Genomic DNA, 112,425 nt, shown 5'->3' with positions numbered 1-112,425 from the left:
CCCCCCGCCGGGGCGGTTCCGCGCTCCGGGCAAACGCGTGACCGACGGCGCCGGTGGAACCGAAGCTCCGGGAAACACTCACCCCTTCCCCGGGCGGCAGCGCTCCCGCAGTCCGAGCGCAGAGCGCGGGAGGCCGGGGTTGGTGTTGCCGCAGCAGCAGCCGCCGCTCCCGCTCCCGGTCCTCGGCGCGGCCGGGTGGAGGTCCGGAGCTCCGCGGGTGGAGGTTCTGTCACCGCGCGTCCTGGAAGCCCGACGCACGGCCGGAGCAGCTGCAGCTGCGAGGCGGAGGAAGGCGACAGGATCCGGAACCGTAATGGCTGTCCGGTTCCTCCTCCTCTTCTCCTCCCTCTCTCTCTCTCTCTCTCTCTCTCTCTCTCTCTCCCACTGGCCCTCCTCTTCTCGTCACACACACTCGCTTTCTCCTCCGTGGGCTGTTTTCACCCCCACCCCCAACCCCACACCACCAACTATCTCTCGGCACGCACACTCAACCCATGCGTGCGCGGAAGAGCGGCGTGGAAATGGGAGATTTCGGTCGGACCTTTGAGTCATCCGTGGATCGGCTGCATGGCCACACACACACACACACACACACACACACACGCACACACGCGCGCAAGCAATTTTGGGTGGAGAGGGCGTTCACTGTTTGCAGCGACCACTCATTCACATTTCACGAGTGGGCGCGGGAGGGAGGCCCCGGCGCTGGATGTCGATCCCCACGCTTTCATATCACATGAGTTAATCCGGGATTTTATAATCCCCCCCCTTTAGTAACCCTCACCGCCCCTCCCTCGTCTTCCAACAGCTGGAAGGAGAGCGAGAGATGGAGGCAGAGGCTAAAAAAATTGCAATTGAACACAGATGAGAGAGATGGAGTCGAGACGGGTGGGTGAGTGGGGGCCCACCAGGTGTGGGTCCTGGGTTTGACCCCCAGGGGTCGTGACTGGAGTGCGGCCGGCAGAGGCATTTTCCCCCCCGGCAAGTTTTTAATTCACCTAGCATTTAGTCGTTTGCACAACAAATTGCATCTTAATTAAACGTTTATAAACATGGAACAGATGCGGAGGTGTTGTTTTTTTGGAGTTAGACATTGGTGTGGGGGCCACAAAATCCTTTTCCAACACCAGGAAAAGATCACAAATTACACTCTTTGTTTGATAACAAAAAACATTTCGGCGTTAAAACCCTGAGCCGCAACAGAGGACCCGTGTACAGGTGCGCGATGATGTGCTGGTCTTTGCTATTTGCAGGTGAAAATACTAAAAGAAGTGATTAGCACCTCAAACACAGCATGCGGTCCGAGTTGTTACCAAAGAATTTATTACAGCATGATTGTATGAGTGCACCATCTTAAACTGTGTTTGCAAATCAAGTCAGATTTTTCTATCTGGATCCAAAAATCACAACACAGTTGTCTAATGACACTTTCCACATAGAGGAGTTAAATGTGGGCGGTCTTCCGCCTCGACCGGCTGGGCCAGAAAAAGGCTCAATACGTTTATACTAATAATAACATTAGTGCTGATTGATACATGCTAATAGCTGAAATATACAATTAAAGTTTTAATATTCATAAAAGAAGTAACAATTAAAACCACCTGATGGAACCTGCCAAATGAGAGAGACCTGGGAGAAGATATAAGGTCACTATCTTGCTTGGATAAAGAGACAAAAGTGCGGGTTGTGTAGAGTTGGAGGAATAAGAGCAATAAGCAAAGTCAGCCATTGGTTAGCCTAGCGCTAACTGTAAGTGGGCAGAAGTTGAGTCAGGGTCACGTCAATAAATCTTGTCTGTAAAAAGAATTCTGATTGGGACAAATCATCAATACTCAACTCCCACGATCCTACAGTCCTTAATCAATGTGTATTGGTTTTGATCGGCAGACGGGGGGATAAAGATAACTCACATACCGCCTTCCTGTTTTGATCCGAGAGGAAAAAGCATTTTAAAACAATCTTCCGATTCACATCCTCTCTCCGCTATAAAACAAGAATATTCGGGTTGCCATGGAGACAGATCAGAAGCTGGTGGAGAAGAAAAGAAGTTAAAGATGTGGGAAATGCTTTGCAACTCGAGGGAAGAATTACAGAGTCTAACGAGATTTAACTGGTTTGGTCTGAGAGTTCTCCTCACGCTGATTCACCTCTGTGATACCGTTACAGAAACTGTTTGCTACCATGGCAACTGAAAACAAAATGAAAGTGTTGAGCAAAAAAAAAATCCCTTTGGACTTTGAAATTCTCTTTCACACACACACACACTCGGGACACAAGTCCGAATCTATGATGAGGTCTGAATAGAAGATCGCAGACGGGCCGTCGCATCAGATTTGTTCAGGTGAGATAAGGTTTTTCAGCATCTTTGAAAACCTTTAATTTTTCTTTTCTACCTTTATAACTCAAGTTCAGATTTTTCTCAGCGCATAAAATGACACATTAAATCCTTCTACAGATCAGAACCTTTAAAACCTTGGGACAGGAAGTGGCTGGATATTATAATCTGGAGAGCGGCTTGTAAACATTTCTGGTCTTCACGCTGTTTCCAGTATATCTGACAACTATCAGTGTCTGTGTGTGTGTGTGTGTGTGTGTTTGTGTTTTGGGTGGAGGGGCCGTGGGGTCACCGGGGGTCTGTCCCGGAATAATCCCCCAGTCTCACGCTCAGCCATCGCAGAGCACGGGCCTGCCGCAGAGTCGGCGAGGCACTGCGGGATTATCTCGGCGTTTTAATCAAACAACGTCTGAGCAGCCAACGTGACGGCAAACAAGGCTAAAGTTTAGTCCCGTCGCAGCCGACGGCCTCATTACCGGTTAATGATTGGACGGCGCTGAATTGATTCCGCCACGGCTGCACGAAACCGTATGTCTCGCCGGAGCCTTTTGCCAGTAAACACTGAAAAGGTCGCGAACCCAGATTTTAACTTAATTAACCAAACTGAAACCATGTGAGGCTTCGATCTGCTGGAAGTCCAACTTCGCGTCCGAGAGCCGAGGAGTCCGACCTAATGACGGAGCCTGTTTGGGTTTGAAAAACAAAAACAATGACAGGGGTACGACGAGAAGCACTAATGAGTCATTCCTCCTCGACAGGGCGCTCATTGATTCGGTCATTCATCGACAAGGCTTTGACAAGTCAAGTAACTGTGAGGACTAATGAGTGTTTGTGATGTAATGTTGCGATTTTCCGAGCACTTTTCTCATTCCTCCCACTCTTACCCGCCCTGTCTGCACTTGTGTCCCTTCATCAATGCAGGATCTAACCTCAAATCTTCTCCCGACTCCCCGGGCTCTCATTTCGCAGGCTCTCCGGGAACATGTTTCGATCTACTGCAGCATCCTACCAGGCGCCCTGCATTATTGTTAATGTTCATTTAAGCTATTATTATATCAGCTATCAGCATGTACAGTAAATGCGAGTGCTAATTTTATTATTAGCATGAGATAATTTGGACCTTTTACCACAACTGGTCGAGGCAAAAGGCTCCCGTATGGAGCTGGATCTGTCCAAGGTTTCCGCACTGGTAGAAAGCGGCGTTCTCCTGCGCTGTCGCCGGGTTTTTGCTCATGGGGGACTATTGCGCTTCTGTCAATTATCTTAAAGAGTGACGGTTCAGACCTGCTCTACATGGACAGTGTCATCAGACAACTGGTTTGTCACTTGGTGACTTGGTGATAAAATCTGACTTGACTTGGGTGGTTCACTGTATTTGATTTGTGTTTTTTCAAATGGAATTCAAAAGGACTGACATCGAATGAGCGGAGTGAAAAAGCCACCTGAAACCTAAAGATCACCTAAAGATCTACATCAATGCTCAGGACCTTTTTTATTGCAACTGGCACAAGTGAACATAAATTAAATCCCTCAGTCAATTCATATCATAAAATAACCCGAGATAAAATTAACTTAAAATGTAATCCATTCACATGGAACGCTCTGGAAAATGTGAATCGGTCGTAAAGAATTGAGACGGATTACCTGTCACTTTACTGCAAAAAATACACAGCCGGTTGCTCTTTATTATTCTAAACTTAATTTCGGACCTGCAAGTACATTTTATCAACGATTTAAGCCAAAAGCGCAGAACGTCCTTCCGTATTTCAAGTTCAGGGCCTGTCTGTATTGAATTTCTTGAGGTTTTGACGCCACCTAGTGGCGACTCGCTTTTATTTCCAAATCCCATCAGTCCAGACTAAACTGTTGGTAATTGTATTGAGGATGTCAAAGGTCTTCGGTTCCTTTGTGCCTCACTAAGAGCCTCTTGAGAGTGTTTATTTACTTACTCAGTGATCAATTTACTGAAATGAGGTCAGATAAAGTGTGTTAAAGGTCTGGGCTGTCGGCCTTGCGTTGCCAATCTTGGGAAACGGGGGACAGGCTCATGTTTTTTTTTTTTGTTTGTTTTCATATTACATTCACACAAACACAAATATTTACCACCTAATAAAAGTAATTCCACAGATTTTTTTCTTCAAAGTTAACGGTTTTCAGTTCGAATTCTGTTTCTTTCAAATCAACGTTGGGACAAAAAGTACGGTCGCCGACAATATTTATTTTCAAACTTGTGAGGAGGGACAGGCAATATTGATATTTGATTTACTGTACATAATAAAACAGTTGCGGACGCATTTGACCCCTTATGGTGACTCTGCCTCCTTGCCCGTGTGGTGAGCGGGTGGCGTGTAGGTCCCCTCCTTCATCATCTTCTCCCTCTGCTTACGGATGGCATGCAGCCTCTCGTGCTGTAGGGTGAGGAGGAGGAGAGGACGGGGATGAAAAAGCAGGTGGCAAGACGAACCGAGTTGGTCTCCGGTGGCAGAGATTTCATATTAATCTTTCCTATCGTTCTCGCGCAACTTAAGTTTTTCTGCCACTTGTCGAAAGAGTTGAATCCCGGAACTCGGGAGGCATTCTTACAATTTGTGATCTGGGCTTTTCTGGTGATGGCTTGCAGACACGCCTGAAAACAATCTGAGGGCATTTACTGAGGAAAGGCGATTTGCAAATTGAGCAAAATTGCCTAATTAGCCGGTGCGCACGCACGCGCGCACACACACACACGTAAACACACACACACACACACACAAACAAACAAACAAATCGTAAAGTCCATGAACTGTGCTTAAGTTACACTCCTTAGAAATTGCGAAATGTGTTTTTAATGACAACTACAAAGCAAGCTAAGAACGGTGCTGAATAAAATTGTGGCATGAAAATCAAGACATTTACAGCAGCGCAACACCATTTAGGAATAAAGCCGTAGACATAGAGCGGACAGAAAAAAAAAGACCAGTTTGTCGAATTTAGCAAGAAAGTCAAAAGTTTTTTTGCTGTGTCCACATGTAATAACAAAACCCCTCATATTTGCCATTTGTCACATTTGCATACTGACACCTCTGTTTCAGCTTAACCGACTGGTGAATCAGGGTTCTGCACCCCAAAAATGAAGGGAGGCACTTAGGACACCTGCACCGGGCCACAGATCCGATGCCTCCTCGTAACACCGATTGTTAATTTGATCACATCTTGAATTAGCTGGGATCAGATCTGCAGTGACCATGCTTTTAGAGCGTGAAAACAGAGCCCTGTTGTTGCAGACGTGATGACCCGTAAGGGTTAACAGACATTTATGTAACAAGGGGTCAAACCATCTAAAAGGCCTGCGCTGCCAAGTACCAGAGCTGTGGCTTCTCTGCATGCATCGTGTCTTTGCCTGCCGGCATATCGATTGTCTCCTCGCCGCTGACAGATCACGGCAATTATCCCCGTTTGGACATGCAAACGTAACAAAGTGTATCCATGGTAACCTTTAGTGTGATGCCAGCCGTCTGGGTTCTAGTCCTAGTTTTACCGAAGCAGATTTGTTCAGGGACTCTGTGTAACTGGTTAACCTCGACTGTGTTTCATTTTTAACTATTCTTGAATTGGGATTTAGTCATTCACACGCCTTTGAGCTTCTCAGAACAAAAGACCATTATTCAGGCCATTTCAGGGTCACTTTAAAAGGGATTTGGACATTGTTCTGAAAACTGCTGGATGAAGTGGTTTCAATAGTATTTGAGGACCCACCGTCTTCTGCCTGTGCATGCACTCGTAGAAGTCCTCAAACTCCAGCTGACATTCCTTTTTGGCACGGGTCTGCCCGATGCCGTGAGCGCACTCGATCCACTCCTTCTCGAAGGCGTGGCAGCGCGCCGGCCGCTTGTTCGGCTGCTCTCCGCTTTGGAGCAACAGCCAGCGGTCCAGGTTAATGCCGAGCCGCGACTGCAGGTCCACAAATGGCATGATGCTGACGCTGGACAGACAGGGAGAAATCAATGACAGCTGTGACTGGGGGGATTCGAAGATGGCAGATTGCCTGCATGATTTAGCCATAAAAGACAACATAGATGCAGCAGGGCGGAAACAGCAGACAGCAAAGTTATTTTCTCTGTATAGAAATCACTTTAAGTGGGCCATATGTTTATTAAATTGTCAACAACACTGTAAATGCAAATAGTGATTGTAGACTTGCAGAGAATGAAACACAAAGGTCAACTTTCAAGGTTAGTGCAGAGGTTGGTAAAAAAAAAACAAACAAACAAGGTCGTCATTTCCATCTCAGAGACGATGTCACAAAAAAGCATCTTTCGTCTAATTAGCTATATTTGTTTAAGAAATCTATATTTCAAAGATTTCATGCACAAAGTGTGAATCTCTTCATAAGATAACCCCGGTATTTGGCTACAACTACTCTATAAAGCTCAATTTATCAATTGATTGGTATTAGAGAAAACACGCTATTCTGCTGATATACAGTATAACATTTATTTGGTAAAGGTAAATTAAAAAAAATGTAGTAAAACTGTATTATTTTTCAAGCTCAAGGAACAAAAGCACAAGTAAACTGTCTTTTTAACTTGTAAAATATGTGAGAAGCAACAAGAGATAACAACAATTATAAGTTACTTGAAAGAATTAAGAGGACCAATTGAAAAACATCAGTTCTAAATGGGCAAAACATTATGATGGATACCTACACTGATACAGACTGGGCAATGTGTTGGGAACAAAAGGATGCCATGTGGTTTGATTGAGAGGACAATTTTCTTCGTACTGAGTTCAATAAACACTCTGAAAAATCATTGTGGGAAAATGATGCTACAGGCCAGTCTATTTTGTGGAAGTTTAATGAAAGCAAGTCAAAATAATGCTCCAAATGAGATGATGGAAACTGTTACTGGGTATCTCCTTCCAGATCTGGACCAGGACATCACTTCAGAAGAAGTACTTTGACCCAAATAGTTCGGTTTCAGCTCTTGTTCTGTGTATTTGCGTACGGGTTATGGTGCTGCCAACTGCTTAGAATGACCAAATTTGAGACGTGATGGAGTCCAAGGTGGCAAAAAAGGGGGACTTTCACCATATCAGACAGGTGGTCATTGTGTGATGGCTACTAAAAGTATATCACAAATAAAAACTAAGAAAATGCATGACTCCTTTACAATAAAAAAAATTGATGTGTCAAAGTTATTAGTATCAGTTATGGAAATACTGATATTGAGCTTGTTTCTGCAGTGGCATTATGTTTTCAGTATGGCTCCATATGTATGCTATGTTTTTTTTATCTCACTGCAATGGTTTGTACTTGTTTTGCTGGGCTAGGATGGCCAATAATCGATTGTCCAAACAAAGTTTGGCGGAAAATTCACGTTGAATAGAGTGGATTTACGAATCGACGGACTGATCTACTCGATAAATGCATGTTATCCCAATTTTGATTCTCTTCTTAAACGGATGGATCGTTCTTCTTTAGCAATTTCGATACCATCAATACAATACCGAAACCCTACAGTTACATAAACTAATGGCGATATAGAATTTTAACATTAACAGAATACTTACCATTATGTTGACCTCAAAAGATTAGTTTGACGCACAACCCAGATTGTGACAGCCTAGCTTCCTAGCTCGCTAGCTAATGTTAACCGTTGTTAGCAATAAACGCATTTCAACGTTTTTCATAATACATTTAAGTCAAAAAATGAAATTATAAAACTTAACAATGCTATAATGACTAATATCAATTTCCAGAGTATGAGGAAATTCCACCAGGGCGGAGTTTTGATCATATTTTAGCGATCATGGTGATTCTCCTCAATGACAAGTCTTTATGCTAACAAACCGTATCCTGGGGTACTTTTAGAAAATGTGCACTTTTGGAAAGACTTATTTTAATCGATAGCTTAAAAAAATCTATTGAATTTCCCTTAATTGCGGAAAAACAAAGAAGAATTTAAAGCAATTTACCGTATTTCGAAGAAGTCACTTTAACCTTCCTCCAAATCGGGTGTTCCGCTTTACGGCTTGTCAAAACACTGCCGCAAATCGTCAGAATGTGTCGTAAAGCGATGCAGCGGCGTTCGGAGCCCGAAAGGGCCAGATCATTTCCCTCTGTAGACGTCCTTTTTTAACAAGAAGCGCTACATGTTTAATATTCAAATATAAGTATAATATCCTATCATGAATATCAACACGGACAGAATAAATTAATCAGGGGAAGTCCGTTTTATTTACTGCATTTAGCCAATGGAAAAATTATATTGTAATTGTACTTTCAAAATTACATACTTACCTACTCTATTTTATTTCCATTTTTTTTAACTCAGAATAGTAAGAGACAAAAAAATAGTACCATGTAATGCACGCATTTAATTTTAGTGAGGATTCCTTTTTGTTTTGATATATATCATAATTACCTTTTTTGCTGGAAATTATGAAGAACATCAATTGGATTGATTATTGATACATATTTCCCAGCCCAGTTTCGTCTTCAATTTCCCAGCACATTTACACCTTTGACCATGATTTAAGTCACAAAAAAAAAAAGAAAATAAGAGGATTATCTTGGGTGACAATAATTCACTGCTCTGGTGCAACATCAGATTGTGTTTATTTATTTTTTCCCCCCCAAAAGTCCACATGATATCTTCCACAATCCTGCATGTAGATCCCCAAACAGGATGGACTTTAACAGTGACAGGAAGTACACAAAGTTTAATTACAAGCAGATATTGCTATCTATGTATCTCTTTTTTTTTCTCTCCTTTTTTTTTTTTTTTTTTTTTTCAAATATAGACAAGACCACCTGTGTTCGTGATGGGATGTTCCCATCGACACAAAATCAGTCTTCCAGGAAGTCTGGGTGTCTGCCTGAAGTACATTCGAGTGTTTCCTCACAGGCAGGCAGGCAGAAAAGAGTGATAATTGCAGCGGACCGAACAAAGCACTGTCGATTCTTAAAAGCAGCTCTCAGTAAAGCCATCAAACTACTTTGAGATGAAGGAGGTTCCCACGTGGAAACCTTTATTCAACTGAAGCACGGAGGTGATACAAAGCTAAGGAGCGATTCAGGCTAGTGAATTTGATTAAGAAGAGCTCGTCTGCGTCAACGGTGGAAGTGTTTGGCCCCAAAATAAAATCTAAACCACTTGGAAAATGCTGATGAGTACAAGAGAATCCGTCAGCGAATCAGCAGAGCTGATTCACTAGGTATATTGAATTATATATGTGACACAAAAAAAATGGTGTACACAGTATTTTGGAACCAAACACATCAGAAACATCCAACAGAAAAGGCCTCCTGGTTGGTGAATTATTTTGGCTGAACCACAGAGTTTCATGAAAGCGAAATAAACTCACTTAAAGCGACAGAGGATGGCAACCGAAGGAAATATAAATAAGATAAAGTCAGATAAAGTGCACGAGTGCTCACTCAATAAACACAGTTGGACCGACAAATACATTCACCAGGAGTCTGTTCATTCTTTGAAGGAAGTCACGTCTGTCTCTCTCTCTCTCACACACACACACACACACACACACACACACACACACACACACACACACACACAAAATGTTCAAGCGGTTTAGACAGCCAGTTGTCATGTCAGAAGTTCCACGTGTGCGTTCCGGTGTTGGTCGGTGAGGTTTAATAAGGCAGGTGGGCAGCCGACTGCGACACCCCGGTCCGGTCACACGACCAACACCCGAACCGCACATTGACAGTGTTCTGACAGCGACAGGCCATAGCGTGCCCGTAATGTGCCCGCTAGCCGGTGAGTTAGTCTGATAAAATCGCCGGTGTCCTTTTTTTTTTTTACCATCATCTCTGCAACATTATACTTCAGTTTATAAGATCTGAGCGATTTAAATGAAGTTGTGGGGGTAACATTGTGCACTTAAGGTTGTAATAGTGTGTAAACACATGAACAAAGCGAGTCTAGGCTTTTCTAATATGAGCTGGAATTATTTTCTTCTTCTTCTTCTTCTCTGCCGAAACACTATTTCCCCAGCTTAGTCTTTTTCGGCCGTAACGTCCCAATCGGCTCCTGTTTTTTTGAAGATCCGGTTTGCTTGTTTGTTTTTTGGTAAATATAAGCATCTATCGCGTGGCGTTGGGAATGAAAAAGGGTCAGGGATGGAAGCGAGGTCTTGCTCCTCTGAACCCGTGTGCTCTGAATTGTAACTGCTTTGCTGTGGAATCCCAGCGTGTCCCTACATTCATAGTACATTGTCAGTAATGTGTAACTCTGTAGGAATGAACTTTCTGCTTTTTATCAGCAGAACGAGACAATACCATTTCCCTCTTTTTCCGGAACACAATTATCTACCTTGTATTTAAGTGCATGCTCTTTCACACGTTATAAAAATGTATTCTACTTTTACTAATTACAAAAAAAAACCCAGCTCTGATTCAAGCCTTCCTAATTCTCTGACGTTTAATCGTTAACGTTTCTTTTCGCCCCTTCGTTTTCTGAGTAAAAGCATCATTTATTTCTAATTAACAGGTATTTTATTTTAGTTTTGGTTGTGAAAAAAATCCAGCTCATTACTAGCAGTAAGAAAGTGAATATTTATAAATTTTTTATGACTCATTTTTGGATATGACCAGTCGGGTCCCGAACAACCTGCACCTGCGGTTTCACCCCAGCAATCGCTTCATCCCACCTCAACATCCTGCAACTGCGTGCACAAACATGCTCGGATCACCTTCACTCAGTCACATCCCTGTACTGGGGTACCCCGCTGTAATTAGCTTTTAATTCCTTATGTGCGTCAAGCGCATTTTTCATAGATAATTAAAATATCTCTATGAATTCGGGAATGGGTCGTTTCACGCAGAAAGAAAGGGCGACCGGGTCACTCTTCACATTCTATGAAACTCTTCCAGGGCATGCTCCAGTGTTCAGGGTATCGCAAATGTCTCTCGGGGAGGTTATACGACAATATCAAAAATGTCTATAGCAACGATGTGTACGCTTGTGTAATTACCAGGTTATGCGCAAGGTGATGGCTGCTTGTTTTAAGGGTGAAAGAATTCTCAGAGGCGGTCACCGCAGGGCCCTTGGACCTTCTGCCATGTCCTTGTCAGAACAAATTGTTGTTGTTTTGTTTTTCTAAGGACCCCCCCCCCCCTTTTTTTTTTTTCAAGCCTGACCCTCCTCAATGTTTGTGCAAGGAAAAGTGAAGAGCAGAGTGCAGCTTCGCTCTCTTCGGTAAACTTTTAAACCGGCGTGACAAGACAGCCGGCTGCACTCGTCATGCGCGCGGCGAAAAAACGAAACAAAAACAAGTTTTAAGCTTTTTTTTTTCCTGAATATAAATAGAGGATAGGAGGAAAATGAAGCATGAAGCCGCCGTGGACGAGTTGACGTTCAGACGCACGCTTCCCCTTCCTCCCCACCGCTTGCCGCAGCTGTGCTTCAACTTTATGTTGTTATTTCCATTTTCTAAAATATCCCGTGAAAATTTTGTACCCCTTTTTCTTTCTTTCATTCCTTTTTTTTTTTTTTCTGTTTTTTTGCTTGAGTAGCCAAGGCGTTTTGCACCAGGAAGTAAACATAAATCATCATCTTATAAATCTCGAGAGGTAGAACCCCGACAATTTACTCGGCGAGGAGATTGCCGGGTGGATCGATAAGACAGACGAGGGGGTGGAGAGAAAAAACAGAGGAACACCGTCCACGCTGAACGTGGCGCGTGAGTCGCAGAAGTAGCTGATGACACGGGGACAAAAACGGCGTGGGGAGAGGGGTGAGAGCGCAGTTTCATATGTCCGGGGACTGATTTTCTTTTTTTGTTTATCTTAATTTGTGCAATCTTTTAAGAGCTGCCCCTCTCACACGTAGAGGATGACGTTGCTGTCCGCGGGACAGTGAAGGCCTTCGTTGGAGGGGTTCAGCGATCGGCACGAAGGGTGCTGGGGCGGCCGGCCGGACGCCGCGTGACAGCTTTTGGGGCGAGGCGAGTCACAGTCGTCCGACGTCAGCTCGGCGATGTCGTCCGACTGCGTGTCCGACATCTCCAGGTCGCTGCGGATGCTCTCCGGCTGAGCCAGGGTGACGTCTCTGAGCCCCTCCCTGATTGATGCGCCCGGCGACAGCCCCAGCGCCGAGCCGGACAAAGCGCCGCCCCTTCTTGAGCTGCAGTCCTGAGGCTCTTCCACTCCTGAGGCGGCGGTCGCCATGGCGCCGGTGCCCGCCGGCGGGGTGAGGTCCTCTTCGCTGGTCAGGCAGAGATGGCTGGGTTTGGTCTCGATGTCCACCTGGATTTCCAAGTTGGTGCACTCCCTGCAGATACGCGAGGTTGTTAAGATGAAGAGCTAAAGAAGCCGTCAATTGGACATCACGGGACCGGCAGGCCCTTCCTACCTGTCAGGCAGGGTGTAGGAGGAGATGATGGATCCGGCCATTCCTCTGGTGCTGGCGCAGTCGCTCGCGGCCCCCAGGCTCCCTGTGTCCCTCTGGCCTGGCTCTTTCGCCAACTCCCCCGCCTGCACTTCCAGCCTGAAGCGGGAGGGACAATCCGGTCAATTGCTTTGGCTTGACAAGAATTCTTCTTCTCCTTTGGGCTTCTCCCTTCAGGGGCCGCCACAGCGAATCAACCTTCTCCATTTAACCCTATTCCCTGTATCCTCCTCTCTCATACCAACTACCTTCATATCCTCTCTCACTACACCCATAAATCTTGTCTTTGGTCTTCCTCAAGACCTCCTGCCTGGCAGCTCCAATTCCGGCATCCGTCTACCAATATATTCACTATCCCTCCTCTGTACATGACCCAACCATCTTAGTCTGGCTTCTCTGACCCTTTCTGCAAAACATCTAATATGTGATGTTCCTCTGATGGACTCATTCCTAATCCTACCCATCCTGGTCACTCCCAAAGAGAATCTTAGCATCTTCATCTCTGCAACCTCTTGCTCTGCCTCCTTTCTTTTCGTCATTGTAACTGTTTCTAGGCCATACAGCATCGTCTTGTCCACCTTTCCTTTCATTCTGGCTGATAGTCTTCTATCACACAGTACCCCTGACACTTTTCTCCACCCATTCCAACCTGCTTGGACCCGTCTCTTCACCTCTTTTCCACACTCTCTGTAAGCTCTGGACTGTTGACCCCAAGTACCTGAAATCCTCCAGCTTCTTGATCTCCACTCCCTGTAGCCTCATTGTTCCACCGGAGTTCCTCTCATTCACATACATATATTCTGTCATGCTGCGACTTAACTTTCATTCCTCTCCTTTCTAAATTTTCCTCAACCTGTTCCTTGCTCTCACTACAGATCACAATGTCATCTGCAAACATGATCCATGGAGATTCCTGTCTAACCTCATCTGTCAGCCTGTCCATCAACACTGCAAACAAGAAGGGGCTCAGAGCTGATCTCTGATGGAGTACCACCTCCACTTTGTCTCCACGGGAATGAACGGAAAAATCAATGGCAACAATCAATTGGCAACTGATCATCTGGAAGTGGAGTATTTTAAAGACAAGCGAAACAAACGGATTATTGTTTTCAGCGAAACAATACACGGGAGTACGTATAGGCTAGCCCAGGGGTCAGCCACCCTCCAATACGGCTCCCTGCTGCTTTCGAAAATTAAAATGTATTTCATTTTAGTTGGTTCATTTTAAATGTAAATTTAAATGTGAAGATTGTGGCAATCTTGTAACATCTAAATAAAATGTGTTAAAATACTGTTGTCGCTCTTAATAAGTGGCTGCACACGGCAGTAAAAGGATGACAGCACACAGAGAGAGGACGGTGGATGATTTAAGTTCAGCTTTTCAGCTTTATTTATTCACTTTTTCCCATAAATAATTACTCAAATAGACATTGAGTATTTTACTTAAAAATAACCTTCAACACAACGTCTTTTTCGGAGTTTGCATGCAGAAATGCAGTGGTTCATTGATTTAAAAAGATGCTACATATATTTTGTTTATACATAGCATAAAGACAAAAAAAAAAAACCTCATATCCTGTGTAAATTCATTTTAAATTAAAAAAGGGTTGTGTGGCGCACGGTGTTGTTATTAGCATGAGATAATTTGTGTCCTTCCCTCCCAAGCCTCATACCCACTCTGTCTCTATCCCACTTTTGCTTTCTCTCTTATTCCTTCTCTCTCTTGCTTTCTACCCCAACCGGTCAAGGCAGAAGGCCGTCAAATCTGAGCTGGAATCGGCCTGAGGTTTCTAAACTGGTAACTTCAGTGTTTCCTCGCCACTCTCGCCGATTCCTTGCTCATGTGGAATGTTGGGTTTCTGTCAATCATCTTAAAGAGTATGGTCCAGACCCGTCTTGGCGATTTGCCGCGCTCAATTCTATCTGCGATAATCCGAAAAGACGACCGGGTCGGTTGCCTAGCTTCTTGACCTGTTTAAAACTTGAGATTAAAAAGCATGAAAAGGGTCTAAGTGTTCTTGTCAACCGGGCGCGACCTCACCTGCTGTATTTCCCGGTACGTGTCCCCAGGGCCCCGCCTGCCAGGGTGTTAAAGTGAGGCGTGTCCCCTACGGTTCCCGGGACCACGGAGAGCCCCTCGCTGGGAGAGGTGGTGCTCAGACCGCTGACCGCTCCATCCAGGCTGCTCTCACCGAGGCTGGGGGACTTCAGCGCTCGCCACGCGTCCGCCACTGTAGAACGGGATGCGTTCAGATCAAACCTCTTCCTTATACAACTGACCTGGGAGGCGAGGGGTTGAATCCCGACCTGTGATCGGTCCGTCATCCTCATCGAAATCAATCCGCACGCCTCGGCCTTTTCCTCTGCTCACACCGCAGCCGCCTCCCCGGCACAGGGAGATGGGAACCACGCCGTACACGTAAGCAAGCATGATTGGCACGCCGATGCCTGGAAAAACACGGGAATCCATCAATATTTGCATTTATATGCTCACGTATGAATTGGTTCTTCTTGAATTACATGGACTAAAGCTGCTGCCCTTCTCATCCAGCAAACCGATGGCGGGTTTTGCTCAGGCAATCAGAAAAAGAGACGGACGCCCTCGCTTGAGATCCTTACCCACACTGACGGCGGCGATGACGGGGGCGGTGATGATTGACAGCGCCACGCCACCCGTGATGGCCAGGTTCCTTCTGTGCCGAGACGTCTTCTTCAGCTCGTAGTGAGCGTGGATCTGCGGCGGGAGGAGGAGGAGGGAGGTTAAAAGTTCGCCGCGACTGTGATGAAAACCAAAAGTAGCGCTTTTGGGGTTTCGCTGTCTGCCGGCAGCCTCTGCCTCACTTCACAGACGCTGTTTGCAACACGACCAGAATTGACGTCCTAATCGATTCACCCAAAACCTCAGCGGCATCCGTGTTCGGGGCGCTAATTCTTTGCCGCTTGATCCGCGTCTATCACTCTATCACTCGTGTTGAGGAACTGAATCTCACATCTTTTGCTATCTCGACGTCACAAATCTCAGCACGGAAAGCTGCATCTCGTGGTGATTCGTCATTTGTGAGTCTTTTTTCGAGGCCCTCTATGTCTATGTCACCCTGGAACTGAATTGAAAAGCCATAAAGGATCGAGTGCCTATTGAATAACTTGTAAATCACTTACAACACTTCCTGCATTGTTAAACTAAAAATGAATTACCACAGTCTTCCACAAGGGGGAGCCGCCCTCTATCAACCAGGGATGATACTTTTTATTTCTTCTCAATAGAAATAAATCACTGGCTTGATACAGAAAAATATTGCCCTGCATTAAAAACCCCATTCCTCAATTACTTATTGTAAAAATAAGGAAACATTTCATATTTAAGAGAATTTAACATGCTGCTTAACACCCGGTTGTTACTGAACCACATTCATGTGTCTCCGGGCCAGCAGGTCATCTTTATGCTTTTATGTTATTTTTGTATCTTCCAAGGAACCAGTAAAAATTCTAAAAAATGAATAAAAAAAAAAAGAGTAAACTGTCAGTGTGGAAAATTCCAAATAAAAATAATATGGTTATGTTAAAATAACACATGGCAGCGGTTGAACTTGTGTGTGCGTGACCATCTGCTTTTGCACTTCTGGTTTCTATTACAAGCTCAGACAAAGATGTAATTCATCATGGCTGTAATAAAAATAAAAGAAGAGATTATTCAGCGGTGAGACAGTGCAGCATGTTCCTTGTTTAAAAAAAAAAAATCCCCTCCCTTTCACTCTGCTAATCTCTACTTCCTTGTACAGCTTTCCATTGTTACTGCAAGGTTTGTGATTTCAGTAGAAATGCAGTTCATGTGAAAAGGTAACAAATACACAGTAAGAATATAATGACTCATGTTTCTGTGTGTGTGTGTGTGTTCCCTAATGCGTCTCACCTTGCGGCCAACGTAAACAGGGATCCCGATGACCATGGCGGGTACAGCGATGCCGGCAATGAGGGTGATGCCCACCGGCGCTCCAATCAGGGTTCCCAGTTGCCACAGAATCTTTTTCTTTCTGCTCCACGGCTTCTTCCCCCAGAAGGTGCAGCCAGACGGACTGCGGGATGCGAAAACACATTTGAGGGCGAGAGCAGAGTGAAAAACGAGGAGGAGGAGGAACGTGGTCTAGGTGTAACTTCCAAGCTGCGAAGGCCCGGCGGGAACTCTGCCTACCTGAGGTAGTGCAAGTCAGAGATCTCCTTCATGCAGAGCCAGCAGAATTCGCAGCCGCAGACGGCGCAGGTCATATGATTGCAGCTCCCGTCGTTCATCTTGATGATGTAGGCGCCGCAACGGGGGCAGGGCTTGATGTCGTCAGCTGGTTCGGGATGAGAAAACATGGTGTCATTCTTGTGAAAACTTCAATTGAATGAATTGTTTCACCCGATAATTGTACAGGAGATGCGAAGTGTATGAGATATATATGTATTTGTCTTAGCTGAGCAAAGAGGATGGAAAAGCATGATCGCTCCTTGTGGGCGGCCTTCTGCCTCGACCGGTTGGGGTTGAAAGAGAGAGGAGGAGGTAGAAAGGAAAGGAAAGGAAAGGAAAGGAAAGGAAAGGAAAGGAAAGGAAAGGAAAGGAAAGGAAAGGAAAGGAAAGGATGCAGAGTGTGATAGATGCTAATAGTAACACTAGGGCTAACAGTTACATGCTAATAGATGGGATGATATGGTTATAGCTTTGATATTCATAAAACAAATAATAGTGTTTTCAGGGATTCGGGAGAAGACGCGCAATGTATTTGTCAGCTAGAAAATTAGCTTAGCATAGAGGATGAAAAAACATGCTCGCCCCTTTTCCTGGGAAATACAGCCGAACTGAAATTGTGTCTCGCTCCACTGATGGATTTCGTCCCCCCCCTTGTACTTTCGCTTCTACCTCCCGGTGAGGAACCACAGAGACCTGAACCCGAAGCCTTTCTTTTTGTTGTGTCGGCAACAAAATCAAATCTCATTAGAGTAACGGACCGGACGCGTTTGTCCTCTGAGGCATTTCAGAAACGCCGGGTATTCCTCGTCGGGCAAAAAAAACACTTTGAAGAGCATTTTGGCGTTTGAGCTCAAAGAGCCTGGCAGATCCTGTCGAGGCAGCACGTTGTTTCAAAAGGGGGCGGGGGGTGGGGGGGGGAGTCCCACTTGTTCCTGTCTGCGTACTCTGTATTCTAATGACACGACATGCTCATTCTGGCAACTCCTCTCCCGCTTGTCTGTGTCTGTATCCATCTCTCTGTCCTGATGTAGTTGACTAAGCACCAGCTCTGGGAAGGGAAAGGAAGGGAGCGGCCGGGCTTTTTAATGACTCAGTTTGGATCGCTGACAGTTCCCCTCCAACGTTGGCAAAGAGCTGCGGACTGGAAGTGGTGCATTTAAGGCCGGAAGAGAGGAGAGAGACGGAGGCGGTTGGTGGGATTTACTTAATGTTTTTTAATCAAAATGGTACTAGTGGAGCCGTACAGGCGCAGGGATGTCTGCGCGGATGTTTTTAAGGTGAATATGAGACGGCGCTCAGGCAGGGGCCGCCTTTGCTGATCCCAGCGCGAATGCCGGGGACGACATGGGAAACAGCTGGCCGGGATACGTATTCAGTAAAGTAACAAAATAAAGATAGTTATGGACGAGACGGATCACCCGTGAAACTGAATCCAGCATGACTAATCCTACCCTCTGACAAACAAGTCAGACGTATAAACAAAAGAGATACCGTGATATGAATACTCATTCATTCACTATCTACACAGCTTGTCCTGCAGGGTCAGGGGGCTGCTGAGTCAGTTCACTCTCTAATAATTAAAACTATTTATAAATGAATAAGTTAAGTGAAAGAAAAATATTTTTGGATCAGAAATACTGGGGGACATTGTATCTGCTTATGCTGTGTGTGTATGTGTATGTGTGTGTGTGTGTGTGTATTATATAATACTATATATGCGTAAAACAAGACAATGATCAAATTACTGAACAATGATACATGAGCAAATGAAATAAAATTTAAAGAAATATATTTTCAGATCAGATATACTGGGGGTGATTATATCTACCGTAGTCTCTGGACTACAAGCCGCTAATTTTTTCACACACTTTGAACACTGAGGCTTAAACTATTTTGTGGCTAATTTATGGATTTTTCAGGGGAGGCTAACAACCGTCAAAATATTTAGCCTTGTCACGTTATTATTTCATCAGCCATGTTACAGGCGCAGTTTGGAAAAAGAGCATTTCCAGTACGTATTTGTGGATGTATGCGATATGTTTTTCATTAAAAGTTTAAAGAAAATGTTTCTGTGTAAATATCTCATGTTACAACATGGACACCTGCTGCTTATAGACAAGTTCGGCCAACATATATATGCATTTATTTATTTCGAGCCGCTACCGCTTCCGGTGTGTTCAATAATCCAGAAATTACCGTATATATTTTGTTTGTGTGTTTGTACATGCAAATAAAGTATAACGGGACTGTGAAGGTGTTTCCTGACACTGTTGACGAAAGAACTCACCAGGGTGACTGAGTAGCAGTGTGTGTGTGTGTGTGTGTTTGAGTACTCACTGGGTCCTTGCTCCTGCGTGAAGCTGGGTGAGTGGTTGCTGTGTGTGTGCAGGGACTGCGCCCTCTGCTGGCGGGCAGAGTCGCACGTCTGGTTGGGATGCCAGGCCTGCTTGCAGTGGTAGCAGAACTCGGCGCCGCAGCCGTCTCTGCGACACACCAGCCGGGGACAGCTCGCACAGCCCGAGGCGATGACAGCAAACCTGAGTACAACACACACACACATACACACAAATATTTAGACTCCTGCATTTTAAAGCCCCAGCTATGTTTAAGGGTTGCCAGTACATATGAGCAAACATATGCGCAGTACTAGATTAACATCATCATTATGAAATGCTAACAGGCTATCATTTTCTTAATTTGTTGTCGTGCAAAGGAACTGTCAATCGGCAGAAATGGCCGCTTCCGATTGGTCGACAGTAGCAGAGGGACCCACTTTGCTAATATCACATTAAATGCGTTGTTTTTTTTTGATTTTGTCTCCCACGGCAGCGATGACTCTGCAGTGACTCACTCACGGCGGGACGCGGAGAACACTTGAGGCCAAAACACACACAAAGGAATAAAAAGAGATCATAAAAAGATTAAAAGGATTTATTCCAGGGCCGTAAGTTGTAAGTTGATTTCTCCGCTCACTGTCTCAACAGAGACTGACATCACATCCCCATTGAGCGTTTGGGGTGGTGCCACCGCCAGATTACGGCGCTCAGGCTGTCGGAGGACGGCGCGAGAAAATTGAAAATACGGCAAAACAGCGTCTGTACACAATCTGACCCCTAGAATAATCTGTAGGGCGACAAAAATAAACAACAAAATAAGCCTAAAGGGATGAGAGCATTGGATTAACAGTCAGCATTCACACATACACACACACACACACACATACATGTATATATATATATATATATATATATATATATATTTGGGATTTCAAGCTGTGACCCCTTCCAAAGGAATTTTCGCGTTACACAACCAAAGCAGAGTTTTTAAAGATTGCTGTAAACTCAACCACTTCTTGCAAGAGCTTAAAGGCCTGTAATGGCCATGTTACACAAGCTGAAAGCTGAACGCTTCCCACGGACTAAAGGGGACAGAAAGAGAGAGATCTTTCGGTCGACACAAGAAGGACTTTGAGAGAGATGAGATGAGGTCAATCAATGTGGATTCCACAGAGTTCGAGACGAAGAGCAGTCGCCGATTATCCTCGGCCTCCGGATGGGACCCGTGGGTTATTTGGGTCGAGGCGAATGTCTGGCCGAATCACTCAACTGTGCATATTTTTTTTTCAGGAATCAGGAAAGGATGTTTGATAGTCGGAAGGTCTTCGCCCATTCCTCCTCTTCGGCCGAATTCACGTGAATCGGCGCAGAAAACCAAACAATGCTGTCGCGGACAGGTTTTCCTGTATACTGGGACGAGAATGCTTGCTGTCATCAGGCTCTCCTTACCAGGAAGTGACTCAAATTGGGCAATAACAAATAATCCCGAATAATATGACATTTAAGATACAGGAAGTAAACAAATGCAACACGTAAGAGTGCTGTCAGAAATTACAATGGAGGCTTATGAGCAAAACTGTCACCAAACTATGTGGGAGAAAAACATACTGGAGGAATAATAACAAAAGCAAGCAGCGTTTTAAAAGAAAAAAAAAACATTCTGGATTTGCTCTGACAAAACCCACAACAATGCAATTTTTTTTGGATAAAAAGGAAGGGACAGGCCGTCGGAGGATGCCGTCACGCAAAAAACTTGTAATAGCTCTGGCACGCCTCCAACACCGTGGCGTCCAACGTGTCCCCTTTATCACCACCTCCTCAAACGTAGAAGAGCTGCTCCCGGCATACGATCAGTTAGGAAATATCGCGGAGGCGAAAGCTTCCTGCCTCCGGATGTGAACACACACGGAGAGCTGAAAGATCACTACGATGATACAAACACACCCAGTATATTTGGTCTCTAAACCAAATGCTTGAGCAAATTCTTTTTTTTTTTTTATAGAACTATGAATAGTGGTTGGCAAAACTCAAACATGTTCTGTATGAGGAAGTCTGGAGAAGTATGTTGGAGTGGTGCAGTTTATGCACGACGGGTGTGCGACAGTGGTGAGGTATGACAGATGAGTGAAGGTGGGGGTGGAAGTGCATCAGGGAGCAGCTCTGAGTCCCTTCTTGCTTTCATTTGTGATGGACAGGCTGCTAGACAAGAACCTCCACAGACTATTATGTTTGCAGATGACATGGTGATATGTAGTCGATGAAGGTGGAGGAAAATCTCAGGAGGCAAATGTATGACCTGGAAAGGAGAAGAATTAATGTGTGAATGGGGGGGACTCAAGTGGAGCGGGAGGCTACAAGGAGAGGAGATAAAGACGGTGGACAATTTAAGGTACTTGAGGTCGATAGTCCAAAGCAATGGAGAAGAGGTGAGGAAAGGTGTGCAAGCAAATTGGAACCGGTGGAGAAAAGTGCGATGAAAGAGTATCGGAAGCAAAGGTGTTGAAGACAGGAGGAAAAACTGGAGGAGGTAGAAATGAAGATGCGCTTTGGGAGTGAGGAGGACGAGTAGGATCAGGAATGAGTCCATCAGTGGGACGGCACATGTTCGATGTTGACTGAGATGGTCTGGACATGGAGAGAGAAAAAATAGTGAAGATCTGGGTAGAAGGATGCTCAGGCTGCCGTTTCCATGTAGGAAATGTAGATGAAGACCTCAGAGGAGCTTTACTGAGGACATGAAGTTAGCTGCTGTGAGAGAAGAGGGTGCAGAGGAGAGGATTAAATGGAGGCAGATGATTGCCGTGGCGATCCCTAAGGGAGCAGCCCGAAGGAGAAGCAGAAGAAAAGCCAAAAGAGATCAATTCCTCAGTTGCTTCGCAAGGAAATTATTGACATTATATTTTAACAGAGTATCTATCAGCAATACCAATAGTACAATGATACATATTGACGTTTTCACGCCCACGTGTTACACGTGACTTGCTCCACCACCAAACCGATCCAGCACTTTCTGTATCTGCTTTGGCCTGCGAAACATGTGTGAGTGTGTAAATACAAATCTGTCACACTGCCTTCGGGCTGAAAACCGTAAACATACAAAATGTGTTTTCGGATTTCAAATTAGGGGGGGGCGATTTTTTTTTTAGGTGGATTGGAGGAGCGTGGACAAGAAGACAGAGGTGACTGTTGAAAACTCTTTCTGCGCCGTATTTGTGCTCCGCCACGCACGGGTTGCAATGAGAGCTCGTCTCTAGGCGAGCAGCCCGCATCGGCTCCTCCTTGGAGCGGGTTCGCCAGAACCTTTGGATCAACACGGGCGATAGGAAAGGGGGAGGGTCTTCCTTTTGAAGGCGGGACATGTTTCGACACGTTTTGGGAGACGGGAAGGAGGTTTCGATGACGGGGAGCGGCTCGTACGCGTCGACATGCCGAGGGGAAGCCGTTCTGACAAACAAAACCACCTGGGATGTGGCATTACAGCACCCTCACAGCAGACTGCTGCATTTGACACTGTAATCTGAATGCACACCAGGAAAACAACACACACACACACACACAGAAACACACACTACCTTTAGTAAACAATGAAAAACCGCAGCGTATGCTGCAACGTGGCACGCACAAACGTCGAGCCGACGTAGTATGTAATGATCTGTTTAATCGGGTCCCGACTCCTGTTACCCCTGGCAACCCTCCACATCGTAGCCACAGTCGCCATAGTAACGGACAGCCAAAGGAGACGGCGGAGGACTGCTCTTTGTTCCCAGGGATGCCAGTCATCCGGGCGGCGGGCAGGTCAGAGGAGGATCACCGTGCAGAAGGAGGTGGGGGGGATGAAAAACCTTCTCCAGATGCAACGTTTTCCTTTTTTCTCCCCCCGGCAGCATCGGCTCCTGATATCTATTCATTTTCCTCGGTCATATGAGCCTCCCTGATGCTTATCACAGGCTTTATGTTGTTTCTATTTAGGGTTTAAATTTTCTTAAAAAGCCAGTCGGCCCAGGATGCATCTCCTGACCTTAAGAGGGAATGTTCTGCAGCTGTTGAAGAAGCTCTTTTTTTAAAGAAAAAGAAATACAGTAGTAAATTTTTTGTGTTTGAAGCTGTCATATTGCGTGCTGTGTCCTTATAAAGGTGACCCTGCAAGGTTTAGCTCATTAACTCGAAGTGCCGGTTATATTGCCGTAGCCCATACCCTTCCTGCTCATGTTAAAATAAAGCAAGGGGCATCATTTTCACTTGAAACCCTTAACCCTCATATTATGTTAAGGGTCAACTTGACCCATTGGGTCAATGGGTGAAATAGGTCAAGTTGACCCTTAACATAATATGAGGGTTAAGGAGCGACGCTGGCTATCGTTTGGATCTTGTGACAAGAACGTGAAGCTCTTTAGTTGTGATATACGAAAAGTATGATAGACACCTATGCATGGAAAGGCTTAATCCTATTTTGTGTATTTCAATATGCAGGGTTCACCCTGGATTAATCCCGGGACCGCATATACGGACATACAACCATTCGCTCATTCGCACACGTCCGCGCTATTTAGGATCTCCAATGAACCTCCTGTATGTTTTTGGACTGTGGGAGGAAAGTGAGGGAATCCCGGAGAACATGGAGACTCCACACTGAAGGGCCCCTTTTGGATTTGAACCAGTTGACCTTCTTGCTGTGAGTCGGAAGCCCTAACCACTACACCGCTGTTTTTAAAGTAATAAACACTTGTTCTCATTCCCCTTGAATACCAGTTTGACATCCGACCTTGTTAAATTCATCCTTTGCTATTAAAAGCAAACAGAATTTAAATTCTTCCTGACTACACGATGTATCTAACAGGGCTGCGTGAGGCCATGTTTGCGTTCTCCATGTTGCATCTCAGTCCAACGTTTACCGTAACGACCCTGTCTGCGGGGCGTCTCAAAGAAGATAACAAAACCGAAGAAGGTCACATTTGCATACGTGTCCCCCACGTACTGGTTCGTACGGTGCATGTGCAATAAACACTTGCAACAGTGGATTGTGTGTGTGTGTGTGTGTGTGTGTGTGTGTGTGTGTGTGTGTGTGAGTGTGTGTCTGGAGCCGAGCCCAGCTGTTTGGACTGAATAATAATTCGGCCTTGGTCATCTTAGCTCATTTTAAGAGACGGTGACTCACATCCGATGTCAGTCAAAGCACTTATCCACGTACGCATGTCGGTCAGCATGTTGCTTCCTATGATACCGGTGACGCAAGCACGCACGCACGCACACACACACACACACACAACACACCTTGGTCTTTGGTTTCTCACCAGATGAAACCACTCCTTTGTCGTTCTGCACCGTATATCTACGACATTCACAAATGACTAAGCGTGACTTTTTTTTTCCTCACCCCTCTTTTCCTGCTCTTACTCTCGGTTCACGGTTTCCGTCCAAGAATGGACAGAGGAGCAGAGAGGCGGCCAGCGAGTGAGCCAGCACCGGGGTGCCGACAGTTCACCTTTTGCCATTTGTGAAAACAAATATTTTTTTCAGATGCAAAAGAGCATCCGTCACAGTCTCTATCTCACCGTCATCAAAGATGGTCCGATGAATATAAAAACATCCCGGCCATCCGATGAATAAACGCGGGGGGGGGGAGTTGGCGGCAGCAATGGGGGGACGGACGTGCGCAGAAAACAGACACGCACAGAAGCGCGTCCGAATAAAATCGGGGTTGAGCTGAAATGAATTTTGAATGCCGGTAATTATAACTGGAGGAACAGGAAGGGGTTTTATCAAGAGATAAGACACAGTTTCAGTTTTTGAACCCTCAGGTTCTGGATGGAGCCCCGCGGAGGAGAGGGGAGGGGAGGGGATTAAAAAATCTTTTTGAGCAGCATCAGGAAAGTTTTAGGAGCCGCCGGAGCTCCCGTCTTAAGCCTGACAGATTGAGTGGCGAGTTTAGTCTGGAAGGATTGTCGCTCCGCGTTCCCCGGTGGAATTCAAGTTGCCGTCCGCAGAGCTGCCGTGAGCTGCTTGCTGAGCAGCGCCCGCAGTCCCTTCTGTGAGGGGGGCGGGGGGGGGGGGGGGGGTTGTTGTCGCTGGTCTTCCGCTTCCTCCAGCCCGCCATCAGCATTAGGCAGGAAGTGGACTGAGCGTTCATTCATTCGTTATCTCAACCGCTGATCCCAGCTGTCATTGGGCAAGAGGCGGGGTTCACTCTCCACATATGGAGACGTACTACCGTTCACATCCCTCATATACAGACAAAACCATTCACCCTGTCACTTGCACATCATGTAGAAACAGGAAACAATGCACGCATTCGCACATCACATCGAGACAAAAAAAACTCTTTGGAGGCCGGGGACAACTTGGAAAAGAGACGGCTGCATTGTTCATGTGGTAAATACATGAAATGAAGAAAGTTGCGGACCAGACTTGTGAAATCTAATCCAGGATCACCGATTCTACCCTCTGAAGTCATACGTAGAAATGAAAGAAATACTGTCATTGAATATTGATATTAATTAAATAGCACAAACATGCTATTTAGAGACACACAACCAGTCATTCACACTTCTGGGCAATTTAGGGTCTTCAAGGAACCTCCTACGTGTTTGTGGTGTGGGTGGAAACCCGCAGAAAGCCCCCACGTCGGAATCGAACCAGGTACTTTCTAGCAGCGAGGCCGAAGCGCTCACCACTGCGACCCGCTCACAGTTCTGGCTGTGCTATATTTTCATCTTCGCTCACACTAAGCCATTTTTTTAAAGGAAGAGCAGCATCGAACCAGCATCGAACCAGCGGGGCAATGACTTCTCATGTTGTGACTGCTCTGATATGTATTTGCTTTCACTTTCACTTTTGCTAAAGCGACTTTCAAGATAAAACAAACAAAATCGAAGCGGTTTCATGCCGTGACGTCTCTCTGTTATCACTAAACATCCCATTTCCTCCTTCAGACGCCTGCGTGTCCTGGACTGACACACACACACACACACACACAAGCAGGCAGCGTGAGTCACCCCTACTCTCTCTATGGCGAAACGAACGCCCCTCATTTTGTTCCAGATATGAAACCAAATCAGTCAAACTCCCACAAGCTGTAAAGAAAACATTAAAAAACATCTTGTGAAATTTAAGGAACGAAAAATAATGGCAATAATCAATTAGTAAGTCAGCACTAATATTAGTTTCTAATATTTCTGTCCCGTACCCAAAGCTAAACTCACTTAACTTGCACATCTACCAAAACATTTTCTAATACTGTTTCCATTTCTGTGTACATTTACAGTTTCCTGCACTGCTTGCATTTCTCCGCACTCTTACTAGAGTATGTTTATCATTATTTATTTATGGGTGCACGGTGGATGGCAAAGTTTCATTGTACTGGGAAATACGTTTTCAGACCAGGCTATGACAATAAGCCCTTTGAATCGTGAATCTACTTCCTCTGTCACATCTACTTTTATTTAAACAAGGCGAATTCACAGAAACTGTGTTTTCACTTTCATTCCTGTAGGTAACTCCCTGTTTGCAACACACTTCTGATTCAAGTGAAGGGGGGCAGATTGAATTGCCGTCTCTGTTCATAGACGTAATCTTGACAGATGTGTGTTTAACTTTTCTTTCTTTAACAAGGGTAATAAATGCTTAATAAGAGGAAAGAAAGCACGGAACCGTTTTCGCAAATGTTTACATTTCTTACCCGCAGTCCGGCGCCGGGCACCATCGACAGTCCGGATCGGAGGCCAGGCACCTGCGCAGGAGGAACTCCTCGTACTTTTCCAGCAGGGCGGCGTCATCCAAGATGTCAGCCACCTGCTTGGGGGCCAGCCGCTCGGCGCACTCGGGGCAGCTGAGCTGGACCCGGCTCTCGGTGATCTCGATGCGGAGGTACTGCCGCAGGCAGCAGAGGCAGGAACGGTGGCTGCACCCCAACAGCTCGGGGAGCTGCTCGGGGGGTTGGCGCACCAGGCACAGGGGACACTCCAGGAGGGCGGCCTCCTCCGATAAAGGGACCCCACCCAGGGACGGCTGGCTGGAGGAGAGAGGCTTAGCGGGGGTACTGGAGGCGGCTTCCTGGGGGGTCGTGGCAACGGTGGTGGTGACGGTGGTCGGGCTGGCAGCAGTGGCCTGGGCGGCTGCGGGGCTCAGGACAGACGGGAGAAGCTGTTGCGTTTGGTTGTGATGAGATAAAGGTGCGGCCGCGCCACCTTTTGGGCCCCTGGCGCCCCTCGAGCCACGTTTGCTTTGGAAGAGACTGTGGAAGGAGATTCGGCCCTGACGCTTGCCGGCCGCGCGGCACTTCGGGTTGGGGACGCCAGTCACCGAGGAGTGCGGCGACTCGGAGTCCTTCTCTGATCCCATTCTCAAAGGAGGGGTCGACGGGGTCGGCGGTCGCCCCCTGATCCACGATAATACGATAATATATCCCCCAAGAGAAACACAAAAAAAAAAAAAACCTCACACACACGTACACAGTCTTGCACAAGGGAGGATTTGTCCTGTGGTGAAAGCCAAAGTAGAATGCAAATGCTACCGTGGCATCTAGTAGAGTTTTCCCTCTCACTTGTATTTTACGAGAGACAAAAACCTACCGGGACGGACAGATGAAGAGGAAAAAAAAAAAAAAAGATTGTGCAAGTCCAAAACGGAAAAAAAGGAAGGAGGAAAAAAAAAAAAAAAAAAAAGGAATTCCCTCCGGGGCTCTCTCTGAGAATCGCAGAGTAGAAACGCACGGGTCACACGTCTCGGAGGCAGATGGCGATGTCAAACGTTACCGCGATCCTCAGGATGTGATGGAAACCAGGAGGTTGCGGGAGAAATCCAGAAAGTTCAGCCGGAACGAGGACACAGCCCCTCCTCTCCTCCTCCTCTTCTTCTTCTTCCTCCCGCTCAGGTTTATCTTCGCCTCTCCTCTCTCAGCCTCCTCTCCGCTCGCTCTTGCCGGTCTCTCTGGATCGGTTTGTTCTGTCAGCCAGGAGAAAGGAGGAAGTTAATACAAAGAGCATGCTCAGTATGACACACACCTCTCATCCTCCCTCCCTCCCTCTCTCTCTCTCTCTCTCTCTCTGCGCTTCCTGTCTCACTTTGATCCACAATTCATTTGACCCCAAACAAAATGTGATCTGAGAGTCTGACTAGGTTTAAATGCATTGAAACTGACAAATACGCACACACACAAGGAAATAATGCCATATCTGATCAGGAACCGTTCAGATGGTACACACGATTAAAAAGTACACGCGTCAAAGCAACAATTCGGTGAATGACATCATCCGGCCGGCCGACCAATCAGGTTCTCGTGTGAAACCGAGCTCTCTCTGTTGCTCCATCACGCTGAGCACCGCAAGCTCTTTCTCCACCTCTCACTGCACTGCTAGTGCCGTTGCCATGGCGACACTCACTATGAGCAAGGCAAACAGCGACCCAGTCTGTGACTCTGGCACTTATGTATACACACTTACACAGGCACACACATACACACACTGAAGCATGTATTGGTGAGTGAATACACACGGGCACATGTGGAAATGTGTGTTTACAAATGCAAAAACACACACGCATATTCTTGTCTGGATATGTCAATCCAGATACATTTGAATTATGTCTACGGAAATGAAAGGTGTGTTAGTGAACACGCAAGAAATGAAAATCGTCTGCCACACACACACACATGAACATGCACGCAAGCAATGAAAAGTAATGATTATGCAAGGGCACACAGACGCACACACACCTTCAGCAGAGCACTGGCTGCTTAACGAACGCACAAAGATACACTCGTGAATAAACACGCCGACACACCGCATCTCCACCGCAACGTAAAGATTCAAACACACACAAACACACATACAAACGCACACACACACTAACACACACACACTTGTAGAGTCATTGTAGGTTTCTAGACATCCATAAATACATGAAGCTGGTTGAAGTGAGCAGACACATTACATGCACACACGCACACACACACACACACACACACACACACACACATCTCTGAACAAACATTCAGGTGGCAATTATGCGAATAAACACTTGCACACAGAAGATAATCATATAGTACGTCTCCTCTGTAATTACAGGGAGTGCGAGCGAATACAAGCTGTCTAAACGCTCCAGCGGGTCATCAAGTTACACGTAAGGTCGCTAGTTGTGTTTCTCCCCGCTCGTGTAACGCGCGGTTTCACAACCCCATCTAAGATCCCGATGGAGAAACCATTCCCTGCATGTTGGAACAAAACCATGCTGCTGGAAGCCCGGGGGAAGGGGTGAGCGGGCACGACGAGAGGGGGAAAAGGTTAGATGTTGTTGCTGTTTGTAACACTTGGGTAAAAATTGCATCAAAATGATATGATCAAAAAATTCCCCCTTCTGTTTTTTTCAGGTTTCAGGAAATTACTGGCTGTGTTTCCCCAAAATCTGATTAAGGACAGGCACAGGCACACACACACACACTAAACGGACTGCTGACCCAGTAAATGTCAGACGAGTCAGGAGACGGTGACCTGCATGACTGTGTGGGAGTGTGCAGCGGGATTCGCTCGATTGACAGATGTGCTGACCAATCAGAGAGCAGCAGCCGGGCTTAGAGGCCGTTAATTCCTAACTAAGCTGTAAAGTTTGATCATTTCTTTGCCAAGAAAAACAAAGCAGATACGTTTAAGCAGATAACTATTCAACTGTCCATTTTCAAACATGTTTTCAAAGGAAAGGGAGATAACACTTTTCTTATTTCATACATCCCTTTTTTTAATCGGCTTTTGGTTTCGTTTTGTGTCTTTTTCCACTGTCCCACTCATTCCTTTATCATTTAAAGGGCATTTTCTACCCTTTCAAGTTAAAAACAACAGAAGAATCTGGACACCATGTCATCATGAAAATAGATCTTTAGAGAAAAATTGAGTTTTTTTGTTGCCTTCTACACAAAAGTGGTAGGTACAAATGTAGCAAGTCTTCTAAGGAAAACCGTCTCTACATTAAATCAGATGCTTTTACATTATAGAGCACAAAATGATATCTCGAGCCAAATTAATTTATGACACAACATCTAGTGCGAGTCGAACCAACAAATGAGTATTCTCTCTGGGTATTGGAACAGTATTAAATGACGTTTGAATTAAAAAATCTGCTCAATCGCTTGACCACAAACAGACAAGCAACAAATCACCCTCTCACTCACTAGTCATGTACAGACATACAAAGTTCACTCTTTCACTCACGCCATGTAGAATCATGCTACCATTCACTCACTCATTTACACATCTGGACAATTTAGAATCTCCAATGAACCTCCTGTGTTTCTGGACTGTGGAAGAAAACCAGAGAGCCCGGAGGGAAACAAACATCGACAACGGGAGAACACGGCGGGGAATCAAACCAGGGATCTTAGAGCTGTGCTGTGCAAGCGCTACCGTTCCATCCGGGTTGAACAACATCTATTTGTCTTACAAAGAACCAAAGTATTTGTTTTGTTTTTTTTGCTTCATTGTACTACGAGTTGGAACAGACAGATGGGTGTGTTTTGAAGTGTGACAAGTTTTGAATTGCAAAATCATAGCGAAACAAACACGCACACACAGAAAAAGCTGGCTATTAGAAACCAGCATGCATATGATATCTTTATCAGGTATTATAATATTTTGAGAGAGAAAAACAGCCATATTCAGATCGACCCATCGTCAACTATTTAATACGATCTTTTCAATTTGAGTGAAGCTGTAAAAAAAATGGTGAAGGGCTTCCATTTATAAAGCTCTTAACACTGGATTGCGTTCACCCGATCACACACTCGCACACCGACGGCTGCAGAGTTGCACTGCAAGTGGCTAGCCAGGGCTAGCAGGAGCGTTGGGAGGTTGGTGGTCTTGCGTAGGGAAACATCCGCATACAGGAATTGAAGCGCCAAACGTCCAGCTGCAGGGATGCGCCGCTCTACCGACTGAGACATAACCGCCCCTAAAGATCTTTGTTAATTTGATGCAAAAAACAATCTTCATCTGCCAGTCGGAGTTGCCTCTGAGCTCTGGATTACATAACAATGACCCGAGGTACCTCTCCGAATGTATCGTACGCAGAGGATAGCCTTCAAACCTTCTCAAGGCCACTTCTTTATGAAAAATCTTTCCAAATCTATTTGTTGTTGCCTGATGTCTCTGGAGTGACACATGATGTTGTCATGTGATTCTTAATGGCACGACCTCCAACTGCTTTGTCAGGCTGATGGGTTTTCTTTACAGAATGTTTTATACTCCCCCCTCTCCCCCCCATTTCGCAGACATTAATCAAGGAACGAGGCACGTCCTCCCTTCCGTCCTCTTCCTGTGGTGACAGAACTTCCAGCTCCTTGGGGGACACTTCAGTCCGGTGGTCTTTATTCATCAGCTCTGTTGACTTCCATGAGACTCGATGTCCTCCACAACTCCGCAGCTCTGTCTCTCGCTGGATCCTCCAAGCTGAGTTTAAGCTCCTGGAGGTCACTTGGTCCCAGGCTCTATCCTTAGCCGCTTTCTCACTGTAGGGATTTTTTGCAGCTTCTAGTACCTTTTCAGGGAAGGAGGCCGTTTCCTTGTGCATTGGGAAACATAGGAACCAGGGACCGTGGACTTCAGTTCTTGCTCCTACTTGTATGGTTCCATAGGAACCCATGTGACATCGGTGCTTGGCGATTGGTGGAACTCTCATAAGCCACGCCCATTAGCGGCTTCTTAAGAATTGTTGCACGCCACTTTTAAAATGTATCACAGTCACTGGTCAGCTGTTCTCTTCTGACAAAATGAACAGATCCAGTGAGGATTGGACCAAATGAAGAGGTCCAATCGCTTCTGGCTTGCGACATCACGGAGGGATTTCCATGCAACACCTTAATAAGTACAGATTAGCTAACGGCGGGGTTTTCACAAGGCGAAGCAGTGCAGGAAGGAAATAAAAACACCCCTATCTGATAGCCCGTGGTTACTATTTCCACCATGCACAGTTCCTAGTGCCGTTCGTGGTCCTTTACTGAGAATGCAAAACTAAAAGGTTCCCCTGGAGGAGGCTAGATCCTGGAATCATGTTCGAGCTGGACAGTTCCTAGAACATTCCTGTCGGAAAAAGAGATTTTCTTTTTTAATTTTTCTTGCAGGGGAAGCGAAGACAAACAGTCTCTCCGACCTACTGGCACTTGATTCAGCTCATCTGCATTCCTGTGCAAATGGGCCAAAATTCGAAGGAACTGACAAGACAGGAAATGATGGTAATAAATGGGAACGATAATGACAAGAGTGTCAGTAAATCATTCAGACCGTGACATTTCTGCCTTATCATGCTAACTTCTCATTTCCAATGAAACAGTCAGTCATGTGTGACTGCCAACATCAGCACTATCCAAAACCAGCATGCATCCATACACTTCTTGAATTGTACCTTAAACTACTGCGTTGACCCATTTTTAGGCGGTCCTAATCTGAGCTTCTACACCCCACGAATGATTAGAACATACCATACAAGGGTCAGCTTATCTGATTCATCTGTGTCTGCTGAACATTCTTTCCCTTTTTTGGCACCTTTGGGCTCCTGTTCCCTCAGAAGCTCCCCTGTTTTTAGGTACCTTTAAAGATCTTTTTTTTTTTTCAACAAATTGCCTCCAGGAAAGCTGCTGTTGTTTTATATAACCTCTACCTGAGATAGGCTGTCACCGGTACGATAAGGCCTGCATCACTCTCTTAGTTTTTATGTGATGCAGGTGCTCAATGGGGAAAGAAGAATTTATGTGTGTGCATGTGTGTGCGACTGTGTGCGTCTGTGGGTCTGTGTGTGTTACCCGTCTTGACCTTGGAATACACAGAACGGAGTCTCTTTCTAGTGAACTCATGATGGCGGGATGATTAATACCCGCAAAGGCTGTCAGTAAGAGAAAGCACTGGTTGGCTGGGGCTTGGATCAGTGCCTTGGGGCAGGAGAAACAAAAGTGAACAAAACTCGCAGTCATGTTTTTTTTTCCCCCAGTTTTGCAGGTATTTGGTATCTGATCAATGATCATTCGATGTCAGCAGCGCATCAAGATAGATATGGACATAATCCATATTTATCTATAGTGCCAACAGTCACCTTTTCAAATAACGCTTGGATTCTCTCGTACAAAGTATTAAAAAAAGCTGTGCACAAATATGTACACAAACACACACACACACACACACACACACACACACACACACACACACACACACGTGTACTAACACGTGTATTATTGACATATTTCAACATGATCTGGTCGCTCAGCATTTTCTGAAGGTCAAACTGACTTTTAGGAAATTATGAGGATGTGGATTAAGCTGACTTTGTATTAGATCACTCTTCTGTTTCTAACACACACTCATGCACACACACACACACACACACACACACACATTGCCATCTCTGATACTAACAGCACAGATACACACAGCTTCCTTTCTTTGTGTGCTAAAACTCAATCCAGGATGGCTGGAATTGGAGAATCAAAATAAATACACTCGGTATCAGAGCAAAGCAGCGTTGAGCGCTTTCAGTCTCACAGCCAGAAGGTCCTTGGTCAGATTGCAACACTTTGTGCGGCGTCTCAATGTTCTCCACGGGAACCCCGCCTCTCGACCAATGACAGAAGGAAAAGACTGCAGCCTCCCCACAACCCTGAGTGCAGGATAAGCGGTATAAATAATGAATGAATGAACATTCGGTATCATTCATGCGTACGGAAACCCTGTCTAAACGTCGTCGAGATAGAGGTGTCTGGTCGGAAGCAACTTTCCCACCACGAACAGATGGCTTCTTCCTGAGGCCACGCTGAACGACGTGACGCCATTTGTACGGAACAATAAATAGCCGTTTTACAAGAAATGTGGAACTTGAATGAAGAAGCTGGGTTTTCTGGTAAATGGTGAACCGAAAAGGAAATACTTGACTTTCAGCTATCGGTTGTACTGACAAGATAGCGCTGCCACCAGGTGGCGAGGTGGAGACTGTCAACTTCAGGATCGAACCTGCTTCTCCAGAGGAAGCCTGCGAGGAAAAATGTAGGAGGAGACAGAGACAAACGAGAGTCGGAGGACTTGATTGGTTTGTTTGTTTCTATAAATGGTTTCAAAAGTGCATCGTGCCTGAATAATGCTGCTGTAATAACACACGCCAGCATATCTTCAGAGAGCGATGTTCAACGAACGTGTCTGTGTCTGTGTGTGTGTGTGTGTGAGCCTGCAGTGTGTGCTGTGCTTGTGCAGTCATTTGGCAGATGGGCCTGAACAGCCTGAGAACTTGACAATCTGTACATGATTTGTTGTCAACACACACACACACACACACACACACACACACACACACACAGAAGAACACGCACACACTTTGTCCTCCTACTCCACTGCTGCTTGATTCAGCACACACACGCAAACACCTCTTCTCACAGTGCTAGCAAAACTGCCTCTCTTGTATTCTCTATCATATTTGTGGTTTTCATTTTCTGTTTTGGTTTATAGACACACACACACACACACACACACACACACACACACACACACACAGACAAACTGCCCCGTTCTGAGCTTCAACCTACCACTTTTAATCACTGGAAACAACTTGTAAGAAAGTCAAGTGTATGCCTGTGTGTGTGTGTGTGTGTGTGTGTGTGTGTGTGTGTGTGTGTGTCTAAAACTGATGACAAGGAGCCAAATTCATGTCAGTAAGGGCCGCACGGGGGCGTCACTGAGAAGAGTCCGCATTAAGTCTCAGTACCAGTTCACACAAGGCGACCTCTTGATTTTCATCCTTTCAAAAAAGTGCTGTCTGGATACCATTAAATAAATAAAATTTGGAAAAAAGGTTGAATAAATAAAGCCAGCAAGCACTTCCGTACAGAGCCAGGAGGCACCTGTGCGAATGAATGAACAGCCTTATGCTTTGGGTGGCGCCTTTCGTTTTTGTTGTACATAATTCATTCATTCATTCATTATCTATACCGCTTTTGCACTCAGGATCGCCGTGGCAAGCAGATCCTATCCCCGCTGTCATTGGCCGAGGACACATGGCTCACCCCGGACCAGACGCTAGTCGTTCACATATAGACATGTAACCATTCACTCATTCACTCATGGGCATAATAATCGGTTTAAATCCCCTCAAAATCAGCCCAAAACCGGCTGGATTCTAATAACATTAATGCAATCATCCGAAGTCCTTCAATCCCATCGAGGCTAGAACGCCAGATTTTCAGCCACACAAACATCCCATAATATCCGTCCAGACACGGTTGTAATGACACTGAGTAAGTCCACTGGCATGTGAAAGTTTCCACTTTCAAATTATTCTAAGTGATGTTACGGGAACAGGGTTGATTGCTTTATCCTTTTTTTTCTTCTTTTTCTCCAAAGCAGTGAAAGGTCTGTCATCAATCTATGCTCACAGATGGTGGCGGGAAGACGACGGCGAGCCAAAGTCCCCTCCCCGCTGACCCCCTTCGCCCCCGGCAACCTGCCGCGTCTCACGCTCCGTCTCGCCGGGAGTCGATCGCTGTCGCTTGTCGCCCCGAACGCTTTGCGGGTTGATCCCGTCGCATCGATCCCGGGAGAGGCGGAAGCGCAGTACCGTCCGTGGCCCCTAGAGGCCGATAGAGAGGGAGTCCATTATTCTTTGCCTTTTTTTCCTTTCTGGTGTCAGACAAGAGAAAGGGGAGAGGAGCAGGAGTCCAAAATGGGGCGTGGAGGATTTTTTTTTTAACCTCAGATGTTCTTGGACAAAACGTTCTTGTTTAGAATGCGACTCCTGGGATCCTCCGGCCTCTCAATGCCGAACACAGAGACGGTGTATACGTTGTTGGGTTTTCTGCCAACTTTGTGTGGCCACAATGCCGGCGTTTTGTGAAAACGGCCGACGTTCCCAGAGGTCATCGGCTAAAAGGGGACAAGAAGACTGTCATATTTCCTCTTTTTGTGCGTCCGCGCCAGGATTGGACGGGCGCGATCGTCACCGCTCCTGAGGCAAAACATCCTGTTGTAAGTGAAGCCAGCGGGGGGTCGTACGGGTAAGGGGAATAATGGCGTGCTTCCGCGCCTGGAAGGAAACAGTGCGGTTCCCACCGACGGATCGTGAATACCTCAGACTACCTCTTCTGCTTCCTCAGAGGAACATTTTCAAAATGAATCCACCCCTTGTTTAAGAAAAAAAATCACGGTTTTGAGACCTTCAAGGACAAATTCCTATTCTAGAGATGAAAATTCATTCATTAGCGAGCTAGGCAGCAATTGCTACAGCAAGAAGGTCCCTGGTTCAATTCCAACCGGGGGCCTCTCGATGTGGAATCTCCACATACCTTCTCCCACAGTCCAAAAACATGCAGGAGGTTCATTGCAGACCCTGAATTGCATGACGTATGTAAAATGTGTGATTGACAGTTAAAGGTTGTATGTCTCTATATGCATGAATAAGTGAATGGATGTATGAGTTTATACATGGGTCTGTGATCAATAAACAACCGGTTCAGGGCGAACCCCACCTCCTGGGATAGACTCCAACCCTGAGTGCAAGATAAATGGCATAGATCAGGTGTGCCAAATACGTCGATCGCGATCTTCCGGTCGATCGCAAAGGTAGCGTGGGTTGGCATTAAAACGTGGACGTCAGCCTATCATCCTCACTATGAAATTTGTCACTTGACTGACAGTCGGTCTGTCCAATCTGACCTTTTCTGACACAGGCGTCACTGCACATGTGCACATAACTGCGAATTCTTGCAAGCTAGCCAGCTAGCCTCCAATTTATTTCTTCTAAACTTATGGGTATAAAAATGAATGGGGGAGCTGGACCGAGTAAAAAGACTACAACGTATCATTTCCATACGGAATGGGAGGTGGACTTTTTTTTTTACTATGTCATTTTCAAAGTGCGTTTGCCTCATCTGCCGGTCTGCCATTGCTATACCGAAAAAGGGAAATGTGGAGCAGCATTGTCAGACCGTTCTTCACAACAACGGCACTGACTCCCCCTCTAAAAAGTGAGCCGAGAAGGAGAAAGGTGAAGGAACTAAAATCCCAGCTGTTGGGACGGCAGTCATTTTTCTCACAGCTCACTTCAACTATGCTGCTGACTCCATTCAAGTCATCAGAATAAGGTATTTACCAAAAAAGTACTCTATTGTAGTGTGCCATAAGGCTTCATGCAGTTATGCAAGATCCACAAACATTTATTGTATTAAGTATACTCAGTAGATATATCGATAAATATACATGGTCATCTGAAAAGTAGCTCACAATGCGAAAAAGTGTGGGCACTCCCTATGCATTAATGAACAAATAAATGCACTGATATGCCACTATCTGAATATACCTTTCAAATCTTGCAGTTTTAAAGCAGCCATCCACATGCACACACTGCTGCTGGAGCAACTCCAGGATCGGTGCCTTGCCAATGGACACTGCGCCACGCAGATGGGCGCAACTGGGAATCTAACCGGCAACCTTCCAATGTGAGAGACACTCAAACAAGATGGAACAGATAAAATAGATACAACATATTTTGTAGAAAACATTAGTGAGCGTAGGCTGCGCTTTGCCACATTTTTCCACATTAGAGAGGACACACATATAAAACTTACAGCAAACACGGATTTCAGGGTAATGGCTGCGTGCCACAGGTGTGCAGCTGTTTGGGTCGACTGCAGTTATGTAAAAAGATGATTCACAGCCTGCTTTGACAAGTTTGCCTACGAGTCCCACGACACCTCACGCGTTCGCACACACACACACACGCATTCATTGTTGTGAAGACATTTGCAAATGAACTCCCTCACACATCAAAAAAATCCAGTACATTTCAGTGTCACGCCACGGTTTTTTAATACAGCCGTAAGAACACGGGAACAGGGGGAAAAAAAAAAAAAAAAACGCTTGATATTATCAAGATATTTCTGGGACTTTCATTTGCAGCTTAGACGAAGAGTAATGTGACACGTTCGGGTCCGATTGCTGTGGGAAGCGGCCCGTAGTTCACTAATGGGACCCAGACATTGAAATTCAACGTCTCACAGGAAATGTTTAAATCCAACATTGACAGGATGTACGTTATATGTTTACTACATTAAAATGTTTTAACTCCCAACATTCAGAGGATGTTTAGGTTGGATGTGTCATGAACATTATAGCTACATTATCTGCAAGATAAATATCCCCAAAAATGTTTTCTTTATTCAAGCTGGCGGGTAATGTTAGATTATGCTCGGCGGATGTTTCCGAACAGCCACAACGTCACAGACAAACTTTCCTCAAGTGTTTTCACATAATCCACATGGGAAAATGTTATTCTTCACGCTCTGATTCCATCAAATCTGCAATGTGCGGCTTGGTTTTTCCCTCAGAACTTTCACCCTGTTTGTTTTCTGTCCGACTCCCAGAGAAGCTGCGAGCCGCCGTTTGATCTGCACGTCTCTCTGGGAGTTGAGAGCTCCGGTTTGTCATCAAACCGCCAATATTCAGAAAAAGGACGAAAGACCACCGTGCAGGCTGTCAAAGATATTCATTAATTAGTTCATTAGCTATGCTGCTCCCTCTCCACTCAAGTTAATAAGGTTGCAGGAGCTTATCCAGCTTTCACCCTGGACAGATCAGGAGGCCAAATTTAGAGAAATACACCCATTCACTCTGTTATTCACTCTTCATGTAGACATACAACCATTCAATCTCTCATTCACAAATCCAATTTTCACGATAAACCCCCTTCGTGTTTTGGACTGTGAGAGGAAATGCCCCCTTTCGGAATCGGACCTGGGACCTTCTTGCTGTGAGGCAGAAGCTCAAACTACTTCACCACTGTGTAGCTCAAATGTTGGAAATACAGCCAGGGTTTTGTCTTGAGTTTTCAGGCAGGGTTTCTACGCCAGCGAGAAGGCCCGACAGACGGCCGGGATCAGCGCATCAGCTTGTTTAAAGTGAAACCTCACTAATCTGAGAGCTGAGAGGCCGGATACCGGGGGCGGACAATCTCTGGACAGAACAGGTGTTCCCCCATCTCAGCCAAAAGCTAATAATGCATTATGTGTTTGTGTGTGTGTGTGTGTGTTTGTGGGAGAGCTAATTAGGGGCAAGCAGCTAATCGGCCCCGGAGTAATAAAGTTAAGCTCTCGCTGCCTGACCTCAATGAAAAATACATCTCCCTGCATCATTTATTCATTAAGATACCCATCCAGACCTCGTATATTTGGTTGCCGTAGTTCTACGAGGAACCCCGAAATGAGCCAAGTGTGCTGCTCCATATGCAAATGACACCCCCAGATCTTGCTCCCCCGCAAAAAACAGCATCAAAGAAATACAATAATGTTTTGAAGGGTCTACCGGTACATTAAGGATGTAACTGTCACACCGGCTGAGAAGTGAAGAAGAAATACTTTTAATTACTTATTCCTGTCAAGTGTTATTCATCACTGTGCATTAAGGTTCCCTAGTGCTAATACTATCACTTATCTGCAAAGCAATCAATGATAAAAGCGCTTGAGCATATTCTGCCATGATTAATATTAACATGTAGAATCTAACATTATCTCCTGAGAAAAACGGATTTTTTTGCACAACAAGGGTCAAGTGACCACAAAACAAAAGTGCACGGAACCCAATGTTCTCCAACAGATCTTATCTCTATTCATGAGTGCAAATAAATCAGATATCATTGGACGGGGCCAATCCAGAGTTTCCTGTAATTGTGAATTTAAAGTCGTTAAAAAATGCTACAGCTGCTCGTATTACGGGTGCACGTGCATGTACACGGGACTCTACACACTGCTGTCGATGTAAACGGGGAAACTGCAATCCCAGGAAGGACTCAAGAGAGGTGGATCAATACAGAAGTGACACAGTAACAACAAATGTACATTAGCTCATTCTTATCTATTCTATTTGTTTCTTTGCAGATGACACTATCATTTCTATTTTTTATTATTTCAACCTTTTTCCTTTTTATTATTTTTTTTCCCAACCCTACAAGTAAATGTAAGCAATAAAAATGTGAAGTCAGCGCAGCCAAACGGAAAATACTTGAGAACTTATGTTTAAATCTTATTTTTGGGCCACAAGTGTGGTTGTACGTCTACTCTAAGTTTTATATTCCACAATCCGCTGTTTGAAACACAGTTTGAGTCGAAAGAAAGGGGAATTTTTTTGGACACTTTACTGAGTAAACAAGACATTTAATGGAGCGGACATTGTTTGGCCGTCAGGCATGACCCCAACCCACGGACACTTTACAGTTTTATTTGACCATAAAGGTCAGCAGCACAAATTGCACATCACCGTCATTAGTGGCGAAATGTTCTCCTTTAAATGGGGGGGGGGGGGTCCAACAAAGACCTCCTCACACTGAAGCATCCCAGTATGTTTGCTGGGACATTTGGTTCTTGTCAAAATACAGGAGAACACACACACACACACGTCAAGGCTCCAGGGGAACACACCGATTAGATATCAGTGATTAACTAGGTTACAATGACACTTGGGGAACAAGAGCTTGGTGTTTTAGCGCAGCCTCTTCCCACGCTGCTGCGGTCGACCAGGAAAAAAATCAGGGTTAAATTCCTAATGGGATATAACGTGAAGGTTCTGTCCTGCGGGGGTCCGCTGAGACGAAACCCTTTACATAAATATTGGGGAGGCGTCCTTGGTTTGCGTCCAACGCCAGCGGAAGCACCTCTCATGTCGCCACTCTCCGTTTCCCCCTGCTCCTTTTTCGCTCTTCGCCATAAAACTGTCAAGATAAAAAGACGGAACGACGAAAGTACCGCTCTGACCCGGCCGGTGACTTTGGCGCGTCGGGCGTCCGAGTCTGTGACTCAGAGCCAAGTCATGGGCTGTTGCCTGGGTAACGCTCAATGGGCTGAAACACTTTAAGCTACCAAAAGAGCCACTCGATTGATAAAGATACTCCTCAAAGTCAAGGACGCCTCCAGTTGGTTGAGGCCTCCAAAGGATCCACGCAGCTCCTTCCGAGCATCCAGAGAACAGCCTCTCTGAGACTGACCCCCCACCGTCCCTCTTTCATAGAACAAGCTCGGAACATTTCCAAGCATTTCCTTTTCTGGAGAAATCCAACTAAACTGGACAAGTGCTAAAAAGACCGGCTGAGAGCGCTTCAGCCTGCTAATGAACATAATATGTGACACTCTGTCAAACTAAGATGGGCATTTGTATTCAAATGAAAAGGTTAGTAACTTAGTTAGAATTCATTTGGGACAATGTGTACCAGCCTTTGATTCTTTTGCACTGTAGGAACTTTTTGCAGTTTCTAAAATCTTTTCAGGAACCAGGCTGTTTCTACATGCAGTAAGAACCAGAGGCCATGGACCTCAGTTCCTGGAACCACTTCGGATCCTACTTCAAGCAAGGGTCTTTTTGCAGTTCCATAAGAACTCATATGACATTGGTAGTTGTGATTTCCGGAACTCGTAAGGCACGGCCATTACTCGATACTTCTTGCATGTTTCCAATTTTTAAAAACTGTCTCGGCCTCTGCTCGGCTGTTTTCTCGTGACAAAATGCAATGAACCAGCCAGAAATGGAACGACAAAGACAAGCTCTTCTGGCCTGCTGCTCTATTGCAGGGTTTCCAGGGCTCCGAACGTAAACAATTTCTCCAAAAAGAAGTGCAGAGTTACCTAACAGTGGGATTTTTCACACAGGGAGGAACTTGAAACACCTAAAACCATTAAGTATGTGATTATTATTACAGTCATGTAGAACCTGAGCACTGAGGCGACAGCAAATATGGCAAATTTACAGACCTTGTTGCTGACAAAACTTGTAAAAGCCTACAGAAGAAATTAGATGTTTATAGAAATACACCCTCAAAAAGAAGTCATCTTCCCTCCCACCGCTGGAATTCCATGCCAAACGCCCAGACAGTCTGCAGGTGAAAAGGGCGAGGCCACATTCAGCCAAGGCTTTTCAATCTGCAAGAGGGACCTGCAAGGCCTTATTTGAAACCTGTGGTTATTACTGAGCCCTGGTTAGCCGCCTCACTTTCATTATGGCTTACAGCAAATAAACTGGCAGGATGAAAGCAGAGCGGAGCCGAGGCGTCAGGCAGAAAGTTGTCGGCTGTCGAGATTTCCGAACCTCGACCATCGCGCTACCCTTTAAACGAAACAAATGTTGCTATTTGTTCTTTTAAAAAAAAAAGGGAAAAAGGGATTTGATTTCGATTCGTGCCAGAGTGAGATCATAGAGCGATCGCTTCCTTTTGTGGGAAAAAAGAAAACACAACCATGCGATGACAAGTTTGTCTGAACCCAGAGCCGTTTGCCTCCTTGAACACTAAGTAAGCCTTAAGCATATTCCAGGGAAATGTTGTGCAACACTGAGTGTGTGTGTGTGTATGTGTGTGTGTGTGTATGTGTGTGAAAATGTTTTTACAGCCAGTTACTTCGGAGTTGACAACACAATTTTGTCAGTTTCCAGTGCTGCCTTTCTAACCAGGACTCTCTCTCTTCTGACAGTGCAGCTTTTTCATGAACACCATTTTGTTTGCTTTGCACACCAAAGTTAACATCAAAATTTTTCTGCATTAATAAAATCAAACACTCAGACATCACCATAGGCTGCTACGCAGGGTGCGGTTCGGTCGTAGGAAAATAGATCTTCGTGAAAAGACTGCGGTCTTTGGATTATCTCCAGTAACCATGGAAGCTGATTTTCTTTCAAGCTAATGAGAAAAAATAACAGGTTTTGGGACAGGTGTGATAACACTAGAGAGGAGGATCAACAAAACCAAAGATTCATTAATTCATTATCTGCACCATCTCCACTGTCACATGAGAGGCGGGGTTCATCCTGGATCAATCGCAGGGCCCCACATAGACATACACCCTCTTAGTCACACGTCATCTGGCGGCATACAACCATTCATTCTGTAATTCAAGTGCCATATATGACATACAAATATTCACTCTCTCATTCACACATTATATAGACATCAAACCATTCACTTGCTCATTCACATGTCATAAAGAGACATAGGATGGACAAGTATAGTGGGATGAAACAGTCATGACTGCTAGTTTAACTAGCTAGGATTAGATGCATCACAAAAATGTTCACAAAGCCAATCAGAGTATTTTTCCATCTCCTCTGTTTCTCAGATTCCCATGCAGTGTCCAGAGCAACGCCCCGGAAGGTGGAGGTGCAGAGAATCAGGCTGAGAGCTTCTATAATTAGGAGAGTTCAGGAGCAACCGCGGCTGAGTCGTTGAATGTTTAATAGCGAGTCCTGCGGGCGCCTCCTTTGAGCCCCTTCACACCTCTTCTTCACTCACAAACACACACACACACACACACACACAGACACGATCAGAGGCCTGCACAGGCACGCATGAGGTAACCAGCGGTAACAGTAGTGAAGTGGGAGCGTTCGGGTTTCAGGGAGGAAACTACAGCACAATGCACGGACGCCCGCGCAGCATGTCTGACAACCGAGCGTGTAATGCTCGTCCATTGTCCGTCACCCGAGACCAACGTGATCCGGGAACCCAAACCCCCGGCGGGTGAGGTCACGGACAGAATTATCTGCCGTGAGAGACGGGGGCGGGGGCTGCCATTAACACAACCTAAAGCTAGTTTGTCCCGAGGCTTGCGGGGCGGCCATTCAGACACCAGATGTGTTTAGCAGAGGAGATATTTATATTTGAGATGCCATGCTAGTCTGAGGCTACGTGACCTGCAGCACTGGATTCACTCCGATATCATGTGTGTTAGCATGTGTGTGCAACTGGTCACTATCAACCTTCCCCCCACTCTTGGAATGATGTATAACACTGAACTCCCTCCGGTTTGAAACTACACCCAGATATGAATCACCGTCTGGCAAAACTCTATGAGTGTGTTTTTTTGCTTATTGGCCCTGCAGGATCTTCTTTTCTTTTCCTTTTCAGCTGCTCCCTTCAGGGGGTCAACACAGCCGATCATCGGCCTCCATTTCAATCTCCTTTGTGTCCTCTTCTCTCACGCCAGCTAACTCCATCCCCGAATCTTTTGTCTGGATTTCCAGTCCTCCTGCCTGGCGGCTCCAACCTCCGCATCCCTCTATTCAGATCTTCATATCCACGTCCAAACCATGTCAGCGTGACTTTATCTCCAGAGCATCAAACATGCTGTTCCTCTGATGGACTCATTCCTGATCCTATCCATCCATGTGACCCCAAAAGAGAGCCTTGACATCATCTCTGCTGCCTCCAGCTCTGCCTCCTGTCTTTTCCTCAGTGTCTCTCAACCAGACAACATGGCTGCTCTCACCGCCAATTTCTACACTTTTCCTTTCATTCTGACGGATATTCATTAATCATACCCTGTCACTTTTCTCCAACCGTTCCAACCTGCTTTCACCTCTTCTCCACTTTCTCCAATGCTCCGGACTGCTGATGCTTTCCACTGAAAACCCTCCACCTGTTTTATCTCTGCGATCGTTGGATTGGCAGTTTGGCGGGAAAATCGCCAAACTCAAGAAAACAACGATAAAGGCCGTTTCGAATAACAGGTTTATTTTTTCCTCTACATCGCAAACCGTTATGGGTTGGAGTTTTTTTTTGTCCAGGAAAAAAAGAAAGGATTCAGACACGGCATCGAATCTGGGGAAATAGGAGGAAGCTGGAGGTCAAGGCAGAAGGCCGCCCGCATCGAGGGTTTCCTTAGCACTGTCACCACCTGCTTCCTCGTGGGGATTCTGTCGATCATCCTAAAGAGCAGCGGTCTGGACCTGCTCTACATGGGAAGCGTCATCGGACAGCAGGATTTTTGATGTTGGCGGCAGATAAATGCAATCTTTTCTGACTTCGCTGACTGCGGCGAGATCGCATCCCAACACGGCCGAGCGTTAAAAAGTTGAAAAAGCGTCCTCCAGGGAGGGGAGGCCGGAGCGGAGGGGTGGGGTTCACCGCATCCTCTACTCACCCAATCCATCCTCAGAACTTGCTGCGTCTGATCTGCTGGAACAGAGCGGAGAGCTCTCCGTGCTTGCTCTCCATTAGGAGGGGGCGACTGAGTCTGCACTGCAATGCTAAGGTTAAATCCACATTTGAAGTGGCATTTCTGACACGTCTGGCGATGTCGACGCGTTTGACCTTTAAATATGGAGACAGAGATCTCATGGCGCTGAGGGATCGACATGACCTCAAGGCGCAGGGTCAAGAAAGGAAGGGAAATAAAGATCCAGCAGAGGCACGGAGGTGTTTCCTCCGCAAAGAGCAACGATCCCCCCCTCCCCGCAGCTCCGGGCTTCATTGTCCTGCTCAAATCAACCAGGGATCAGCCGGGGAGTGGCAGGGAAGACAGGGGCAGGTGGGGGGGGGGGGTTTAAACCCCCTGCCGCCCCGGGGTGACCTGCACTGCACCGGATGGCTGGGTTTGGAGCTGAAGGTTCTCTTATCTGTTTTTTTTTTTTTTTAATTACAATTTGCTATCCTTTCCAGGCGTGGAGCTGCATGACTAAACCCCTTCACCCGCCCAAGCCTGCCTTAATTATTGGATTTAGGATTTGGGTGTTTTCTGGTCAGAGTAGACCCCCCAAGCTCATATAACCACTAATAATAGTAATAAAATTAATAATAATTAACATTACAAAAAAATGCTATTACTACTACTAATAATAAGAATAAATAATAGTAATAGAATAAAGAAAATCTAAGAGGGTGGTTTCGATATTTCAAGCCCAAACGGGCTGCGGACTCACCGGCGTCCTCGGTCGGTCGAGGCCGGGGAGCGTTGCGTACACGGCGGCCGCTGCCCTCCGCGGTGCCCCCGCTCTTCTCTCGGTCCGCGTCCGGCCGCTCTCCAAGCGTCGAAGATGGGCGCTCCTTTTACCGGAGCCGTGTCCGCCGTGTCTCCGGCGTCGGTGCCCCGGGGAGCGCTGCGGTGGAACTCCGCGTCGAAGCACGGTGCCTCCCTCCGCTCCGCCGCCGCCGCCGGCCCCGCCCCTCCGGGCCCTGACGTCACGACGGAAAGCCCCCTCCCTGTGGTGACGTCACACCAGTGTGGTGACGTATGTGGCGGGCCACGCCCACTCGAGCACGCGGGGAACTCGTTGCTCCACTGGCTCGGTGGAGATCAGACGAGCCGATCACCTGATCAGGGATCGATAACACGTACGTGACACGCGAGAGGGCTCGGCTTTTTGGCCGGATTGCACAAATTGTGAAATTTTCTAGAAGGAAACTCGGCTCTATTTCTATTTGCACGTCCTTTGAACACTATGTACATCATTGCAATAACATGCCATTGTAGGTTTTTTGGGTTTTGTTTTGCAACCTACCAGGCTTCACTGTAGCGTCAAAATAATTACATTGTGCAGGGAAACATGTTTCAAGACTGTGTATATGACAAACACATTGAATCAGACGCATTAAGTGCTGAGTACCTTCAGTACTTCTTTGTACTGCAGCAGCTGGAGGAGTAACATCAGTTTACTGCATTTACAATGGCCTCATCTTCTCCAGTTGCAGGACCATACTGCCCGCGTCTGTGGCACACCTGTGTATGAAGGACCAGCTGGTGAGACCGGGTCTCCTCACACACATCTTTGACCGAGCTGCACACAGAGCCTTAGAGATCTCAAACCTATTTCGAATTTCCTCTATGGGGATCAATAAACTATTTTTAACCTCTGCGCTGAGGGGTTGGGGTTTTCACAGCTCGGGAAGAGTCATGGGCCCAAGCGGCGGAACAGAAAAACATCTTGAAGACATTTTGGCGGTTGTAGAAAAGCATTATCGTTTATTAGAAGCCGGACTGTGAGGAATGTGACAGTAAAAAGATCTATTTGTCCGAAAAACTGGTAACGGGAGAGCCCAACCGCGCCGAGATGGTCGGACTTCACGGGACGAGGCCAACGGGTTGTCCGTGCGTCTTCTTGTTTCTCTGCAGAGCTCTGGTCAGGCACACTCCGGTCCTGGTGCTCCGTTGGAATCGGAGCAGCGGAGGATTCAACTGGCTGCGAGACAAGACGGAGAGCAGGGTGAAGAACAGGAACCAGACATCATCTACTCGGATGTGATGGAAACATCGGGTTCCTTAATCCACCCTAAACCATATTTAGGGACATTTAGCACCCAAGTGTCGCCTAGTCGAAATAAAAGACTGCCATCTTTCCCGCCGTTGCTGCCGAACAGCTGCTGTTGTTTTTCCTCTTGACAGAGAACCGTAAACATCAAAATTCCATGGAAAGAGCAGGTGGCTACGAGCGCGGCCAGGTTTCCACTGAACACAATCACCAGGCCTTTACAGGCAGTTGCACACACTGCAACTGCCTCATTTTCTCATTGACATGTCATATAGAGACAGAGCCATTCACTCAGTCAGTCACACATCTAATTTAGGATCTCCAATGAATCTCCTGTATGTTTTTGGAATGTAGGAGGAAACAATAGGACCCGGAGGAAACCAGCGCAGACACAGGGGAGAACATGGAGACTCCACATTGAAAGGCCTTCCTGTTGAATCCCAGCGAGGACCACCGTGCCGCCTTTCGCATAATCCGAAAACTATTTTTCAATGCTCCCTTTCTAACAGATGTGCTGTTGTTTTCAAAAACAGATAAATGAAAACCCAACTTTCAGAGAACAATTTGTCAGAATGCTGTAATATTTAGAATATCAGGCTTCACCATTTACCCAGCGGCACTACATGATAGCTGCTGTGTATAAATCGTCAAGCTCTTCCTCGGAGGATGATTGCCGATTTCGAAAAGTCAGAGGACACGTCTGTGTTTGTACGGCGGAGGGTTTTTCCTCCCTGTTGCACCCGTTACATCACAAGGCTTGAAACAAGCAGTGTTTTCCGAGGAAAGAGAAACAGCATCACACGTCAGACGGCGCAGAAACAAAGACGGGAATAAGACACCTTTGGGAGGCACAACAAACAGCAGGCCAAACTCAAAAGCAGCCAGAATGATCCTGAAGGTTTTAGGTATCCGGCATGCTTCGGGAGGCAGCTTTGATCAAATTCCCTTGTCTCTCACACACAGACACACAATCCCGCTCTTCTAAACTTAGTCCAGGTTCAGATAATAAATTCCAAGAGGTGCCTGGATGTGCATGAAAGAGACATTCCTCAGTTTAAAACACCGCTTCGTAGAGAAGGTGTTTGTGCTTTATCTGTAAAATGATTCCGCGTCGCAAAAAGTGAAGAGTAATAGGTTTGCTCTAGTCTTCTACGCAGGTTGATTTCAAATTATGCAAAATAAATATATTCAGAGGGCGCTTTTCATCAAAGTGCTGTTTTAAAAAAATGGGATACAAATGAATAACAGATATGGCTCACTTGAATTTGCAGCTGTGGAGCTGGTAAAAAGGTAAAAACCACCGCCACTGCCAATCATGTCATAAAAAAATAAAAACAATCTGGATTTGCAGCAACCTTTTAGCAACGCAAACAGAGGAACCAATTCTAGGCTGCGAATCTGTCGGTCAGCCTTCAAATTCAATTCAAGGCCGGTGAGTGTGTGAGCAGCGCCAGGTGTCGGTACAGTAAGAGAATGCACGCGACCGTGAGTAAAGCACTAACTCAAGTGCACAAAAAGCTTTTTCTTTTTTTTTTTTTAAATAAAAGGTAGACAGTTGAAGGAAGGCAATGTTTAGACAGCGAATGTGTATATGTGCTGTATATATTCATTCCTTCCCTGAGTCTATCCCAGCTGTGGTTGGGCAAGAGGTTCACCCTTGACCAGTCACAGGTCCATCACTGGGACATTTATAAAAACAATCAATCAATCAACTCTCATTCACACGTCCGGGCAATTTAGGATTTCCGATAAATCTCCCGGATGTTTTTAGACTGCGGAGGGAACCCAGAGGAAACCCACATGACAGGCCTACTGTTGGAATCCAACCAGGGACCCTCTTGCGGTGAGGCGGAAGTGCCAACTACTGCGTCAGTCATGTCGAGATATATATTCTAAGTTGTATTTTGTCCATGAGGGGCCGATGATTGGCTGCAGTGACCAAAAAGAAAAGTACGTTATCATTGGTAAAAGATAAACCCCTGGCAATGTTAATTTAAAAAGGTGGGTGCGACCCAAATCCGAGTTGATAATAGAATCAGGGTCAACATACGGCATTAAGAAATACAGATAACAGTGATTACATGTTTGGAATCTTTAAAACTGGACACTGAATAGGTGCAAAAAGAAAAACCCTAACGATAAGGGAAATAATTAGCTTATCCTTTTTAAAGACAGAATGGAAGAGGAAATACATCAGGGCTGGAAAACCTCAAACCTGCTGGCAGTGCACGATGGTCCAACTCGGGAGGACAGAGTCTGAGGCAGAACAAGAGCCAAACCGTTGAAGGAAAGGAAAAAATATTTCCAAAAAAAAGGTAGAGTTAATATCTAATACCTTGAAAAGCAGTAATAGACAAAATCGTGAAAACCAGCACAGCTGCTTTCCCTGCCAGCAAGTTAGAATCACTGCACGATCAACCTTCTGCGATCTGATTTGACTGATAAGTGCAGGGAAGAGGAGAGAAAAAAAAAAAAAAGCTATGTATTGTTGGCGCGCAATCGTAACCTTGGAAACAGACGTCATAGACATAAATTAAAATGTGGTTTTTACAGGCAGTGGCGCGGGCCGGGGTTTCTGTGGCAGAGGAGAACGCAGCTACGATGGAGGCAAAGACCACATCGGGGCTCTTGGCGGCGTCGATGGCGGTGTGCAGCCCCTTGGTGCTGTAGTACTCCACCAGAGGGAGGGTCTGACGGTGATAGGCGTCCAGACGAGACCGCAGGGTCGTCTCATTGTCGTCGCTTCGGCGGATGAGCGGCTCACCAGTCACCTGAGTGCAGACGGGAAGACAAAGTGACGAGACAACTCTGTGACGGCAGCTGGAAAAAAAAACGCATTATTCCAAAATGGCTTCAGATATATTCAACGGGGAGCTTATTTCTAGTTAAACCTTTCCTTAGAGGAAGCCTGTCTGTCTGTATCACAAGGTGATTATTTCATAAAAGATTTGTTACACACAATAAGTTAAAGAAGCTTTGGCAAGCAAAATTAAATCATTTTACTTCACACCATATAAAGCAGCAAAGCCGCAATCTTACATTTACCCAAAGGCACATTAACCATCGTTCTCGTTGCAATAATACTCTCGTTATTTATTGTTTTTTGTTCTTTTGCTACCTATCTTGATGCAACGTGCACAGCAAAATAAGAAGTCCATTATGCAGAGAAACACGTTTCCAATCTATACGTATGACAACAACTCTTTGAATCCTCTAGCTGATTGTGCTGGCTAAGATCGATGTCTGTGACATTAGCGGATGAAAAATCTTAAAATATCCAATCAAATGACGTCCAACAACAGCATAGATCTTTCGATGCAGGTTATTCATATTATTTTATTCATCCAATTCTCAGCTTCAGGACTGACCCTCCAAAAAAGAAAAATAATTTGCAAGAGGAAAACATGATAAAGGTGACAAACAGCCGCTTAGTGTCACAAACACACCCACCCACACACACACAGTAACAATCAGGCATTCAGACAGAGGAACAGGAAGGAAAACAATGTTTGCACTCTGGAGGGGAAAAAAAAAAATCTACATGTTTGTTTGTCCAACATGACAAACTAAACGGCTCAAAATCCATTTAGCTGCCGGCTCCTACCGTGAGTATACTGACCTAAAATAGAGGAGATCACCTTTTTAAGCTACTCCTGGGCACAGAAACTCAAATGCCAGATAGCCAACGGAGCTGCACCAGAAACAGGAAAGCTTCCAAATGTCACCAAAAAAGCATCAGACTGCAAAGGGATCTGACACGGCATTGCTGCTCTGGGCTAAGTAAGATCATTTGACTTTCTTCTTGTCCTTTTTGAAATTGTCTCTATGACTAATGTATCAGGCATGGCGTTCACCTGTGAATCGAAAAAACAGTGATCTGCATATAGTTGAATATTTGTCATAATTCTAATTGATATAACTGCACAATTTGATTCCAGAGTTAGATAAACTGCAGTTCTATCAAGAGCCCATCCCTTTGCTGACTCACGGTCCACATCATGATTCTAGATAACATCATGACGGCCAAACTGTCCCATCTGCACTTTGGGCCAAACACCAACTGCAATCTTCTCAAGTGAAATCACAGAGACGATGGCTGTTGTCCAGAAGACTTCCCACTTATTTTTAACAAAAAAAACTTTATGTCCCTCAGGATGTCAAGGAACCTGGGTACATGGAGGGGAGCACTTTTGGTGAGGCTACTTCAGAAGGTGGAAATTTTAAGACGCGGTTTCTGAAGTGGGTTGATAGTCAGAGGACTTACGTCATCCTTCATGGGTTCTTTGGGTGGGTTGAACTCCGTGTGGTAGGAGCGGCCGCTGGGCTGATGAATTAGTCTGGGAGGATGTGGAGGACAGGACAAGGACGACATCAGAGGAGGAGGAAAGCAACAGATGAGGGTTAAAGCACCCACGGTGACTCAATAACTACTTGAGCTTCCTTTTCACATCCCATTTTCAGGCCCTCGCTCTACTTTGGCAGCAGCTGCTCCCCTTTCTCGTCAAAAATCATGGCTAGCCCCTGAACAATGGCTCTCCACGAGCACATGGAGTTTTCTATTCATTCTGGTGTGCAGGGCAATCACGGTTATTGTCAAATATGTGTTGCGCTGTGTTACCAAACGCATGGAAGCTTTCACAACACGTCAAACAAAAGCCAGTGTGTTGGTTCACGTCATCCTGGCAAAGAGGAAGGCACTTTTGAAACCATTATTTGCTGCTCGATGGAGGGAGAACAGCAGGAGGGGAAGGAAATTTACCAAAACACAGCAAGACGTTGCCAATTAACTTTTCAGACAGGTCCCCCAACACACGCACACATGCACACGCATGCGCGCGCACACACACGCGCGCGCGCGCACGCACCTTGGCTTCATCCTGTAAAGCTTACATAAAAGGAGAAATCCGTGCCAGGTCGCCAGGTGAAATAACATCCTGGTGACATTTCTTTTGAGTACAGTGCAAATGCACAAGGAGGAAGCCTTCCAAGTATCGGGGCTACCATATCTTAGGAGGACGTTAGCTATATCTCTTTAGTGGGACAGGCTAAAATCTTAAAAACGTCTTTTGCATGACAAATGTGTATTTGTACACACACACAATAGGCTGTCTTGTGCTTAAGGCAAATGTTTTTTTTTCCTTTTTCTTCGATTGTCCTTTGAGTTTCTGCTATTCGTCACAAACACATGTTTAAAACATGAAAAAACTTGCACGTCATTGCAAGACACAGGACAACAGCAAACAATTAAAGGCCTATTAAACCCAAAATACCAGGTCAGGCTGTGTGACTCGTACCCCCTTTTGCCAGCCATTATATCTGGAGTTGGAAAATAAAACACGCTGGCTGCTAATGCAAAAGGTCACTGACAAGAGTATCCACATACAAAACAGATGGACTAAAAACAAACGGATTCCATCTGATGTTGGTGACAACCGCCAAGCACGGCAATCAAACACGTTGACAAGGTACTTAAAGTACCAAGTACTTAAATTCAGCTTTCAATATTTTGGGCTATTTTCAGGCTTCTCAATGCAGCTGCTCCTGCTGTTCAATGAATGGGGGCTGACAAATGACTGGTGCTGCGTCATTGAAGAAGGTTTTGCTCCAATTCATTCATTTGACTTTTATTGATTAGGTTAAGGCACTTGTCCTTATTCCATTTCCTGCCCACATGACATTACGAGCGGGTTTCAGTTTTCGCGTTGAATTGTACGTCACTAAAGCAGACATCTCAGTCTCATACAGGTTTTATGTCCCGTTTTGTTGAATCTCTTCCCCGTGATTTCAGTCGGTGTCCTCAAGCGAATCATTCTTTGCAACGTCTGTTTCAGTGTGACGATCAGAATACATTAAATAAACTGCTATCAGTGTGTAGCGAACCGTGTTTGCTGTTGAGGGCAGTGGGATTTAAGAGCTTGTAGTGTGACAACTCCTGCCTGCAAACATAGACTATGGCATTATTCAGTGCCAGTCGACAAGAGCAGCACAACTGCAGGTAGATTATTTAGTTTACTTGTAATACTTTAGTCAAAGTTTTTTTGGGTCGTTTTTTTAAAAAGGTCCTAGATCTGTTGAAGGCGCTGTGTCAGTCATTTTAACCAAACTGAGAGGATACTTGTTTGTTTTCAACCTGTTTAGCTTGAAGCAAAAACTGTATCAAGTGAACACAATTTCATATTGACATTCAAAACAGGATCTTTCAGAAAGTCGCGTGTGTGCACGGAAGGTTCTCAGTCCCTGACCTTCCCAACGTGGGCTGCCCTCAAACCCCTTCAGGGGGCCTGGCCTCCCCTGTTAATCTCAGTCTTTCATGCTTCACTTCTTCAGCATTATCTCGCTGTCCCAGACTTATCTGTTCCCGACAGTCCACCTACCTGCACATTTGGACTGACGCACTGACTCGGTCTGCTTTTTTTTTAATTATTATTATGTTTTTGTTTTTTTGTTTGTTTTTTTTAAAAGGACCAAATCAGCAGATCCCAAACCCCTGTTGTGCGGAACATACGTGCCTGGGAAAGAAAATAGATCGGATTTCTTTTGATTGAGAATAACTGATTTCATCAGACTGGCTCCTACCTGCCACAGATCCTGCGGACCAACAGAGAATCCTCCACGGCGAACTCGATCACAGAGTCGAGCTTCTCACGTCTCTTGTCCAACAGTCCATCCAACTGCGGGAGATAAAATGAGTCAAAACATGCGGATATCTCTTCATCTGCACTTGGACCTTGACGACTCCGGCTGAAACAAATAACATCGGCGGAATGTGAAAAACGGGACTGAGCCTGGCGCCTTCATTTGAGACTGGTTGTTATTAGAAGCAGGTCTCCATCTCTAATTTCCTCAGTATTATCTGCTCATCCAGACGTGCGTCTTCGATTCAAGGCCCAGGCACACCGGGCAAAATCACCAGTTTGACAGGTTTGGGAAAAACGTACACAAAACAAAAGACTTCTTTCATTTTCAATATGACATTTTTGGCTCGTCTTTAGACGAAAATGTGAACAAAGGTCCAAACTTCATTTAGTAATGTGTGGCTGGGCTGCGGTTTTATTTAGAGTGGAGGGAAACATACTCCCACCGATCTCCAAAAATGACATCAATCAACCGTCGGGTTTAACTTTGCCCTTTTAGCATTTAATATTTAGAATATAAACACAAGTACGCTTTTTATCACTACTATTGTTGTTTGAGACAACGTCTTGCTATCAGAGCTCATGGTTACTTTCCTGATGTTACGGTCATTAAAATATACTTGACTTTGTTCCAGACAACCATCATTTTTATACACAAAAGAAAAAGGGGGCGGCGTGGCTCAAAGCATTTTAGCAGCCGTCTCGGAGCCAAACAGTCCTGCTTCGATTTCCTGTCGAAGTGCTATTGAACAGCACACTGAACCCCTAACTGCTTTGATGGCTCAAATGCAGCGTTCGAACTTTGCCAATGTTGTGCCGTATGGAAAACTGAAAGTGACAAAACAGATAAGTAACAAATATTCCTTCGAAACGCAGATACATATACAACAACGCAAAATCAGTCAACTGATAATTCAAAGTGATTATCATGCTTCAGCTTTTCTTTGAGAACACACATCTGATAAGAAGGTGCAGTAAGCAGGTGAAATAGCCTGACTTTCAATAAGACCTGCCTGTGGACAGGTCTGCTCCAGTTTAAGCTTGCACAAGAGAATGATCACAGGTCTTTCAATACAGTCCTGCATTCTCCTGGAAAAATACAAGTGGCACACAGCTGAAAGTGGTACTGAATAGCTCCTCCAGCCGAGACTGGCTCCACTTACTACAAAAATGGCTAACTGGTACACAGGCTACAATTATGCAGGGCTTTTAAGCACATAACACGGACACATTTAATAATTCAAACACAGTTGGTTTCTAACTGTCATCTCTGGCTAGAGCAGCATCAATTAGGGGTTCACTGTCTTGGTCAAGGATGCTTTGGTGGCCTTCTCATAGAGAAAGGGTTACTCGTATCATTGGTCAAACAGCCGTGCAAAACCGTGAAAAAGCTGATCTAACCATCTCAGCTTGTTTGACTGTGCGAGGGAATCCATCGAGCAAGAAGCCGTTCCTGCAGTTGGGTGTGTCCAGGTTCTTCTCAATAAGCTCCACCACCATCTCATCGCTGACCTGCAAGTGAGCAGAAGCAAGAAATTATACTGATCAGTTCACACGGCAAGCTAATGGAGTGGATGTCCTCTATGATGAGCACTACACCCTTCTAAATGACACAATCATGACACATCAATGGATTTCTTTAATAGCCACACACTAGTGTGTGTGTGTGTGTGTGTGTGTGTGGAATAGTTGGAGTTCTTAAGACAGCAAGCAATAGGAAGTCACAAATCAATGAAAGGAGCTCAGTAATACCACAAATGTGCTCGACTAAAGCTGTACCACTGATTTCTAAAAACTTTGTACCAAAAAAAAAGCTGTGGTGGCCTTTTGCTACATGATCAGAACAATGTGAGGAGTTAAAGAGCTAATATTAGAACCTGACTTTCCATTGGCCTCGCAATAAATGGATAATCTAGAAACGATGCCGGTAAAATGCTTTGCTGATCAAGATAAAATTCAGGAACGATTATCCAAATACAGTGTCAAAGATTTGGTTCTTTTCTCGGAAAATCTTTCCAGGACTTGTTCTCAAAGAATCTAGCAAGACAGGGTTTGAACCCCAAGACTAAAAGTCCCCTTCAGCCTCGGCCGTGTCCCTTCATTCCACCCTGCAGAGGGTCGGGTGTTTAGTTATTCTGTGAGATCATGAGGGTCGTGGTTATCTCGTCCTAAAGGCTCATTTACGCTCAGCATTAAATCCGCATACGGACGGAGCCTTCTGTCCGTGTGCTGCGGTCATTCACTGCGAAATTCTGTACATTTCCAGGGAGCTTGCGGATGCTAAGACAAACGTAACAAAGGGAGAAGTACCAACAGAAGTCACGGGAGGGCTGGGTTTCTCATGTGCGACCAGCAAAAAGAACAGAGAAAAGGACAGCGTGGTGCGGGCACAACCAGGGAGAAGAAGTCTGTCCCCATGCCGTGATGTGTTTAATGGCTGCACAGCCGTCTACTGTGCTGCATATTTGTGTCTCTTTCTGTTGTCTGAAACAACATGGGAACTTGGTAGTGAACTCTGCACTGCCCTCTAGTGAACATATTGCAAAACAGCCATGGCAGCATGCAGTGCATATGGGAAGTATGTGTGCAGTGATGTTTGAAACAGATGTACTTGTTTACTGATTACATATTCTTTCAGTCTCAAGACTTCTAATAGCAAGGCAGAAAATATTGTGTCTTTTACAAAAAGCCTTCATCTTGGTTAATGTTACAAAGTAAAAGTGAAGTTATTCATATAATGGACAGGATTTCAAACAATCAAAACTGATTCCTTTCCAGAAAGTCTTTTAGAAAAAAGGTGATAACGTGGAGAGGATATGGACAGCTGGTCCGGCTAGATTGGCCGCGGACGACAGAGAAAGGGGTACAAATTATCATTTAAAAAGAAATGCAAACTCCTTTTTTGTTGTTGTAAAGTTTCATTCTATTTGTCCGGTTTCTCAAGCAACTCCAACCCTTGAGGTGCCACAGAAACATGTGATCTCTCACTTACAATTGGATTATTGACTTCATAGCAAATTACAAGCAAATTTGCCTCAAACGGCAACAATCACTACTCCGTCTCACTTGGAATTCATTGTCTGTTTTCCTCCCCTCCATACATGAGCTCTAACTAAACAAGGAATGGAAAATGGCTGATGTGGAAAAACAATTATCAGATATACAAAGAAACAGAGTGCTGAGTATGAACAGAACAAACAGAACATCGCAGGGCAGAAATGGAGGCGTGCACACAACTCTGACACACACACACACACACACACACACACACACACACACACACTTTACCAGTTTGCCTGAGTCCATGGTCTGCTTGAGCCTCTTGCCAAGCTCAGAGCCTGATGCCACCATGGCCCTCAGCATGTCTCCAGTGGCCAGGTGACAAACACAGTAGCGCTCAGCTAGTCGAGGAGCCTGCAGGGAGGAAAAGTAACAAACAAAGCTTGGATTTAACCTGCTGATAAAAACAGCTATATTAACCCTTCCACCCTTTTGCTTTTAAACAGACAGCAGGCTGAGTAAATGCAAATTGTGTATTGTAACTGCAGTTCAGAATATAACCTACAAGAGATCTTCTGTGTCCATTCACCGGGTCAAAGAGTACTTCTTTTACATTTTATATTACAGTGAGAAATAGGGTTTGAGAAATTATTTTGCCTAAAGCATGTTCCTGAGTAGCTCATGTGCCATGAAACTGAATTTTTAAACAGTCTTCACTGTAAGCCCTGCAACCATCAGTCCAGCAGTCTGTGTAGAGATTTGTTTTCTCTTAGCATGAATTGAACTCCAGAGTGGCGGGCATCCAAACCAGAATGACAAGACTTAACAGGTTGTAGCACTGGCCTGCCCATGCACTTCAACATGCATGAATGCCTGATAAGAGAAATTAATTACTGAAAGGCACGCGATGTATGACTGCTGGAAAGACCTGCCAATGAGGGTCAAGTTGACAGTTCATGACAACAACATCTCTATTTCCCATTATTGTGACTGGACTTGTGGCGCAGTGAAAGCCCATCTTGACTAAGGGAGCCCAGGAACCCATTGGAATTTCGAGGCGCATTCTTGACATGGACAAATAGCAGAAGTCGATTTGTGTAAAGCCGGCAAAGACACAGCATTTATGACACAGCCGAGAGGGACTTCTGATCTTAAAAATGACAATAATTCAAGTGTTGACCTCTTTTAATACACGTGGAGTTTATTATGATGCGTTTTGTTTGGCTCGCCTGTATTTAATCAATTCATTTATACATTGAACCTTCACTGGCAAAGTTTGTTTATTTCCATCCACTCAAGACACAAGTCTATTGCTGTGAGCAAATACCGTGTGTGTGTGTGTGTGTGTGTGTGTGTGTATATGTGTGTGAGAGTGAGAGAAAGGGCACTCTACACTGCCCGTATGCTTGTTTAATCTGGCCTACATGACACCACGACTATCAGTCCCGTGAAACATCAGTACGATAGCAGCAAATGTAGAGCAAATGTCAAAGGAACAGAGTAAATCATTTAAAAAGCAGACTTGTTACAAAAAAAAAAAACATACACTAAATGGAAACCTTTTGATAGGATACTGGTTAATGAAAGCTACAGCCTTAAGATGTTATTGTTTGTTGGTTTCACAGCAAAATAGTCACAGCCAATCACTGGAGGCCTGTCATCCCAATGAGCTGCTTTGCATTCAATCAGACTGCTTTCACAGCAGGATTATGACAACTTTCAAGAGCTGAACTTTCTATCCTTTATCCTAACCCTCTATCCATAGTTACACAATGTCTATGCCTAACGACTAATGCTAGCGCTGCTGTGGAAGCAGCCCCATTCAATCCGAAGAAGCCAATCAGAATGGTTGTTCTATGGGTCAGTGATAGGCTGGATTTGCGGCGCATTGTTCGTCTGTGCCTGGTTGACGGAGGCAAACAGAGAAAACACAAACACACCAGAGATGCCGAGTGAGGGGAGATACCGCTGACTTACAGGGGACCAGTTGAGGGAGCGTGCATGCTGACTTAGGCTCGTACAAAATGAAATGTCAGACTCACAAAAATGGATTTTGGCTAAATCTGGTAAGTAGCAGACAACGCTCCACAGTCTGACTGCACAGCAGAAGATTAGGACTAACATTTTTTTTTTATTATTGAAAATACAATTTTGTTAAGCGTGAACTTGTCCTTTGATTTACCTGACCAACTTGATTACTGGTTCTTTGTGGTGATAAAACCTGTTCCCAAGTAGAAGCAAGATGCCATAAGATGCACGCAAATATCTAATAAATTGTGTCTGACTTTGTTTCCTTTGTTTCTTTGACAAAAAGCATTCCTCCCTTGTTTAAAATCTGTCTGATTCTATGCATGCAATGCTGAGCAATTTACACAGTAATTTTGTTCTCTCAAATGTGAAATCTTTTTTTTGTCTTAAATATTAATTATATAAAATGAAGAAAAAGGAGAAACCATTAAAAAAAACATAATTGTTTAGGATACACGTGAACATGCTGCCTGTCCTATTGTCTCTGGCTTCACTTATGAGTGAGAATGGGCAAACAAGTTCTTTTGTGCTGGCCCTGCCAAAGGTATTAAACATGAATGATGAATTTATTCATTCTGTAAACCCCTCATCCTGCACACAAGCTTGCAGGGGGGCCTGGGCCAATAGAAAAAAATTGAATTAAATTGACAAATCTATTTAGCAATAACTGTTACTGATACTTTGTAAATGGGTTTTGACTGAAAACCCTCATCCATATCATGGAATTCATTGATATGTAAATATGTAAATAAACAGTGCATTTGCCATGATAAGCTCTTGTCAGTGTAGTGTTGGGAGTTCAGCTGACTGTGCCTCAAAAAGCCACTTCATACTTTTAATCTAAACAGCCAAATTTTCTCCACCAGGTCTTTAAGCTGTTTCTGCAGTTTAGGTTTTAAGAGAGTAACTGGTTTTACTCCAGTTCACCGAGACACGTTTTCTATAAACTAAACCACCTGATGCTGCACCATCACACCATATGTCTGTGAATGAATCTAGTACAAGCTTTGTTACTCTGTTGTACTGCATAACGTGCATGTGGCCGTGGTTGACTTTACCCCATTTTCTTTTGCATGCATGGTCACTACAGCTGCTAATTTCTAATTTCTGTCATTGATCCTGCGGAACGCTTGGTGGGAATTTTCAGGATCAGCTTTTAGTTGAATGTTGGGGTAAAAAGTTGCTGTCACTTAGAAAACAAGGGAAGGTAGTGTACGCGTTTAAATGCTGTTTAGAGCAACTTGTTAATGCGGGGAAGGTGCGTATAATCTTCACCAGCAGATTGCATCATTCAATTTCGCAGAGAAAAAACGGGGACGACGACAGACAAAAAAACAGGAACACTGCGTGATGGTGGAAAAGGTTTAAAGCTCTCCCAGACTTCCAAAAACGAGTTACCGGCTAAACACTAGCACACACTAAATTAGCTTAACTTGAACACGGACCATGCGCCTGTAATGTCTGCGGAGCTAAGGGCTAATGCTAGCTCATTTAGCTCACCTGAGTGCCCTTCCCGGCTCCGGGCGGTCCAAGCAGGATGGCACGGACACCCTCCTGCACGTCGGCTACAGCCTCTTTCAGTTGTGTGCTGGGAGCCATTGCGAGACCGGGAGCGGTGACTTCTCAGGGTGCGTCGGCGCTGTCCTGCTTGACAGTGGAGCCAAGTTGGACAAGAGGGGGATGGGACGCCGCCTCCTTCCAGCTATGACCCAAAATGCCCGCCCCTCCATAGATACCGATGTTTGATTGGTCCATATCCGATTCGGTTATTCATAACGTAAGCTGATTGGTTTTGAATGGTGCCAGTTACAGATTCGTAACTTCCGTTTAACTTTGGCAAGTTTTCATTAATTTTGGATTTTCGAAGGAGCCCTGAACGATCGCAGTCAAGAGAGGACGAATAGAAAATAATCACTGTTTATGGTAAAACCAGGATCTGTGTTGAGACATTCGAAATCCCAATAAGGTGCACTTTATAGATTTTTCAATGAATGATCACTTGTTCGCCCTAAAATCAAAAAACGTAACCTGACCAACTGAAATTCAGCAACTGCAAAATTCAACTGACAAATAACAGAGTTTGAAGTAATGGGAAATATTCACAAAATATCCACATGGATTTCAATTTGACTTCTATCTACTTGTGTTACTAGTTCGAGTTAAGTTGCATGAATCAATACTGATTTTATCACCTTTTCCTATAATTTATATAAAAATAACGTATCTGTTTTGGGCCTTAGCAAACTAAAAAAAATACTTAAGCCTCAGAAAACTAATGGTAAATGACTCGAGGAAATTTAATTGTAACATACAATTTGGTTTTCCTGAAAAGAGCATAATTTAGATGATAATAGGCCTATAAACATATGTTTATAAAATAATTTCAATCTATGTAGTGTACATTTTACATGTCTTTTGTACTTATTTTTTTTGTCTCAACTACTGCTTTGCATATCAAACATAAAAGCACAGATTTTTTTAAATAACTAATAAAGTTGATACAACCTATCATCATTGCCCCGTTGTAATTGCAGTTTACTTCTTCGGGTGGGGATGTAAATACATTTTGACGGGGTGTAAACAATACTACCCACTCACTTTTCTGTCTCAACGGGTTGGGATGAAATGGAGGGAGGGAGGGAGACACACAGAGAAATAAAGAGATATAAAGCGAGACCAGGACAGCAAGAGTAGAGTAATAGAAACGAGGAAAGTGATAGACACAGAGGACAGGCACAAATTCATTGCACTAACCACTTAAATATCTAAAAATTCACCCAAACTTCTTTTTCAAAGTCAAATACTATTCTTATTTGTTTCACAACAGGGAAGGCACGGAGATGTTTACACCTCTCAAAATAACCTGACTTAACAACTGAGATTATTGCAATTAATAAAAAAGTATGCAGGCTGCAGATGAGTATCTTTATACCTTCTTTAATGGAGAAAGACAACGCCTTTAGTGATGAAGATAAGACAAGAAGGCACATGAGAGTTGTGCGGTCAGGCCGAATGATTGGTCAGATGAACCAATATTGAAAACCAAGCTTCCAGACAAAGTCTTTAAACCAACTAACCTCACCAAACCAATAAATTGTTACCAAAATTAATATAAAATATCATACAATATTAAAAAAAAAAAAAAAAAAAAAAAAAAACAGCAAAGATCGTCATTAAAGTCTCCATCTCTTTGCATCTGGCTCCCCGAAGCTGTTGTTCCCCTCAGAAGAGTGGGGATCGGAGGGCGTGAGGGATCCTTTGGAGGAGCCGTGGGCCTCATCTGAAGAGCAACCTTTCTCATTTTTTGACATCCGAAGCCCAAACCTCTTTCTGTATGTCTCCCAGATCATTGAGACTCGTGTTAAGCCAGTCCAACTCTTCCTTAGTGAGGCTGATATTCTCATGGTCCACAGCTTCACCCAGTGCTGAGGGATTACTGGCGGCTAACTGTTCAGCCTGGGAAGAGGCCTGAGGACCAGTGGCAGGAAGAGAGGGAGCAGTTGAATGGCGTGTTTCCCTGGCAGGAGACTGAAGGGAAATAAAAGTGGGAACATCAGCAGAGAAAGGATTGGGAGGATGAGGAGCTGGAGCAGCAGGAGTTTGAGGAGTCGGGGGAGCAAAGGGACGTGTTGGGATCATTCTGGGAGAAAAAGTGAGGTCAGAAAATGTTCGGAAGGGAGCAGGAGGAACCTTGGTAGGAGGGACAGACAGAGGCTGAGCAGGAAGATACGCAGGAGGAAGGATAGTGGAATTATCCTGTGCAGGGGTGGGAACAGGTGGCCACCCAGAAAAAAAGGTGGGGAGAAAGGTAGCAGCAGGTGTCTGTGACTCAGACGGGAAATTCACATTTACAGCCTGAGCCTGGAGATAGGCGGGAGGATTATCATGAGCAAGGGACTGAACAGGAGGAGGAGCAGTGTGAGCCTGAGGCCACATTGTCAGGTCAGAGAACCCTGAGGGGAGGAAGAAAAGGAACAGTTAAAAGTCTGCTCCTTAAAAGAGAAAAATGAAACAACTAGGTTCCACAAACATAGTGAAGGTGACATGACAGCAGGTTGATCGCGTCTGTTTGTCTATCTGTCAATCCATCTGTCTGTCTTATCAAATTGAGCATTTACATAGCCCTGCTGTACTGACTCTATAAAATTTCTACCATAAGACTGGAAATATATTGAAAACCAAACACCCACTCACATCCGACCAGAGGTAGTAAGGTGTCACCGGTTCTCTTTTCATATTTGTGAACACACTTACCTGACGGGCCGCTCAACGGGCAAAAATACCTGAAATATCGCTCATGCTGATGGTGGATTACTTTTTCCATTAATGTGTGTGTGAGTACGTGTGTGTTACATGTTTAAAACAACAGATGTTTGTGTGTGTTGCCTAATAAATGAGTAACTAGGCTTGAGCAAAGAATTTTCTTGATAATCAGCAAGCAAATCACTTCACTTTAATCGGAAGTGATATAAACAGCAACCAGAAGTCATAAAAACCCAACACATTCCCGATGTTCAACAGGAAATCACCTTCAGTCCATGAAAGATGACTAAGTAGCCACATGGCATGTAACAAGAGGATAGTAAAGTTGATTTTTGAAATTACAATATACCTTCTTTTCTCTGTGCGAGGGATCCGCTGACAGACCCCTGGGCCACAGACGAAGAGCGGCCTTTCTCACATTCCCATTTCCAAACTAACTTGTATCGGCATTTGTCTACATTAGGACCCCAAGACTCAGGTTTTGGGCCTCCCGGCAGAGACGGGCGAATGCCAACCAAGTCCGCCTTTCCCTTTTTAGAAGTGTCTTTCTTGTGGCCCGCTGCTGAAAGGTTGCTGGCAGCTGATTGTTGGCCAAGCAGGCCACGCTGGGAAGAGGCCTTAGGACCAGTGGCAAGAGGGGAGGGAGTAATTGACTGACATGTTTCACTGGCGGAAGACAGAGAAGGAATAAAAGTGGAAACAGGACCAGAGCAAGGATTAGGAGGACGAGGAGGTGGGGCACCAGGAGTTGGAGCAGTTAGGGGAGCCAAATAATATTGTGGCATAACTACAGGAGAAAAAGCAGGATGAACAGGAGAATACACAGGGAAATAGTCGGGAAGGATTGAAGGAGGAACCAATGCGTGGGGGGTAAAAGGAGGGGGGCACGCGTTGGGAACGGTGGGGAGAAAGGTAGCGGCAGCACCTGGCGGATGCTGAGCAGGAAAATTACCATAAACAACCTGAGCTTGAGGATAGGCATGAGGAGTATGCTGAGGAAGGAACTGAACAGGAGGAGCAGTGTGAGCCTGAGGAGCAGTGTGAGCTTGAGGAGCAGTGTAAGCCTGTGGAGCAGTGTGAGCCTGAGGAGCAGTGTGAGCCTGTGGAGCAGTGTGAGCCTGAGGCCACACCATCAGGTCAGGCAACCCTGAGGGGAAGAAGAAAAGGAGCAGTTACTGTCTGTACTTGAATTAGGAAAAATTGAAAAAAAAAAACCAAGTGACTCTGACATGTCAGCAGAAACATCCTGACTTTCTGCCCATCATTCATCCATCCATTATCTTGTCATTAAAATATTTTTTTACATACCCCTGCTGTGGAGTATGTGGAATCTCTACCATAAGAACGACAATGTGTCTTAAATGGCAACCAAACTAACAAACGCATTCAAACGCAAGCACTCACGCAAGCTCACACGCACTTACACTGCATCTCCATGCTGATCAAGGTACAACTGAACGGGCTCAACGGGCTTAAATAAAAAAAAAAAAAAACAAAACCCAACTAACAAAAACAAAAGCTCACAGGATCATAATAAATAGAAATAAAAAATATCAGACCGAAACGGCAAATTAAACCACCGGAAATCAAACTAACGGCTAAGTTAAGCAAAGTTAACGTTTAACGACTCACTTCAAACCAAACGTCTGTAACGTCTTCACTTCGAAAACTCAGCTCTTCCACTTTTTCGATTCTTATTTAATTTTCACAAGACGTAAACCTTCTGTTTTAAATATAACTGGCAAAAATAAACTGTTAGATTTTAAATTTTGTTTTTTTTTTTTTGCCGTCTACCCTCTTCATCCTCAATAAATCACGGCATTCATCAGAATTTCACACGTTTTTTTTGTTTTTGTTTTTTTTTTTACTTCCTCCGATATAAATCTGTTGATCTTAATTTTTTTTTTAATGTTATTTTATTTTGTTTACCCGTCTGGGGACTGACAGTGTCCTCGACGCAGGACAAGCGTCGCTTCTTGGGGGCGCGACGGCCGGGCATAGCGGTAGATATTTCACCGGGAACGGGGCCCTCAAAAGCAGGCGGGCGCCGTTCGCAAGTGTTTCAGGGTTTCAAGTCGGTGAAAGTCGAGCGAAAGAGTTTTCCATCCGACAAGAGTTTTCAGGTCAAATCTCAGCAGGAAGTTCAGACTCTATCCGGGATCTCGCGCATCTGGGAATTGACAAGAAACGACCAGGTAATTACGGAAAATATGGATATGGTGTGTATGTATATGCATAAAGTTCTTTTAATCTCATAACGCCTTTTCTAAAAAAAAAAAAAATTAAATAAAAATAATAAATATAGGTTACTAGCCCACAGCCCCACTTAGCATCCTGTTTGTGTAGCCATCTTTCTTCCAGCAAGTCAAGCGACTGATAATAACAAAAACATTTGGCAAACGCATAGAGTGTGATAAGGACCTTTTCAAATAGTAGTCCAGTAGTAGTCCAGTTTCACATCAGGGATGGCACTGGGATGTCGACACCTCTCAAAATAACGCAACTTTACAATTGAGATTATTGAGATGAATGCCTGTCTTCTTCCTGAGCTTCTTCTGGTGATCCAAAAATCACTTCTCCGGAATTTTCACTGCAATTTAAAAAAAAGAAGAAGCTGAATTTACCAAAAGAAAAAAAACTATGGTTGGCTAAATCGGCGAAAAAAATCGATGTAATGTAACGAAATCTAAAATAAGTAACATGTTACAAAATAGAACAGAAGAGAATAGAATAAAATGATATGATATTGAGAGTGTGCCGGTTGAGACAAAACTAGGTTTTTGAGTATCATCTGATGAATATACTGCTCAAAAAAATAAAGGGAACACTTGAACAACACAATGTAACTCCAAGTCAATCACACTTCTGTGAAATCATAGTGTCCACTCAGGAAGCAACAGACTCATTTTGACTTGTTTCAAGGACATTACATCAAAGTTGGATCAGCCTGGAGTTTGTTTTTACACTTTAATTTTGAGTGTGATTCCTAATCAGACCTCCATGGGTTGATACAATTGATTTCCATTGATCATTTTTGTGTGATTTTGTTGTCAGCACATTCAACTGTGTAAAGAGCAAAGTGTTTCATAAGAATATTTCATTCATTTAGATCTCAGATGTGTTTTTTAAGTGTTCCCTTTATTTTTTTGAGCAGTGTATTAAACTAGCTTTTAGTAAAGACATCACTTGAAATTCATTAAATCACTTCACTTCTAGGTACATAAACAGCAACAAGAAGTTGTCAAAAAGCAACACACTCCCAAAAGTCAAGAAGAAATCACCTGCGGTTGAAGAGAAATGGTTATTTAGCCTATCAGAAAGTTGACTTTTTTAAAACAGCAAAATACCTTCTTTTCTCTCTGAGGGATGAGAGATGAGATGAGATGAGAACAACTTTATTAATCCCGAAGGAAATTGTTGTGCCAGAGTTTCAAGTAAAAAACATAACAGTAATAGATAATAGTGGCACTCCCTATGGAGTAAATACAGGACGAAAAGTAGGATGAGCAAATCTTTGAAAGGCAGCAGAAGGAAACTTGGTAGGAAAGACAGACCGAGGCCGAGCAGGAGGATAGGCAGGAGGACAGATGCGGACAAAAGTAGGATTAACCCATGCTTGGGGGGCGTCGGGAGGACACCCAAGAGGAAAGGGTGGGAGCAAAGTGAGAGCTGCAGGCGGAGGATGGTGAGAAGGAAAATTCACATGAGCAACCGGAGCCTGGGGAAAGGCATGAGGAGGATGCTGAGCAAGAAACTGAACGCGAGGAGGAGCAGCGGTGAGACCCTGAGGCTGCACCGACAAGTCGGAGGACCCTGAGGGTAGGAAGAAGAGGAACAGTTAAGAGTCTACACTTGAAGTAAGTATATTAACAACAAGTTTTTGACACACACAGTGCCTGTGACATGTCAGCAGGATGATCATGTCTGTCTAACACAGGGGTGTCAAACTCATTTCTCATCGCGGGCCACATACGGCCTCGGTAGATGTCAAGTGGGCCGGACCATTAAAATAATAGCATACTCAGCAATAGATAACCAAAATATCATGTCTTTCCTCTGTTTTGGTGTAAAGAAGTACAAGGACATAAGGGAAATTTTGGAATTTAATGAACAATTTTTTTACAAAACATTTCATGAAACACCTCATATTTCCCTAGACAAAAGTGCAATTTACTTTTATCATTCACATGTTTGCATTGCAATCACGTGATCATGCGAGCCCACTGATCTTGCAAAGGCACAAAACTTTAACAAGTAATTGGTATTGAAAAATATAGTAATGCACCTTAAGATTAAATGAGACATATAAAGAAAGGGATTTTTAAACGATTTACACATGTGCATATAAAATCTAAATTGAAACCCTGCCTTCACCCTCCAAACTAAAAAGAGTGCTATTAAATGTCTAAGGAAGAAAGTATTTACCTGTCCTGTAAATGTGTAAACTTCATACATGAAACATGCATACACATACAATACATACTGAAAATGTATGGAGTTGCATGAACAGTAGAATTCCACCATACTCGTTTGTAGTGAAGCTGGTGACTAACGTTAAATTGCACATTTTCGCTAGCAATTAGCTGGCTGGCTTTTACCGCTGCGTCACTGATTTCTCGGCTATGGGTGAAAGTGAACCGCTGTTTCCTCAGATCCGCCAGAAATTCGTTGATCTTATCTCTTCTCAGTTGTCATTGAAAGCTGTCATATTTTTAGTTCTGATGAGTCTCGTAGTGTCACCAAATATTGTATTCCTTAAATACCGAAACTTGTTGCAAACACGCCAAGCACAAAGGTTTCCCGCGCGTCTCCGTAAATAAATAGGACGTAGTCAAATTTTCTTTGAAAATTCGACACTCTTTAACTACTTTTCTCTGTTTTGATAACAACATTTTGGCTAATGAGGGCGTAGCGGGGAGGTAGAGAACAGGTTAGAAACAACGTCATAACAAGCAGCAGGTGGTACATTGATAACGTCTGCTGATTGGTCCGTCTCAGTGATGCGGATTGTCCTCTACTCTGACCAAAATAGTGCGCCCCTAGTGGAGAATTCTTGAATTGCATCTAATTTAAAAAGTTAAATCCTTGTCTTTTATGCATTTTTTCACTTTCAAATTAACCTGCGGGCCTGGTCGAACCCCCTTGCGGGCCGGTTCCGGCCCGCGGGCCGTATGTTTGACACCCCTGGTCTAACACATTGTCACTCCCAAGTCAGCATCACATACGCATTGGACAGCCCTTTCCTGTCATTTGTCGACGCGCCTGGACCGTCGTTTTTGTCAAATCCAGAGATGCGTCTTTCCACTGCGGCATCATTTCGAACAGAAAGATGTGGAAAATACAAACTCCGCTTCCGTTTTGGTTTCGTTTAAATATCGATACTGTTGTTGATGGAGACATGAAGCTTCATGGTCATCATCCAAAAATAATGAGAAAAGAGTTCCAATGCGTCAGCTGGGAAATTGGTCCAGTCACGCGGTTGATGCATTGGGATGAGAACGTGTTCGTCTGTTTCTTACCAAATAACATATTTCATTATACAGCCCTGGAGTATGTTCTGTAGAATCTCTACAGATAGTTTGGCATTAAGTTAAAAATGACAGCCACACATAAATGTGTGGTGACTGGAAGTCAGAGCTCACTAGTGATGGAAAACGTGATTATGTTTAGCGACTCAATGAAAAGAATCAGGTTATTGACTCATTTAAATCCATCACCCGGAGTGTGTGTAAATCCATACGCGCAAACAAGCTCCAACCTCTCTCAGTCCCCTATGATCCATGTGAAACAGGAGCATGATCCATTTCTATGTGAGAGTAAAAGCTCTCTCCAAAATAAATGCATATTCAGCTGTGCGAGAATGCAATCATCTAAGAACTAGCAGTGCAACATTCAAGTGAAACAATTACATGACTGTCTCAGAAAATTAGAATATTGTGATAAAGTTGTAATGCAATTACAGAAACAAAATAACTTTTTCATGATATTCTAATATTTTGAGATAGCATTTTTGAGTTTTCTTAAGATGTAAGCCATTATCAGGAATATTAAAAGGCTTGCAATATTTCAGCTGATTTGTAAAGAATCCAGAATGTGACATTTTTGTTTTTGCATTACAGAGGATAAAGAGTTTTCACAATATTCTAATTTTCTGAGACAGTCCTGTATGTACAAAATGCAGTTGTGCAAATGTAAAAAAGCAGTAGTGCAATATACAGTCATGGTGCAAAAATAGAATTCAGGAAAGCAGTAATTTTGTATGTATGTATTTTTTTATGAGGGAGTGAGTTGTGCTATTCGTGTGTTGGCTCTGATTCTTTGGTCGCCCCTCAGAGGAAAAGGAATGAGTAGAAACAAGAAAACGGATCCGTTGCTGTTCCCACAGGGCTAATGCTGTCATGGGGTGCGGGGGCGGACTCGGGCAGGGAACCACACCTCGGAGCAGGAATCCGGGTTGAAAGCACTTTATTTGGGTTGAACGGCAGGTAGGGTGTCGCTGGTAAGTCCCTGACCCCGAGACAGAGTCGCACAGGGTTGGGTCTCACCAGGACGGGCCCCAGCCAGGGTGAAGGCAGGACGGGCCCCATCTCGGACAGGGTGAAGGCAGGGTAGGGGTCCGGTCATGGCAGGGGTCCGGTCCGGTTGTGCCAGGGGTCCACAGTGGTCTGGGACAATCCCCCGGCACCAGGCAGCGCGTGCCGCTGCCCTTTATAGGGCTCTTGATTAGCGGCAGCTGCCGCTGGTGGCGCCAATTACGAATTAATCCCAGCCGTGTCTCCTCTCGGCTGCCGAGAGGAGATCCTGACAAATGCAGCGATAAATTTGATATACCTGATCAATTTGATATATTTATACAAATACAGGCAGAATGGAAGTCTCACAATATAGTGATATGTTGTTTAGTGGAGCTGGTGAACGAGTTGGTGGAGGTAATGGAATTATGACAAATGAATCAGCAGAATGACTCTCGAATTTTGAACGATTCGTTCACAACTCGCGCATCCTTATGCTCTGCGCTTCTCTCCATCCTGCTAAATTTATAACTGACAGGCCGCTCAGAGGGCCAAAATATCCGAAATATAACTGAAATAACAAAAATAAACAGCTCAAAGCATTTATTGAGCGTAGTTAATAATATTAATAAAGCGTCAAGTGCAATATATACCACGAGAGTTGAACAATCGAAAGAGGTTGTTTCCCGATCGTCATAAATAAGAGATAGGATAAGATAAGAACAACTTTATTTATCCCGAAGGAAGTTGTTGTGCCAGAGTTTCAAGTAAAACATAACAATAATAAATAATAGTAGGAAAATGTAGGAAATTGTATAAACAGTATAAAAAAGGGGGGGAGAATAAGAATTACAAATAAAACTATGAAGTGAAACTATAAAATCTATCACCTGCAACGTTTTAAACTTTGTAATCTGCTCTTTCTCTTCGTTTCGCTTTTTATTTTAATTTTATTTCTAAAAAAGAGTAAATGAGGTCTTTCCAACGAAACTGACAAAAATAGTTAGACGCAAAATGACATTTCTTTATCCGGCCATTGCTAAATAACGGATTTCTTCTGTATCTTGATTGTTTAACTGTCGGATTGAGATTATTTCCATCCTACGTCATGGATCTGTTGATCTTAAAATGAGTTTAAAGTTATTTTAATTCATTTACCTGTCAGGGTAACAACAGTCCCCGGGCGCCAGGCGCTGCTCCCCGGGAGCGCAGTGGCCGCTCATACCGGGAGCAGGTTCACCGGTAACCGGGTGTTTCAGGGGTTCAGCGGGTGAAGATCCAGAAGACAGAGGTTTACTGGAGATTCGAGAATCCGACAAGAGTTTTCTGATTAAATTTCAGGACAATCGTCCAATCGTTGCCATGGCAACAATGGTGGCGCGCAGATATTGTCCGTGCAAACAGGTTTCTTACGCGCAACCTATAATATAATATATCCCACTTCGATTATAGACGTTGATTATAGATGATAGACTTTAATGTTCCTAATTTCACGACTTTTATGCATTCTTACGTCATACCGATGCCAAATGACGCACGCCCTTGACACAGGTCTTCCTGTAGAAAAGACAGATCCGTTACGATCCATGTGTCGTGTGGTCTCCCTCCTTAAAAATCAACAATCCCGAATTTCAAAATCACCTTAAATTCAGAAGAAGTGACCCAATTGTGATTTAAATCGCATAACGCCCTTTGAAAAATAAATTAAAAAAACTAAACAGTAAGCCCCGAGCCGACAGTCCCAGTGAGCATCCTGGATGTGGAGCTATTTTTCTTACAGAATGAAGAGATTTAGATGAAAATTGAGCAGATGAATTAAAATGACAGGCCCTACCAGTGCAATATCGTTCCCTACTCAGACATTTCTCGTCTGTGAGTGTGTGTGTGTGCGTGTGTGTGTGCGTGTGTGTGTGCGTGTGTGCGTGCGTGTGTGTGTGTGTGTGTGTGTGAGACACCAGCACTGGGGGATGATGGAGTGTGTTACGGACCTTCTCAAATAGTTGTACAATAGTCTGACTTGTTTCACATCGGGGATGGCACTGAGATGTCCACATCACTCAGAATAACAGAACTTTATAACTGAATATTGCAATTAATAAAACTGTATCATATAATCAAATGAGATGGTATAAGCAGGTGATTAAGAAAACTTAATAACTTAACAATATAAAATAAAATAAAATAAAATAAAATAGGGATAGGCTGCAGCATCACTGCGACCCTGAGTGCAGATTAAGCGGAAGAATATGCATGGATTGATGGATGGATAATATAACGTAATGTGATTTAATTATATCACTTCACTATAAGTTACGTAAACAGCAACAAGAAGTCACCAATGCAACACATTCCCAAAAGTCAACAAGACCTCACCTAGGTAGCCACAAGGAAATTCACAAGAGTATTGGCAAGTTGATTTATCAAATTAAAAAATACCTTCTTTTCTGTGCGCGACGGATCCACAGGAAGTTCCGGGGACCTTCGTCAACCAGTGGCTTTTCTGATGTTCCCATTCCTCCACGTCCCGCGTGAACTGTTCCAGTCATGCTTCTACATCCGGACTCAGGACTCAGGTTTAGGGTTGCCCAGCAGAGACAGATAAATGTCACGCAAGTCCACCTCTTCCTTACAAAGACTGGCGTTCGCAAGGCCCACTGCTTCACCCTGTGCTGAAGGTTTACTGGCAGCTGACAGTTCGCCAAGCAGATTAGTCTGGGGAGAGGCCTGAGGACCAGTGACAAAAACAGAGACAGCGCTTGAATAACATGTTTTACTAGCGGGAGACCGAGAAGGGATAAAAACGGGAACATCAACAGAGGAAGGATTAGAGCAGGGGTGTCAAACTCATTTTGGTTTGGGGGCCACAAACAGCCAAATTTGATGTCAAGGGTGTCGGACCAGTAAAATCATAGTGTCATTCCCCAGAAGTAACACTAAGTCCAAATTTTTCCTTTGTTTTAGCATAAAGGAGAACAGGTAAATGATAAGTCTTTAGATGTAATGAACTATTTCTTTAAAAAAATACATGACGAACAACCTGAGATTCATGAAGACAAGTAAGCGCAATTTCAACAACACTATGCCTCAGTTGTGTCCTCGCACTGCTCCGTGCATTTTGTGGTATTTTTAACCGCAGCGAGTCTCATTGCTGCACAGAAACTTGCTGCATCCACACCGAGCATACAGGGTTCTTGTTAACCTCAACCAACAAATAAGAGGTGGTCCGTTTTTCTTGGAAAACCCTACACTCCATGTCCATTTTTCTCTTTATTGACAACGACATCTTGCCGATGAGGGTGTCGGGTCCAAACGGAAAAACAGCTACATTTCTCACACAAAGTAAAAATGCTATTTACAGACCCGGAAGCCACATTGCGGCCATTTGCTGTAAGTTCTGAGCCACATAGTGTTGTGCCGTGTTGCCAACACTGATTAAAAAAGTGCACCGCTAGCAGACAATATAGGAACTGCATATTCATTTAAAAGCAGTTCATAATTTTTATGTATTTTTTTCAAATTGTAGATTTATCTCACGGGCCGGATAGGACCTCCTGGCGGGCCAGTACCGGCCCGCGGGCCGTACGTTTGACAACCCCGGATTAGAGGAATGAGCCGGAGCAGCAGGAGTTTGAGAAGTCAGGGGAGCAAAGGGGCATTTGGGAGTAAATACAGGAGAAATAGTAGGGTCAGAGAATGTTTGAAAGGCAGCAGGAGGAACTCTGGTAGGAGAGACACACAGAGGCTGAGCAGGATGATATACAGGAGGAAGGACACAAAGGATAGTGATTAACTTGTGCAAGGGGGGGTAAAATGAGGGCATCTGGAAGGAAAGGTGGGAATAAGGCAGGAGCTGCAGGTCAAGGATGCTGAGCAGGAAGATTCCCACAAACAACCTGAGCTTGAGGATAGGAACGAGGACGATGCTGAGCAAGGAACTGAACAGGAGGAGGAGCTGTTAGACCGTGAGGCTGCACGGTGGGATCAGATAAGGAACAGTTAAAAGTCTGCACTTGAATGAGGTAAGATAAAGAACAACAAGGTTTCACGCACATAGTGTCTGTGACATGTCAGCAGGTTGATCATGTCTGTCTGTCTTATCAAACAACATAGGACAAAAAGGGCTCTTGCCTATGCTGCCCCCACTGCATGGAACTTACTTCAAAAAGACTGGAAACTCCCTAATTTTATCTCACGAAATGCTTTTAAAAACAGACTCAGAACACTAGAGGTCAACTTGTTAAGCTGTAATTTCTCCTTTGTAATATTGTCTGTGTGTAACTTATTGCTGCCTCTTGGCCAGGACTCCCTTGTAAAAGAGGTTTCTAATCTCGACAGGACTTTTTTCCTTGTTAAATAAAGATTAAATTAAAAAAAAAAAAAGAAGTGATTCTTCATATAGCCCTGATGTATGGTCTATAGAATCTCCACAAATACATTGGCGATAACTTAAAAATGACAGCCATTATTTGACGTGTGTGTGTGCACACACACACCCGATCGCCGATGGTTTGATCTCTGGTTTGATTGTGTTTTTGAATCATTTGAATCACTGAGTCAGTCACCCAGAGTTGATCTACTGTGTTGTGATAGTAGAGTAAAAGATAGACTATTCTCTGTGGTGAAATTGTTTTTTTCTCTCCAAAATAAATGCAAAAATCAGAAGAACGAGCACTGCAACGTTTGAATGAAGATATGTAGTTGTGCAAACTTTAAAAAGAGTCGAAACAAGAAAACGGATCTGCTGCTGTTCCCACAGGGCTAATACAGCGATAAATTTGATATACCTTATCAATATGATATATTTATACAAATACAGGCAGAATGGAAGTCTCACAATATAGTGACGTGTTGTCTAGTGGAGCTGGTGAACGAGCTGGTGGAGGTAATGGAACCATGACAAATGAATCAGTTGAATGACTCTAGAATTTTGAACGGTTCGTTCACAGCTCGCGCATCCTTATGCTCTGCGCTTCTCTCCATTCTGCTAAATGTATAACCGACAGGCCGCTCAGAGGGCCAAAATATCCGAAATATCACTGAAATAAAAAAAAACAAAACAAACATTTTTTTAAATAATAAATATAAAAAATGTTGACAGCAGTATTCCGTCGGAAACCGAAAAAAAACCGCCTGGGAAGTTATTGTTTACCGCTCGCTTTAACGCTTTAAATGTCGTTAAATCTGCTCTTTCTCCCTGTTTTGATTTTTCTTTTATTTCTATAAAAAGTAAACCACGCCCAACGAAACTGGCAAACATAAACTGTTAAAGATGTCTTTAACCGGTTGGTGCAATTAATCCTAGATAAATAACGGCTTCCTTCGGTAATCCAGATCTGATACTTTTAACTGTCGGATTGAGATTATTTCCATCCCGCGTCATGGGTCAATCTGTTGATTTTAAATGAATTTAAAGTTATTTTAATTCATTTACCTGTCTGGGTAATAACAGTGGCGCTGCTCCCCGGGAGCGCACATACCGGGAGCAGGTTCACCGGTAACCGGGTGTTTCAGGGGTTCAGCAGGTAAAGATCCAGAAGACAGAGGTTTACTGGAGATTCGAGAATCCGACAGGAGTTTTCCGATTAAATTTCAGGACAATCGTCTCTCCGTTGCTATGGCAACAATGGTGACGCGCCAACTTTTGCCATTAGTGTGTTTGTGTGTGTGTTACATGTTTTGCAAAAATCACAGGATACATTTTTATGTGTTGTCTGATAAATATAGCACTAGTTTTTATCAAAGACATCACTTGATAAATGTTAAAAAAAAAACACTTCCGTTCAACCATAAATTTCGTAAACAGCAAACAAGTCATAAAGATGCAACTCCAAATGTCAACAAGAAATTACCTTAAAATGACGAGAAATGACAAATAAGTTACAGATGATATCCCAAAGTTGATATTTAAATCACAATCTTTTTTCACTGATATTAAAAATGAAACATGTAAGTGGCTAGCCTACAGTCTATATTACCATTTTGTATGTGCAGAGATCTCATTTTTTTTTAGAAAAAAACAAAAAAAATTATGAGACAGTTTCAATTAGCAGATAAATTAAAATGACAGTTCCTGTCGGTACAATATTATTGTGCTTGTTTTTTTTAAAGCATTGTTATTGTTCTCTAGCTAATCCTGTGTGTTTCTGTGTTGGCCATCTTGGGCTCACTCAAGGTGTTAGTGTGTGTGTGTGTGTGTGTGTGTGTGTGTGTGTGTGTGTGTGTGTGTGTGTGTGTTACCCACCAGCACTGGGACCATCATGGAGTGTGTTCAGGACAAAATGCAACATTCATGGGATAAATGATGGGTGGATGTACAGTACAGGATATAAGACTCATCATGAAAAAGTACAATCAAATAAAAGATAGTCCTTTGTTTCTGAGCTGAGCTCACCAATCCATCAATCAATCAATCAATCAATCAATCAAACCATCCATCTAGCTATCTGCTGTACAAAACATCTGTGATGCTAACCTAAATACTTAAATTATTCATGACAGCTTACTAACTTATACTTGTTTAGGACATTTTAATTATTTCTAAGCTTAACAAATATATTTTTGAATTCATTGATTTATTAATTGAATTAAAAAAATACACACACACACACATATACTGTAATCCATTTATTATTAGCTTAGACCTGGAAGAAGAGAGCCATGAGAAAATAATATTTTTTGTTGCATTAAGTCATTATCTATCTATCTATCTATCTATCTATCTATCTATCTATCTATCTATCTATCCATCTATCCATCTATCCATCCATCCATCCATCCATCCATCCATCCATCCATCCATCCCAGCAGACCTAGAAATATGACTAAAATATGACTGAGAAGTGATGTTGTTGTGAACGGCCCCTCCTGTCTCTTGGGTCACACAGGAAGTTTTTGTCAGATTTCTAGTGGACGTAACACTTTTAACGCAGTCGAAGGCTGTGACTTTGACGCACAGAGTGAAAATGTCTGACTCTGTCTTATACTCCGAGGTTATTATTTCAAAAGCAAAGCGGAAAAACAAAGGTGAGTCCACAGCTCTAAGCCTGTGTCTATTGATTATTGAACAAATGCAAGAGGCTGTGCAACAATATGCTATTTCTGTTGCTTAGTTGAATATGGCTGTTTTCTCTTGAACTTCTAACTGTGTTATGCTGAATTATTTCTCTTTGGCTAGATTTAGATTTGAAAATCTCTTAATGACACCAAACACTATTTCTTTATTTTTAGTAATATTTAAACTCACATTAAAATAGATAGAACAGAGTATAATGTGCAAATGTTGAATATTTTGATATGGCCCGCTCTTGACCTGTAAAGCGTTCTCTTGTCTTCAAAGATTCAAAAACTGATTTTGTAACTGTAATGTATAGAAGAAATTAGCTATTGCCTGTTATTTTAAAGCCTGTTTTTGTCTTTCAGAAGTTTCCCCATCGCAGGAAACAACTTACTCTGAGCTGAAGGACTTGAAAACACCTCGGGTCACCGAGCAGCTCGGTATGTAACAACCACTGAGTGACGAGAGAGACGCACAGCTGCGAAAATCATTTGCCTGATTCAGTTAGAATTCATTTAAACGCAAGTAAATTAAGGGTAACAAGGTAAAAAGCTTTTCCAGATTCAAGTCTCCTTCAAAATATTACATGGATGGAACTTTTTCTTTTAAAATACTCTCCATAAGAGCATGAGTCACATTATCGGATCCTTTAAAAGTAACTTGTCTATCATAGTTTCTGTTTTTTTTTTTTTCAGTTTTGCTAAATTATTCTTTAAATAACTCCATTATTCTGCAAAAGTCCATACAAGGTTAGATAGGAATATTTAAGATAACACACCCCAAAAGGAGATGTAAGATAATCTCAGCAGTATTACTGATATTATTGATCATAGACAGATCGTACACTTTAATGCTTTCTTAGTTTTTAAAAATAATAAAAGAAAAAGAAAGCTGGCGCAACTTCCTGGCGCACTCACCAGTTTCTAACATACACGTCTGTCCAGTGTCCTTGGATGTCAAGACAAGGCGCCTTCAAATAAAATAAGATAAGAACAACTTTATTTATCCCGAAGGAAATTGTTGTGCCAGAGTTTCAAGCAAAAACACAACAATAATAGATAATAGTAGGAAGGAGGGAGAATAAGAAATACAATAAAATATAAATTGTCAAGGTTAAGGCTATCAAGTCTTTTAAGCTCTTAACAAGTACAAACATTTGAATATTCCCTTTGGCTGAAGAAAGAGGAATTAAAAAGTCTGATAGCCTCAGGTAGGAAAGACCTCCTGTGGCATTCCATTGCATTCTTATTATTATTATAGTAACGAAGCTGCGGCTTTTCACATAAAAAGAATAGATGTTCAAGACAGAGGTGAAAAGGGAAGGGGCATATCGAGACTGAAGCAATCAGAAGCCAAGGAAACTCTTGCTTGCTACTTCCTTCTTCCATGAGATTTTGAAAAAAATAAACCTTGTTAAAATGTTTTGCAATACAATTTCCATTACAGCGGTTTTACAACAAAAAAAGGGATGAATAAAAGACGCACGATGAGAGGATCCACTTTCAGCCAGTTCTTTCCGTCCTTTTTTTCGCCTCTGTGAAGCCGGGAGCCTTCAGCTGCTGCTGGGTGGAGGCCCGAGTTTAGTATCAGCAGCCGGTTCCCCTGGACGGGCGAAAGCCCCCAATGAGGCTCCTGCGAATCCTTTTGTCCAACTGAACCGAACTAGCAGTTGAAGATGACGAGTACTCCGACTCGGTTAGCGGGAAAGGACTGGATTTTCTATTACGTGCACATCAACTGTCGCAAAACCCTCAGGGGCCTCAGGTGGTTCCTGTACATTCGGCAGGGTGCTGTCAGTGTGACTTGAACCTCCTCCTGAAGGTCTCGGGTTCCTTGAGGCGTCTCAGTGGAAGACCGGCCTTGTTCGCCGCCCGTGACTTCTGCATTTTCTGATTTTTTTTTAAGCATTTTCTCTGGTGCATGAGGTCGAGCTTGACTTCGGCCCACAGGTGGAGTAAAACCTCCCATGGGGGAACCTCTTCAGATTTCTTCCAGCCTTCGTCACGGACAAGGTGTTCGGTTCGGCCGCGGTGCGACTTCTTCTCGCGTTCTGCCGTTCTTGTCTTCGTGAAGTGTTTTATCATAGGGTGTGTTCTGGTGTATAATCCACCAAAAAGACTTGCTGCCGGCGTGGGAGCTCAGCAAAATCTCTTCTTTTTCTGTCTTGTCCTCACCATCCTCTCTTCCACATAATTTTTGTTTGGCAGGCCACTGCTGCTCATCTTCCTCCTGCTTGTAACTCTTGCTTGCTCGCGCTTCATTAATGCAATGTGGTCTCTTAAATCTAGGTTCTAGATTGAAACGTAGCAGAATTGAGATAAAGGGAAAAAAAATGGCTGGATTTTATTGGCTGACCAGGAAAAAAAACAAGTTTGCTATTACTTATATAACTGAATAGTTTCTGTAGGAGTAAAATTAAAACGTAATTTCGGTTGCATTTTCTGGTCATGAAAAAATATTGTATTTAATGAGATTCTCTTTTTCACTTCAGCTTTATTTTCCAGATTTTCATTACTAGTTTGGATCTATTAATAAGTAAGAGTGTTTCTTGTGCTTCCCTTTGTCAAGGACTGATTATTTGTTCCCCAACCCCCACATCTCTTATTGTTAAATACATCATAAAGCAATTGGATTCAATTATTTTCTGGCTTGTTAAAGTGAGCCAAAAGTTATTAAGCACATAAGTTACAATGGACTCTAAACAGGGTCATGAAGTAAACTAATAAACTGCATTTATCGTTCAAGAAGCAAAGTATCAGGTTGGATGTTTAATGAAATGTTGGCAAAAGTTACTCGGAATGGAGAGCACTGGGCAAAAAACAAAAGCTAAGTTGAGATTTCGCTCTGTGTTCATTTATCCCGCTGTTCTGTTATCTCCCAGTTGTTTCCCAGCCAGTGCAGCCCAATGGCAGGTCAAAGGTCACGGCGGAGAAAGTGAGCCTGGCAGCCCTCGGTGGCCTCCTGACCGTGGTCGTCGCAGCTCTTTGCTACGTCTGTAAGTTCTTCTTTTTACCCTTTCAAGATTGACTTTTTTTTTTCCATTCCTGCTTCCTCATTCAAAAAAAAAAAAAAAATGGAATCCGCATACAGCTTATGACAACATCCAAAACAAGGCGGCTCTCCAAAATCTGAAGGACCAGCATGAGGCCACGATGACGAATCTCTCTGGTAGGCGCCTGGAGAAACCACATCGATATCTTTCCTGTACACAGTGCATATCTCATCGGCCCATTTCCTCCGACTTTAAATCAAATGGTCATTTCTCTTCTAACCTGTTTTGTAAGCGAGAATCTCTTTGCTGACCAAGCTGCCGTTGGCTTCTTGTTCACGGTGCCAACAAACACAAGGTCAGTGTCGTGTGTGTGTGTGTGTGTCACGCTTGTTGTTGTGTTGCCCAATAAGCCGGGAGATGACTGGAGTCTGTGTGATCCCTCGGCAGGAAGCAACTGTTTCACGTGTAACGAACCCTGGGTGCTGTACGAAAACAGTTGTTACTATTTCAACACCTTGGAGCACAACTGGGACAACAGCAGAAAAGTCTGTAAAAGCAGAGGAGGAGATCTGGTGAAGATTGACAGCATGGGGGAGCAGGTACCAGGGGTTTGGGACAACCATCGCTTCCTGAAGCGTCCTCTCCAAGCATAAAAAAAAAAAAAGCAGAAGGGATAGAACTTGAAGGCAACCTTTCCTTTTTTTAAGATGTTCCTGGAAAAAAGTTTGAGAGAAAGAATGACAAAACCTGAGGACAAGTTCTGGATCGGGCTGACGGACTCAGCAAAAGAGGGCCAATGGTTATGGGTGGACGGCTCCCCTCTGCGTGAGAGGTTTGAATGTTTGAAAATGATCTTTGTCGTCCGCTTCTGAAACTACACACGTGTTGAACCCGTTTGTGTCCGTTCTCCATTTCTCAGTGTGTCGTTTTGGAGCGCAGGTGAGCCGGATAATTGGAAGGGAGAGAGCAACTTTGGAGAGAACTGCGTGAGGATGGGAGAGAAATTCGGCAGCTTGGACTTGCACTGCTGGTTTGATAAAGACTGTTTCAAAACCCACAAAGGCATCTGCGAGAAACAGGCAAAGACCGGAAAAACTCTTTGCAACACATTGTCACATGGGTGACGTGACTGTGGGCATTACCAGTCTAGTGAGATTGCAGGATGCGAGAGCTGGCCATTAACGAAAAACATCTGTGTCTACGTCGGTTTTAGAAAATGAATTTCATGGAATGAAGGGGACATAAATCCTTATGGATAATTAATACATTTCATTGTTGTTATTTATTAAAAATAAAAAATACAACAGATACGCAAAAACCCAAGTCCTGGCAGAAAACATGGTGTCTCATTAAGACTTTTAAAACAGAATGAATCAGCAGGTTAATGCACGTTCCTATTTTCTCTTTGAGGTTGAAATGCAGCCGAACTGACTCACAGTAACACTTTAAAAGAGCACCTCCAGAACTGTGGGGAAAATAAAATGAAAATAAATAACTTGAACGAGGGTCTTTTTCTGAATTTTTAAAACATCAGTTTGCTAAGTCTGGAGTCTCTGCTGAGGTAAACAAACAACACATGGATGACCTTTCTTGCCCATCATGAAAACGTTATCGCGTCGCCATCTGTACAGACCTGCCGACGGCCACTTTTCGGGACAGGGCTCCTTCTCTACCGTTTTCCGTTCGATGGAATGTATTTGCTCGATCGTTTGTGAGGATGAAGACATTTCTGTGTACCATGGTCTACATTTTCACCATTTCTGCAAAACTCGACGTCTACGACAGGCGAAGTCCACTGCTGCTCGCTTCGGCGCAGTTTCGTTATTCTGAATCGTCACCGTCGGACACGGTGGGCGAAGCGCCCGGGGTCCGCTGGTGCTGACCTTTTCGGCTTTTGCTCCGCATCCCACGGATGGTGAGGATTCGTAGGAGCATGGCCTCCAAGGTGGCGTCATCCAGAGGGGTGGAGGAGAACCAGAGGGGGCTCTGAGGGACGCAGCAACGATCGGGGAGAAGGTAGAACACGCTGCCGCTCTGCCTCACCGACCCTAAGCTGAACGCAAGGACGGGAAACGGTTTCAATTTTCTGCCACTGGCTTGTCATTTTTTATACACAGCGGGAGATAAATTGTGAAGAAGTGAAACTTGACGCAGTGACTCGTGGAAAACACACACACACACACACACACACACACACACACACACACACACACCGATGTACTCAACAGAGCCATTGCAAAACATGACAGGCTTTATAAGTATCAAGATGAAACATCTAAGTAGAGGAATAAAAAAAAATTAAAATTCAACAGAGATGAACACATCTTTTGTATGTGGCTCTGAAGAGAGAGACAATACGACTAGCAGAACATTACTTCTCTGAATCAGATTATAGCAAATGCTGGGCATTTGCCCGAGTGTACAATAAAAACAAAACAAAAAAAAAAAAAAAAGAATAATGATTTCAACAGATAGGACCTAACAGTGGCTACTAGCGTTTTCATACATTAACTTAACTTGTAAATCAACGAGGGCAGATAATGAAACGAGTTAATTCCTGAGGAAAATTAAGATAATACTTCTGATTTACAACACAGGCATATTATCTTAATTTCTCCCTCCGAGCCTCATGCCGACACTATGAGAAGAGCAGCAGAGTTTGGTGATGGAGAAACCATAGCTTCGGAATACACTTGCAAACTTTGGTTTGATACATTATTTACGGTCACTTTCTTTCTTCTTTACCTTTGAGCTGCTGCCGTCTTTGACGTCTTCATCACACTTAACTCCAGCTCCTCTGCCCCCTGTCTTTCCCTCAGATCCAGTTCTGTCCCTTTCACTTACAGGCACCTGACGAAACTAGTTTTCGAAAAGAACGAATAATGAAACGACGAGTTCACTCACCACTTGGAATAGTAGAACTCGTAAAGTCTGACAGGACAGCGGAGGGGGTTCTTAATGTTCTCCATCATCTCCAGGACTTCCGGTGAACTCTCGGTTTTCCTGCGTTTCTTGGCGACGACGGCGTCTGGATCAGAAGAGCACAGCTACTCACACATTCGGCAGGAGTCTGCGTCGGATCCTTTTAGATATTGTGAAAAAACGTCAAACGGTGAATCAGTTTTGACTGCAAGCCATAATGGTACCTGTCTCCGACTCACTCGTGGAAAGGGGCGGGTAGAAGCGCAGGAAGGTGCTCTTGGTGTGGTTCTGGGTGGTTTTGGTGCAGAGCCTGATGTGGCTGAAGGACAGTCGGCGATGCTGCTCGACCGTGGTGAATCCAAAGTGCTTGCAGCAGAAGAAAAGCAGGGTGTTGAGGAGGACCATGGGCGAGAATGCCCCCAGCTGCTTACAGTCCCACAGAAACTCTTCCTCCACGGAAAAATTAACGTGGCCTTCGGACGGAGACAGAGGCTCGTCAGAAGTCTGGTCAACTGGCAAACCGAAACCGAGGCCGCACGGGTGGAGGGCGGATGGACTCACCGCTGGCTCTGACTGTGGGCTTGGAACCTCTCAGGATCTTGGTGAACTCAGTGGAGAACTTGCTGTAGATCAGATCACTGAATATGTTCTCCATTCGGCCATTCTCAAACAGATGCTACAAAGAGAAGATCAAAATTTTAAATTTGAAAAAAAGCCCTGGACAACTGGATTCGGCTGTGGAGATTCATGATCGGTACTGAGCTCAACAGGGTCAGCTATTTATCTATTTATCCTTTTTTGATTTTTTTGAAACCGTTCTATGCCTGGAAACAACCGGGTACCGGAGGAATGGTACCAGTAAGCTCTTAGATCTCCGGGAAATGAAAGGCAAAGGCAATAACACTCCCACACTCCCATTGACCAGAGAATTCCAGAGAACAAGAAAACAGTTCATTTTTTCCCGGTGAATGTTCTTTCAGTAAACAACCCCTTTATACCCTCCAGAGGGCTGGAGCCCTCCGTGTGGTGCTTCACAGAAAGCCAATCTTGGACGCTAAGGCTTCAAGAGGAGGCCTCTGCACCAGAGGGCCCAATTTCTATACGGGTTTCAATTTGTTCATTTCGCTGTATTAAGTATGACTGTGCAATGACGATAAAGAGATTTTTTTTAATTTTTAATTTAAAGAATAACTAGCAGCAAAATTGGTCTGCCATAAGCGTTGGGTGATGACTTATGAATATAAGGAGCTTCTATAATCACCTATATTTCACACCCATTATCCCCTTAGTGAACAATATTATTCTTCAAGATTGTGCTTTTGCCTTACGATTTTGCGTTTTTATAACAGTGTTTATCAACTGTTTTCAGACTTTCTATCGCAGGCATGCTGGACTGATAAAACCTGTGAATTTGCACGTCTCCTTGCCAATTTTTTTATGGTCATTAGTTTGTTACCAAACATTTTTTCCTCCCTACATTCACAAATGCCACATTAAGATGACTCTCAGGCTTTCCTCTGGTGTTTTTCTATTCTCCTTCATTCAACAAAGGTGGGAGTGTTTTGTCACTGGAAATTTGAATAGTTTTAATAAGCCAAAACTGATGTTCGGAGGGGGGGGCAAACTGGAGATATTGGTAAATGTGTGAAGCTTTTCTATAAAGTAACATGGCGAAGCTTCGAGCCAGTATCATCAGGTATTGACAGAACGGAACAGTCAAATAAGTTCTATTTGGTTTTTATGACGTCTTTCCCCATGTGACCGTAATCTGAAGTCTAGTTGCTACGATGACCTTAAACAACTGGTGCCACGACCTGGATGCCTGAGACCCTTCACAGACAAGAACGGTCTCTTCATTTTCCAGGCCGCAGAACGTTCATTTCTTTGTCCAATAAAATGCAGGTATATGGAGGTCAAATGGATAAAGCACGTCGCATGCGAGGGTGAACATGGAGGGGTGAGTGTTGGTCATCTTGCCTGTTGTATGCCAAGGCAGAGGTAAAACAAGGAGCTGGGGTTGTAGCGCTCCCCGTTGGGCTGCCGGACCTCTGCGATGAAGCTACAGAGGCCGTTGTTCAGCTCTGCTGCTGAGCAGCAGAGGAAGTCCTCCTTGAACGCAGCATAGTGGGCTAAAGGGCAACAGCAGAAAGAGATGGACTCAGCTCGCCGGTGGTTGTGCTGTTTCAACTCCAACTGTGTTCAACTGTGTTTCAAACTCCAAGTAGAAGTCTGACAACAACATAATCTGACTGCCACGGGAAATCAGAAATAAATAGAAAGATACCAACTTGTGTTGGTGATTAGGTCAGGCAATACAAAACATATACCTTACACAGTTGATTCGTCTGCGCATGTCTGCTTGAAAATGTATGGACGGGACATGTTTCCTTCTGTTCAGTGTATTAGCAAATACTTAAAGATGGGGCCTGCAGCTTCCATTTAAAGCTGAGGTTTTGAATTTTCAGCTATTATCCTTGAAAGATTCACACCGTATGATTCATCTTCATAAAACCAGGGCAAGGTAGAAAAAAAAAAACATACAAGAGACAAGGTCCAAGTTGGTCTGAGTTTCCCTCCATCTGATCCATCGCTTCCATGCATCGATGCCATACTGACGCTTCAGTTTACGGTGACTCTTGGATGAAACCCTTGCACGTTTTCTTTGAGAGGCTTCCACTGTGTCGGCTTTACCCAATGGTTTCAGCTTACGCCCCTTGGATAAGTACAGAATTATTAAACCCATTCATGTAGAATTTGGGAATCAAACATCCAATTTCTTTTTACATATTTGATTTGACTTTCACATGTTTTGTGTACCTTATTCTTGTTGAAGACTTTCCCCACAGGCTGCCGGGATGCTGGAGGAGGCGGTGCGCGCCTGCGGTGGCTATCCTTCCTCCCTGACGACGCTGCTGAAGTGCGACGCTCGAGTTGTAACTGACGGGTCAAAAGTAAATTCAAGGAGGGATCCTTGAAGATGCGTATTTCACAGGGAGAAATGATGCTTCTGTAAGCGAAGGACAAGTCCTGATCTGTCAGACTGCCGTGATGCTTAGTCTCCAGGTCGCCGCCTCTGCTGGGTAGCTCTGAAAGTAACGATGAGAAGATACAAAGCAGTGTCAAACTCAAAGCTGTTCTTTTCAGAGGCCGTGAGGAAAAAGAAAAAGCCGGAGATTATTGTTAGCTTATCATGTGATTAGGTTGCAGGGACGTTGCAGACATCTGAGACGTGCACGGGGGGGCCTTTGCTGTGCTCTGCCATCCCATGACTCACTAATGAATTCAGTCTTATTGCACAAGATGACTAACTGTTGCTTCTGCTTCAGGGAGAGTTGTGAGACTGTTGTGTCTGACTGCGTCTTGTCTATGTCAATAAATCATGAACCTGAGCACCACAGCAGTTGCTTCTTTTACTCATGACCTGGATAACTTTGACTTACTGGCCTTATCTCATCAAACAGTTACAGGCAAATATTTTACAAGCATTTAACTTCTATACAAATACTTGTAACTAGCAACCGGCATATTTGATTTGGTAGTTGACTGCTGATGCTTTTCACTGGCAGCTGTGGATATTGGAAAAGGTGAATGTTGCCGGTCAATTTCCTGAAATTCACGACAAACTCTTGAGACAACAGTTAAAAAAAGTACCCAGTAGTTTATCAGAAAGACAACCTTTGCTGATGTAAGGGCTCTCACCTCCTTTTGTGCGAGCTGGGTTTTTCTCCCCGTCCTCCCTCTCACTGGGTTTCTCAGGTACCTCAGCCTTGGAGCTGACATCATTTTTCAGAGGTTCAGGTGAGAGTCTCTCCTTTGCTGGTTCCACCCTTGACGTGTCGTGGTCAGACCTCCCTGGGATTATCATCGGCACGGGTAGCTGTGGTAATCACAGTAAATGTGGCAAACGCTGTAAGATCCGAGTGCCATTTAGCCATATATAACATTGACAGTAACAGGGAAATAGAGGGGCAATGGAGGATGAGAAAGAAAGTCTCTTAATTGAGCAGGTTCTACTTACACTGTAAATTTATACAGTGGTTGGCTAACAGCCAGTGAAAATCTGACCAGAGAACTATAATGGAAAATGTATGTATATATGTTGTGTCCAAATGCGCCGACAAGACCCAGCAGCCGAGCAGCTGCCGGGGAGGGCTAACGGCTAAGCTAAACGCTCGCCCCTACAGAAGACCATCATGTCCAATGTTAGCTCCCTGGATGGAAAAATGGACCATCTGGAGCTGGAAATAACATCTGAATGCAAGATGAGGAACTGCTGTGCAATAATTCCTGCTTTGCACCTCGCCTACCTGCACTTTACGATGATTTATATCTGGATACTATTAAAATGACGCCTACGCAAATGAAATTTCGTCCTATACACACCAGCTGTGTACAGGAGGACGGTAAATTCTGTCTAAGTCTAAGAGAACTGAAACGGAAAATGAACATATGTATGTCAATGTATTCAATGGATAAATTTAATGCATCTTTGACTTATTGCGCAGGATTTTTTCTGCGAAACAGCTATTGTCTCCGCAAACAGGTGTCCTGGACAAACATTGTATGCCACTTCATATGACAGACTTAGGATCATAGATGTAGATTATAAATATAGATTGTCAAGAGTGAACTTGCTGTACACACACGGCGTGACATAGGCAATCCTGTATACGTTTATGCAATCTTACTTCATACACTGACTTCATACTTTCTTGTGTCATACTTTTGCCAAATGACGCATTCTGTGACAAAGGTATTCCTGCAGAAAGGTCAAACCCGGCAGGTGAGACACTCCGTCTCAATTCATGTGGTGCGTGTGTTCTCCCTTTGATCAAAGTTTACAAATGCTATGCTGAGGAGTTGACAGCTCGCTGAGTCTTGCTTACAAAAATTTCCTCAATAGGAACATGACATGCTTTGATTTTGGGTAATTTTATTTTCAGTAAACTCAAATGTATTCAGTTAGAGGAAAAAAAAATGATTGAGGCACAGAAATTACAACAGCAAAATCTGAATATTCAAGTGTTTAGATAAAGCTTATAAGACATTAAATGTAAAATGGTACTTTTTATATGCGGTTGGTGGTCTTGAAAATTACTCTGATGGAGTCACTAGGACAACACAATTCAGGAGTTTTTAATTATTGAAATTGCAAATTATTCAACAAAGGGTACAAGTTGTTTGTGTATAACCAAAATAAAAAAAAGCAGTTAACACGGTGTTTCACGTACCGGTAATGGCACTCCAAAGGGTATGGGACTGTACATGTTCACCGGAACTGGAACGTATACTGGCACTGGAACTGCCACTGGCATTGGCACTTGAATAACATTTTGATTAGGAGCCAAATCATCTTAGAGGGAACAGAAAAGAGCAAGAACATGTCAGAGCTGCGCCAAGACAAGAGTGTGTGTTTGAGCTGACAGTCCAAATAATCAGACCGAGTATTCAAATATGTTTACCTGTTTGTGCACCTGTAGTTTTCACATTCGTCGCACAAGAAACTCCTTTATTATGGAGCAATGGTGAACAGAGCATGGACTTGTTCTTCTGTTCCATGGTGACTGTTTGGGCACTGACCTATATGACAGCAAAATAATCACTTTATTAATTTCAAATGGATCCATTTACAAGTTAATTAGACTTATAACAAGAGAGCAGTAACCTAAAAGTAAATTGGCAAAAGCTGTAAGATGTCCTACCTGTTCCATTGACACAGACATAAGATGAAGGTCGAGGAGTAAATTTAGATGGTGGGAATAAATAATAGTGTATTTTTATCTATATGTATTTATTTCTGAACTACGCCTATTTTAACCATGTATAAGTGGAATAGGTCTTGGCAGAATTAGCTACCAGATGAGTGTCTCCATCAAAGATGAATGCTTTAAATGTTATTAAGGCTGCCAAAAGCACTGTAAGATACAAAAGTGTGTGTGTGCATGCAGTCCTTTGCGTGTTAGTGAAAGTGATATAAAATTCTTCTATCACACTTGAGCTTAATGGGTAAAGGAGTAATGATCCACAATTTTACACATCAATTGGAAATACATTATACATTTTTTTAATTCGTTACTTTACATGTTTGGTATTCACATCCCTAAAAAGTGTCACTTTACTTAAGAAATATTATCAACACAATCATTACAGGCAGGACTCTGGCAGTCACTGTGCACTCGACTTACATGTGCAAGCAAACTTCTTTCACTGCCGGGATTGGAATCTGAAGAGAAACGGCAACGAGACAACAAAATCCGACATCAACAAAGATTTCATAAAGCCATTCTGTAGACTAGATCTACAGCACATCTTTTTGGCTCTCCAATCTTCATAGAAAATTGCTGCTATAAGACAAATACAAACAGAAACAGACACATTCTGTGTGTGTGTGTGTGTGTGTGTGTGAGAGTGTGTGTTTGTGAGAGAAAGAGAGAGAGAGAGAGAGAGCGAGAGAGAGAGAGAGCGAGCGAGTGAGTGCATACCATTCTGTGAAGCGCAGGTTGAAAAAACACGCTGTTTATTCAGAATACTAGCAAGTGAGATAACATTAGTGATGACAGCGGAGGCCTCAGGAACTTGTGAAGATCCTGCAGGAAAAGGGCAACAATAGTGATTTTTATAGGAAAAATGTGAACAAATAAATACATTTTTTTATCATCCAGCAGGAAACAACATGTCAGATGAAAAATAACAGATCTAGCAATGTATTCATTCTACTTTCACTTTGGACTGCTCCCTTCAAGGAGTCAACCACCTGCTTCCATCTAACCCTCTCCTCTGCAAACTCTTGTCTCACACCAATTAACATCCATCAATCTCCTCTAAAATTTTACAACGCGTATATTGTTTTGCTGCTGGTATCCGTCACTCCTTTCCATTTCAGGGCAGAGATCAACATCACTTTTTTTCCTCTACCTGCTCCCACAACATATCACAATGTAATCCGCAAACATCAATCCATGGAGATTCCAGTATAGCCTCATCTGTCATCCTGTCCATCACCATAGTGAGGAAGAAGCTGCTCAGAGCTGATCCCTGATACACCCTGAATACATTTCTCCTCCATTTCTCAGGCATCCTCTAACTCGAAAAGATCCTTTTGAACAATTTAGTCAAAAACTCTACTGCCACCTCTACTAGACACATTGATTCTTTCACAGATACAGTACATCATTTGGACTACCTCACTTTTCACCCGTCATCCTCTTCAATGCCCTCTTCACTTCATCTATATTAATCTCCACTACTTCCCAACTTGGTCTGCATTGAAAAATTTAAAACCTGCCCAAACGGATTCAAATAAACAGATATTCTAAGCTTTAAAATACCAAATATGTAACTATTCTGACTGTTCTGTTCGCCAAACAGACAATGAACTCAACCCAAAATCCAATAACACATGTCACAAAGACCTTGATGAGGATAAATTGCAATAAAGGCATAACCGATATGACAATTGAAGTGTAACTCTCGCAAATTATCAAAATTTCAGACATAAAAAATTGTACCAGGCCAGATATAAACATAGAGAAAAAAAACAAATTAATAAATACATAAATGAATAAACCAACAACGCAAACCTGTGTCGTCTTTTTGGGCCATTTTATTGCAAAAAAGTAGCAGGCATTTCCGGTCACAGAACTGCCTGACCTGTCCAAGCAGGGGAAAAGTCTGCTTCAGCTTCCCTTTACATTTACAGTTTTCACAGTGGGCGAACTGAAATGGGAAAAAGACTGTGAGTCCACCTCTTGCAAACAAATTATAGCTGGTACAGACATAACATGGCAAGTCAAGCTATTAGAATGTGAGAAACCAAGGAAAGTGTAAAAATCATTATGGAAAGTCATTATGGAATGACTACGGATATCCATACAGGCGTGACTTTTTTGGAGGTCAAAGGTAAGATTGAGATGCAAATTTCGAAAACTACAGAAGGGGTGTGTGGATGTCTTACTGTGTAGATACAGACTATACTGAAAAAGTGGCTCGTAAATGTGCACTGTAATGTCTTCTAGTAAGTTCTGGCAAACTTTCCTATCATTTGTTTTTGCTTGGTCGTTACTGACCTAGAAACATGTGAGCGAGAATGAATTACGACACAATGTTAATCAAATCCCTACTCCACTTACAGAGCTTTGGAGCTTATTGTATTTCGTGATACACGCTTCGGAGCAGAACTCGATGGTCTTTTTCTTATCCTTGACAGTAAATATCAATTTGGAGATGGAGAGGCAGTAGGTGCAGGACCTACAGTATTTACCCCGCTTCTCCAGTTCACTCATTAAGAGCATCCTGCAGTCTGAGGAGAGACAGGAGATGTTCTTGTATGAACACACGTAGACTCGTACATCCACAAACGAGCTGCAAAATCCTGCTGTCTTCTTACCATCGCTGCAAAAGTAGTAGTCTTCATCCTCGACCCTCTTTGAATCGTTGACGATCCTCTCATTTTTACAATACTCGCACATGCGCATGACATTGTTGGCCCTATTAAACTTTTGAAAACAGATGAGGCAACAGAAAAAATATGCTTTGCCCTGTGTAGAGACAGAAGGGAGAGTGGGGAGAGAGGGATTAGACCCATCAGTGTCAACACAATGGCAATACCGTTCTAAGTTTGATCAAAACTGTGCTTTTAAGACATCAAATAATAATATGTATTCTAATTCAACTACTGGAGGGCATGTGAAATGTCTGCTAACTGAAAATGTTAGCAACATTTCCTGTTTTTTCTACCAACCATGTATGCTAAATAGTTTTGGACTTTATATAGTTTGGTCATATTTAGAATATAAAATTCCATCCATGACAACTAATTACATTTGCTTGAGAATCGAAAAGAAAAAAACCAACAAACCTTTTCCTCAGTCACTTTGGGTATAGATTTGATGATGCGTTCACACTGGGAGCACCATAGCTTCACGCGTTTGTCTGAATCATCCATCTTTTGGAAAGAGGCAGCCGAGGACAGAGGTCTGGCAGCATCTTTCTGAGCCTCCTGCCATATAAATATGCCAAGGCAGAGTGAAAAAAAAAGCTTGGACAGGACAACCCATCAAAAAACATTAGTAATCAGCCTGTATTACAAATAAACCTACACATTAAATTACCTTGAAAATTATGGCACAATTTAGGGAGCAAAAGTTTCGGATCGATGTATCCGACATGGCAATGTGGCCAGCTGGCACTGCCATAGTTCCGCAGTTATCACAGTTCAGCGGAACACCTGTGGAACAATGGTTTCTCAGCATCACAATGTAAGCAAAAAGCCAGTAATACAGGGACATGGCCCGTGGAGAAACCAGAACGCAGCAGAGTTAAACCAATATATTACCTGCTGCATTGACAGCCTGAATCTTGGACGCCATGATGCAACTGCTGGTACAGTAGAGCTCCAGCATATCTTTACTATTTTTGCTTTCAACCATGGCGGACATCAGATGGGGGGTTCGGCACATGGAGCACGGCTGCTTCGCTTTAGTTTTCTGCAAGTCATTCAAGCAGCACAGAAAGGACATTTGAGAACTGGGGAGAAGTCAAGTTATAATTTCACCAAGGGTGAAGCAGGGATGCGATGTAGTTCGAATATGGGGGAGGAATTCAAAAGTGAATCACATTTTACAGGAACTTGAAATCGCCAAAAGCCATTTGAAGAATACATTTAAAGACAGTTTTGTTTCATGGTGTCAATCATTTGAGGTGTGCTGCAGATACATCATGAGAATAAGAATACAACCTGAAACAAAACGATCATTTTCTGAAATGTATTTCAGATTTCTTCACCTGTTTGAACTGTGCCAGACACTCTGCGCCGCACAGTGCCTTGTTTCCCTCCTCTGTACGGAGCATGAGAGGTGCATTGCAGCAGGAGTTACAATTGTCACAAATGACCATGTTGTTCAGCTTGCAGAAGCGTAGGAAGCAAGGGTTACTGCATATCTTGTGGACCAATCCCTGGTGAATTATTTCACGTTTGCTCTGCAGGTGGGACGAGAGAGGGCATTTTGAATGCTAATTCATCTTGAATGCAACTCAAATGAATTTGCAAACAGCAAAAAAGCAAAATTCACTAACATTTGGCAGGGTGCTTTTTCCTTTTTTGCATTTTAAAAGTCACATAAGACAGAGAATATCATGGTGGAAATACTGTGCGCAGCAGCGTACATTTCCACTTCCTCTTTGCTACACAAATATTGCTGACAGATGATTCCTGTATCAGGCAGTGTTATAAATTCAACATTGAATCCGAGGTTATGCCGCATTATTTATCTTCAGTTGTGGCCATCTTGTCCTTACTAACGGTTTGCTTTGTTGATAGTCGATGAAATAAAGAACCCATGAAGCCCAGCTATTTCCAAATAAAAATTAGAATTTTTAAGAACTTCTGGTATGACACTTCTGGCTTTGCAATGTTACTGTAACTAAAATATAAAGTGAAATTATAATGCAAGGGGCGAAGATGAACACATTTTTTCCACTGATAAGTTCCCTCAGTGAAAGGCCATTGTTCAGATGCAGAAAACTATGGATTTTTTGATCTCTTCACTTAGCATCTCCACCATATAAGCTCTTCATACTGCCTGTAGACCTAATCAGCATGACACAGCATGTGATTTCAGTGATTGGGACATTGAAAACATTTTTTTTTCCCTTCTTGCGGCTGAAGCCAGGATGAAAAGTTCAACAACAATGACACACTCCAATAATCCTCAAGCTGTTGTGGAAACAGCCTGAGTGAATACACAGCATGAAATTGGTATCATTTGCTCTGTTGTTTTGCATAGAAAAAATCTCTGATAGGTGAATAAATAAATCACATAATAAAGGCTTCCTGCACACTATCTGTTTATGAGGTTCGTTTTTAGCTGCCTTGGTCGACAGGTCTGCTGACAGTCCCTGAATGACAGATATACACAGTGATACTTAAGGACAACTGATGGGCAAAATCTACCATGAACTTTTGGGCAAAATCTACCATGAACTTTTCACTTACAATGCAGTATCTGCTGCACATACTGCACTGTGACTGTGGTGTGGCAGTCTTCAGCTGTGTTTTTGCGGCGATGATAGTCTTGTAAGTGTAGCAGGACAGACATGTCTGGCTGCAGAAATCCTTCTTTGTCCCTTCCTTATCCACCAGAGCCTTGATGCTGCCCTTAGGCTGTGTTATCGTCCTGAGAAAACAGCCAAGAGACATTTGAAACTTCCTTGTTTGACTCACCATGCATACATGCAACTGAGCTGCAAGACTGAAACTGCTTCTAGTTAAATAGACATGCAAGTGGATCCTCATGGAAGAAATCTCAGGCATTATCCTTCTTCTTTATCAGAGTAAGGCTGCAGTAGCATAATAACTAGTAACTAGTAACATAATAAATTGAACCTTTTCATGTAAAAAAAATGCCTATAATGTCTTTCCAGGGCAGATGTCCACTAGAAATCAGAGCAGACCTGTAAAATGAAATCCAAAAACCTGCAATCTGCAGGTCACCTTTTATCTGACTGCTTCAGTATCTAAGCTCACTATTCTTAGATACCTGAGAAAGAACAAATAAGTAATATATGGAAAGGGTCAGCAGAATAACAGCTGTCAGACTCACTGCAGACAGAAGCTACAGGTCCTCTTGACCTGCTTAATCTGATAAAATTTCAAGAGGCAGGAAGTGGAGCAGAAGATTTCCGAGTGGGCTTTTCTCTGGTAAACCGTCTTTCCATCTGGCAGGACTTGTGAACAGTTCGAACAGGATGCAAGTGTGTCCTTAGATGTCAGGTTAGTGCCTGCGGATGCAGATGACGGTGTTGCGGGTGCAGTGGAGGGGCGGGTGGTCGTTGAGCTTCCCTTCAAGGAAAACACTGAATCAATCTTCAGATCCTTTCAACAGAAACGAGAGACAAGCCATGTCAGCGGCACAATCTAGTAATTGAGATAAACACTGCTGGATAGCTACTATTTAATGTGGTCCCTCAACAGTGTGTGTTTAACAAGACCCAAACATATTTAAAAGATATTTTTACAAGTCTGAGGTTTGAATTAAATCACAGAATCAAACCAATTACTACACCGAGGAGGATGCAGTAGTATTTTGCTAACACTGATGAACACTAAGCCATCACACAGAGCTGCGGGGGCTACCATCGGGTCAGAGGCACGGTTCACCCTGGACCAGTAGCCACGTATAGACATATGCAATGTTTTTATCTGTTATTCACGATTAACAACAATTTTAGTCTTCAATTAACTGACTGCAGGAGGAAACCACAGAACCTGGGGAAAATCTGTACAGACATGTAATCCCTATACAGGTTCCACATGGAGTGATCTTGTTCAGAACGCATCCATGAAGCTTCATGCTTTGGGTCAAATTTTACAGAATTTCATACTTTCCCCCCAAAATAATTTGGAATTTCCACTGCACTTTGACATCTTGGAAAAGTGTCCTTTCCTTGGCGGCGCAACTTATTTACCAGTAGCATGGTTAATAAAAAACTAGATGTAGTCCGAGTTTAAATCCTGATGTGTCACGCATGGGATACACACTGTAGGTAAGACTGCATCCTTAGCAACATGGAGCTGCTTGGATACATACTGTACATTGTGTGATCTGACATATAGTGACATTTGCTTCAAGACGTACAGACCAAAAACATGCAGTGGGTTAATGGCAGACCCTAAACTGCCCAGATGTATGAAAGAGAGAATGAGCAGTTGCGTCTCACACTAGCATGTGTGAATGGTTGCATGTGTCTACATGTGGCCCTGTGATCCACTGACGACGGGTCCAGGGTGCAACCCCCTCTCGCCCATTGACAGCTGGTATAGGCTCCAGAACCCCTCCCCCGCGACACTGAGTGCAAGATAGGTGGTATTGATAATGAATGAATGAATGAGCGTACAGCCCATTCGGGTAAAGCCTAAAAAAAAAAAGTCATGTTTGCGATAAACATATGAAAGGGGCTCAAGTGTCGTTCCACATATTTACATGTGTCATTGCACGTCCAAATTTACCAACACAAGCAGAAGACTGAAACCTACCATATGCTGGTTTCGGCGGCCTCTGAAGAGGTGAGGTATGAGCCCTACCTTTGAACCAGCTGGCTCGTCTTTAATGTTTTTTACAGACATGGGGGAAGGAAGATCCTGGCTGTACGCCTCATCAAGCGGCTCTTCTTTTATCTTAATAAACAGTAAAGGGTGTAATGGATCAGTGGTGTACACTGGTGGAAAGAGGTTTCTGTTTGAATGCTGAGCCAGTTCAGACTTGAGAACTGAGTTACTGAGCCGACTGTCAATATTTTGGATTTTCTCAGGTGTGCTACTTTTGTGTACAAATTGCAACCTTAATAATCTGTAGCACAGAAATGTTCTATGTACAATTGGATCAATTTGGCTTGTTATGTTGTATTTCAAGATTCTATTGTCAAAACATCATTAGCCACAAAACCAGAACTCTGGTCGGGGCCGCTGTGATCAAAAAGACGTAAAAATTGAAGCCAATGTAGTATTGCGCAAGTATCACAAAGGGAAAGTTCAGTCATGGGGCTTACAGACGACTGAGAGGGTAGCGTTGGCTTGACTTCCTCATGTGCTGTTAGTGATGGCTTTCTTACTTTGTGTTGTAATACTGATGGCTTCACTTCTTCATGCAGCTGGGATGGCTTCATTTCTCTCATGTCTTTGTCTTGGCCCGATGGGCTTGTCCTCCCTGGAACATTATCATTCATGAACAAAACTAGACACATGATGGGTAAATGACAAATTGTCAAAATGACAATTCTAACAAAAGGCGATCAAATTATTGGAAACTGTTACAATGGGTGTTGGGATAGGCTTTGAACACTCCTACGTTATTAAAGTTGAAGAAAGCACTCACAAGATAATGGAAAAAAATCTCTGATGCGCACAGTTGTCAACCACAGAGTGCAATTAAAGAGCTTTAATTCTTATGAGATTGCACAAGCAACACAGCAAAGGGGTCACAAGGCAAATGTTCCACAAAGAGAGATACACAGTGCCTATAAATCCCTGCTCCAAAAATTGTTCTCTCAAGATGCATAGATAATTAGCATCTTGAAATGTTCTTGTCAAAACAGTGTTCTTAATTTAGCCACAAATCAAACAAAACCATCCTATCCTATGGGGGGGGGGGGGGTCCTTTCCAGACTTGGGTTTCTTCCTGTCCTGATAATCCTTTTATTGCGATCTCCCCATATGACTGGTCAGTCACCAAGTACATTGTGCTCGAGGCTCTGTTATATCAACAGTTTTAGGACACCGAAAGAGGGGGATACTTCTTTGTGTTTTTCCTCCCATCAACAGATCTCCAGAAAAGACTGGCAAAACTGCCGAACTGCTCAATCGCACAACCAAAACTGCTCCTGTAATCCTTCACCCTTTGTATCCTCATTGCTTCTGCCCTGATTACCATGGTTGTAGTGCGTCCTTGGCTGTTCAGACAACTAGATCTTGGGACCTCTAAACTTTTCCCTACATCTCCCCATCGCTACAACAGTGAGTACCCTCCAGGTTGTTGCTGGTTGGTGAGGTGATGCCAGTTAAAGCAGATGTAAGAAGTTCCTTGTGTACTAGAAGTAACAGCCTGCCCATAATAGTGCTTATATTTGGACAAACTGAACAGTTGAACCTTTCTGACAAGTCTATTCTCGTCATGTCAGCTGGAGTGATAAAACCCGCCCTTGCAGCAAGCACAGCTCTGAACAATATCACTGCAAACATACAGTAAATAAGGTCTGTAATGACATGCACAGCGCCGATAGTCCGCGAACAGGAACATCTCAGCTTTCAGGGGGTATCCCTTCAAGACTTTCGATGGACACAACTTAAGACAAGTACACAACAATGCCAAGGAACTGATGAGAGGTTGGAGGCAATAGTGACACAGATATTTAGCCATTGACTACGGTACTCAACTTTCAGGGGGTATCCAGGTTTGTATAACCCTGTACAGGATTGGATGTCTTTTTATACAGCTTCATCTCAAATACAGGAACAGAACTCACAAGGAGACCCAGAGAAGGTTGGATTTTGCTATGGTATAAATTTCGATCCTCTAATTTGACATCCAGCAATGTTAGCAGGGTCATCTACCAACCAGTGTGCTGCCTGTTTAACACACCTCTGAGGAACGACTATCTCCCCCAGGGAATATCCCAGATGATCCTCATCTTCCTCATCAACAAGGAGATCGTGCCTCGACTTTATCCTCATCCTCTATGCTACTTCCCTAGGTTTAGGAGATGGCTGAAGAGAGGGGAAAGGTTTGTATTTACATCCACCAAATCATTATTTTGAGTACCAAATGCAACTGGCGAGTCCCTGCACAAAACCGCAAGCAGGGCACCCAAAGTGTAGTCATTAATGGACATGTAATCTACACCCCTGCAGTGCTGTCAAAGCAATTACAGAAAATCGGCTTTGCAGTGCAAAGATAATGCATGCAACAGAAAAATACACAGGAAAGTGGGAAAGACATACAAAAGGAGATTTATGAAACTTAGTATCTACATTACCTGACAATGTTTGAGCCTTGTATACCATCATACATCTGTGACTGCAGAAAAAGTCCACCTTTCTGTTGTTGGTGTTTTCAACCATGTCTGACATTTGATGGTAGGTCTGACACATCACGCACGACTGAGGCTTCTTGATTTTCTGTAAAAGTTATGACACACAATCAAGTGGGGTGAAACTTGAACTAATGAAAGGATAGCATGTTTGCTTCTCATCTCTAAAGCTGCTGATTAGTTTAACTATGTCAATGAAAAGCACTTTTTAAATATATTAAAATACTTCTTGATTCCCAATGTTATATTTATATGTTGTTGTTTTTTCTGTAGGGTCTCCACAGACTATTTGGATATTCAAATATGCAAAATGTACAGGAGCAATGTGTACACTGAGGCTGCGATAGGTCAAAAAACCCAATCAAGAAAATTTTCCTTAAGTTTGCTGAGCTTGAATGTATGTCCTTGGTACTTCTGAATTGTGTTCATGAGAGGGTTTTGAATATGCCAAGACCGGTTTCTTTGTAACTGTGGTTGTGGGCGGTCTCGTCACATAAACCTGATTTGCTGTTTGCGCACCTCTTTGAATCTGATGAGGCATTCCTCACTGCAGACAACCTTAACACTTTGCTCCATCTCCAACATGAGCCGCTTCCCGTGGCAGATGGAGTCGCAGATCTCGCAGGCAAAAAGAGGCAGGTTGTTGATTCTGTGGTATGTGATGACACAGCACTCGCTGCACACGTTGTGAGCCATGTCATGGAAGGCAAGCTTGTATTTCTTCTGAGAATGACAAAGAAACGCATGTTTGTTGGTTCATGCATGGTTCTTAAACTGGAAAATATGAGTCATCTAGATTTCATATGTAAAAATAGACATGGGGAAGCACTACTTCCCATTGTGTAAATCCCCCCCGTTCAATAACTCCATACTTATTTTGGCCAATATGTCTATGTTCGTCTGCAAGCCCCGGAAATGTCTCTGTCCAGAAGATCCTGAACCTATTCGTCGGTCCATTTCTGGCAAATTGTGTCCATTTTCTTGTGGAAATTGCAAGAAAACAGTTGACCAGTGACCACAATTCAGTTGAGAAGTCATATCCGCTAATGGTTGTTGCTTATGATTTACGCTAATCACCAAGCACCTATGTCACATCAGTTCCTGTGGAACCGTAAAAAGACCCTGCCTGTGAGTAGAACCTAAAATGGTCCAAGGAACTGAAGTCCATGGTCCCTGGTTCCCATGCTGTCCGAATACAATGAGAAAGAGTCTAGTTACTGAAAAGGTTCTCAGTACTGTAAAAAGTTGCAGTTACGGTGTGAAGAGGGAACTTGGGTTTGATGTGGGGAAATGTTTAAACGAGGTGTTATAATTTTGACCATTTTGGCTAATTCTTTAATCAGATTTTCAAGCCACTACTGTACTCATGTCATGTCAAGTCATGTAAACAAATCATCCTCTAAAATATATCAAAATGTCGGCAAACAGTGACTACAACTTACAGAGCATAATTTGGCACATATTAAGCACTCTGACTGATGTTCCTGTGGTCTTGATTGCTTGGGAGCCGTGCTGTTTTGCTTGGAGGTGAAAGAAGTGAGGCATGCCTTGCTGCATAACTCTTTCACTGATCCAGATTCATCAACTGGAAGCAGGAGGACACTACCGGGCTGTGTTATCACCCTGGGGGAATGTCCATGACAAGAGAATGAGGCAAGATTTATATTCAGTAATAACTTTATCACGTGTGCATGATTCTTAAATTAAAAGATTGAGATAACGTACCACTCCAGAATGGCACGGATGTAACTATTTTGTACTTACTTAGAGCAGCTGCAGCAGTTTCTTGTGGCTATTTTGATACATGGGTACTTCAGAGAGAGGCAAACAGTAGAGCAGAACAGCTCCCTCTTTTCCTGGCAGACAGTCTCTCCTGTCAGCAGCTTCTTTCCACAGTGGCAGCAGCAGACAGGGGATTTCGTGTAGATGAATTTTGGTGTGACCTCCGACTCCATAGCCGGAGACTCCATGCTATGTGCGGTTCCATCATCCTGTGTGACAGCACATAATTTTTTGTATTGGATGAAAATACAGCCTCCCACACAACAATTAAAATGTTTAAAGCAATTTTCAGATAAGAGCCAATAAAAACAAAAAACAAAAAACTATCAATTCCATGTTTACTGAATCCCTTTTCAGGATCATAAACCCTTATTTTCCTTGTTTTGAATACCATGTTATTTGAACATGAATTTATCCACGTAAATAGTTATATATGTGGCCTTGATTCAAGCATTCATTTAAGATGTAACTACATTATAAACATGGTAAAGTGCAAACACCCATAGAGACTTTTGGTCATAACATAACATTTCAACAAACATATTTATTCATCTATACATACGGTACTTACAATATTCATATTTTCTTTAGACTCCCTGATATGTTCCAGTTCTTCGCTCCTCTCTGAAAGGATAATCACAGTTTACACAGCTGCAATTGTTTCTATATTGTTAATAGTAACGACATGACAGTATCAGAAATCACAGTGAACAAACTAGTAATGAATGCTAATTGGTCAATGGCCTCCACTTCTACCACACTTTCACCTTGCCGTTTTACAGCACTTAATGCAAAATTACATTCATCCATGCACGCACGGACGCACGCACGCACACACACGATAATGTTATTGCTTCCATACTGGCTCTGCATACCTCTTGACACCTTCCTGCTTAAATTTACCATTGTGTTGTAAGAAAGGTCTCTGTGCTGTATTTGTATCAGAGTTTGGGCACAAAAAGTAATGGGATGGGGAGAAGGAAGGACGGACAAACAATTCAACATGAAAACCATTGTGGCAAATCATTTTCAAATACCTGTCTTTTCTTTGTGCTGCGCGGTGTAAGACATCAAACAGGATTGAGTGCAAAAGAGCTCCACCATGTTGTCGACACTTTTGTGGTGAGCCATGTCAGACATGGGGCATAAAACGCTGCACATGGTGCACCTGTAGCTTTTTTTGTGCTTCTGCAGAGAGAACCAGCATTGTAGACAAATTCGAAGACCACGAGACAGATCATTGATCAAGCCGTTGATACAAATCACTCCCGTTTTCCTTTTAGATTAAGCAATGTTGTTGCTTCTCTTACCTTTTTCATTTCATCCAGACATTGTGCGCTGCAAAAGCACTTTCTTCCCGTCTCCAAACTCAGGATAAACGGTTCGTTGGGGCAGCCGGAGTGGCAATTCTCACAGGTGACCACCTGATTATTCTCCCGGCGGAAACCTTCCAAACAGTTGCTGCTGCAAAACTTGTGGACCGCCTCATTCAGAGTCAACTCATAGAGGGTCTACGACATAATAGCAGAATAGAATAAGACACAGGTAACATAAGCAAACTTTTTTTTTTTTTTTTTTTAAATCTGACCAGTAACAACATACTGTTCACTTACATCACTGGATTTGTTGCACATGCTGCAGACAGACTCATGTGCCCTCCCTGTCATGGAGTTGGATTTGAAAGAGCAGAGGCAGGCAACACTGCAGAAGTCCTTCATGGTTCCCTTCCTGTCCACAGCAGCCATGATGAGGTCGACGCACTGCGAAATGGTGCTGATAGAATGGGAGCAAGAGATGGTAAATATTAGCAAATTTTCCAATGATGTACTTTTGGGAAGATGATTGACATGGTAACATTCTGGGACAGATGGCCACCATAAATAAAGTTTCTTTGAAGCAAGAAATAATTCTTTAAAGTTAACATTATATTTGGTTTTCCCTTTCTTAATGTAATAAACTGAAAGTTCAAATCAAAGTCAAAACAAGAGCACCTCATGTTTTTAATTTACTCTGATTCTGATAAGCCTCTACTACTATCCCACTAATATTCCATGTACCAAGGCCACTTCCCACAAGAATGTCAGTAAAGTCTTTTGAGATAATGTGAGACTCACTTGAGGCAATAATGACAGGTCTTGCTGACAGGTTTGATGACAGGAAACATTTCAAATAGGCAGCTTTTGGAACAGAAGACCTCAGAGAATCCCTTTTTCTGAAAAGCTGTTTGACCCTTTAACATGCTCATCTTGCAGTGAGAACAGGTCATGGGCGGCGTCTGTCAATGTAAGATAATAGATGGCAGATATGTTCAAATGATAATGACTGAACGCAAAAACATACAGACACAAATGCTTTAATATTGACAGAGAATAGACTGTGAGTTTTTATGTTTTCCTTTATTTACTTCTCAGGTTTAGTCTTGAAAAATGTTGCAATAACGATGATATTTTGAGGGAGAGAGGGGGATGTCTCAAAAAACACTGATTTAAAGGACATTTCTTTCACAATTTCCCCTTTTTCATTTTGTGAAAAACAATCTTGGCGGGGTTTTTGTTTTGTTTTCTTCCTAATATCTGGTAGAAAATTTGCAGTGCATGTTACCCTGTTATTAAACCAACTTTGCTTTACAGTGCGCTTTCATTTGTGGATGTTTCAAAACAATATGCTAACTTTTCTTGTTAAAACCGATGCAGTGAAGTTAATTTGTTAGTTTTGCAAAGTCGTTGAATTAAGTGCCACTACTGATTTTAAGTTTTGTATGTACTGAGCTAGTTCGGTTCAGTTAGCAGAACCAACATATATGAGAAGGCATTAGACAGTAGATGAGATTATTTCAAAATCGTTCTTCTCTCACACTGGCCTATTTCAAGCATGTTCATACATTTACTGAACTTGATGAGCAGTGCTGAGTTTTAAACAGGCAAGTGTCCTGAACTACCTCTGCTTCGTCCGGGTTGTTCGTCTCCTGGATGGAAAGAGGTTTCATCTTAGAGTCGACGGGATTACACAAAGATGGCAACTGTGGTATGCTGCCTGGGGTCTGGAGTTCCTCCTGGAAATGACAACAAATGTCAATCTTAAAAAAATTTAACGCTTGATCAGCAGAGTGTGAGCCATTTATTGCCCTTTATAACTTCCGCACACTTTCATAAGAACGGGCACGTGGGAGAACAACGTAATTTCAGCCAGCCACGAAGCAAAGATCATTACGTCAGGTACTGCGTCACCACGGCATTTGACCAATAGAAAGGGACCCGAACACTTCGAGCTTCCTGGTTCTGAATTCAAAATAGAGGGACTTGGCTCTCCACCACGCTCCACATTTACAACTTCCAAAATAACCTTGGTAAGTGGACGAAAGGACTAGTTATACTATTGTGATGTAGTGATGTACTAAGTGATGTGTGTTGCTTGTGGAGGATTCGGTAAAAAGAGGGAAATTGTGAATAGACACATGCGGACGCCATGTTAGGTTTTAAACAATCAAGTGTCCTCAAATACCTTTGAGTCTTCCGGCTCGTTCATCTCCTGGATGGAATCATCATCCGGTTCAAAATCGACGGGACTGCATGGGGATGGCAGCTGTGATGTGCTGCTTGGGGCCTGAAGTTTCTCCTGTTAATGACAAAAAAGTATATCTTACATAATGTAACGCTCGTTCAACAAAATTGGAACTTTATTTTATTTCACGCGCTTTCCAACGCAAGGTTTCCCAACCTTTTTTGAGCCACGGCACATATTTATCATTAAAAAAATCACACGGCACACCGTCAAGTAAAAGTAGTCAAAAAACGTTTTTAATGACAGATTAAAATTGTAGTCTGTTAAATGCATTTTTCTATAGATAGATTTTGCAGGCAGGTAGTATTATTGTCTCTGCCGCGGTGTGTGGCTGTTTGGATTTAGCGACGAGTTCAACAACTTAGCGTTGAAGCTAGCTTTCAGAGCTTTCCAACTGCCTGTTGCTCGGTCTGTTGACACAGTTTAACATATTGGTCCGTGTTCATATCTTGAAGTGAAGGGTGTTTAGTTTGGGATGGCCTTTAAGTTCGCATGGAACAATGGCACTGTGGGGCAGCTTTCCCCGAGTCGGCTCAGATGATTCCCATGTAAAAGTGAATCCAGACGCGAAATAACTTTCATTGTATCATCTTTCGGCCACCTTTTTTTTTTACTTTCTCCAGACCACTTGAGCTTTCCTCTGGGTGAGAATATGACTGAGTACTTTTTCCTTTAAAATATTTGTCCATCGCATAACACTGCCGCTGTGTCACTCGAAGCATCACTAAGTACCCAGCAGCGAGATTTAAAAGTTCATTCACTCCCTGTGGCCATCTAGTGGAAGACCATTTACCGGTAATTGTTCTGCCCGTCACTGCATGTTGCCCACATAGATAGATGTACGAAGACATTACTCGCTATGAATAAATAATATTTGGAGCTGTCAGGTGAAAGTGGGCATTTTTCCACGGCACCTTGATCTCTCACGGCAGACGCAGTGGTTTGGAATTTCTGTTCTAAAGGATGTGCATATGTCAGAGAACCATGTAGTTTTCACCCAGTCATTCAGTGAACATCGCTTTATGCCAGGAACCGTCATTGTGCCGTTTGACTGATTTATTTAAGAAAAAGACTGGGAAAGCTGTGAACTTCCTTGTTCAGAATTCACAAAGGGACATTTATGTAGACACATGCTATAATATATTATTTCATAGCCTACACTATGCATAGACTTATGGGTTATTTATTTACAATACGGTTGACTCTAATCTGATCTTTATCAGCAATCTGTGCAGCTGTTCTATGGCAAGGAGAAGACTGGTTGTCCCAGGCCACCCTGCCATCCGCGATGACGATGTGGCTGACCCAGACCGCCCACAACCCTGGCTTTCCCAGTGACATGGCCCCTCTGAGAGGAAGTGTATGCAGCCTTCATTGGAGGTGTTTGAGGACAATGACGACAATGATGACAATGAAAACAACGCACTGCCAGCACAATGAGCTGAAAGGTTTGGTTTGACAGAAAATAACCCATACTACTAATCAAATTTTTAAACATTTTCGCAAAATTAATTTAGTTCAGTTAGCTGAACCAACATTTACTAGAATTCATAAAATAATTGCTGGGATTATTTCAGAATCACTGTCAAAGTCAGTTTTCTAACATTAGCCTGTTTATAGCACACATTTACTGGATTTGATGAGCAGCACTCTGCTTTAACCATTCAAGTGTACTGAACTACCTCTGCGTCGTCCGGCTCGTTCGTCTCCTGGATGGAATCATCCTCAGGTTCTGAGTCAATGGGACTGCACAAAGATGGCAACTCTGATATGCTGACTGGGGCCTGGAGTTCCTCCTGGGAATGAGAACAAAGGTCACTCTTAAATAATTTCACGCTTGTTCAGCAAAGGGTATGTGCCCTCCATCGGGCAAGGAACCATCTTCGGTAACTTCAGCACACTTAAGAGTGTGGTCGTACACATGTTTGAGAACCACGTGGTTTTCACCCAGCCATTTAGAAAAGATAACTGCATCAGGGACCATGTCATTCCCTCATTTGATCAATTAAAGAAAGACCTTGAACACTGCAGTCTTCATTGTTACGAATTCAAAATAGACAGGACTTGCAGCTCAACCAACCTCCACATTTACCTCCACATAACTTCCAAACTAACTGTACGTGGATGACACTAACATTTTTTTAGTTGAATACTTGTACTAAGTTTTGATATGTGCTGTTTGCAGAGGACTTTCTAAAATTTGTGAAATGAAAGCTACAGGTGTGATGTTTAATCATATGGCCAGCCTTGTTCAATGATAGGCTAGTGTGAGTGTGGTATGTCCGTTTACCTGAGTAAACCCGAGTCGTCTTGTAAGACATACTTTGCGCATTTTCTTTACAAATAAGGCAATATAACCTAACTTATGATCCTACCGAAGGTTTAACACAGTACAATGATTCAGTGAGATGTTGAACCTATTTCTAGAAATTTTCAAGCTATAAATAGTGATGAGTGACATTTGACTGTTTTATGACCTTATAATAGTGATTTTCAGTTTTGTTGTCTATTTAATCTTTATATTGGTCATAGTCATAGCTGGTTTATACATACCTGTAGCAATAAACATTCATGTAGACTTATGCAAATAATTATATACAGTGACACTGAAGAGTGGCGAGGCAGTTGGACCCTATAATAAAGCTATAGAGATGTGGAATTGTCTAGGAGAGGCAACAGTAGAGTTCCTGGTTAGATTATTCAATAGGGTCTTAGAGTGTGAAAAAAATGCCTGAGGAATGGAGAAGATGTGTGACGGTGCCCATTATAAAGAATAAAGGAGATGATACAGATGGATAATGTTGATGAGTAATACAATGAAGTTAAGAGGAGTGGGACCTAGAGTGAGAGGAATAATAAGCATTTATGAGCATCAGTATGGGTTTATTCCTCGAAAGACTACTGATGCGCTATTTGTTTTAAAAAAAAAATGTACAGAGAAGGTAAGAGGGCTGTCATGTGCGCCTTTGTAGACCTAGATAAAGCAAATGATAGGGTGCAGAGAGAGGAGTTATGGCACTGTTATACTGACCTAGTTCAGTTAGTTGAACCAACACTATGAGAAGACATTAAATTATGTTTAATTCAGTACCACTATTCAAATTAAGATTTCCCACATTGGTCTACTTATAGCATATTCACACACATTTACAACATTTGATGGAACAGTATTCAGTTTTATCAGTTAAGTGTCCTCAACTACCTCTGCGTCGTCCGGCTTGTTTATCTCATGGATGGAATCATCTTCCGGCTCAGAGTCAACTGGATTACACAAAGATGGCAACTCTGATATGCTGGCTGTGGTCTGGAATTTCTCCTGGGAATGACAAAAAAGGTAAATCTTAAATAATGTAATGCTTCTTCAGTATGGAGTATGTGCCCTCAATCGGGCAACAAACTTATTTGGTTACATCTGTGCACTTTCTAAAAAGCAAACACACTCGTGCCAAAAAATCACCACTTTTCACCCAGCCATTCAATTAGCATCACTCTATCAGGGAAAGTGTCATCATGGCATTTGACCTGGAATACCGCAAACTTCCTTTTTCAGAATCTAAATAGATTTGCAGCCCGACCATTGCTAAATTTTCAACTTCCAAAATAACCATGATAAGGTGACAAGACTTTATATTATTTCTACTAAGTAATGATATGTGTTTGTGGACCAGGTAGTGAATTGAGTGAGATTGTGAAATTTAAAAAAATGTAGACTGATGAATTTGGGTTCGTACGGAATGTCCAATTTTGGACAGACACCTGAAACCCCCCCCATCATCTGGTCATCAGATTCCCACAGTGACACTAAAATGAAGGAGCCTGTTAGCTGTCATGCTGTGGTCATGAGCTACAATATCAACATGGTGGTTATTGATATGTTTAACATGTTGGTAGACCTAGCTAAGCATACCACAAGATACCAAAAGAGGAACTGTGGTACTGTATGAGGAAGTCTGGAGCGGCAGAGATGTCATTTGGACGAGTGCAGGATACAGTACGTATGAGAGCTGTGAGCCAGTGGTGAGGTGTGGTTTAGGTGTAAGCAAGAGGTTCAAGGTGGAGGTCAGCTCTGAGCCCCTTTTTTGTTTGCAGTGGTGATTGACGGGCTGACAGATGAGGTTAGACCGGAATGTCCATGGACCATGAAATTTGCAGATGACAATGTTATCTGTAGTGAGAGCAGGATAAAGATGGAGGAAAATCTAGAGAGGTGGTGTATGCTTTGGAAAGGAGGGGGATGACAATGTGTTTGAATGTAAAGGACACAATTGGAACTGTGAGGGACAGGGAGCAGAGATAAAGATGGAGTATTTTAAGTATGTATTCCAGAGCAATGGAGTGTGGAAAACAGGTAAAGAAATATCAAGCAAGTTGAAATGGATGGAGAAAAAGGGTCATGTGTGATAAGACAATCAGCCAAAATAAAAGGTGTACAAGACACCTGTGAGATCAAAGAGGCTGTATGGGTTAGATACAGTGGCACTGTACAGGTAGCAGAGATGAAGATGCTTGGGTTTTCTTTGGGAGTGATTAGGATGGAAAGAATCGGGTATTAGTACATCAGGGACAGCAAGTTATAAGTTTTGCATATTGGGTCATAAAAGCCATGTATGCTACCATTGGCTTTTTTCCAAAATCACTATTCAAAGTCAGTTTTCTGACATCGGCCTGTTTATAGTACACATATTTACTATTTTTGATGAGCAGTCCTCAGTTTTAACCAAGTGTCCTCAATACCTCTGGGTCTTCCGGCTCGTTCATCTCCTGGGTGGCATCCTCTTCTGGTTCAGAGTCAACTGGATTACATAAAGATGGCAGCTGTGGTATGCTGTTTAGGGCCTGGAATTTCTCCTGAGAATGACAAAAAAGGTCAATCTTAAATAATGCCATGCTTGTTCAGTAAGGAATATGTGCCCTCAATTGGGCAGATGTCACACATGTCACACAACCATGTCGTTATTACATGGCCATTCAGTGAAAATCACTGTGACGGTGTCATCATGGCATTTGACCAATAAAAACAGACCAACAGACACTGCAAACTTCTTTCTTCTTGTGGACCAACCACCAACCACAACTTACAGTTAACTTTCAAAATTACCATTGACGAAACTCACATTTCTTAGTTGAATATTTATACCAAGTGATGATGTATGTGTGGTTTGTGAAAGACTAAATCAGTGAAATTGTGAAATGAGAAATGCGGGTGCCATGTTTGAGCATACTAATAAATTAGTGTGGCTGCCTGGCAGCCCCAATTCCAGGATCCGTCTTAACAATATATTCACTGTCCCTTCTCTGGACATGACTCAACCATCTCAGTCTGGGTTCTCTGACCTTCTCTCCAAAACATCTAACATGTTGTCATCTTGGAAGACAGTACATTTCCTTCACAATAAGGCAATGGGACTTAGGATATTATGTTGTAATATTACCAAGGCTTTGTACAGTGAGTACAGTGATTCAGTAAGATGTTTAATATCTAGAAATCCTTGATAAGCTATCAGTCAAGTAGTCAGTAGTTACTACTCTACAGTACCCTAATGAGGTGTGATCTACGGGTGGGGCTGCAAGGGCCTTTGTAAGTCTCAACCATCAATCAATTTCACTCGATCAGTATACTGAATGTGACCCAGTGTTGTGTTGTGCCTGTAAGTCACAGCATTTCTGCAATAGAACAACTACATCAACAGCTCACTACTGAAGGCAGGGATAAATTGTGTTTATGCAACCATCATCTGGCACAAGGTACAAACTGCCAAGAAGGACAAAAAAGATCAGAATGTGGTACTCTTAGACCTTGCCAATGCCTTCGGGTCAGTGCCACACGTGGTATTCAACTTCCTCTAAGGTTCTGGGAACATCTCCAGGCTCAAAGCCAATTTTCAGGACCTCCAGTTTTGTGTCACAACGCAGGCTAGTACAACTGCCTGGCAGCAACTGGAGATAGGCATAATGGCAGGCTACAACTTCTCCCCACTGGCCTAGATCATGGCAATGTAATTAATTATCCGAGCACTGCAATGGGCGGTTGGAAGCAGGCGCCTAAAAAAAGACTGCCGAAGCAGAGGACCAGTGATGGAAAGTATATGTGCGTCCAGTGGAAGTGGGCTGCAGAGGCTTTGTAGCCAGTTCCTCCTACAGTAACACCTTGGGGTTGACATTTTGAATTTCCAAATATTTCAATGGGTGCCCTATAATATTTATATCAACATGAATAAGAATAACACAGTCATAACCATTTAACTATTCAATAAACAATTATGATTTGAATTCAGACTTTTTTTAATGGGAGAAAACATTTATACTCACAACATCCAGCCTTGGCAATAAGATCTTCAGTTCTTTCATTCTGGCCAATGCAGCTAACAATTTTTTCTTTTGTCCTTAGAAAAAAGAAAAGTTATGTTTTTCACTTCTATTTGAAAAAAAAATACATTTGTGATTTGTTGTTACAAAAAAAATCATTTTCAAATAATACAACATTTATGGTACAATAACTGTTTGTATCTTTCCACTATTTGCAATGATGGATTACATCGCATACTGACATGTTGGCAACAGAATATGAAAGGTAATCGATTGAAGAGCAGTCTGCCTCACTGGAATGAATCCAATGTAATTTCATGTTGAGTTTGTCTTGCAGTGCTCACAGTGCCACACTTAAAAATAATAATGCACTCTATCATAAATCACTGCCTTTTTTTGCCCCCACCGCCAATGAGCCATTAAACTTCCGTCATGTCCTTCCCATCACTTTTGCTAATATAAGTGATCAATTCATGTGCATTGATACATGACTGTGTGTGTGTGTGTGTGTATTTTGATAGGACAGCCCACTGTCTTTCTGTTAACCCAATTGTTTTTTGTGTTACTGTGCACAGAAGCTTCGATGCTTTTTCCTGCTTCTGTCACTTGTCCTTGAAATAGGCACTTGGGAAACACTTGGGACTTCTTCAGTTGAAGACTCTTGCAAATGGCAATTTGGAGCTAAGAGAATTTCTCTATCTTGTTCAGTGTGCCACTAATTTGTTCACCGGAGTTCCCTTATGCTGTTTAAGTCAGACTTCTAATAAATCATAAGTAATACATATGATACGAATACAACGTGGTCAAATCTGAACTTTGTTGTTCAAATAGCATTTGTAGCAGAACCTAACTGGAATTCGAACAAAATATCACACTAGCCTCTCAGCTGTTTTCAAGGACAGAAAATGAGCTGGGCTGGTTGGATCGATAAGATTTGACAAAAAACACAGTATCATGTTTGTTTGTATCTGGACAATCATATCAATAATAAGGAAAATGAAGGGATGTGTTTTGCCACAGGGGTCCATGGAAATTAAATGAATGTAGACCAGTAAAATAGGAGACAGCTTGATGTTGAAAAGCATACCTCTCCGTTGACGAGCTCTCTCTGCTCTCTCTTTGTTCTTTGCAGCGCTACTTTTTTCAAGGACAGTTAGTGCTAAGTCAGGCTCCAACTCGTCTTAAAGAGAAAAGGATATTCAAAGTAACTTAAATTGTTGTTCAGATATAAAAAAATATATATTTTCACTCAATCACAGATGACTAGAATAAGCATTCATCACCAGGGTCAATATGAAGTATTTTCACGATTGGATTGCTCGGCTTTGATTGAATTCTGTTCAAGAAACATTGGGATGTCAAAGCATGTCTTCCACAGTCAAGGTACTACTGCTGTATCATTATGAACAAGGGGGAGAAATGAGAAGTACTCATTTCTTCTTAAACTAAACAACTTTGTTGTGTAGATTTTGTTTGTAAAAAAAAAAAAAAAATGGACACCCAGTATTAAATCATTCTGAAAGGAAACAAATAAATTGCTCTGCTCCAAGTCATCATCGGTCATTTGGCACCAGTTAGGACTTTAAGGACTTGGGCCCAGGTGGCCTGTGGGGAGTTCCCATGATCTGTTTTATTTGTAATATGAACAACAAATAAGCTTTCTGGCCTGTTAAATGAGATGAATGGTCCTCTTTAAGTATTGATGTGTGAATTTTTGGGAAGCTGTTCAAAATTTTAGAAGGAGCCGTTTTTTCATTTGTCGATGGCTCCTCACTTTGAAAAATCCCTAGTTAAAATCCGGAGACCCATTATCAGATCTGACTTCAACCACTGTGCAGCTTTGAAAAGTGCTAAAACAAAACGTGGTGATCACAGCAGTAATAGAGCCACAAAAGTGGGTTGAACATGAATTTCACTGGTTTGATCTTCCCACTGACAAATGCAACAAAACATTGTGATAAAGGTCTCCCTCCTCCAGAATTCCTTTAGGTAGATCTTTAAAGTCTCAAATCTATCCACTGGCTCATACTACACAACTACAGGTACTTCTACACAAATCCTGCCATTCTGTTGGTCTGTCACATGAAAGACACAAAAACCCACCTTCAAACCTTACTGAAAAAACAGGAGTTCCGAGTGTTAAGGGTTTCTCTTTGAACAGCATGTTTAACAATAGATGTGTCAATTCAAAAGTATTTGAGTAGAAACATACCTGCAATCTTGATCTCGTTGAGGGATTTCCCTTGAAACTTTTCAAAATGTCCAAATTCCTTTGCTGAGATGAGCTCTGAAATCTTTGCAATGTCAGTAACTGCTTTTGGAGACTGATAATAATCACTGTCCATGGGGATGTCGCATCCCAATAGCTTGGCTAGTTGGCCAAGCTCATTGTCTGTAAGGCTGAGGATCTGGAACGTTCTTCTCATGTACTTGCGAAAATACTCCGACCTGAGCATATTGGGATCCTTTGCCCCACACTGTTTGGAAA

General features: G+C 43.4%; 5 protein-coding genes and 1 long non-coding RNA gene across 6 annotated transcripts; 1 reads left to right on the top strand and 5 right to left on the bottom strand.

The window, feature by feature from the left end:
- Positions 1–1,334: 1,334 nt before the first annotated feature.
- ndufs5 (NADH:ubiquinone oxidoreductase subunit S5) lies at positions 1,335–8,365 on the bottom strand. The gene is made up of 3 exons (XM_086178275.1): positions 8,291–8,365; positions 6,071–6,296; positions 1,335–4,743 (listed from the first exon to the last, which is right to left on the bottom strand). The coding sequence occupies exons 2-3, from the start codon at positions 6,284–6,286 to the stop codon at positions 4,639–4,641; spliced, it is 321 nt and encodes a 106-aa protein (XP_086034401.1). The 5' UTR covers positions 6,287–6,296; positions 8,291–8,365; the 3' UTR covers positions 1,335–4,638.
- Positions 8,366–11,802: 3,437 nt separating this feature from the next.
- Positions 11,803–46,229, bottom strand: rnf19b (ring finger protein 19B). The gene is made up of 10 exons (XM_086178001.1): positions 45,975–46,229; positions 26,969–28,233; positions 19,295–19,494; positions 16,919–17,063; positions 16,640–16,802; positions 15,349–15,463; positions 15,037–15,177; positions 14,771–14,960; positions 12,694–12,828; positions 11,803–12,612 (listed from the first exon to the last, which is right to left on the bottom strand). The coding sequence occupies exons 2-10, from the start codon at positions 27,628–27,630 to the stop codon at positions 12,162–12,164; spliced, it is 2,202 nt and encodes a 733-aa protein (XP_086034127.1). The 5' UTR covers positions 27,631–28,233; positions 45,975–46,229; the 3' UTR covers positions 11,803–12,161.
- Positions 46,230–46,985: 756 nt separating this feature from the next.
- ak2 (adenylate kinase 2) lies at positions 46,986–60,651 on the bottom strand. The gene is made up of 7 exons (XM_086178002.1): positions 60,464–60,651; positions 57,224–57,349; positions 55,337–55,447; positions 53,877–53,971; positions 51,565–51,637; positions 49,852–50,071; positions 46,986–47,231 (listed from the first exon to the last, which is right to left on the bottom strand). The coding sequence occupies exons 1-7, from the start codon at positions 60,560–60,562 to the stop codon at positions 47,224–47,226; spliced, it is 732 nt and encodes a 243-aa protein (XP_086034128.1). The 5' UTR covers positions 60,563–60,651; the 3' UTR covers positions 46,986–47,223.
- Positions 60,652–76,646: 15,995 nt separating this feature from the next.
- Positions 76,647–81,049, top strand: illr4 (immune-related, lectin-like receptor 4). The gene is made up of 8 exons (XM_086178361.1): positions 76,647–76,761; positions 77,158–77,232; positions 79,674–79,787; positions 79,883–79,960; positions 80,077–80,139; positions 80,232–80,383; positions 80,492–80,616; positions 80,704–81,049. The coding sequence occupies exons 1-8, from the start codon at positions 76,701–76,703 to the stop codon at positions 80,906–80,908; spliced, it is 873 nt and encodes a 290-aa protein (XP_086034487.1). The 5' UTR covers positions 76,647–76,700; the 3' UTR covers positions 80,909–81,049.
- Positions 81,050–81,092: 43 nt separating this feature from the next.
- On the bottom strand, positions 81,093–108,327 carry LOC147216371 (zinc finger MYM-type protein 4-like). The gene is made up of 37 exons (XM_086178360.1): positions 108,320–108,327; positions 106,834–106,947; positions 105,314–105,427; positions 103,572–103,685; positions 103,009–103,122; positions 102,185–102,345; positions 101,684–101,843; positions 101,381–101,581; positions 101,108–101,258; positions 100,642–100,694; positions 100,053–100,279; positions 99,731–99,911; positions 98,808–99,011; positions 98,235–98,376; positions 96,315–96,409; positions 95,788–95,880; positions 94,307–94,578; positions 93,700–93,880; positions 92,490–92,684; positions 92,041–92,191; positions 91,817–91,932; positions 91,564–91,704; positions 91,093–91,243; positions 90,836–91,005; positions 90,287–90,422; positions 89,189–89,293; positions 88,892–88,929; positions 88,169–88,286; positions 87,938–88,059; positions 86,406–86,583; positions 85,524–85,792; positions 85,248–85,419; positions 84,684–84,835; positions 83,268–83,382; positions 82,931–83,179; positions 82,689–82,812; positions 81,093–81,837 (listed from the first exon to the last, which is right to left on the bottom strand). Exons 4-37 carry the CDS (start codon positions 103,593–103,595, stop codon positions 81,606–81,608), a joined length of 5,193 nt encoding a protein of 1,730 aa, XP_086034486.1. The 5' UTR covers positions 103,596–103,685; positions 105,314–105,427; positions 106,834–106,947; positions 108,320–108,327; the 3' UTR covers positions 81,093–81,605.
- Positions 108,328–111,023: 2,696 nt separating this feature from the next.
- Positions 111,024–112,199, bottom strand: LOC147216370 (uncharacterized). The gene is made up of 2 exons (XR_015109178.1): positions 112,150–112,199; positions 111,024–111,117 (listed from the first exon to the last, which is right to left on the bottom strand). It is a non-coding gene; the product is annotated as an uncharacterized LOC147216370 (long non-coding RNA).
- Between the last annotated feature and the right edge of the window lie 226 nt (positions 112,200–112,425).

The sequence above is a fragment of the Fistularia commersonii genome, chromosome 30, assembly GCF_037954325.1.
Source record: "Fistularia commersonii isolate RoL2024-O1a breed Wild chromosome 30, RoL_Fcom_v1.0, whole genome shotgun sequence".
NCBI lineage: Eukaryota > Metazoa > Chordata > Actinopteri > Syngnathiformes > Fistulariidae > Fistularia > Fistularia commersonii.
Note: the sequence above shows the minus strand (reverse complement) of the source record. Positions and strands in the feature narration are given on the sequence as shown.

What these genes read in the sequence shown, in the direction of transcription:
- ndufs5 (XM_086178275.1), bottom strand. Translation starts at nt 6,286, where the DNA reads ATGCCATTTGTGGACCTGCAGTCGCGGCTCGGCATTAACCTGGACCGC. An exon ending in GCATGCACAGGCAGAAGACG is followed by an intron (nt 4,744 to 6,070) that starts GTGGGTCCTCAA and finishes CTCACCCTACAG; the next exon opens with CACGAGAGGCTGCATGCCAT.
- rnf19b (XM_086178001.1), bottom strand. Translation starts at nt 27,630, where the DNA reads ATGGGATCAGAGAAGGACTCCGAGTCGCCGCACTCCTCGGTGACTGGC. An exon ending in TGCCCGGCGCCGGACTGCGG is followed by an intron (nt 19,495 to 26,968) that starts GTAAGAAATGTA and finishes TGTTGTACTCAG; the next exon opens with GTTTGCTGTCATCGCCTCGG. An exon ending in TCTGACTTGCACTACCTCAG is followed by an intron (nt 16,803 to 16,918) that starts GTAGGCAGAGTT and finishes CGCATCCCGCAG; the next exon opens with TCCGTCTGGCTGCACCTTCT.
- ak2 (XM_086178002.1), bottom strand. Translation starts at nt 60,562, where the DNA reads ATGGCTCCCAGCACACAACTGAAAGAGGCTGTAGCCGACGTGCAGGAG. An exon ending in CAGTCAAACAAGCTGAGATG is followed by an intron (nt 53,972 to 55,336) that starts GTTAGATCAGCT and finishes TATCTCCCGCAG; the next exon opens with TTGGATGGACTGTTGGACAA. An exon ending in AAGAACCCATGAAGGATGAC is followed by an intron (nt 50,072 to 51,564) that starts GTAAGTCCTCTG and finishes GTCTGCACTCAG; the next exon opens with GTGACTGGTGAGCCGCTCAT.
- illr4 (XM_086178361.1), top strand. Translation starts at nt 76,701, where the DNA reads ATGTCTGACTCTGTCTTATACTCCGAGGTTATTATTTCAAAAGCAAAG. An exon ending in AGCAAAGCGGAAAAACAAAG is followed by an intron (nt 76,762 to 77,157) that starts GTGAGTCCACAG and finishes TTTGTCTTTCAG; the next exon opens with AAGTTTCCCCATCGCAGGAA. An exon ending in TCGGGTCACCGAGCAGCTCG is followed by an intron (nt 77,233 to 79,673) that starts GTATGTAACAAC and finishes GTTATCTCCCAG; the next exon opens with TTGTTTCCCAGCCAGTGCAG.
- LOC147216371 (XM_086178360.1), bottom strand. Translation starts at nt 103,595, where the DNA reads ATGAACGAGCCGGAAGACTCAAAG. An exon ending in TCAGGCTGTCAATGCAGCAG is followed by an intron (nt 91,933 to 92,040) that starts GTAATATATTGG and finishes ATTGTTCCACAG; the next exon opens with GTGTTCCGCTGAACTGTGAT. An exon ending in CCTTTGGAGTGCCATTACCG is followed by an intron (nt 86,584 to 87,937) that starts GTACGTGAAACA and finishes TGATTACCACAG; the next exon opens with CTACCCGTGCCGATGATAAT.